The 144179-nt window shown below is 41.8% G+C and overlaps 1 protein-coding gene across 1 annotated transcript; it reads left to right on the forward strand.

Annotated features, from left to right (window-relative positions):
* Positions 1-50664: 50664 nt before the first annotated feature.
* Positions 50665-86998, forward strand: PNPLA8 (patatin like domain 8, phospholipase A2; the record flags this gene model as incomplete). Its single annotated transcript, XM_080701698.1, has 9 exons — positions 50665-51720; positions 51858-52007; positions 59165-59316; positions 61986-62080; positions 66176-66347; positions 71043-71100; positions 74076-74270; positions 80888-81083; positions 86724-86998. 9 exons carry the CDS (start codon positions 50665-50667, stop codon positions 86996-86998), a joined length of 2349 nt encoding a protein of 782 aa, XP_080557824.1.
* Positions 86999-144179: the final 57181 nt, after the last annotated feature.

Genomic DNA, 144179 nt, shown 5'->3' on the forward strand with positions numbered 1-144179 from the left:
TCCTGTCTCAGCCTCCCAAGTACTAAAATTACAAGAATTACAAGTGTACACTACCACACCCAGTTTAACAAAACCTTTCTTTTGTTTGTTTGTTTTTCTGGGGATGGAACCTAGATGCATTCTACCTCCAAGATATACCCCCAGCCCTATTTTTTATTCTATATTTTGAAACAAAGTCTCACTGGGTTTCAAAGGGCTTCACTAAGTAGCTGAGGCTGGCCACAAACCGTGATCCTCTTGTCTCAGCCTCCCAAATGTTGGGATTACAAGCATGCACCACCACACCCAGCTCACAAAACCTTTTAATGAGATAAAGAGAATAACAAAGTCAACCCAAGTCATACAGAGGTGAACTGATAATTCCTTAATAATAGAAAAAATATTTAGTAAAGAGATATCCTACTAAGAATGGAAAATAGAGGACTGTGCTTTTATTGTTCTTTTATTTTGGGGGAGGGAGTACTAGGGTATCAGCAATTCTATCTTCAAGCTATACCTTTCTATTCTTTAAGCTGGCCCTTTCTAATTTTTTGTTTTAAAGCAGGGTCTCATTAGGTTGCTGAGGCTGGTCTTGAACCTGTGATCCTCCTGTTTCAGCCTCTCAACTACTGAGACTACCAGCATGTGCTACCATGCCTAGCTAGAGAACTATTTTTAAAACTATTATATGGCCAGGCGTGGTGGTGCACATTTGTAATCCCCATGCTTGGGAGGCTGAGACAGGAGGATCACACAGGTTCAAAGCCAGCCACACTGGCTTAAGAGACCCTGTGCGATGGACCAGCTCAGTCGGGCACTAAATCCTCTTGGGACCGAGTTCTCAGAAAGGTGGGCAAAGCGATTCAGCTGAGGTTCTGCAGGGGTTAGTTTCTGCAGTGATTCCTCTCCCTTATCAAGTAAAAGCTCCTTCAAGTCCCCGTCCACAACGCTGAACATGGCGATCTGTCCCCAGGGGCTTGGGAGAGAGAAATCTGAAAAAATGAGTGACACGGACAACTGCCTCTTGTGCAGCTGACAGAGTTTTATTTTTCATAATTAATATTTATACCCTTATCCCCAGTGGCAAAGTGTAAACACCAATGGACAATAGTGAGGCATTAAGTGTAAACAAGATAAACAGGATAAAAAAGGATCTGTGGTGTCACAGTTTAAGATTTGTCTGAAACCTTGTGATTAAAGTCGGCCCCCTTGGCTTTTGTGATTGAGATCAGATTTCTGGCCTCACAGGTGAGCCCTAGGGGGCAAAGTCCAGAGTCCAGAAAGGAGTCAAAGGCAGGCGTCACACCCAAAGTTCTTTTGGAGAAATTCAGTCTTTTAGGATCCCCGTTAATCCTTTTGGAGTCTTTTGTTCCTAAGGCTTAGTCCATGCCCTCCTCTGTCTGGCAGGGTAGGTCGAGCTGTGTATGATCCAGAGGGCTGCGGTGGGAATCTGTCCAGTCCTGTCTGCTCCGCCATCTCCTATGAGGCAATACTTATAGTACAGTTAGTAGACAGGGCCAAAAACATTATAACACAGGTGATTGGATTTCTATAATTGTTCTTTAATGAATAACCTTGAAGCCAGTTTTTTATTGCAGACTTTGGGATTTTTACTATCCTGCTGCTGAGTCACAAACGGTAGGCTTTTGTTAAGTCAAGGCTAGGAAAAGGCTTATTTGCATCTGTATAAGAGAAGCAGATGGCCCCAGATTCCAGAGAAACAATTTCACACTTTTTTGGGGGATGAATGCATGGAAGATTTGCAGCCTCCCCTTCAGGAGCTAATCTGTATATCAAAGGACCTGCCTGCTGAAAGGCGGAGAGGAACTTTGCAACCCCTCTCCAGCCCCTGAACTCTGACTATGTTTTATTACAGCTGGAGCAATGTAGAGAAAGTCTGAGGGCTCAGACATATTACTAGAAAATTTATCTTTCACAGACTCAACTTCTTCCATAGTCCTAATTCTTGGGATCCCGTTTTACATCATTGGAGCTATTAGTATAGAATTCTAAGAGCAAGGAGTACTTTTGCCAGAGATAATGCTCCCTCCTCAGGGCTTTGCTTCCGTGAAGCATTTTGCCAATCATGTGAGCGGGTTCACGCGCACAGATGCCAAAGAAGTACAGCGGCAACACTGTTTTCAAATAAAAATATATAAAATAGGTCTGGGAGTGTAGCCTGGAAGTAGAAGGGCTTCCAGGAACCCCAGTACCACCAAAATAAATAGATAAATAAAAAAAATAAAATAAAACTATTATATGGCATGGTAGAATTATCTTCCAAACTCAGGCAAAACAGTCCTGTGAAGCCCTTGTCTTTCTTCCTCCTCCTTCTTCCTTATTAATCTGAGACAAAACTGAAATTAGCCCAAGGTAATGGCAAATATGTGGTAAGGGTCCTACTTACCACTATCATGGGAGAAGAGTTGATTCATCCCAGAGTCAAAGGAGTTCTTAATGAGATAGAGAGACAGAGAGAGAGAGAGAGAGAGAGAGAGAGAGAGAGAGAGAGAGAGAGACTCAAGCTCCTTTGCTTACCTAACAGAAAAGAATTTCAGCATGTGTCATTCAGAGGCATAGACAAATATTTAAGAAAGCAAAAAATACACAATCAAGGGAGAATACAGAGCCATAGAGTTAGAGAGAGACACATTTGGGGGTGCATGGTTCTTCTTGTATAGGAAACTTTTGTGAGGACTGAGTAGGAGGAGGGATGTGAGGAGGACATCAGCCCCATAGTCATAAGATGATTTAGGATGCTTTGGCATTATTGGAGTCCTGATGGGACCTTCACTATCTTATCAATAGTATGGCACCTCTTTAAACTATTCAGGGCAGGCAAAAGTGCCTGCCTGAGGAGATTACTCATGTTTAACTTCTGTTCTCTGACCAACAGATACCTCTTCTTACCTGTTTGTAGGCTGGATCAGTAGCAGTTCAAGGTACTTTGTGAATTTTCCAGCATGGTGGACAGCCACCTTTCTGTATCATTTGTGTGGTGTGTTGTGATGAATAGATACTTCTTTGAAGACAGTCAACAGCATTCAGGCAATTATTAAAAACTCAAAAATTCCTCAGAAATTTAGTACTAACAGGTCTGGCTAAAGAGTTAGGGTACTGGGCAATTTTGCCACAGGCTTCCATATTAAAGTTATGTTTTCAGCTGGATATGGTGGTACATATGCCTGTAATCCCACTACGTGGGAGGCTGGGACAGGAGGATCAAGGACAGCCTTAGCATCATAGTGAAGCAACCTTGTGACACGCTGTTTACAAAGAGAAAAATTAAAAGTGCTCCTGGGGGTGTAGATTGGAGGTAGAATGCCTCTGGGCTTAATCCCCAGTACCACAAATAATAAACAAATAACATTTTCCTTGTTCTTTCTTTTCATCTCTTTTCTACTTATTTCATTTGTTTCTTCTGTCCTTCCTCTGAACCAGTTCAAATGTCACTTCCTCCAGATGTTAATTCCTCCCCCTCTTACACACATACCAGATGGTTGTGCCTTCACCTTCACACACTCAAATGATATCATTATTATTACTAAACCATACTTTTTCTTACCAGAACTGGGGATTGAACTTATGGGTGCTGCAACACTGAGCTATGCCCCCAGCCCTTTTTATTTTTTATTTTGAAACAGGGCCTAAGTCATAAAGGCTGGCTTTTAACTTGAAATTCTCCTGCCTCAGCCTCCCAATCAGCTGGTATTACAGATATAGGCCATTGTGCCTGGCACTAAACTGTACTTTATTGTAATTTCCATTTTATGTACTAGTTGGTGTGATCTCATTCTATGTTTCTAAGAAGTAGAGGCCAGAATTTACTCATCTTTGGCATATACTGGGGCCTCAATTATTTGTGGAAAAACACTAGAATAATGTGATATTTCTTGTGGTCATATTTGATTGATGGATGGTTGATAGAATTGCATTATACTTGGATCTAGTTACTTCCAAATATCATACACTAATTTAATGTTCAATCTCAAAGCCTATTCCTAAGTTTGTGCTGAGTTTTCAGCCCTAATGTATATCTCAATTTTACTTAACAAAAGGTAGAGAGGAGTCTATAGAAATTAAGATATCAAGGGAAATGAGAACTTTATAAAGGCATTTAAGAGGGTTAAGAATATCCCTATCATTCTTTTTACCTTAAGTCCCAACTCATGAAGTCACAAAATATTTACTTCAGGACTCCTGTTTGCAATTACAATAAAGAGAGTGATTGAAAATAAATTAATCAAACTAAAAAAAATCTAAAAATCTAACAGTACAAATGGTAACTTATTGCCTATTCCTAAATCTTCCTTATATTGAATTTTTCTAAATTCTAAACTAAATATTTAAGTCAATCTTTGATATTCTTCTCAATAGATGTTTTCTAGGTGATTATCTTTACTTAGAATAATTTGTCTTTTGAGCTGGGCTTGGTGGTGCAGGCCTGTAATTCCTGTACCTGGGAAGCTACGACAGGAGGATCACAGTTTCAAGGACAGCCTCAGCAAGTAGTGAGACTCTCATCAACCTAGCCAGACCCTGTTTCCAAATAAGAAATAAAATTGGGCTGGAGGTGTAAGCTCTAAGGTAGACTGTCTCTGGGTTCAATTCCCAGTATCACAAAGAAAAAATAATGATTTATCTTTCAATTTAGATTTTATTCTGTGAACCTTGAGCACTAAATTTATTCTGGATCTTCACATAGTTAAAAGTGTTAATAAATATTTCAATTGGAACTTTCCCAACTAAACCAAAAGCAAATTAAGTGTAATCTGAGACTTGAAAAGAACCTACTACTTCATCTTTCTGTCATGGAATATTTGCTGCTAACTCCCTGGAAGTGGCATGTACTTCCTAATTGTTCTGGGAACTATACTTATCAATTTAGACATTCACTACTCTTTAACTCAGTATATGTTTTCTTTCCTTTACAGTGTATGGGAGGAATGCAATTTCTATAAAAGTTCCTGCCAACAGCATTATTTCACCTTAGGGTAATTTTTTTTTATCTTCAGCAAATTCAGACTTATTTTTAATGTTTTAAGATGCTGTAATGAACAAGACTATGTAATTATTGGATGTCATCTGAAGAGAACATAAACATGTTTACAAATAAAGAAATGTTTAAATTATAACTCAAAGATTAAGCTGTGTTGTTTGAGCGAGTAAATATTCTGAGCTGGTTCAGATTTCAGAATGATTTGAAAGAAAGTTTCATGAATAAATAAATCTACAGTAAGAGATTCACTTCTTTATTTTATTTTATTTTTGGTACTGGGGATTGAATCCAGAGGCATTCTACCTCTGAGCTATACACTAGCCCTACTTTTTTTATTTTTGCTAAGTTGATGAGAATTTCACTACTTGCTGAGGCTGTCCTCAAACATGAGATCTTCCTATCTCAGCCTCCAAGTACTGGGACTACAGGCTTGTGCCACCACACATGGCTAGGGGTTCACTTCTTTAAATAATTCTATCTTACTGCAGTGTTAAAAGACTTTATACTGGATGTAGAAGGCAGTTACTCTGGGAATTGAGAAAGGACCATATAAGTGATGTGTGTATATATGCCTCTACCATATTTTACCCAATTAAGATGTATGACTACAATGCACCAATACAAAAATTAAAAGTAAAAACAGACTAAATGAGAAAACTATTTGCTAATTATAGATCTAATAAGACATTAATGCCTAAAACATGATATTAGATTGTAGTGTGACTGCTACAACCTAATGATAAAAATCACATAAACTCTCCTAGAAAAAAACCCAAAAAACAAAAAACTTTACTCTGAGTTTTGGGTATGATGGTGCACACTTGTAATTCCAGTTGGGAGGCTGAGATAGGAGGATCACAGTTTCCAGGCCAGCCTCAACAATTTAGCCAGACGCTCTGCAACTTAGAGAGACCCTGTTCAAAATAAAAAATAAAAAAATGCTGGAGTAGACTGTCCCTAGGTTCAGTTCCCATTACCACACACACATACACAAAGTTACTCTTAACTTGAATCAAGCAATTAAGCAAAGGTAAAGTCAGGGAGCTGGGCATGTATGCTTGTAATCCCAGTACTTGGGAGGCTAAGACAGGAGGATCATAGATTTGCCTCCAACCTCAGCTATTTACTGAGGCCCTCCACAACTTAGTGAGATGCTGTTTTCAAAATAAAGAATGAAAATTAGGGCTGGGGTGTAGCTTAGAGGTATGATGACCCTGAATTCAGTCACCAGTACTGCAAAAAACCAAAAAAACAAAGGTGTACATATAAATAAAAATGCTAAGTTTAATCAAATCTCTAGTGATTTTTTTTTTCTTTTATTAGTGTGTTGCTAATTTGTGTAGGTCTTCTTCACTGCCTTTGATCCTCCCGTCTTAGCTAGGATTATGGGCATGTGCCACCACACCCGACTTCTCTGGTGCTTTTTAAACAATATCCTGATTCATAAATTATTTCTGGAAAAAGCCTAATGACTAATTTGGTTTGATGAAAACTTAGCTAATTGGAAATTACATGTGAATAAATAAATATCTTACTATGAGTATTTAATCTTTTTTATTTTATTTTATTTTATTTTTCAGTACTGGGGATGGAACCTGATAAATCGGGTCCCTCCCCCTTCCCACAAGAAGTGGAACCCTGGAAAAGGAGGAGGAAACTCTGCTAGGTGATATTGCAATGCAGGCAATATCATGAGAGAAGCAGCGTTCCCACACATAGCCCCACCCCTAAGAGGTATGCCTGAAAAAGAAAAGCATTTTCCCTCCAGCCTTGGAAGGGCCCGCAGGTCTCCAGGGCGGTTCAGCCCCCATCCCCGAGAGGACCACATTAAAACTCTTACCAAGCTTCCTGGTCTCTCTTGTGCCTTTTACTTCCTGCATGCACCTATCAGCTGGTGCCGACCCTGGGACAATTATTATTATTATTTTAATTTAATTTAATTTAAAACAATTTTTTTCTTCTTCTTTTTTTAAATTCCCTGCTGTTGGCGGAAACCTCCACCTTCCCAGATCCACCCAGGTGTGCGGATTCTCTGGGACTACACCCGCCCTGTCTGCCGCTCCAAAGCCACCACTGTCCCGGGACTGCCGCCGCCCAAAACCACCGCCACCCTGAAACTGCCATTGCCCCTAAACCACCGCCACTGCCCTGTGCCCGCCCAGACCAGGGACTGGTAGCCACGCTTTTCCGGCCTTGCGCCCCGCGGCTGCAGCTCTGCACAGGTCCACCTAGGCCCGACCTTCAGCCGACCCAGACAAGCGCCAGGGTTCCTTTCCCTACTCCCTCTACCTGTGCTTCCTCCGGCCAGCGTCCTGCCCTACCCCAGCCCTGAATCTGGCAATCCTGCCCACCTGGTCAGACCTGCGGGAGCGCATGCCACATGGCCTGGCCTCAGTCCGGAGGGCGCCTGGCAGCTGTTTTTTGGGGGGTTTTTTTGTTTTTGTTTTTTTTCATACCACGGACCCGATAACCACACCATCCGGCCACAATCTCGCCCTGAGAGCCGGAGGCCATCTTCCCTGGACGCACACTCACCCTGAGAGCCAGTGGCCATCTCACCACCTAGCCAGACACTCCTCCTAGGAGCAGGTGGCGGCCATCTTGACTCTCATCCAGCCCTAATTCCATCCAAAAGCTCCACACCGTGTCTCCGGCTCTGCAGCTTCTCAGCGCATCGGTTCCAGTCAGTACTTGCTGATAACATTACACTGTGGTAAGCTTCCTCTTCCTTAGACAAGTGGGTTCTGGCTTTTAGCCTCTTCCAGACTTGGGCTCACAGCTATTAAATAAACCCAAATATTTGGTGCCCAAGTTCTCTGAGGGTAGCCAGGCTGCCCTATGGATGTGTAAAGGGAATGAAGACGTCCTTCTCTAACACAATCACATTGTTTACAGACATTAGGTAGGATCTTGGGACACCAAATTCCTGTTTTTGTCCTTGCCCACTGACCAGTCATGGGAGGAAGCCAGCCATCAAAGATAGACTTCCAGTCTGCACTAGGATGTGTTCTGGTTAATCTCCAGACTCTAGGTTTATCTGGGGAACTGTGCCCTGAGCGGCTCATTTTTTTCTGCACAAAGGTCTGGCCCACTTATGAGTTGGGTAATGGTTCTCGGTGGCCTGAGATGGGTATGTTAGATCTTAAAATGTTGACCGATCTCAGTAACTTTTGCAAACGAGCAGGTAAATGATCAGAAGTTCTGTACATACAGGCTTTTCTGTGCATGTGTTCCCGGCTTCCCCTTTCTACCTCTCCTGGCTATACTGCCCAAGTCATGCTGGCTGGAGATTCCTGCCAGCTGCAGCCATCATCTTGGTCACCACGTGGCAACTCACAGGTGCCACTTGGTGGTCTTTCTGGGTCACAGGCCTGCAATTCTGCTGACTCGTGGTCATCATTTTGTGATGACACGTGGATGCCAGAGTCTGACCCGGCTGAGTTACAGGCCCCATTTCCTGATGACCCTGATCCACAAGACCTCTCCTTACCACTGCGGTCGTCATTTTACTCCGGGGCAGCCTCCCACTCTAGCCCACTCCTTTCTCCCCCGCCTTCCTCCCTTAAGGGATCAACCCTTACCTCCCCCTAGCCTACCCCTGTAGGTCACCGTACCTGTTCCAGAGACCCCCCCCCTCTCTCTTGGCCCTGCTTCATGAGGTGGCTGGTGCAGAAGGCGTGGTTTGTGTCCATGTTCCTTTTTCCCTTCCTGACCTTGCTCAACTTGAAGAGACACTGGGTTCTTTTTCCACCAATCCTTCTGGCTTTATTAAGGAATTCCAACATATTGTACAAGCATATGATTTAACTTGGCAGGATCTTCATGTCATTTTAACCTCTTCTTTAACCCCGGAGGAACGTGATCATATTCGGAAGGCTGCCAGGGAATGGGCTGATCAGGCTCACCTAACCAATCCACAGCTTCCTACCGGAATAGCTGCAGTTCCTTCTGAGGATCCCCACTGGGATTATAATGACAGGAGTGAGGGAATAAAAAAGAGAAATCACATGATACTGTGCCTTCTTGATGGCATGCAAGATGCCTCCCACAAAACAGTTAATTATAATAAGCTTAAGGAAATCACTCAGGGTCCAAATGAAAACCAGCGTTTTTCTTAATCAGTTTCAAGAGGCTTTTACCCTCTATACCCACTTAGATCTGTCTTCTGAGGCAGTAACAGTAGTATTGTCAGCCCATTTTATTGAGCAATCATCCCATGATAGTCAGAGAAAATTTAAAAAGGCTGAGGACAGTCCTCAAACCCCTATCCGAGATTTGGTGAGCATGGCATTTAAAGTTTTTAATTCCAGAGAAGAACAGGCAGAAGTGGAGCATACACTCCAATTTCACCAGATGGCAGATTTACAGGCCCAAGCCCTGGTAGCAGCCCTGCATCCAGCTGAGGACGGTCAGCCCTCAAGGCGATGAGTGCCACCTAGGGGAGGATGACAGCAATGACAACCACCTCCAGGAGCCTGTCTTAAATGTGGATTAAATGGCCACTGGAAAGGTGAGTGACCTTGGAATAGCAGTGAGCCCCAGGTTCCTCAACACAGGGGGACCAAAGGTCCAGACCAGGACCTGCCGCTGGCCCCACTCAGCCTGGCCAAAGACTGACAGCACCTGGATCCCTCAACCTCCATCCTCCTTGCTAGCCCAGGGAAACAGGGTAAGCCAATCTCAGTTTTGATTGCCTGCTCAGTCTTTCCATCCTTTCAGGTCCTAGTTTTCCTTTTCCAATCTTGGTCCAGGGGATTGACGGCAAGTTCTCCTGCCCATGCACTACAGGCTCTCTTTTACAGGACAAAATTGCTCTGCCTGAGGCTTAGGCCAAATCTAAAAGGGCTCTGTTACAACAGTCCCATGACAAATTCTCTTGTACAGTGTTGGGGCCTACTAAGCTTCATTTTTCTCAGCATAATTCTCTTTGATGTTTTTATTTTAGAAGGTCCACTTGTTTACATACTACAGTGCTCTCCTTCTTCGAATGCCATACTGCCATAAGTATTAAACCTCTAAAATTCGTTACTGGTACTCCTAACCCAATAGCATGTTTTCATTTGACAGATGGACCCAAATCCACTCACTGCTAAAAAGAGTTGCATGTGTTTCTCTCAGGAAAATGCTGCTATTAATGACTCTGGTCTAATGAATAAAACTGCTAAAAGGATGGTATATATCTTCCTCAGGGAAAATGCGGCTATTATATTAATAAATCTAGTGACAATCTACCTTATCTCTAAAAGGGCTCCTGCCCAACCTGGGACCCACTCTCACAATTTGCCTTTTCTTTTAATAGCTTCTTGTCTGCTAAAGTCTCCTCGAGCACATATCACCAAGCTGTCCAGGATAACCTCTGAGTCACTCTGCAGCCGTACTCCCACCTGCCCACTTCTGGAGGACCTGGCCTCTTCCAGCCAAGGGGCCCCTTACGATGCCCCTTGACAGCAGGAAGTAGTTTAAGATTTGAATCTCTGCCCATTATCACCAAAAGGCTGGGATGACAAGTCAGGTCCCTCCCCCTTCCCGCAGGAGGCAGAACCCTGGAGAAGGAGGAGGAGACTCTGCTAGGTGATATTGGGAGGGAGGTGATATCGTGAGGCAGGTGATTTCGCAAGAGAAGCGGTGTTCCCATGCATATGTCTTTTTAAGACATATGTCTTAAAAAGAGAGGCATTTTCCCTCCAGCCTCGAAGGGGCTAGCAGGTTTCTGGGGCAGTCCAGCCCCGATCCCTGAGAAGACTACATTAAAACTCTTACCATGCTTCCTGGTCTCTCTCATGCCTTTTATTTCCCACACACACCTAACAGAACCCAGGGGCATTTTACCCCCACAAGCTACACCCACAGCCCTATTTTTTATTCTTTATTTTGAAACAGGGTCTGGGTTGCAAAGGCTTACTAAGTATCTTAGACTGTCCATAAACCGAAAGCCTTCTGTCTCAGCCTCCCAAATGCTGGGATTATAAGCATGCACCACCATACCCAGTTTAAATATTTTTATTTTTAATGTAAAACAGTTATATAATAACAGACAATAGAGCCAATATTTAAAGTCCTTGACTCCTTTTTTGCTTGTGAAAGAGTCATTCTTATTGAATGATCTCATAACAAAACAAGTGAAGAGAAATTGTTGCTATTAAAAATTCATCACTTTGGGCCATATTAAAAATCCTTAAGTGCCAGGGATGGTGGCACACCCTTTGAATCCTGGTACTTGTGAGGCTGAGAGAGGAGGATATCAGGTTTGAGGACAGTCTCAGCTAATTAGTGAGCCCCTCTGCAACTTAGTGAAACCCTGTTTCAAAATAAAGAGTAAAAATAGGGCTGGGGGTGCAGCTTGGAGGTAGAATGCCCCTGGGTTCAATCTTCAATACTGTAAAAAGAAAAAAATCCTTAAGAGGCTGGGTGTGGTAATGCACACTTGTAATCTCAGCATTCGGGAGGATTGTGTTTCATAGACAACCTCAGCTACTTAGTGAGACCCTGTTTCAAAATATAAAGAATAAAAAATAGGGCTGGGGTGTAGCTCAGAGGTAGAATACCCCTGGGTTTCATCCCCAGTACCGCAAAAAAAAAAAAAAAAAAAAAAATCCTTAAGTGTCAAAACCTGGCCAGAAAAAGTATCTGTGGAAAACTAGGACATGCTGGTTCTTGTGAGAAAGACTCTGAGAGACAAAGGGTCCCAGCCAGCTCTTCTTGTACCCAGATATGATTTCTTGTCTTGCTTTTGTGCATCCTGATGATTACATTTGGCAGATGTGCAGACTTGCTTTTTCTCTCCTGGATGTTCTCAGAATGGCTTACAGTTTAACATTTGCTAAAGAATACTTTGATTAATAGTATTCTTGCCTGACCATGCCTGATCAGAACTTTATAAATATGTTACTTACAAAGAATAAACTTGTTTACTTTCTTAAAAATAGTCTACCCCTTTATTATTAAGTCTATGTGTTCCAAGTCCTGCTCCCTAAATAGAGGAGTGGTCACAAGAATTGACAGGAAGTGATGCCCATAACAGGGACTTGAAAATGTTCTAGATGAGGACAACATATCCCCTATAAGGAGGTAATCAGGAGATAAAATATGGAGCTAAAATTGAGGAAATGTATTCCTTATGTTGAGCTCACTCACCATGTATTACGGCAAATAGGGGCCCGGGTCTGCAAAGGACAACTTATAGAGTGTTTGAAAATGGTATGCAAGTTCAATCTTTGGTTTCCAGAAGAAGGGACACTTGATGAGAAAGTCTTCAAAAGAGTAAAGTGAAATGTACAGAAGGCATACAGACAAGGAGAGTGTATTTCTGTATAGTTCTGGACTACATAGCTTAGATTTGGATAGTTATTCAAACAATACAGTCTGTACCGGACAAAGTCAACCCAGAATAGGTTATAACTGTCTCCTTGCATAAATATGAGCTTGATGATGAAACAGAAACTAAGGCTAAGGAGCTCAAAAAGGAAATGCTTCCCATAACAAAAGTGAAAGTAAAAACAGCAAAGCCAAGAGCTAAGGAATCAGACGATGCCCTTGAGCTATACACTCCACTATTATCTAAAATATAGGACTCAGACAAGGGAAGTGATAGTAATGACAAAGAGGAAGATGAGATGTCCCATCATATGCTACAATTAGGACCACTGAGGGGACATTGAGGGGCTCTGGTAGTTCTCCCAGTTCCCTGCCAACCACATGAACTATGTCTCATGTTTCCAGTTCAATTTTCTAATGAATAAAGATAACTTTAAGGACTTGGTTCTTCCTTGATGAAAGATTTTAAGAAATCTTGGCCCTCCTTATGGTCCCATGGCTCTTTATTGTATTGAGTATCTTACAGGATGGAGTAATTCTACCCATTGGAATCCATATGACTATTGTGGCTAAGATAATGTTATCTTAATCTCAGTTTTTGCAATGGAAAATGTGGTTAAATGGTTAACTATAAAGGTCTCCAAATGGCATAAAAGGGAGTCTGTAGTATGTGTGCAAGAAGGCATGCCGTCAATCCCCTGAACCGAGATTTGGGAAGGGAAACTAGGTCCTGAGAAGGAAGGGAGGATGGAGTAGTTATTTCCCATATCAATCAAGAAGGAGATTGGCTACCTGGAGATTACCCTGGGCTCAGCTTGAGTAATCTGGGTGGGCAAGGCCAGGGAGTATCAATCTTCAGCTAGGCCAAGTAGGGCCAATGGCGGGACCTGGTCTGGAAGGGTGGTTCCCCTGTGTTGAGGCACCTGAGACTCACCTCTTCTTCAAGGGCACTCACTTTTCCAGTGTCCCTGAGACTCACCTCTTCCAGTGTCCTTCTTGGCCACACACCGGGCACGGTCTGGTCAGTGGACAAGGCTGGGGGCAACCGCATGCCCAGTGGCCACTGAGTCCACACTTGAAATAGGCTCCTGGAGGTGGTTGCCATTGCTGTCATCCTCCCTTAGGTGGCGCTCATTGCCCTGAGGGCTGACCCTCCTCAGCTGGCAGCAGGGCTGCTACCAGGGCTTGGGCCTGTAAATCTGCCATCTGGCGAAATCAGAGTGTATGCTCCACTTCCGTCTGTTCCTGTCTGGAATTAAAAACTTTAAATGCCATATTCACCAAATCTTGGATAGGAGTTTGAGGACTGTCCTCAGCCTTTTAAAATTTTCTCCGAATATCAGGGGCTGATTGCCCAATAAAATAAGTTGCCAATACTACTGAGCCTGCCTCAGAAGATGGATCTAAGCAGGTATAGAGGGTAAAAGCCTCCTGCAATTGATTAAGAAAAACAGCTGGGTTGTCATTTGGACCCTGGGTTATTTCCTTAAGCTTATCATAAACCACCTTGAGATCACCAGCCTGATATTATCCGGACATACCTTCCTACATCCACTCTTTACCAAGTTTCCTTTGAAAGACGAACAGAGAACCCCCCAAATCTATCTCTCACTCTCCAGATTGCCCAGATGGCTCCCCGAATATATTTTCCTTGCTTACCTCAAAAGATGTCTCTCTCATGATTGCTCTCATTGTTCTTTGAATGTGTATCTGTTTCCTTAAATAAATCTATGTCTCTGAGTGTCATGTGTTTTTCTGACACCGTGGACCAGTATTCTTTTGCCCATTTGGCTGTTGCTTCTGATAATACAGAAAGAGTTGTTTCAAACAACTTATGAACCTTATAAAAGGTCTGAACCCACACCTTTCATTAGGTTATATTCAAATTCTGTCTTCTTGCAATTCCTACAAAGTTCTAGTGAGGGTCGGTAAGGAGAGAAAAAGTACAGGAAATAAAAAAACAACTTTATGATCTTTACAAAAGACTTTATGGGTTTAGTTTTATAATTTAACATTTGATAGGGAATAGGAATATACAAAGTTTCAAAATAACTCCCTAAAAAATAAATATTAGTTCCAAAGAATAAAAGTAGATCTTCATGAAAAATCTGGAAAATTCTGCCTCAATCAAGTGACCACAGTGAGTGTGTTCAGTAACAGGACAAATCAGAATCACATTCTGCCTGCTGGTAATAAGATGTAGTCAGAAAACAGGATCGCCTCTGTGGCCCTCCTGCCAAAGATGCACCATTCTAATCTAAGCATGATCCAAAATTAAACTGAAGGACAAACTACAAAATAACTAGTTTGTGTCTGGCCCATGAAAGACTGAAGAGCTAGAGGAAAGGCAACCAAAGCAGCATGATAACTAAATGTAATCATGAAATAAATCCAAGTTCCTGATTTTGATGGTTATAGTAGAAGTAAATACTGCATCAGGTCACCAACTTACCCTCAAATGGTGCAGGAAAAGTAAGTATTTTATATTTACTTGTATTTTTTTTCTGTAAGCTTGAGACTATTTCAGGACAAAATAGTAAAACATTTTCTCAGATTAATAATTCCAATTCACAGTTCTCATGAATTGTTCTCTCTTCTTGTCACCAAACAGATGCCAGGTATTTAGCTTTCTGGGCAAAAAAGATAAAAGAATTTAACTTGCTTTCTCACTGTTGATTTTTTTTATTTTGCTTGCTTTTTTTTTTTTTGCAAGTCTAGGCTTCAGCAACTACAATTCATATATTATAGAAAATTACTGGAAAAATATAACATTATCCAAACCTAAGAGTAAAACCATAGAAGAACTAAAGGCAGAGGAAGACGAAAGTAAGGTAATTCACTTGCTTTTCATATACTCCAGCCTTCTTAAGATTTCAAAACTAGAGAAGTTTCCTGAATCCCAGTCTTAAAGGTATTCATATGTTATGCTAATTAGAGTATTAAAACAAACAAAAATAGGTCTCCTACATTCTAGTCCTCAACATAAACAACTGTGTGCTTCAAAAATTATCTTACAATTATAAATGTAATTGGGGTTCAAAAATTAGTTACAAGGGGCTGGGGATGTAGTTCAGAGGTAAAGCAAGTGCTTAGCATGTGTGAGGACCTGGGTTCAATTCCCAAATAAAGAGAAAAACAAAAGAATTAGACGCAGCAACCATTGTTGAAATGAAAGAATAAAAATATTTTAGTGTGAGCTAAGATATGCAAAAAAATTGCTTTCTTTATTCATACAACCAATGAGATAATTTTAACAATGATCTTCTCAGCCAACTTGCAGAAGGAAAATAGAGTTGCTATGAAGTGTTCCTATTTAGTTGAGGGAGATGGAGGAGAGGGAATGAGCCTCTAATGCAGAATTCTGAAAACCTTAATGTTATCATTTCAGTCCTTCTTCTTCTTCTTCTTCTTCTTCTTCTTCTTCTTCTTCTTCTTCTTCTTCTTCTTCTTCTTCTTCTTCTTCTTCTCTTCTCTCTTCTTCTTCTTCTTCTTCTCTTTTCTCTTCTTCTTCTTCTTCTTCTTCTTCTTCTTTTTTCTCTTCTTCTTCTTCTTCTTCTTCTTCTTCTTCTTCTTCTTCTTCTTCTTCTTCTTCTTCTTTCTTTCTTTCTCCTTCTCTCTCTCTCCTCTCTCCTCTCTCCTCTCTCCTCTCTCCTCTCTCCTCTCTCCTCTCTCCTCTCTCTCTCTCTCTCTCTCTCTCTCTCTCTCGCAGTACCAGACTAAATCCAGGGACATTCTACCTCTGAGCTACACTCCAGCCCCTATTTTTTTATTCCTTTTTTTTGGGGGGGGTGGTACTGGGGTTTCTGGAAGCCCTTCTACCTCCGGGCTATACTCCCAGACCTATTTTTTATACTTTTTTATTTGAAAACAGGGTCTCTTAAGCCAGCACAGCTGGCTTCGAACCTGCGCAATCCTCCTGTCTCTGTCTCCCAAGTGTGGGGATTACAAGCGTGTGCCACCACACCCAGATTTTTTTATTTCTTATTTTGAGACAGGGTCTCACTAAATAACTGAGGCTGGCTGCGAACCTGAGGTCTTCCTGTCTCAGCCTCCCAAGTACTGGGATTACAATGTACATCACTATGCCTGGCTTGATTAGTATTATTTTAGTTCATGCTTTTTATTTATTTTGGTTTAAAAAAGGAAAAAAATTCAGTCATTTTTTTTAAGATTTGGCTTATTCATGCAGTATAGATATCATTTCCTAAGACAATTTCTGCCAAATAAAATTGTCTGATTAGAAAAAGAAAGAATAGCTCAGTGAATAAACAGTTATAGACTTTATACAGAATTTTGTACTGAAGATTGAACCCAAAGGCATTCTATCTCTGAACTATACCCTCAACCCTTTTTTATTTTTCATTTTGAAACAAGGTGTCACTACGTTCTTGAGGCTAGCCTCCAACCTGTGATCCTCTTGTTTTAGCCTCCCAAATACTGGGATTACAGATATGTGTAACCATGCCTGGCTAAACTTTCTTTTTAATTTTTAATTATTATATTTATTTATGTATTTGTTTTTGTGATACTAGGGGTTGAACCCAGGGGCATTCTACCTCCTAGATACATGACCAACCCTTTGTTAATTTTTTGTTTAAAACAAGGTCTCAGGCAGGTGTGGTGGTGCACATTTGTAATCCTAGTACTTGGGAGGCTAAGACAGGAGGATCACAGGTTCGCAGCCAGCCTCAGGTACTTAGTGAGGCAACCTAGACTCTGTTTCGAAATAAAGAATTAAAAAATAGGACTGGGGGTGTAGCTTGGATGTAGAATACCCCTGAGTTCTGGGGAAAAAACCAAAAACCAAAAACCAGGGTCTCTCTCTCTTTTTTTTTTTTTTTTTTTTTTTTTGGTGGTACTGGGGTTCCTCGAAGCCCTTCTATCTCCGGGCTACACTTCCAGACCTATTTTATATATTTTTTAATTTGGAAACAGGGTCTCTTAAGCCAGCAACTTGCTTGCTGGCTCCGAACCAGCGCGATCCTCCTGTCTCCGCCTCCCAAGCACGGGGATTACAAGCGTGCGCCACCACGCCCGGCCTCAGTCTCACTACATACTAAGACTGTCCTTGAACCTGCAATCTTCCTGTCTCAACTCCTCCTGTCTCTGCCTTTCAAGTACTGGGATCACAGATGTGTGCCACCACCCCCAGCTTTGAGCTCCGCTCTCCAAGTTCCACCCTCAGCCCTTTTTATTTTTTGTTTTGAAACAGGATCGCATGTGGTTGCTAAAGAGTCTGGCTAAGTTGCTGAGGCTGGTCTTGAAACTATGATCCTCCTGTCTTAGCCTCCCAAGTACTGGGATTACAAGTGTGCACCACCATGCCTGACTGTGAACTTTAATTTAATTTAACTTTTTTTTTTTTTTTTTTTTTTGCAGTACTGGGGATGGAACCCAGAGACATTCTACCTCTGAGCTACATCCCCATCCCTATTTTTTATTCTTTATTTTGAAACAGGCTTTCAGTGAGTTGCAAAGGGCTCACTGTAGCTGAAGCTGTCCATGAACTGCGATCCTCCTATCTCAGCCTCCCAAATGTGAACTTTAATTTTAAAAGCAAAGGTAAAAAGCTGGGCATTGTGGCACACACTTGTAATCTCAGTACTTGGAAGGCTGAGACACGAGGTTCACACATTTGAGGACAGCCTCAGGAAATAGTGAGACTCTCATCAATCTAGTGAGACACTGTTTCAGAATAAAAATAAAATAGAGCTGGGGTTATAGCTCAGCGATATAATGCCCCTGGGTTAGAACCCAGTGCCAAAAAAATAAATTAAAAAAGAGTACCAAAATAAATATATGTATTCTTTTCCTTTGGCTTAATTTACTAGCTATGTGCAAATGGAGAAGTTATTTAAACTCATTAGCTCTCATTAAAATATCAATTTTTTAAAAATTTTTTATGTTACTAGGAGTGCAACCCAGAGGCTTTCTACCTCTGGGCTATACTCTCAGACCTATTTTATATTTTATTTAGAAGCAGGGTCTCACTAAGTAGCTGAGGCTGCTTCCAACCTGTGTGATCCTCCTGTCTCAGCCTCACAAGCATGGGGATTACAAGCATGAACCACCACACCCAGCTTAAAATATTAAAATATTTAACTCATTAAATAAAGGACTTATATTAGGCAATTTTTAGCATCATCCCCAGTCTAAATGATGATTATATTTCTAATTGTTAATAGGTAACAGAGAACCAGATGAGATTTAAGAAGTTGCTAAATCATAATAATTATTTTTTGGTTATTTTTTTGGTATAAGGATTGAACAAAAATGGGTATTCTACCTCCAAGCTACATTCCCAATTGTGTGTGTTTGTTTGTTTGTTTATTTATTTTTGAAACAGAATTTTCCCTAACTTGCTAAGAATCTTGCTACATTGCCTAGGCTATCCTTGAACCTGTAATTCTTTGGTCTCAAGCCTCCCAAATACTTTCATTACAGGTATGAACCACCACACCCAGCATAATAATTATAATTTAATTTAGTACAAACAAAACCAGTTAAAAAATTGAAATCCAATTGCCAAATTTAATATGAAGTAAAAATAATTATAGGCTCTTAAAATAATCATCTCAGTTTTTCCTAAGTGCTGTAACTATACTATTATTGCCATTCTCACCTTCAAAATGAAGTTTAAGGAAACTAAAGTTTCATGGTGTTGGAAATATAATACACTTTTTTTTTTGGTGGTACTGGGGTTCCTGGAAACCCTTCTACCTCCGGGTTACACTCCCAGACCTATTTTTATATTTTTTATTTGGAAACAGGGTCTCTTAAGCCAGCACAGCTGGCTTCGAACCTGCGCGATCCTCCTGTCTCCGCCTCCCAAGCGCGGGGATTACAAGCATGCGCCGCCACGCCTGGCCAATACACATGTTCTTAAATTTCCATTTCAGAGCCAGGTGTTGTGACACACACCTGTAATTGCAGTAACTGGGAGGCTGAGACAGGAGAATCATACATTCGAAGATAGCCTCAGCAACTTAGTGAGGCCCTCTGCAACTTAGCAAGACCCTATTTCCAAATAAAAAATAAAATAGGTTTGGGGATGTAGCTTGGAGGTAGAATGCTCCTGAGTTCAATATCCAGTACTGCAAAAATGAATAAATTTCCAATTCTTTCATTCCTTGATTATAATTATGCATGCATTTTATAAGTAGAAAGTTGAAGTCCTCCAATCAAGATGAACTTCAAACTCCAAAGACAAAGATAATTGTCACTTCCTGAGACTAGAGTTAACAACATGTATATATCATACAGAAAATTATTAAAAGGAAAGTTTCCTGGAAGTAATTGTGTGTGTGTGTGTGTGTGTGTGTGTGTGTGTGTGTGTGTGTTGCTGAGGATTGTGTTCAGGAACATTTTACCTCTGATCTACAACTCCAGCCCAAGTTTTTAATTTTTATTTTGAAACAGAGTCTCATTAAATTGCAGAGGGCCTCATTAAGTAGCTGAGGCTGGCAGCAAACCTTGATCCTTCTGTCTCAGCCTCCCAAGTACTGGGATCACAAGTGTGCACCACCATGCCCGGTTTTGTTTTCCTGTTTTTGTGTGTGGTACTAGGGATGGAACCCAGGGGCATTCTACCTCTGAACTACACTCCCAGCCCTATTTTATTCTTCTTTTTATTTTGAAACAGGGTTTCACTAAATGGCTGAGGCTGGCTGTGAACCTGCAATCCTCCTGTCTCAGTTTTTCAAGTACTGGGATACAAGCATATGCCACCACTCCTGGCTAGAGAATAGCATTCCTAAACACTTATCCAAGAATGTAATAGAAAGAAAAAGAAGTGAAAAAGAGAGTGGGGAGAATTAATTACTGGACAAATATTTAAGGTAGGAATATTTCAGAGTAAACTGGGAATGGTGACCCACACTTGTAATCCCAGCGCTTGGAAGGCTGAGACAGGAGGATCACAGAGGTTCAAAGCCAGCCTCAGCTACTTAGTGAGGCTCTCAGCAACTTGGTGAGACCCTGATTCCAAATTTTAAAAATATATAAATAGGTCTGGGAGTGGAGCCTGGAGGTAGAAAGCCTCTGGGTTATGTGTATTTATTTGTCTGGCAGAGATTAATAATAATTTCTATCCATTCTTTCTTGACGTATAGTAAATATAGGGATCTTCTTGTTTACAAAGCCTCTGAAGACAGGTACTATACCTAGCACACTCTTTCATAAATAATCAGAGCTCATAAATGATATTTCTCTCAAAATGAGTTTCACATCCTACTACATTGATTCAGGCTAGCCTTTTACTTTATATATCTCTGGGAACCCTATAAACTTCTTTATAACCCTATAAACTTGGTATTGATATGCCAACAATATTAGCCAAATTTATTGAGTATATTCCATGTGTGTACACTACTAAATTGTGTAGGCATGCCTCATTGTATTGTACTTCCCTTTATTGTGCTTTGCAGATATGGCATTTTTTTACCCATTTTTGTAGTGGCCTTGCATGGAGCAAGTCTTTTGGTGTCATTTTCCCAACAAATATACTCATTTCTTTGTGTTACTTTTTGGAAATTCTCATAATACTTCAAAGTTTATTATATCACTGACCAGTAATCTTTTTCTTTTTTTTTTGCGGGTCTGGGGATGAAACCCAGGGGCACTCTACCTCCAAGCTACACCCCCAGCCCTATTTTTTATTCTTTATTTTGAAACAGGGTCTCACTGAGTTGCAAAGGGCCTCCTCATTAAGTAGCTGAGGCTGTCTACAAACTGCGATCCTCCTGTCTCAACCTCCCAAGAGCTGGGATTACAGGCATGTGCCACCACGCCTGGCTTTGTGATCATAAATTTTGTGATGTTATTGTTATAAGTGTTCTGGAGTGCCAAGAACCAGGTTCATATAAGATGATAAATTTAAAGTGTTGTGCAGGCCAGACATGGTGGGGACACTTGTAAACCCAGTACTTGGGAGGCTGAGACAGGAGGAGTACAGGTTCTCCACCAGCCTCAGCTACTTAGTGAGACTTTGTTTCAAAATAAAGAATAAAAAATAGGTCTGGGGGTGTAGCTCAGAGGTAGAAGGTCCCCTGGGTTCAATCTCCAGTACTGCAAAAGAGGAAAGAAAGAAAGAAAGAAGGGAGGGAGGGAAGGAGGGAGGAAAAGAAAGAAAGAAAGGAGGAAAGAAAGAACAAAAGAAAGAAAGAGGGACGGAGGGTGGGTGGGTAAGTATCTGACTACTCTGCTAATTGGTTGCTCCCATCTTTCTCCCTCTCTTTGGGTCTCCCTGTTCTCTGAGACACAATAGTATTGAAACTAGGTCAATGAATTGCATCACAATTACCTCTAAATGTCAAGTAAAAGGAAAAGCCATAAACTGAGTGGGGTGTTGCATGTTTGTAATCCCAGTACTTGAGAGGCTGAGATAGAAGGATCACAGGTTCAAAGCTAGCCTGGGCAATTTAGCGAAGCTTTCGGGAACCTAGTGAGACCCTGTTTCCAAATAAGATATAAAACTGGCCTGGAGGTGGGGAAGAATGCCTCTGAGTTCAATCCTCAGTACCAGAAAAATAAAATAAGTAAAAGGAAAAGCCATGAGTCTCTCACCTTAAATCTAAAGATGTAAGCCAGACATGGTGGTACACGATTGTTATCCCAGTACTTGGGAGGCTAAGACAGGAGGATCATAGGTCGCAGTCAGCCTCAGCAGTTTAGTGAGGCTCTTAACAACTTAGTGAGACCCTGTTTTCAAAATAAATTATAAATTAGGTCTGGGAGCTGGGCGTGGTGGCACAGGCTTGTAATCCCATTACTTGGGAGGCTGAGACAGGAGGATCACAGGTTCTCAGCTAGCTTCAGCTACTTAGTGAGGGCCTCTGAAACTTAGTGAGACCCTGTCTCAAAATAAAGAATAAAATATTGGGTTAGGAGTGTAGCTTGGAGGTAGAATGCCCCTGGGTTCAATCCCCAGCAACACACACACACACACACACACACACACACACACACACACACACATCACACACACATATAGGTCTGGGGTGTAGCCCAGAAGTAGAAGGCCCCTGGGTTCCTTCCCTTGTACTACAGGAAAAAAAAAAACCCACTAAAGTTATAAACAATTAAGCTTGATGGGGAAGACATGGCCAAAAGCTGAGACAGGCTGAAAGCCAGGCCCCTGTTCCAGTTAGCCAAGCTGTGGGTGCAAAGGAAAAGTTTCTGAAGGAAATTAAAACACACCAATGAAAAAAAACATAAAATGGCATTGTTGCTACTGTGAAAAAGAAAGTTTTAGCAGTCTGTATAAAAGATCAAAGCAGCCATAACATTTAACATTTCCTTGGCCAAAACCTAATCTAGAGCAAGGCCCTAAGCCTCAGTTTTGTACAGGCTGGGAGACGTGAGAGTTGCAGAAGAAAAATTTGACACTAGCACATCTCGACTTAGGAGGTTTAAGAGAACCTGTCACCATAGCCTCAAGTGCAAGGCAAAGCAGCAAGTGCTGATGGAGACGCTGCAGAGAGTCATCTGAAAGCTCGATCTGAGGCAATTGATGAAGCTGGCACGCTAAATACTATGGAGGCAAACAAACACATTGAAAAATATGTCACCTAGAACTTCCAACGCTAGAGAAGTCAAGGCCTGGCTTCAAAGCCTCACAGGACAGGCTGACTCTCTTGTTAGAGGCTAAGGCAGCTGGCGACTTTCAACTGAAGCTGATACTCATTCGACATTCTGAAAGCAACAGGACCCTGAAATTGATGCCAAATCCACTCGGCTTGTGCTCTATTCATTAAACAACTAAGACTGCAATATGCTTTACTGCATATCTTAAGCCCACTGTTGAGAACTATTGCTCACACACACAAAAAATCTCCAAATACTACTCCTCACTGATAATGCCCCTGGTCATCCAAGAGCACTGAGGATTTATGACAGAGTACTGTTATTTGCATGCCTGTCAACACAACCCATTCTGCAGGCAGGGATCAAGGAGTGATTTTGACTTTTAAGTCTCATTACATAACAAACACATTTTGCAAGGCTCTAGTTGCCACAGACAGTGATTCATTTGATGGATCTGGACAAAGTAAATTGAAAACCTTCTGGAAAATGTTCACCATTCTTGATGCCACAAATGTAAGAACATTTGTGATTCATGAGAGAAGGTCAAAATACCAACATTAACAGGAATTTGAATAAAACTGATCCCAGTAGTGTTTTGTTTTGTTTCTGTGGCACTAAAGGTTGAACCCAGGGGCATTCTACATCCTAGCTAAACCTCCAGTCCCATTTTTATTTTTATTTTGAAACAAGGTCTCACTAGGTTGAAATGGGGATGTCTTGTCTTTTTAAGGTTCTTGTCCAGTAGATTTTGATGAATGAAGTCCAAAGATCTGCAAAGGGAATAGAAATATGAAACTTTAAGTCAGGGGAAGATAGAGGACAAAGCAGCTCCCCCACCCAAATAGAGGGTCCCAAAAAGAGAGTTACCTCAAAGCCCTTGGGGAGTAGGCTTTTAAGCCTTTTATAGGATTTCTATCTGTTCTTTTATGATTGGTCAGAACTGGATTTTGGGCAACCAATGACTTTTGCACAGTTTTGATCCTTAATTTCAATGGTTATCGTGTGGGCTGGTCTGGGCCCTGATTCCCTGGTGCTCACCAGGCTCTCACTTTCCTGTTTATCTCCCCCAACCTCACAGAAGGCTGATGCAGGTGGCTGTTTTAATTCTTCCTGTTCTGGGATCTTCCGCCTTGCCTCACTGCCATCCTTCTGTGTACTGGGATCGCAGGTCTGCACCACCATGCCAGGCTGATTCCAGTGTTTGTGGGTGACCTTGAAGGGCTCAAGACTTCAGTGAAGAAAAGAACTACAGATCTGGTAAAAATACCAAGAGAAACTAATGTTAGGAGTGGGGCCTGAAGATATGTTTCTATTGATGCAATCTCATGATAAAACTTTTATTGTGTGTATTACTAGAGATTGAACCCAGGGGTATTCTATCTCTGAGCGACATTTTATATTTTTTCTTTGAAACAAGGTTTCACTAAGTTGTGGAGAGCATTGATAAGTTGCTGAGGATGGCCAGTGAAACGTTAAAAAATAGAGTTAGGGAATCTCAAAGGAGGTAAACACCAGCCGAGGTATCAGAAAAGCTGTTTTAATCAGAACCTGGCACCTTTGGGGAGTTAGCCGGCCGTGGGGGAAGGGACCTATGGAGTTGAGTATAGTCCAGGTCACCCGGCTGAGTCATGTAGTGGAGCAGAAGTACATATGTTTTATAGGTATGCTGATTCTCTCGCGACATCTATAGTCTCATGACCTCTGGAATATGTCTTGTGATGTTTGGAGTCTCGAGGCACCTGGATTCTCGTGATATCTCTGCTTCTGGCTTCTGGGGTTTGTCCTCCTGTCCCCACTGCAGGGAAGGGTGGGACCTGACCTATCAGCCATAAACCTGCTATCCTCCAGGCTCAGCCTCCCAAGTATTGGGATTATGCCCAACTATGATAAGACTTTAACAGGTGAGGAGTGGCTTCTTATGGATGAACAAAGAAAGTGGGATTTTTTTTTTTGTTTTCAGATGGAAGAGACTCCTGGCAAAGATGCTGTGAACATTGTTGGAATTAAAGCAAAGGGTTTAGACTATTACACGATGTTAGTTGATAAAGAAGTAACAGGGTTTGAAAGGATTCACTCCAATTTTGAAAGAAGTTCTACTGTGGGTGAAAGGTGCACAATCAGCGACGCATGCAGCAGAGAAATCTTTCATGACAGGAAGAGCCAGTTAATTGATGTGGCAAATTTCATTGTTGTCTTATCTTACCAATTGCCACAGCCACTCCGACCTTCAACAGCCTACACCCAGTCAGTCAGCACTTACAAATATCAAAGATCCTCCAAAAAGATTTGGACTTGCTGAAGGCTCAGAAGACCATGTGTATTCTTTAGCAATAAAATACTTGTATTAAAGCATTTACATTATTTTCAGATGTAATTTTAGTCATGTCATTGACTACAATATTGTGTAGACAATATTTATTTATTTATTTATTTATTTAGGCACTGAGGATTGAACCCAGAGGCATTCTACCCTCAAGCTACACCCCCCAGCCCTACTTTATTTTTATTTTGGAAACAGGGTTTTACTAGGTTGATGAGAGTCTCACTACTTGCTGAAACTGCCCTCAAACCAGTGGTCCTCCCTTTTCAGCCTCCCAAGTAGTGGGATTACAGGCATGCACCACCATGCCCAGCTAGACATATGTTTTATACCCACTGGGAGACCAAAAAGTTTGTGTGAGTTGCTTTAATGAGATAGTCACTTTTTGTGGTGGTCTGGAGTCCACCTGCAATATCTCCAGGGTGTTTCTGTATAGTTCATGAGAGCCAGAACTGTACCTGGTTTGGCTGATATATATCCATAAATACAATAAATCAATAAGTACAAGGTGTTTTTATATATGTTATCTCATTAAAGCCTCCACAAAACTATAAAATATGAGCATCATTGTATCCATTTGAGTTATTCGAGTTTCTTTTTCCTTTCTTTCTTTCTTTTTTTTTTTTTTTAGTGAAAAAAGTAAAAACTCAGAGAGGTCACAAGTCTTGTTGGCTTCACTTTGGGAATGAAAAAGTAATAACTGTGAGATCGGGCATGGGGGCACATGCTTGTAATCCCAGTATTCGGGAGGCAAAGACTGGAAGATAGCGGTTCGTGGACAGCCTCAGCTACTTAGCGAGGTCCTTCATAACTCAGTGAGACCCTGTTTCAAAAAATAAAAAAGACTAGAAAATAGGGCTGGGAGTGTAGCTCAGAGGTAGAATGCCCCTGGGTTCCATTCCCAGTACTGCAAAATAATAATAATAATAATAATAATAATAATAATAATAATAACAACAACAACAACAACAACAACAACAACAGCAGCAGCAGCAGCAGCAACACTCTGGTTCCTGTAGCTTTGAAGTCTAGACTTTTAATGATTTTATGGTATAATACAAGCAAGTACTTCCGCTTTTAAAAATAGATATTCTGCCAGGTGTGGTGGTGCATGCTAGTAATTCCAGCACTTGGGAGGATGAGACAGAAGGATCCCAGGTTTGCAGCCAGCCTCAGCTACTTAATGAGGCCCTCTGCAACTCAGTGAGACCCTGCTTCAAAATAAAGAATAAAAAAAAAAATAGGGCTATGGGTTTTACTTGGAGGCAGAGTGCCCCTGGGTTCCATCTCCAGTACTAAAGAGAGAGAGAGAAAAAAAAAGGAATAGGGTGGTGTAACTCAGAAGTAGATAGAATACTCCTGGGCTCAATCCCCCAGTTCCACAAAATAAATACATAAATTTAATTTAAATTAAATTAGGTTAAAATAAGTCCGGCATGGCACACGCTTGTAATCCCAGTTAATCCCAGTATTTGGGAAGTTGAGACAGGAATATTGCGGTTTGTGGACAGCCTCTGCTACCTTGTGAGGCCCTCCACAACTTAATGAGAACTTGTTTCAAAATAAAGAATAAAAAATAGTTCTGGGGGATATAAGCTCAGAGGTAAAATGCCCCTGGGTTTCATCTCTGGTACTGTAAAAGAAAAAAAAAAAAGACATTCCATCTCAAACGGGGTCCAAATGTCCTTGAAAAGGTCCTTATAAAATGGAATATATTTTCCAACTGTTGGAATTGAGACTTTAAAATTGGGTAATTTAAGCCAGGTATGGTGATACTCCCAAGCACTTGTGATCCCAGTACTTGGGAGACAGAGACAGAAGGATTGCAGGTTCAAAGCCAGCCTCAGCAATTTAGCAAGGCTCTCAGCAACTTAGTGAGACCAGTTTTAAATAAGAAATAAAATCAGACTGAGGGTGTAGCTTGGAAGGAGACTATCTCTGGGTTGAATCCCCAGCATGACCCCCAAAACGTTGTGTATTTTGCTCAACTAAGCCGCAACTCTAAGTGTGCTCCATTTCAGAGCACAGCTGTTCACAGGCGCTGTGCTTCTCAAACACTCTTAGCCCTTGAAAAATCTTTAAGCAAGCAGAAACCATCAAAGGCATTCAAGGAAAAGTTCTATTTGCTCTGCTGCATCTAGACACCTGTTCATTAATACTTCCAGCCAGAGCTCATCTGCTTGCTCTGCTTACCAAAAGAAAAAAAAAAAATAGGAAAAAAGCCTTTTTATGCTTTTCAGCCCTGAATTCCTGCTCTTCTTGTTATATAACACATGTCACAGACATAAATGGTGATGGTAGGAGGACAAGACAAATTCTGTAGTTTCGTGGGAACTGCTTTTTAAGATCCAATACCTCAGGGCACTATTGAGGAGTTTGGGGTATCCTGACTATGAATTTCAATCACAGTATCTCATTCCCTGGTCAGAGATTGAGCTGGAGTTCTGAGGACTTTTGCTGGTGAGAAAAAAAGGCTTGCAAAAGTTGTTATATAACACATGTCTAGCCATAAATGATGAGGTTAGGAGGCCAACCTTGTCTTAACTTTGAAGTTATGCAATATAAATAATGATACTTGTGAGTGTGTGTTACTGGAGATTGAACCCAGAGGCATTCTATCTCTGAGTTATAGCCCCAGCCCTTATTTTATTTTTCATTTAGTACCGCCACCACCCTTCAAAAACTTAGTTTTTTTTTTTTTTTTTTTTTTTTTTTTACCAATAGTAAAATAGTAAAGGAAATTAAGGCCTTTATTTAGCCTTAAAAGTCAGTAAAAATAATTGAAGCCTTTACCTCAAAATATATAGTGGCAATCAGCGCCTCTGTTTACCTTCTCTCCTTAGTAACCTGGCCTGGGCATAGGAAAGGTAAACTGTGCTGCTTCAAAGCTCCCATAATTGATGAGCAACCAATACAGCCCAATACAATAGAGGTGGAAACAAGGTAGATTATTGACCCCTGCACTTCTCTTCCCTTTCTATTTCCTACTGATTTTGTAATAAAGAATTGTTAAAGCTGTACCAAGATACTAGTTTTAATTTTCCTATTCAATAAATTCTAGTTGAATAAAGGAAAAAGAGCCCACAACACCATTACAACAGTAACAAAAAGAATAATGTGGAAGAATTTAAGTTGTACAAAGCTTTCTTTTGAAGTCGGGCGTGGAGGTTGAGACAGGAGGATCGCGAGGGTTCGAAGCCAGCCTCAGCTACTTAGTGAGGCTTTCAGCAACTTAGTGAGACCCTGTTTCCAAATAAACTATAAAATAGGTCTGGGAGTATAGCCCGGAGGTAGAAAGCCTCTGGGTTCCACACCCAGTACCACCAAACAAAACAAAACAAAACAAACAAACAAAAAAAAACCAAAGCTTTCTTTTGGAGAGCAAGATTTGAAAGAGTCAAGTAGCTGGGTGTGGTGGCACATGCCTGTAATCCCTGTACTTGGGAGGTTGAAAGAGGAGGATCCAAGGTTTGAAGACAATCTCAGACACCTAGTGAAATCTTGTTTCAAAACAAAAAATAAAATAGGACTGGGAGTGTAGCTTGGAGGTGGAATCCCCAGTACCACAAAACAAAACAAAGAGCTCTGTTATTACTACCTTGTAATGTTGTTTTCCTATTTAACCTCTTGATAAAATCATTCTTTCTCCACTTCCCAAAATACCTAATTTTAGCCGGGCATGGTGGTGCACACTTGTAATCCCAGCATATGGGAGGCTGGGACCGGAGGATCACCGTTCGCGGACAGCCTCAGCTACTTAGTGAGGCCCTCTGCAACTCAGTGAGACCCTGTTTCAAAATGAAGAATAAATAATAGGGCTGGGGGTGTGGCTCAGAGGCAGAATGCCCCTGGGTTCTGAGAGGGGCTCTGCAGTGGACAGCTGCGGGCCTTCCCTCCTGAGTGCCTGTGAAGCACCTGCACTCTGACTGCTTTCTACATCTTGGAAATGAATACTGGAGCACTTTTCCAATACCTGCACACTTCTGCCTTAAGATCTGACAGTGAGGCCGGGCGTGGTGGCCCACGCTTGTAATCCCCGCGCTTGGGAGGCAGAGACAGGAGGATCTCGCAGGTTCGAAGCCAGCCACACGCGCACTGGCTTAGGAGACCCTGTTTCCAAATAAAAATGTAAATATAGGTCTGGGAGTCTAGCCCGGAGGTTGAAGGGCTTCCAGAAACCCCAGTACCACCAAAAAAAAAAAAAAAAAAAAAAAGATCTGACAGTGACTCAGATCAACGAGAAGGTCAAATCCAAGGTCAGCTTCAGCTCTCAGCTCTCCCCCAACCCTTGTATCGTGTTTCCAGTAGGCACCAGCAACCCGGCCCATAGCTCCTTCTGGGCATCAGGGTGAGCACTAAGTAGCCTTGCCTTCCATCTCAGGGGCCCCTTCTCTCCTCAGTGAAGCCCCCCCCCCCACTCCACTGCCTCTGTTACCGTCATCTGCCTTGCTAACAAGCATTTTTGAACACTTGTCTCAGAAGTCCTTTCCCTCAGTGAATTTCTACTGACACAGGATGGCATAACTATCCCTGCTTTGAATTCTTTTTTTTTTTTTTTTTAGTACTGGTGATGGAACCTAGCAGCATTCCACCTTTGAGCTACACCCCCTGCCTTCTTTTTTATTCTTTCTTTTGAAACAGGGTCTCATTAAGCTCTGGAGGACCTCACTAAATAGCTGAGGCTGGCCGGGAACCCACAATCCTACTGTCTCAGCCTCCCAAGTACTGGGATTACAAGTGTGTGCCACCACACCCGGCTTGCTTTGAATTCTTCTACCTGGTAAATCTCTCCATAATACTCTTGTGTGTGTGTGTGTGGGGGGGGGGTGGGTACTGGGGATGAAACCCAGGGACTTTCTGCCTCTGAGCTCTACCCCCAGCCCTAGTTTTTATTCTTTATTTTGAAACAGAGTCTCACTGAGTTGCAAAGGGCCTCACTACTCGCTGAAGCTGTCCTTGAACCATGATCCTCCTGTCTCAGCCTCCCAAATGCTGGGATTACAAGTGTACAGCATCATGCCCATCTCCATCATACTCTTTCTGCATTAATAATATAATTACCTGAGCTCATGCCTTATGTTCAGGAAGACTTCAATTTCTTACCTTCAGCAAATAGTTGGTGCCGGTACATTGTAGGTGCTCAGTAAAGGTGAAATCAATGAGTTGAATTCATTCAACATAAACTTACCAAATATTTACTGAGTGCCAGGTCCCCATCTCCATGCTAAGAATCATGGGTGTGTGTGGGGGGGGGTGTTTTACTGGGGATTGAACACAGGAGAAATCTACCTTTGATTTACACCACCAGTCCTATTATTTATTACCACTTTTGGTACACCTCCAGACCTATTTTATATTTTATTTTTATGGTTTTTATTTTTATTTTTTTATGTTTTTATTTTTATTTTTTATTTTTTATGTTTTTATTTTTATTTTTCATTTATTTTTCAATTTTTTTTATTGGTGCATTGTAGCCATACATCTTAAGAGGATAAAAGACTTGTGGATTCATACATGCACACATCACCCAGTTAGCCCATACCCTATCCCCACCCCAATGGACACAGGGTCTCACTAAGTTGCTGAGAACCTCACCAAGCTGTTGAGGCTGGTTTTGAATCTGCAATTCTCCAGTCTCTGCCTCCCAAGTTCTGGAATTACAAGCGTGTGCCCCCATGCCCGGCCTATTTTTATTTTTATTTTGAAATAGGGGCATGTTAAGTTGCTGAGGCTGGCTTGAATCCTCCCATCTCAGCCTCCCAAGTATTAGGATAGTGTGCCTGTGACACTATACCCAGCTTTGTGCTAAGAATATAAATAGATAAAATGATTGCCTTCCTGTCTTCAAACTATATAAAACTAAACACAGTAGTTTTCTGTTACTACTGTAACAAAATACTACAAATTTAGTAGCTTTAAAAAAAAAACCAATTCATTAAGTTACAGTTGCAGCAGATAAAATCTAAGTATCAGCTGACTGGGCTTTTATCTGGTGGCTTTGGGGAAGAAACATGTTTTCAAGGTTATTGAGGGCATTGGCAGAGCGAGTTCTTAGAAGCCAGTGTAGGTCTACAGTCTCTTTTCCCTGGCTGGCTGCCTGGCTCTCAGCCTGGAGCCTCTGCTGACCCTTTTGGGTCACTACCATTTCTAGTAGAATTCTTCCATCGTCGCCACCCTACACCTCCCATCTGGGATCTCTCAGACTTCCTTTGTGCCAAATTTCTACTGTTTTAAATGGCTCAAGAGACTTAAATCAGGCCCACAGGGATAATTAAAGATACTTTCCTTTCTCAAAAATTGTAACCTACATCTGCAAAAGTCACTTTTGCCAGGTAACAATAGCATATTCATAGGTTTCCAGGATTCGACACTGACATTTTTAGGAGGCCATTCATTCTACCAAGGTGACTATTCTTCTAGAACTATTTCCTGGCATATTCTTCATTTAGGTAGTTTGGAGATATATTTTACACCATTATGGCTAAATTTATTTTGGCTATGGTCTTAAGTTTTGTTTGAACAATAAAGAATTTTATATATTTATTTATTATTTATTTATCTATTATTTTGCGGTACTGGAGATGGAACCCAAGGGCATTCTACCTCTGAGCTACACCCTAAGCCCTATTATTTATTCTTTATTTTGAAACAGGGTCTTACTGAGTTGCAAAGGGTCTCACTATGTAGCTGAAGCTGTCCTTGAACCATGATCCTCTTGTCTCAGCCTCCCAAATACTGGGATTACAAGCATGTGCCACCACCACGCCCGGCAATAAAGAATTTTAAATAAAACTTGTCACGTCCCTAGGGCTCTGACCAGCAGAGCCTAGGGAAGAAACACACGAACGCCGACTCTGTTGATGAAGCTCCTTCCTCTTTAATGCTCTCTCAACGCCCTCTCAGGTAAAAACAACATCAGTCTTCTATCTCCTCCCTCATCACTCCACCAACCCTCCTCCGTGGCACTCTACGTCTCTGCTGCAGCACACACCGGTCACAGTGGTGGCTTTGTGAACATGTCCGTCCCAGCTCGGAGCCCGGAGCAGTCCGCCAAGAAACTGCTCTTCCTGTCCACCAACCCTCTTAGCTCTCGCCCGCTAGGGCATGCGCGCTTTTTAACCTTCTCCTGGGCGGGCAGGTGGTAGCATGAGGCGCTGCGTCACTAATCATCCGTAAGGCGCCTGATAGGGCTCACTGCGCAGGCTCAGGGCACCGCCAGCCTCGTGAGCCTCGTGACTTGGCTGCAAGCCCAGGCACCATCTTGAGTCCACGCTGGCAACAAGCCTGGGTGCCACCTCGGTCCTGCCGAGTGGGCCCCGACAAAAACTCTTTGAAAGAGTTTTTTTTTTTTTTTTTAATGAACCAGACCTTAATAGTTAATAAAAAGAGGAACTGTTGAGGGTGATAAGTAAAATAAAAAATTAAATGCGAGTAAAATAAAAATAATGTGCGTACGGCGGAGTGTGAAAAACACGAGAGAGGTCCGGTACACATGGCATGTAAAGTTTTAATGGCACGGCTCTCCCGGGGATCAGGGCGAGGCACCGTGGGGCCCGTGCGCCTGTCCGAAGCTTGAGGACGTGGGCTCCTTTTAAAGGCATGCATCCCGCGAGATGAGGGTTTACTCGCGGGAATGCCCAATTCTCGCGGGGGTTTCAGCCCCTCCCTTGCCCTGCAGAGGTCATGTGACACAAAGTCACAAGAGTGCAGGACCCAACTTAACATTCCGGCCTTTTGATGGTAGGGATAATGGATGACGATTGGACCCTCTAGCTTCTTCCTGCTGTCAAGGGGCGTCGTCAGGGGCCCCAGGCTGGGAGGAGTCGGGAGTCCAGTCCCCCAGAAGGGGGTGCAGGTGGGTGCATAGCTGCAGTGCGAATTGGAGGTTACCCTGGACAGCTTAGTGATGTGCGCTTGAGGAGGCTTGAACAGGCAAGGGCTATTAAAGAAAAAAAACAAATTATGAGATTGAGCAGGCGACCAAAAAGGAGACTGGTTTACTCAGTACCTGGAGAGCTACCCTGAGCTGGCAAAGAGGATGGAGGTTGAGGGATCCAGGAGCCATCAGTCTTCAGCCAGGCTGAGTAGGGCCAGCGGCGGGGCCTGGTCTGGAAAGGTGCTCCCCCTGTGTTGAGGCACCTGGGGCTCACCCTTTTCCAAGGGCATTGTTCCAGTGGCCCTCCTGGCCACATGCCGAGCAGTTAGGCGTGGCTTTGCCCCACTTGAGGCAGGCTCCTGGAGGTAGTTGTTGTTGCAGTCCTCCACACCTAGGTGGCGCTCCAGGGGGCTGAGCCGCCACCGCCAGCCGAAGGGCAGCTACCAGGGATCTGCTTTTTGGCAAAGTCAAGAGTGTACGCTCCATTTCCGCCTGTTTCTCTCTGGAATTAAAACTTAGATGCTATGTTAAGGTTCTGTCAGCTGCGACGGACCTATACTCACAAAGAGCAAGTCCCGAGACGGGTGTCCAGCAAGAATGGCAACGCGGACTCCGCACGGGCAGACAGAGAGTGTCGCCCCAGCCCCGGCCTGTCGTTTCCCGCAGCACCTAGGGCGCGCCCGAGCGGGCCACCCAGCAAAATTGCAGTCTGGCGCAGGCCAAGATGGTGACTGTGACATCACCAGGCAGTGACTATGCGCCATCACAAAATGGCAGCTGGCAGGAAAATAAATGGAAGCTGATGGGGGAGAGCATTTGGAGGGATACCAGACCACTTATAAAAGTTCCTAACTATTCCTGGGCCACCGCAACCTATTTCCCAACTCGTATCAAGGCAGACAGGCTCTCAGGGCATCTGCTAGTATAAAGGTTCGACTCCCCATAATTGGTTCGCGGGCGGAAACAAAGAACAGGAAATGGGCGTCCCCGATTTCCCTGCTCAATCGTTTGGAAACAGAGGTTAAGAGATAGGGAAGAACGTCTTCATTCCTTCTCAAAACCGGAGGATGACCTGGTCATCCGCAGGGTGGTCCCAGTGGACCGGGGGACAATGGGTCACCAAGCGCTTGGATTTTTGGGTCCCAGTGGACCGGAAGACCCAAGTCCGGAACCCGCTAACCAAGGGAAGGAGGCAGTTTACCGGAGTGAAGTGTTGCCAGCCAGTGCTGGCTGCGACAGAAGCTCTGAGAAGCTGCTGGGAGCGTGGTGGAGCTGGGGCGCGTGGATGCCGGTGGCTGGTGTGGACGGCACTGGCGGCTGGCGCAGGCAGGATCAGTGGGGGTGCGCAGGCGGCATGGCTTGCCGGGCAGGCGGCGTGGAGACAAAATGGCTTCCAGGCACGCGCCAGACGCTGAGGCTGGGCCCCGAGGAGCACCGCCAGTGAGCCTGGCTCGGGGCGGGTGGGGCAAACCGGCCAGAGGTCCCGGCGGTGACCGGAGAACCAAGCTGGAACGGTGCTTTAGGAGGTCCAAGCGGCAGGCAGAGGTCCTGGCCCGCGCAGGCAGTTGGCAGGCAGAGCAAGTGCCAAGCTGCCTGGCTCGGGCCGGAAAGATGGCCGCCGACTCCTAGGATTGGTTAGGAGTGGAAAGTGGGAGGGATTAAAGATTGTGAGGCCTCCAGTGAGGCCATGAGGTGGGAAGGGTTAAAGATGGCGAGGCCTCCAGTGAGGCCATGAGGTGGGAGGGGTTAAGGATGGCGAGGCCTCCAGTGAAGCCATGAGGGGAGGGGTTAAGGATGGCGAGGCCTCCAGTGAGGCCATGAGGTGGGAGGGGTTAAGGATGGCGAGGCCTCCAGTGAGGCCATGAGGTGGGAGGGGTTAAAGATGGCGAGGCCTCCAGTGAGGCCATGAGGTGGGAGGGGTTAAGGATGGCGAGGCCTCCAGTGAGGCCATGAGGTGGGAGGGGTTAAAGATGGCGAGGCCTCCAGTGAGGCCATGAGGTGGGAGGGGTTAAGGATGGAGAGGCCTCCAGTGAGGCCATGAGGGGGGAGGGGTTAAGGATGGCGAGGCCTCCAGTGAGGCCATGAGGTGGGAGGGGTTAAAGATGGCGAGGCCTCCAGTGAGGCCATGAGGTGGGAGGGGTTAAGGATGGCGAGGCCTCCAGTGAGGCCATGAGGTGGGCGAGGCCTCCAGTGAGGCCATGAGGTGGGAGGGGTTAAGGATGGCGAGGCCTCCAGTGAGGCCATGAGGTGGGAGGGGTTAAGGATGGTGAGGCCTCCAGTGAGGCCATGAGGTGGGAGGGGTTAAGGATGGCGAGGCCTCCAGTGAGGCCATGAGGTGGGAGGGGTTAAAGATGGCGAGGCCTCCAGTGAGGCCATGAGGTGGAAGGGGTTAAGGATGACGAGGCCTCCAGTGAGGCCATGAGGTGGGAGGGGTTAAGGATGGCGAGGCCTCCAGTGAGGCCATGAGGTGGGAGGGGTTAAAGATGGTGGGGCCAAGATGGCGGCCCCCCAGTGATTCCACGTGTCCAAGATGGCGGGCCAAAGCTGGCGGCCCCCCCCCCCAGTAATTCCATGTGGCTGCTTACCGGAATGGCCAGGCCCAGGCAGCAGGGGTGGGCAGGCACAGGGTGAAGGGCGCCAGGGCGCGAGTCCGAGTGGAGGAACCAGCTGGAGCGCGGGCTGGACTTGGCGGGCTGGGGGCTGTTTAGCAGAGTGGCGGCTACCTAGATGGAGGAGGCAGGCGGCCCCGGCAGGCAGGTCTAAGCAACGCCAGGCGCGGAGAAGACATAGGCGCACGGCGTGGCGCAGTCCGCGGGCGGCGCGGTCCCATTCCAGCGGTGGGCGGCGTGGGCAGGCGGGAACGGTGGTTTTAGGAGGTCCAAGCGGCAGGCAGAGGTCCTGGCCCGTGCAGGAGGTCAGCAAGTAGAAGAGGTGCCAGCATCACCCAAGGAGCCTGGCTCTGGGCGGGTGGAACTAGCAGCCTGGCGGCCGGTGGAGCCTGCACGCCCCAGCGGTGGTGGCCGCGGAAGATGGCCGCCGGCGCTCCGGAAGAGAGCACATGGGCGGGAAAAGATGGCCACCGGCTCTCAGCAGAGCGCGGGGCCGAAAAGATGGCCACGAGCTCTCAGCAGAGCTCAGGGCTGGAAAGATGGCCGTGAGCTCTCAGCAGAGCTCGTGGCTGGAAAGATGGCCGCGAGCTCTCAGCAGAGCCCGGGGCGGGAAGAAGGCCGCCGGCTCTCCCGGAGAGCGCGGGGCCGGAAAGACGGCCTTGAGCTCTCAGCAGAGCGCGGGGCCGAAAAGATGGCCGTGAGCTCTCAGCAGAGCTCGGGGCTGGAAAGATGGCCGCGGACTCTCAGCAGAGCCCGGGGCAGGAAGAAGGCCGCCGGCTCTCCTGGAGAGCGCGGGGCTGAAAAGATGGCTTACGGTCCGGGCAGGCATGGGGCAGCAGTGGCGGCAGTGGCGGGAGCAACGCCTGCAAGCGGAGCGCTGGTATGGGACCTCACAGTCGAGCTGCTGGCGGGTCGGAGAGTCCGGGGCTCAAAAAGAGAGTAAAAATAAAAAGAGAAAACAGAAAAAAAAAGGAAAAAAAAAATGGGGAGGGACCCAAGAGTTCTCCCGGTTCGGCACCAAATGATAAGTAAAATAAAAAATTAAATGCGAGTAAAATAAAAATAATGTGCGTACGGCGGAGTGTGAAAAACACGAGAGAGGTCCGGTACACATGGCATGTAAAGTTTTAATGGCACGGCTCTCCCGGGGATCAGGGCGAGGCACCGTGGGGCCCGTGCGCCTGTCCGAAGCTTGAGGACGTGGGCTCCTTTTAAAGGCATGCATCCCGCGAGATGAGGGTTTACTCGCGGGAATGCCCAATTCTCGCGGGGGTTTCAGCCCCTCCCTTGCCCTGCAGAGGTCATGTGACACAAAGTCACAAGAGTGCAGGACCCAACTTAACAGAGGGATATAGAGGAGGGAAAGATCTAAAATAGATGTTTTTTTCATACTGGGGATTGGACCTAGAAGCATTCTACCTCCAAGTTATATCCCCAGTCCAATTAGAGTCTCACTATATTGCTGAGGCTGGCTTTGAACCTTCAATCCTCCTGTCTCAGTCCTAACTACTGAGATTGCAAATGTGTGCCACACTGCCCAGCTTCTAAAATAGATTAAAAAAAAAAAAACACCTTATATCCAGGGTATGATGGCCTACATTTGTAATCCCAGTACTTGGTAGGCTAAGACAGGAGGATCTCAGGTTCAAAGCTGTGTCAGCTACTTAGTGAGGCTTTTTGCAACTTAGTGAGATCCTGTTTCAAAATAAAAAATAAAATAGAGCTGGAGGTGTAACTTGGGGGAGGAATGTCCCTGGGTTCAATTCCCAGTACCATAAAAAAAAATCCTTATAAATAGAATGAGCACAGCAAGTCACTGATATAGCAGTAATGTGAATATCTATTTTACATAGCTGCAGAAGAAGCTAGGATTAAATAATAACTATATTGGGCTGGGATGTAGCTCAGTGGCAAAGCGCTTGCCTGGCAAGTGCACCGCCCTGGGTTCGATCCCCAGTCCAAAAACGACAAAAAAAGACCCCCTTTAAATAATAACTATATTTACCATATCCCAAATATGTGTGATTTCCTGAAGGCATTAGCCTGCTATTAATACATAAGATAATCTCCTATTCTCACACTATTGAATTTATTTTAGCAAATAAATTGGGAATAAGTTGGGAATAGATAAGTTTAGTAAATAAATAGTAAATAAGTTTGGAATAAATGAAATTCTATTTTTCTCTCAAAACTTTGCCCAAAAAGCCGGGTGTGGTGGCGCACGCTTGTAATCCCAACTCTTGGGAGGCTGAGACAGGAAGATTGCACAGGTTCGAACCCAGCCTCAGCTACTGAGTCAGGCTCTCAGCAATTTAGTGAGACCCTGTTTCCAAATAAAATATAAAATGGGTCTGGGAGTGTAGCCTGGAGGTAGAAAGCCTCTGGGTTCCACCCCCAGTACCACACACACACACACACACGCACACACACACACACACACACACACACACACAAAATAGAGAATAAAAAAAAAAAAAAAAACAATAGAGCTGGGGATGTAGCTCAGAGGTAGAAGGCCCCTGGGTTACAACCCCAGTACCACAAAAACAAAACAAAACAAAATAAAAACTCTGCCCAACATCAAAAGAATTATAAATTGGATTATTTTTTAATTTTTTGTGTGCTAGAGGTTGATAATTGTATTTGTGTCTTCTGGATCTAGAATAATACCCAAGATATAGTAAATTCTGTTATTTGGGTGTCTGGGGTGTGGGAACTGAGGGTTGAACACAACTAAAAGAAATTCAGTAGTGTGAAAATAAGGAGTTCACTGGCATAGAAATACATAAATTACCATATTATGCAGCAAGGGCAACAGGAAAATAAAGCACAGGTGAAAAGAAATGATTTATTTTATGGTGTAAGGAATGATTTCCTGGATTGAAGGACATATACATATTTAGGGGGACAGCATTGAAGGGAAACTGAGGCAAAGGTACGTGCACAGGCATTAAATAGGAAAAGGTTCAGGTTCAGGTGACCGGGCAGGCGTGGTGGCGCACGCTTGTAATCCCTGTGCTTGGGAGGCGGAGACAGGAGGATCGTGCAGGTTCAAAGCCGGCCTCGCTGGCTTAAGAGACCCTGTTTCCATATAAAAAAGTATAAAATGGGTCTGGGAGTGTGGCCTGGAGGTAGAAGGGCTTCCAGGAACCCCAGTACCACCAAAAAAGAAAAAAAAGGTTTAGGTTATTTGGGGAAGTAGAATTGTTGGAGGGTGGATTTAGGAGCAAGTGTGGGGAGTAAAGCTAGGAAGGCGGGGTAGGGGGTCATTTCCATCAGGTCTATTCTACAGAGATGAAGTGCCAACGAAAGTCTTTTAATCAGGAGAAACACATGTCTGGATTTTCAGTTTTGAAAGATCACCTTGGATACACAAAAGAGACTTGCTGGGTTGAAAGATAGTTACAGGCTGTAAAATCGGTGTGGAAGAGATTGATGAATGAGGCTGAAAGTCTCAAGGAAGCAATGGACTGAGAGTGCAGAGCTGAGGAAAGATGCAAGGGATTCAGAGAGGGAGGAACTGAGTTACATGAAAATTTCTGACATGGGAGGAAAATCTGGATATTTGATACTATCTGAGTAAAGTAGGAAAATGAGGGAAAACAAGGGGAGGAGGTATGATGACAGACTCTTCTTTTTTGCAGGTCTGGAGATGGAACCCAGGGGCAGTCTACCTCCGAGCTACACCCCCAGCCCTATTTTTTATTGTTTATTTTGAGACAGGGCCTCACTAAATTGCTGAGGGCCTCACTAAATTGCTGAGGCTAGCCTCGAACCCATAATCTTCCTGTCTCAGCCTCAAGTAGTGGGATTACAAGTGTTCACCAATATTCCTAGCTGCTCACAGGCTCTAAATACCAGCTGTCTTTGATGTAAATCTCTCCCTGTGTTGACACCTATTGCAATAGTCCTGAATATTCCTTTTTGCCATTTAAAAAAATGTGTCAGAATGGTATTTTTTTGTAACAATGGGGAGAAATATCTCTTAACTGTTACTGCCATATTCCTCTAAGTTGTTTTTTTGTTTTCCCGGGTCTGGGGATGGAACCCAGAGGCATTTGACCTCCGAGCTACATCCCCTGCCCAACTTTTTATTCTTTATTTTGAAACAGGGTTTACTGAGTTGTGGAGGGCCTCACTAAGTAGCTGAGGCTGCCCGCGAACTATGATCCTCCAGTCTCAGCCTCCCAAATGCTGGGATTACAAGCGTGTGCCACCATGCCCGGCTCCTCTAAATTTTAATTTGTGGTGTACATCTATTAATTACTAGGTAGCTAAATAACATGTCTAGCCTATGTACTGCTGGGGTTTGCTAGGCATTATGATGCACACAATCTGGCCACCAGTACCCCAAGAACCAAGCAAGCTGGGTTCCCCAAAATACTATCAGCCTCACGGCCACTAAGTCTGAAAACTCATACAATTGCCTTCGGATTTTAAAATTATCTTATAGGGTGCTACAGCACCGACACACATAAGAAGAACAACGAGGGCAGAGTCTATCAGTCCTGGTAACAAGTTAACACTAAACCTGTTGTGCACTGTAATGTGACTACCTGGTATTCATAAAATGTCAGAACTCAAAGAAAGTAAGTGTTAACTGTGAGACTATGCTAACTTCAACAATATGTGAGTGACTATTAGCTCGGCGGCCCTTTCCAGGATCCAATACAGAGGTGTCACAGCAAAGGATGACAGTACCGTGGAAGGGGTGGGGCCCTGTGGCACGCGCGAACACACACACACACACACACACACACACACACACACGCACTCCTCCCTTCCAGGGAAAGCTGGTAACGCAGCCCCAGTCCCAGCCCGGGGCACTGCACGGACAGAGCCTTCAAGGACGTGGGGACTGTCGCTTACCTCTGCTAAAAGGGGATAGCGACTAGCAGACTAGGAAGTGCAAGGCCCAACAAGCACCTCCCAAAGCAACCTCCCAGCGCTCTGGAGCCCTGAAAGAAGAGTAAGAGCACACCCAGTCTCTTCGCTACACCCCGCCCCTTCCCCAGGCCCCGCCCCGTCCCCAAACCACGCCCCCAAGGGGGCGCGCACGTGCACGCACGCACGTCCGTCGCGAGCACCCGCCTCCGCAGGTCATGCTCTATTGCGCATGTCTGGGGGCGGGGACGGGGGGATTGACAAGGGGGCAGGGAGCCGAGGAGGCGGGGAATCTGCGCCCGGCCGGCGGGTAGACCCGAGCGGCCCGTGCGTCACTTCCGCTGGGGGCGGGGCGGGCGAGGGTGGCGCAGCGCCCCTGCGCCTGTTTGTGTTGGAGGCTCAGCTGATGCTGGCCGGCGGCGGAGAGCGTCTCCGCGGGGAAGGGGGGAGTCGTGGCTGCCGCCGGTGACCACGGCCTGCACCCGGGTAAGTGGCCCGAGGCGGCGGGCCTCTCCGGGCGCGGGTTCGGGCCCCGAATCCTCCTGTCTCTCTCCGTGGGCACTTCGGGGAGGCGCCGGCGCTGGGGAGCCGGGCACCCGGGCTGCGGGGGCGGCGGGCGCGTCCCGGGCTGGGGTGCGCGGCGCCTGCCGCCTCCGCCCCGTGCGTGTTGCTGTTGCCGAAGCGTGACTGTTTAGGTTTTTCTGGTCTCGCCCAGCGCCTCTCATCCCCCTTCTAGGACTCCCGGTCCAGTGCCATCTTTCCCTAGATTGCAGTCTTCTCCCCCACGGCCCTGGTGATTCTCCAAAAGTTTCCCTAGTTTACATCCATCTCGACTGTCTGCGTGCAACTTGTGCTGCATTACTCGATGTGTGTGGAGGAGGTGCTGGGGATTGAACCCATGGGCAGTCTACCTCTGTGACACCCCCCACCCCAGCCCATTTTATTTATTTTGACACAGGGTCTAGCTAAGTCACTGATGGTGCCGTCGAGTTGTTGAGACTGGCTTCAAACCTCCGATCCTCTTGTCTAGATCTCCTAAGTACTGGGATGACAAGCTTGTGCCACCACGCCTGGCTTTACTTGATGTTTTTATTTATCAGCAGTTTGATTTTCACTTCACCCACTTTTGATCCTATCTCTGACTGCTGCTGCTGCTGTTGCTCAAGAGGATTCAGGAATGTGCTTTTTTAAAGGGGTAAGCACGCTTGTAATCCCAGTACTTGGGAGGCTGAGACAGGAGGATCGCAGGTTCGTAGCCACCCTCAGCAACTTCGTGAGACCCTGTTTCAAAATAAAAAAATACGCTGGAGGTGTAGCTCGAAGGAAATACCCCAGAGTTCTAAACTCAGTACCACAAAAAACAAGAAAACAACTTTCAGTCTCCAAGATGTTGCTTGCTTTCCTTTGTCCTTTTAGAATGTTTCTCTCCTAAATTTTTTTTTTCTTATGGCATGTTTCTCTCCTAAATTTTTTTTTTCTTATGGTATAGGGGATAGAACTCAGGGACATTGTGCCTCCGAGCTACACCCCCAGCCCTAATTTTTAAGTCTTTTTATATTTGAAACAGGGTCTCACTGAGTAGCAAAGGGCCTTGCTAAATAGCTGAGGCTGTCGGCATACCTGGATCTTCCAGTCTCCACCTTCCGCTTGCGCCACCACGCCTGGCTTTCCTAGAATTTCTTAATAATTTATTTTCTCATTTCATTGAGATCTCCACTAAAATGTCATCTCACTTCTTTTGACCATGACTTTTTATTCGGGATAGAGATAGTGAGAGTTGAGCCTAGGGGTGTTCTACTTCTGACCCTAACCTTGTTTTATTTTTATTTTTTGAAACAGGGTTTTGCTAGGTTGCTGACAATCTTGCTGAGTTGCTGTGGTTGGTCTTGAACCTGTGATTGTCCTGGCTCAACCTCCCAAGTACTAGGATTATAGGCATATGCCACTACACCTGGCTTGACAGGTTTTGTGTGTGTGTGTGAGTGAGAGAGAGACAGACAGACAGACAGACAGACACAGACACTAGGGATAGAACCCAGAGGTGTTCTGCCTCCGAGTTACATCCCCAGCCCTATTTTATTTTTATTTGGAACTGGGCTCACTAGGTTGATGAAAGTCTCACACTGTTTGCTGACGCTCTCCATGAACCTGTGATCCTCCTGTATCAGCCTCCCAAATACTGTGATTACAAGCATGAGCCGACACATTCAGTTCAGCTGGCAGTTTCATTTAAAAACCATTCGGTAAGCCCTTCTTCCTCTACCTCCCAGGGGCATTCTAACTCTGAGCTATACCCTGGCCATATTTTATTTTTTTATTATTTATTTATTTATTTATTTATTTATTTATTTATTTGGTGGTACTGGGGTTCCTGGAAGCCCTTCTATCTCCGGGCTACACTCCCAGACCTATTTTTACATTTTAATTTGGAAACAGGGTCTCCTAAGCCAGCGCGTGCGGCTGGCTTCGAACCTGCGAGATCCTCCTGTCTCTGCCTCCCAAGCGCGGGGATTACAAGCGTGCGCCACCACGCCTGGCCTGGCCACATTTTAAATCAAGGTCTCACTAGGTAGCTGAGAGTCTCGCTACTTGCTGAGGCTGTCATCTAACCTGTCTCAGCCTCCCAAGTACTGGCATTGCTGAGAAACACTACCACACCTGGCTTTACAGGATTCTTACTGCATATCAATTACTGTGTTATTATTGCCAGTCTTTTATTACCCTTTGTTATCATTAATGTGTCCTAAAACTAGCATTATACCTGGGGTTTTAGTTTCCAGAATTTTGCTCTCCTTGTTTACTCATTTTCTGCTTGTCTTTTTGTCTCTTTATTTTTGTTCCTTCTTTTATGTCTTAAGCAGTTTAGACCTCTTTTTTTTCTATTTCTAAATCTTGATTGTGTGTTTTCCTGTTGGCTGTATTTGCTGATTTTCTAGGTGATGGTTCATTTTCGTGTCTGTTTTGTAATTTTTCTGGGTAGTGTTCAGTAGTTGTTATTTAGTGTGGGAGTCACTTGCCCTGGGCTTTGGAAGTGTTCTTTCAAGGTGAAGGTGGCTTCAGTTAACTGCTGGAGTTTCCTCACCAGTTTCATTTTCATGTCTCAGCACTGTGAGAGTGGTATGACTGTAGATCCAGGACTGATGTGCAACTGGTAAATGTCTATTGGTTTTGAGTATAGATCTTTATCCACAAGTACTTTAACATATTTTATCAAGAGATTTTTTTGTTAACTTGTCACATTATCTATAAACCCTAAGAAGCTTAGAAGAGCCAGACATCGGGCATCTTTGCATTTTTTCTCTCCTTCGTCCTATGCAATTAAATGTATTAAAATAGCATGTGTGCATACAGCAGTAGTTCAGATTGTCATCTTCTGGATAATTACAATAAGAAAAATAAGTTCTTTCTTTCTCAGTATCATCTTCTTTTCCCTCACATAATCTCCCAAATTTCTGAAATTTGCAATTTCACGTATTTCCAGTTTCTGAATGTACTGTGTGCTTGACTTTTTTTTTTTTTTTAATGGTACTGGAACCCAGAAGCATTCTATTTTTGAGCCATACCCCCAGACCTATTTTATTCTTCTATTTGGAAACAGGATCTCATTAAGTTGCTGAGGCTGGCTTCAGACCTGTGATCTTCCTGTCTCAGCCTCCCAAGTGTGAGCCACCATGCCCAGCTCTTTGTGCTTTCTTACATGCTTTTTTTTTTTCTGTTTGCTTGTGTTTATTTATTTTTTTTTAACCATCTGAACCTATTGCTTTCTCTTTTGAAAGGTTATTAATTATTGACTCAAATTTTTAAATAGATATAGGCCTATTTAAATTGTTTCTTGTGAGTTTTGGCAGATTGTATGTCTTTCAAGGTATTGGTCCATTTCATCTAGGTTATCAAATTTGTGGGCATATAGTTATAATATTCCTATATTATCCTATTATCCTGTCCGTGGGATCCGTAGTCAAGTCTCTTCTGTAATTTTGATATCAGTATTCAATGTTTTCTTTTTTTTTTTTTCTTACCTTGGTTAGAGAATTATTAATTCTTTTTTTTTTTTTGGTCTGGGGATGGAACGCAGAGGCATTCGACCTCCAAGCTACATCCCCTGCCCTATTTTTTATTTTTTATTTTGAAACAGGGTCTCGCTAAGATGCGGAGGGCCTCACTAAGTAACTGAGACTGTCCATGAACCATGATCCTCCAGTCTCAGCCTCCCAAATGCTGGGATTACAAGTGTGTGCCACCACGCCTGGCTGAGAATTATTAAATTTTTTAGAAATCTTATTGAAGATCCAGTTTTCTTTTGTTGGTTTTCTTTATTGCTTTCCTGTTTTAATTTCACCGATTTTAGCTCTAATATTTCTTCTGCTTCTGTTAAATTACTTTGCTCATCTTTTTCTTGTTTCCTCAGGTGAAAACTTAGATTATTGATTTTAGGTCTTCTTTTTCTGACCCAGAATATGATCTCTCTTTGTGAATATTCCATATGAGCTTGATATTGTTAGGGTTTGAGATGATGTCACCATGGGTCCTTATTTTTGGCTAATATAGAAATAAAAGCTGAAGCCGGGCGTGGTGGTGCACGCTTGTAATCCCCGCTCTTGGGAGGCTGAGACAGGAGGATCACACAGGTTCGAAGCCAGCCTCAGCTACTTAGTGAGGCTCTCAGCAATTTAGTGAGACCCTGTTTCCAAATAAAATATAAAATAGGTCTGGGAGTATAGCCCGGGGGTAGAAAGCCCCTGAATTCCACCTCCAGTACCACACACACACAAAAATAATAATAATAAATAAAGCTGAAACTGCTGAAGCTTAAGCAAGGTTTTATTACAGGCAGAAGGGATGGGGCAGAGCAATGAAAGCACCATGTCAAAGAGGGATGTCCTGGAGTGTCTTAGAAGTGACACCCCGACACCTTAAAAAAAGGCAGTGTTTTAAGGCCAACATTGTGGCACATGCTTGTAATCCCAGCATTCAGGAGGCTGAGACTGGAGGATCTCGGTTGGCTGACAGCCTCAGCTACTTAATGAGGCTCTCCACAACTTAGTGAGACTCTGTTTCAAAATAAAGAATAAAAAGTAGGGCAGGGGGTGTGGCTCAGAGGTCCAATACCCCAGGGTTCCATCCCCAGACCTGCAAAAAAAGAAAAAGAAAAAATGCAGTGTTTTTTACCTTTTCTCTCCAATCCTGCTAGCCAATAGGCTTCTTTTCCCATCAGAAGCAGGTGCTGGCCTGCCAGTTATCTTTGCTGTGTAAACCTTTTTGTTAGCCTTCTTCGTTCAATAAGGACAGACAGGTCTGACATCACTGATGAAAATGTGTCATTTAGTTAGCAAGGTCAGGGTGGTGCTTGGTAGAAGCCCACGTGGTTCTTTATTTTTACTCTTAAAGTTCAAGTTGTACTTTCCATCTGTGTCCTTGGTAAGTCTCAGCATCCCTTATCTCTGTCTGCTAGCAATTACTTTCTATGTTGAAAGCCTATTTTGTAATAAGGAAAAGAAAAACACAGAAATAGAGCCTTTTTTTTTTTTTTTCGCTACTAGGGATTGAACCCAGAGGTATTATATCTCTGAGCTATACTACCCCAGCCCTATTTTTTATTCCTTATTTTTGAAACAGGGTCTCACTAAGTTGTAGAAGGCCTCCCTAAGTAGCTGTGAGCCTCCCGTCTTAGCCTCCCAAGTACTGGGGTTAGAAGTGTGCACCACCATGCCCAAAAGAATATAACCTTTTAAAGTATAGAAGTTTCAAGGCTTTATTTTGGTGTTGGTGGTAATTAATGTTGGGCCAATGCTGCTAGCTTTTTCATCTTTTAACTTGATCTAAATTCTTGTGGGAATTTGTGTAATTCTTCTAAGTGCAAATTTCTGTAACTTTCTGCATTCAGTGTTCTGCATCTTTAGTTACTATGACATTCTGGCTAATAACCAACTTTTAGCTAGAAAGGTTGTCCTTAGCTGACAGCCCAGACAGAGTAAGAGAGAAAGGATTTTATTGTTTTGCCTAAGTATAACTATTCTCATTAGCAATTAATACTTCTCTTATTAGCTGTCAATACCAACTCAGTCCCCATCAATATGAATATGTCTTGTTGCTTGATTTAGTATTCTATAAATATTAATTATATCCAGTTGATTGATGACATTATTGAGTTTAACTATTGATTTTATGTGTGATTTTATTTTTGTCTGAAATTAACACTGCTATTCTTGCTTACTTCTCATTAGTGTTAGCACGTCATATGCATATTTTTATCAATTCATTTGCTTTTTTGTGTGTTTCTGTGTGTGGTGCTAGGAATTGCTATACCCTTAGTCCTTTTTCATTTTTATTTTGTATAAACAGCATCTCACTAGGTTGCTGAAAGCCTTGGTAAATCGCTGGGTCTGGCTTCCAAGTACTGGGATTACTTTTAACCTCTTTATAGTGTCCTTATATTCAAAGTGGATTTCTTAACGGTTTTTGTCCACTTTGACACTCTTTGTCTTTTATTGCTGTATTTATACCATTGGTGTTCATTGTGATCATTGGTAAAGTTGAATTCATATCTGCCATATTTGATATTGTTTCCTATTTACTACCTCTCTGGTTTGTTCCTATTTTTCACTTTTTCTGCTTTTTATTATTTTTTCTGAGGTACTGAGGATGTAACCCAGGGGCATTTTACCTCCGAGCTACACCCCCAGCTCTATTTTTTATTCTTTATTTTGAAACAGTGTCTCACTGAGTTGCAAAGGACCTCACTAAGTAGCTGAGGCAGGCTGTGAACCATAATCCTCCTGTCTCACCCTTCCAAATGCTGGGATTACAAGCATGTACCACCACGCCTGGCTTGCCTTTTATGTTGTTTTGTTTTGGTGGTACTAGGGTTCCTAGAAACCCTTCTACCTCCAGGTTACACTCCCAGACCTATTTTTATACTTTTTTATTTGGAAACAGGGTCTCTCAAGCCAGCGCGGCTGGCTTCGAACCTGCATGATCCTCCTGTTTGCCCCCTAAGCACGGAGATTACAAGCCTGCGCCACCACGCCCGGCGACCTTTTATGTTTTTAATTGAGCATTTTATAATTCCATTTTCTCCTCTAGCTTATCAGTTGTATTCATTATGCCTTTTTATTTTATTATTTTTGTTTTGTATTTTCTGGTACTGGGGATGGAATCCAGGAGCATTCTACCTTTGAGCGACACCCCCAGCCTTATTTCCTATTCTTTATTTTGAAACAAGGCCTCACTAAGTTGCAAAAAGCCTCATTAAGTAGTTGTGGCTGGTCACAAACTGCAATCCTCCTCTTTCAGCCTTCCAAATGCTAGGATTATAAGCATGCACCACCATGCCTGGCATTTTATTTTATTTTTTTAAATTTTTTTGTGATACGCCGGGTGTGGTGGCGCACACTTGTAATCCCTGCACTTGGGAGGCAGAGACAGGAGGATCGCGCAGGTTCAAAGCCAGCCGTGCTGGCATAAGAGACCCTGTTTCAAAAATATAAAATAGGTCTGGGAGTGTAGCCCGGAGGTAGAAGGGCTTCCAGGAACCCCAGTACCACCAAAAAAAAAAAAAAAAAAAAAAATTTTTTTTTTGTGATACCTGGGATTGAACACGGGCTTGGAGGTTTCTATTGGTATATTCTCAAGCTCAGATGTTTTTCCCTAAGCTGTGTCCTGTGTACTCTTAAGCCCATTAAAGGCACTCATTTCTGTTATAGTGCTTCTGATCTCTAACAGTTCTTCATCTATCTTTCTGTGTGTGTGTGTGTGTGTGTGTGTGTATGTGTGGTACTAGGCATTAAACTCAGAGGTATTCTACCTTTGAGCTACATCCCCAGCCCATCTTATTTGGAAACAGGGTCTTGCTAGGTTAATGAGAGGCTCACTACTTGCTAAGGCTGTCCTCCAACTTAAGACACTCTTGTCTTAGCCTCCCAAGTACTGGAATTACAGGGGTGCACCAGTGCATCCTGCCTTCATGATTTTCCTAGGTTTTCTTTCTCTTTGCTCACATTGCCCATCTCTTCTTGCATGTTGTCTGCTCGATCAATTAGAGCCATAGCATACTAATCATAGGTGTTTTAAGTTCCTATTCTGATATTCCAACACTCATGCTGTATTTTCTGTCTTTTTAGGTTATATTTTTCTTTTAGTATACCTCGTAACTTTTTCATGATAGTTTTGCATGATGTATGGGGTAAAAGGAGTTGCTGTAAGTAGGCCCCTAGTGAAGTGGTAAGGTGGGTTAGGGGGAGAGCTTTCCATGTTTTTATTATTTCAGGAGGCTTGGTCAGCGGAGAACAAGACACAGAGGCCGGAGTAGGATAGCAGGTTTCTATATTTACCAGTGTGGCTCTGAGGTGGAGAGCGAAGCGTGCAAATTCTTGTATGCGTTTGCTCACTTAATGTTCAGAAGGGAGAAGTGAGCATGATATTTGTTTTGCCTTAAGTAAGTAGGATGCAGAAGTAGAACAGCCAGTCTGCATTGTTTTTCTTTTCTCTGGCAGTTCTGTGCCTATCTTTAGGGCTGCCTGCAAGGCCGGCTTTGTTCACCTCAGAGGGGTTGTGAAGAAAGCTTTATTCTCTTGTCCCTAAGCTTCTGGCCAAGGGTTGTCTTCAAGGATAATACATAGCTTCTCTTCATACATCTACAGCTGAGCTGGTTATGATACCATACCTAATTGCCAGGAGTTTACCATGCGGAGGCACCTATTTTTTGCGTGTGTGTGGGGGGTTACTAGAGATTGAACCCAGAGGCAGTCTACTTCCTAGCTCCAGCTCCATTTTATTTATTTATTTATTTATTGAAACAGGGTCTTGCTAGGTTGATGAGAGTCTCACTATTTGCTGAGGCTGTCCTCAAACCTACAATCTTCTAGTCAGCCTCCCAAGTACTGGTATTACAGGCATGCAACACCACACTTGGTTCCTGCAAGTTCTTTAGTATCCTCTTTGCAGCTTCAGCATCCAGTACCATGTCTGAAGTAGAGTAAATATCTTATAAATGAATTTCAGTGAATAAAGATTCTATCCTTGTATTCAAAGAATTTAAGTCTAATATTATATAAACTAGCCAAGAATTAAACAATAAGGAAGAAAAACCAGAATAATACCTAAATTGCTTATTAAATCATGTTTTATAGGAAATCCTACCTCTTGGGAGATTTCCCTAAATTTACTCCCATCCCATTTAATTAATTAAATTAATTAATTTATTTATTCATTTATTTTTGAGGTACTAGGGATGAAACCCAGGGGCATTCTATCTCCAAGCCACCCCCCCCCAGACCTATTTTTTATTTTTCATCTTGAAACAAGATCTCACTGAGTTGAAAATGGCCTCACTAAGTAGCTGAGGGTGTTGGCAAACCGTGATCCTCCTATCTCAGACTCCTAAATGCTGGGATTAGAAGTGTGTGCCAACACGGTCTGGCTCTTATTTTTATTTTATTTTGAAATGGTCTTACTAAGTTGCTGAGTCTTACTACTTGCTGTGGCTGTCTTCCAGCCTGTGATCCTATCTCAGCCTTCCAAGTACTGGGATTACAAACATTACCACACCCAGCTTAAATTAGTTCTTTTCCTAAACATCCTACTACTTAGACTTCTATACTGAAAAGGTGAATTCTTTTATGTTAGATTTATTTATTTATATTGCAGTACTGGGAATGGAACCCAGGGGCTTTCTACCTCGGAGCTGTACCCCTAGCTCTATTTTTTATTCTTTATTTTGAAACAAGGTCCCACTAAGTCGCAGAGGGCCTCATTAAGTAGCAGAGACTGGCTGCGAACCCATGATCCTCCTGTCTCAGCCTCCCAGGAACTGGGATTACAAGCATATGCCACCATATCTGGCCTTTACGTTAGTTTTAAATAAAATATATATTAGCCATATTTGAAATATAACTCTTTTTTTGAGACATTTTGTTAAGTATAGTGTGTATATATATATATATATATATATATATATATATATATAAAATTTAAATTTTGATTTTTAACTTGGTTTCTGTTTTTTATCATTTCAGGTAAGACCATGAGTTATGGAATTTCTTAAATGAAGCATTCAGAAATGAAGTGAGAAATGTCATAGAAAGTAGATGATTTTTAAGTTATGTCTATTAATTTGACTGTAGATATATATATTTACCTCCTTAGTAATGCAAGAAGTCTTTGTGGGAAGCAGAGAAGCAAGCACCTGCACTTTGTGTGCTCACCTAAACATTACTGGAGGATAAGCCATCCCAGTCTTCAAAGAGGCTTCCATACAAGCAAAATAAGATGTAAATGGAACAAGAGTGAAGCATGCTCTTGGAGTAAGCACTGTTACTCCCCAAGCAACCATGATTTACATATTGGAATTTTGAAACTTAGCACTTCTGCTCCCAAGGGACTTACAAAAGTGAGCATTCATATGTCCCGTATTAAAAGTACTTTGAACTCTGTTTCAAAGGCTGTTTTTGGTAATCAAAATGAAATGATCACACGTTTAGCTCAATTTAAGCCAAGTTCTGGAATACTAAGAAAAGTATCAAATAATGGTTGGTTAAAACAGGAAAGTCTTATACAAGTCATCAAATCTCTGAAAAAATACAGCGTCAAATCAACAGAAAAGAGTCCTTTTGTAGAAGTGAGAAGTGAGGCTACAGATAAAGAAGATCTAGGTAAACACAGCCTTTTTCATTACACAACTAGTATAACCACAAAATTTGGAGAGTCTTTCTACTTTTTATCCAATCATATTAATTCATACTTCAAGTGTGAAGAAAACATGTCTCAACAAAAGGAAAATAAACATTTTCAGGAAAAATCAGAACTTGAAGGCAAAAAGGCTGAAGAAGAGAAATCCAGTTCTCCAGATCCTGCCATGCTGACTGATAAGCCAGGCTCAGAAACTTCCGTAGACCCCGTGGACAAGCCTGCCAGTCCCAGTGGGCTGCCTGAGGTTCTTCCAGTGTCTACTAAACAAAGTATTGCTAACTTTCTTTCTCGACCCACTGAAGGTGTACAAGCTTTAGTAGGTGGTTATATTGGTGGACTTGTCCCCAAATTAAAGTATGACTCCAAGAGTCAGTCAGAAGAACAGGAAGATGCCACTAAAACTGAGCAGGCTGTCAGCAAGGACAAAAATGCAGAGGAGAAGCAGCGCTTGTCTCTTCAACGAGAAAAGGCAAGTTGTTTTTCACTGTGGTTTTAAGTTAATTTTTGTTAAATTCATGTTTCATTTCCTAAAGGGGCCTAAAAAACATTAACTATTGTTGGAGCAGTTTCATATTCTAATCACTTATATATACTATTTCCTTGTAGATCATTGCTCGAGTGAGTATTGATAATAGGACCCGAGCATTAGTCCAGGCATTAAGAAGAACAACTGACCCAAAGCTCTGTATTACGAGGGTTGAAGAGCTGACTTTTCATCTTCTAGAATTTCCTGAAGGAAAAGGAGTGGCTGTCAAGGTAATTTCTCATTTATTTGATCAGGTCTCTACTTGTAATAAAAATACTAACAAGCCTTTTTATTTTTTGTAGTGCTGAGAATTGAAGCCTGGTACATTTGACCTCCGAGCTATACCCCCAACCCTAATTTTTATTTATTTTGAAACAGAGTCTCACTATTGCGGAGGGCCTCACTAAGTAGCTGAGGCTGGCCTGTGATCCTCCTGCTTCAGCCTCCCAAGTACTGGGATTACAAGCATGTGCCACCACATCCAGCTTTAATAAGCCTTTTTAAATTGAGAAGGCAAGGTCTTTCTTTATTATTTGAATTTTTTTGTGGTTTTCATTATGTATATGTAATAATATACTCAGTAATTGCTCCATTTATTCTATGATATACAATATGTTAATGAATTCCCTTTAGTCTGTCTGTGATATAAATTATGCCTTTAGTACTAAAATCTAAACTTTACAATTAAACATTTGTAAGGTAGAATTTTTCCTGAGAGTCTGGTACCCAGTGAGCAGGACCCAGAGGCTGGATTATGATGCACTGAATTTTATTTACCTGGTGAGGCTCAGAGAGCAAAGTTCCATGTTTGAGCCCTGGGCTCATAAATTACAAGCTTTCTATACAGTAGCCAACTTAACTCTTAAGAAGGGAGAGCGAAGCCGAGCGTGGTGGCGCACACTTGTAATCCCCGCGCTTGGGAGACAGACAGGAGGATTGCACAGGTTTGAAGCCAGCCTCGCTGGCTTAAGAGACCCTGTTTTCAAATAAAAAAAATACATAAAATAGGTCTGGGAGTGTAGCCCGGAGGTAAAAGGGTTTCCAGGAACCCCAGTACCACCCAAAAAGAAAAAAAAAGGAGAGTGAGTGGAAAGTTTTTACCCAGCATAAGCAATTTACAGAAGCAGAACAGTGGTCAGCCTATATGTCATTCTATGCTCTGATAGTCAAGAGTCAAGAGTCTTACATGGTGGTTGTAGCTGCCCAGAAAGTCCCAACTATGTTTATCTTGGAAGGGGGTCTGAGATGGAGGCTTTGGTCTCCTGCTCCCTTGTTCTTCAGCCAGAAGTTGTTTGCTAGAATAAGGCTGTGCTCCTAACTCAAGAAGATACATGTCAGTATGTTAGTTGAATTACCTAAAAGCTGCCAGATTTTCCTTAAATGCAACGTGTATATTTCTACTGTGTAACTACTCTTTAAGATAGGAGACATGTTTCATATATGAAGCCATTGTGTCAGACATGCTCAGTCTTGTACGGCCAGAACTTGGGAAACCAAGATAGGAGGATCACAGATTTGAGACCAGACTCAGCAACTCAGTGAGGTTCTCAGAAACTTAGACCCTCCCTTTTTCAAAATAAAAATAAAAACATGCTGGGAGTTTAGCTTAGAGATAGAATTTCTCTGGGTTCAATCCCCAGTACTCATCCCCATTCACATACATACAAAAGGCCAGTGCTAGTTTTTATTTCATGACCTTTTAATATTGATAGCCTAAAAATATTAATGACCTTATTAATAATTGAATCATATTAAGTAAAACAATTTTTTTTGCCTTGAGAGTGTGTGTGTGTGTGTGTGTGTGTGTGTATGTGTGTGTGTGTGTGTGTGTGTATGTGTGTGTATGTGTCTGTGTGTGTGTTTGTGTATGTGTTACCAAGAATTGAACTTGTGGAAAATCCACCTCTGAGGTATGCCTTCAACCCTATTTTTTTTTTAACAGTCTCACTAAGTTTCTGAGGGCTTTGTTAAATCTGTGATCCTCCTGTCTCAGTCTCCCAAGTACTGGGATTATAGTTGTACGTGACCATTCTTGGTTTGCCTCAGCTTTATAAAATAGAAAATAATAGTCCAATGTGGTGGCATATGCCTTATGCCACCTTGTATTTGGGAGGCTGAGAAAGGAGGATTGCAAGTTTGAGGACAGCTTCAGCAAATAGTAAGGCTCGCATCAACCTAGTGAGACCTTCTTTCCATATAAATAAAATCGGGCTTGGGAGTGTAGTTCGAAGGTAGAATGTCTCTGAGTTCAGTCTCTAGTACCACATTTATATTACTAATGTGGTATCTGTACTAAGATTACTTATAATGAACACTTTGGAAATATTTAATAGATATTAAAATCTTATTAGAAATCTATACTGCTTATTTTTAGTTTGCCATCCAGAGAATTATTAGCTAACTCCATTTTTTTGTGATACTGGGGATTTAACCCAGAGGCATTTTACCTCTGAGCCACACCCCCAGCCCTAATTTTTATTCTTTATTTTGAAATAGGGTCTTACTAAGTTGGGGAGGGCTGCACAAATTGCTGAGGCTGGCTGTGAACCTGCGATCCTCCTGTCTCAGCCTCCTAAGTATTGGAATTACAAGGGTGTGCCTCCATGCCCGGCTCTTATTCTACTACCCCCTGACCCCGCAGTACTGGAATGGAACCCAGGAGCATTCTACCTTCAACCTATACCCCCAGCCTGTTTTTGTTGTTGTTGTTGTGTTGTTGTTGTTGTTGTTGTTGTTGTTGTTGTTTGTAAAGGGGATGGAACCCAGGGGCAGACTCCAAACTACACCCCCGATCCTAATTTTTAGTCTTTTTTTATTTTTCAAAACAGGGTTTCACGGAGTTGTGAAGGGCTTCGCTAAATAGCTGAGGCTGTCAGCGAGCTGCAGTCCTCTGGTCTTTGCCTCCTGAATGCTGGGATTACATGCCTGCCCTGATTTTTTATTCTTTATTTTGAAACAGGGTCTCACTAAGTTGTGGAGGGCCTCACTAAGTAGCTGAGGCTGGCCACGAACCTGTAATCTGGTCTCAGCCTCCCAAATACGGCATTACAAGCATGTACCACCAAGCCCGGCTCTCTTCTACTTTTTGACAAGTCATCTTGATGAAAGTCTTATGTAGCCTTCCATAGTCTTATATTACATATACATTGTAATATATGTAAGCTTTTAATATTTTATTTTTCTAAAATTTTGATTTATCTTTGACATTTATATAATTTTTTACCTAAAAGATAAATTTTAAAGTACACATGTGCTTTTAAGTATATTTCACATTTCAGTGATATACTTAAGAAATGTAAACTAGAATTCTTGCCTTACTCCATTTGGGCTGCTATAACAGAGTACCCCAGACTGGGAAGATCACAGCCAACAGAAATGTATTCCTGCCGGGGCGTGGTGGCTCACGCTTGTTATCCCCACGCTTGGGAGGCGGAGACAGGAGGATCGCGCAGGTTCGAAGCCAGCCGGGCTGGCTCAAGAGACCCTGTTTCCAAAAATAAAATAGATCTGGGAGTGTAGCCCAGAGGTAGAAGGGCTTCCAGGAACCCCAGTACCACCAAAAAAAGAAAGAAAGAAAAAAAAAAAAAAGAAATGTATTCCTACCAGCACCAGAGGCTGGCAGCCCAGATGAATGTGCCTGCCAGCAGGTCTGATGTCTGGGCCTGTCCCTCACATTTGTGGCAAGCTCATGGGCAGAAGGGCAAGGCAGCTGCTCCTTTCAGCCTCTTACAAGGGCATTGGTCTTTGAATGCTGTTGCACTGGGTACTAGGTGCTAATATATGAATTTTAGAGGCAGGAACATGAACGTTAAGACTAGCACATGCTTTAAATAAACCTTTAAAAGCACATTACTCAAGTATATTAAATACACATTTGTAAGCATAAAGTGAAGGTCACAGACTCAACATATCCATTTAGCCAGCACCCAGGAGAAGAATCAAAATATTACCAATGACTAAGAAGTTTCTTATGTCTCCCTTTAGTCACATTTTTCCAATAAAATAATCCAAGTTGGGCATGGTGGCACATGCTTGTTATCCCAGCATTTGGGAGGCTGAGACAGGGAGAATTGCAGGTTTGAGGACAGTCTTAGCAAGTAGTGCCACTTAAGTCAGGTGTGGTGGCGCATATTTGTAATCCTGGCACTTGGGAGGCTGAGACAGGAGGATCTGGAGTTGGAGGTCATCTGTAACTTAGTGAGACCTTGTTTCAAAATACAGAACAAAAAACAGGGCTGGGGTGTAGCTCAGAGATAGAATGCCCCTTTGTTCGATCCCCAGTAATGGGAAGAAAAAAAAAAAAAGAAAAAAAACGTAGTGAGACTCTTATCAACTTAGTTAGACCCTGTTTCAAAATAAAATGGGGCAGGAGCAGGAGGTATAGCTTGGAGATAAAATGATCCTGGGTTCAATCCCCAGTACTGGAAAAAAAGAAGATAATCACAGATTAGCTCTGTTTAGTTATATGATTGACTTCTTTCACTCATGTTGATAGGAATCATCCACATTGAGACAAAACTTGTCACTTATTCATTCTTTCCTATTTTGTGGTACATCACAATTAAATTTGGGGGTAGTTTTCAAATTTAGTCTGTTTTGGAAAGTCCTGCTAATTGAAACTTTGAGGATTCTCTTGTGTTTCATGACTGATTACCGGGAAGAAATGTGATAAAGGAATATATATTCAGACCAGTTATGAAATCTGGATAATCTGAAGAAAGTTGTACTCCTTCCCCAGATAATGAACATCTAAAACCAACAAACTGGCTGGATGTGGTGACACATGCCTGCAGTCCTCGGGAGGCCGAGACAGGAGGTCGCATGCTGGAGGCCAGCAGACAGTAACTTAGTCCTTCACAGTAAAAAGTAGAATATGGCTGGGGATGGAGCTCAGTGGTAGAACTTCCTCCGGTTCAATCCTCAGTCACAACACACATACCAATGAACTGGATAAATCAAGACATATCAACACACAAGCTCGCTGTGAACTTTTCCAACTGTTTACCCATTTTTTCATTGGGTTAGCCAGCTTTCTATTATTGATGCATACAACTTTCTCTTTCTCTGTCATTATTGTCTTCTTTTTCAGTCTCTTTTTTTTCTTTCTTTCAAACTGGGAGTGAACCTCCTCTGGAATTTTACCTCCAAGCTAAACCCCCAGCCCTTTTTATTTTTTTATTTTGAAACAAGGTCTCACTAAGGTGTTGAGATTGGCCTCAAAATTGCCATCCTCCTGTATCTGCCTCCTGAGTACTATAATTACAAGGGTGTGCCACCATGCCTGGTTTTTTTTTTTTTTTTTTTAATGTTGAATCAGGGTCTCTATAAGTTGCTGAGACTGATTTTGAACCTGGAATCCTCCTGTCTCAGCTTCATAAGTACTGAGATTCCAGGCATAAGTGATTATGCCTGGCATATAGCTTTGTTACATGTTATAAAAGTGTGTGTGTGTGTGTGTGTGTGTATGTATGTACGCATGCACGCATGTATATGTACACGCACGGGCATGTACGCATGCATCTTCCAAATATATTCTTGTACTCAGGCTTATATTTTCATCCTTTCTTTTATTTATGTATGTATGTATTTATTTTTATTTATTTGGCAGTACTGGGAATTGAACCCAGGAGCATTCTACCTCCAAGCTACACCCCCTGCCATATTTTTTTATTTTTTATTTTGAAACAGGGTCTCAGTTGCAGAGGGCCTCACTAAGTAGCTGAGGCTGGCTGCAATCCAAGACCCTCCTGTCTCAGCCTCCCAAGTACTGTGATCACAGGCCTAGGCCACCACAATGGGCTTAGATTTATTTTGCTAACTGGTAGCTATATAATGCTTTTCAATGATAATTTTACTGATGTTATTTTATCTAACATATTATTGTCAATTCTAATTGGCCTTTGATTATTTCATACTGGTTTGCCATGCTTTATAATTTTTCTGCATGCTGCACATTGTAAATACACAAAATGAAATGAAACAAAACAACAACAAAAACTGCGTATCCAGATTTCTTTTTTCCAGAGAATTAATTTTGTTCCTTGCTTAGCATCTGGGGCCTTCATTCGGTTAGAGCGGAGCTAGGTCGAGGCTGGGGTACAGTTTGGGTAAGACCTCGTTTTCCCTGTTTGGGGGCATATTCTTCCAGAGCTTTCAGTTTGAGAAAGCATTGTGTTCACTGTCACCATTCACTTGGGTCCTGTAATCTGAAGAATACAAAAAATCCCACTCTTGATTTCCAGTTTGGCTTAGCTTCTTTGCTTTTCATACCTCATAGTTTGAGAATTCAGTGAATGTCCTGAGTTAAAACCAGTAGGGTCCTTTGGTCTTCAGTTTTATCACTCTAAACCTCATGCGACTGAATCTCAGCTGGTTTCTCTATCTCAGTTTTTCACCCCTTGCTTCTTCCCAGAGTCAGCAAATGCCCCAGGAGAAGAATAGCTGGGGTGCATCAGCTTCCTTCAGCAGTGGAAGGAAGGAAGGAAGGAAGGAAGGAAGGAAGGAAGGAAGGAAGGAAGGAAGGAAGGAAATAGCTGTGGTGCCCAGAGGTAGAAGGCCCCTGGATTCTATCCCCAGTACCACCGAAAGAAAGAAAGAAAGAAAGAAAGAAAGAAAGAAAGAAAGAAAGAAAGAAAGAAAGAAAGAAAATAAATAGCTGTGGTGCCCCACACTTGTAATCCCAGCATTTGGGAGGTTGAGATAGGAGGATCCAGGTTCATGGCCAGCCTCAACTACTTAGTGAGACCTTTTGCAACTTAGTGAAATCCTGTTTCAAAAAAAAAATAAAAAATAAAAAATCCGGGCTGAGGGTATGCTTGGAGGTAGATTGGCCTTGGGTTCAATCCCCAGTACCACACACACAAAAAGAAACAAAATGAGTAATACATTGAAAAATTACTTGATTTACTGAAGACTACACAGGAAGAGTGTAGCTACCACTGGGTCATCTATTGAACCATGGGATTCTGACCATATGAAATATTCTTGTTATGAAAATCTTATGTTAGCTCAATATAAAATCTTAAGGCTTAAGCTCTTGCCTGTGATAAAAAAATATGAAGTTCATCTGTATGTGGTAAGCATGGCTGTACTTCTAGTACTTGGGAGGTTCAAGGACAGTGTCAGTCAGTAGTGAGACTCATTAACTTAGGGAGACCCTGTTTCAAAAATAAAATAGGTAGCTCAGAGGTAGAATGCCCTGGTTTCAATTCCTATTGCCCCTCACACAAAAAGAGCTTAACTATTATTAATACTTTTTTTTTTTCTATTGGGATCAAAATGGACACTGACACCTTGACTTTATGTGTTGATCTACTCATATTAGTTAAAAATAAACATTTTCATTCTTGATTTGACAAAAGCAACAAAATATCTTTTCTCAATATAGGAAAAAATTATTCCATGTTTATTACGACTGAGACAAATTAAGGATGAAACTCTTCAGGCTGCGGTTAGAGAAATTTTGGCCTTAATTGGCTATGTGGATCCAGTGAAAGGGAGAGGTATCCGAATTCTCACAATCGATGGTGGAGGAACAAGGTAAGGCTAGTAAAATGACTCAAAAACCAGATTCTCTGCAGCTTTAGGGACTAAAAAGAAATCTTGATTTGGTATTATTCCATTATAAAAGTAAATTTTTTTTTTTTTTTTTTGTGGTACTGAGGATGGATCCCAGGGACATTCTACCTCCAAGCTACATGCTTAGCCCTACTTTTTATTCTTTATTTTGAAACAGGGTCTCAATGAGTTGCAAAGGGCCTCACTAAGTAGCTGAGACTGTCCTCCAACTGCAGTCCTCCTGTCTTAGCCTCCCAAATGCTGGGATTACAAGCATGCACCACCATGCCCGGCTATAAAAGTAAATTTTAAGATAAAATATTAAATTATTTTTATTTACTACTTGGAGGCTTAAGGGTTACTCCAATATATACTTCACCTTTTATTTTTTAGTTAATCTAGTTTTTATATTTTAGTTTGATCTTTTCAGACTTTTTGGTAGTTCAGGAATTTAAATATTATTTTGGCAATGTTTTATTTATTTATTTATTTATTTATTTATTTATTTATTTATTTATTTATTTATTGGTGGTACTGGGGTTCCTGGAAGCCCTTCTACCTCGGGGCTACACTCCCAGACCTATTTTTACATTTTCATTTTGGAAACAGGGTCTCCTAAGCCAGCGCGCGCGGCTGGCTTCGAACCTGCGCGATCCTCCTGTCTCTGCCTCCCAAGCGCGGGGATTACAAGCGTGCGCCACCACGCCCAGCGTGGCAATGTTTTATAACAGATTTTGGCAGTGTTTTACAAATTTTAGCTTTCTTTTATTATATTTATGTTACCCATGTAAATCAGTCAACAGATTATTTAGTAAAGGGATAGTAGAGGATTTTTATCAATAACTTCTTGGTTCCCCATGTCTTCCCTCCAAGTGCCAATTCTGGTGCTATACAAGAAATAAATGTTTTATTTGTTCAGAGGGAGATAATTTGGCTAGCAATGATTAGTCTTATTTTCTGGTGACTTTCTGTTAGAAGTATGAATGCGCATCCTGAAACTCTAAATTGTATTCTATGGTGCATAATTACAATTATATTCTAGGACTGATCTGCCCCACACTTTGTATTGGGATTCGAAATTTTACTGATTTTGTATATTCTCTCGGTGTTAAGAATTGTCCCTGTGGTGTAGTGCTCTAAATTGGCCTATATCTCCTAGACTATTTCATCTTTTCACATTTCTTTCTAAAACTTTGTACTACCTTTGGCAAAGACCTAGAAATAAACAGTCAACAGCATTAATACACTGAGGATTGTCTTAAGTTAACTGAGTTTTAAAAATATGAATAAGATGCTGGGCATGGTGGCGCACACTTGTAATCCCCGCGCTTGAGAGGTAGAGACAGAAGGATCGCGCAGGTTCAAAACCAGTCTCTCTGGCTTAAGAGACCCTGTTTCCAAATAAAAATATAAAAATATGTCTGGGAGTGTAGCCGGGAGGTAGAAGGGCTTCCAGGAACCCCAGTACCATCAATCAATAAATCAACATATGAATAAATAAAAGTAAGCTTAAAATATGTTTAATGAACTATATAAAACACAAATATATAGAAGGATAGGTGAGCAATTTTTTTTCTCTCTCAATATTGGGGTCGCAACCCAGGGGCCACTGGGTTCCATCCACCAATGTGTCCTACCATGCCTGGCTAGCAACTGTTATTGGTGAAGAAACCAATGTATGGCATCCCAAAGCTGGTGAAGGGAGGGTTTTAAGTGTTTTCCAGAGTTGTTCATTTTAAAAATTTTGTCTGAGCCAAGTATAGTGGTGCACACTTGTAATCCCAGTACTTTGGAGGATAAGAAAGGATTGCAGGCGGCCATCCTCAGAAACTTAGTGAAGCTTCCCACAACATAGTGAGACCCTGTTTCACAATTTAAAAATAGGGCTAGGTGTGTAGCTCGAAGGTAAAATGACCTCGGGCTCAACCCCAAGTTCAAAAAAATTTTTTTTGTCTTGATGCATCTTGTATTCTGATTTTAAAAGATACTAAGTTGGGTGTGATGGCACACACTTTTAATCCCAGTACTTGGGAGGCTGAAACAGAAGGATCACAGGTTTGCAGCCAGCCTCAGCTGTTTGAGGCCCCACTGCAACTTAATAAGACCTTGTTTCTAAATAAAGAATACAAAATCACGCTGGTGGTACCGATCAGAGGTAGAATGCCTCTGGGTTCAATCCCCAGTACTGGAAAAAGAAAATAAAATAAAAGATACTAATAGGTGGGTATGGTGGTCCATGCCTATAATCCTAGTGCTTGAGAGGCTAAGACAGGAGGTTCTCTGCCAGGCTCAGCAATTTATCAAGGCCCTTTTCAACTTAAGAGACTCGGTTTCTAAATAAAAATAAAATAGGGCTACGGGTGTAGTTCAGAGTCAGAATGGTGCTGGGTTTAATCCTTAGCACCACACACACCCAAAGATACTAATTTAAATCATTAAATGTGCTGATATAGCATAGGTTTTATATACTTAGATACTGGATTTGCAAAAGAAATACTAAAAATGTGGTCAGTTTTTACTGATGCTAATTTATATTCTCATGTTAGCATATAAGATACAGAAAAAGCAGAATTGTTTTATTCAATAGTTGGAGTAATTTTCCTTGAAACAAGAATTCCCATTTTTCATTTTGCATTTCCTCTTTTCTACAGGGGTGTGGTAGCTCTTCAGACACTGCGGAAATTAGTTGAACTTACTCAGAAGCCAGTTCATCAGCTCTTCGATTACATTTGTGGTGTAAGCACAGGTAATGATGACTGCACAGAGGTGGTGCATTCCAGCCGTGTGTTAAAGAACATTAAGCATTTAGGCTTAAAATTATGCTCACTCTGAAATGATCAATATTAGTTTTATATCCTGATAAAGAATGCTCCTTCAGTTTGTTTAAGGAACTTTTTGTGTGTGTATATGTGTGGTACTAGGGATTGAACTCAGGAGTATTCTACCTACAAGCTACACTCCCAGCCCTGTTTTTTTATTTTGATTTGAAACAGAATCTTGGTAGGTTAACAAGGGTCTCATTACTTGCTGAAGCTGTCCTTGAACCCATGATTCTCCTTTCTCAGCCTTCCAAGTACTAAGTACTGGGATTGTAAGTGTGTACCACCACACTCAGCTCGTAATGAACTTTAAAAATTTTTATTGTAAATAAGTTAACATTTGGAAATAGATTTTTCTTCTGTACCGAATTGAACCCAAGGATATTCTACTTCTGAAGTATACCTCTTAGCGCCCCCCCCCCTTTTTAATTTTTTTTTTTTTTTCTTTTGTGGTACTGGGGATCCTGGAAGCCCTTCTACCTCCGGGCTACACTCCCAGACCCATTTTTACATTTTTTTTTTTTTTAATTTGGAAACAGGGTCTCCTAAGCCAGTGCGCGCGTCTGGCTTCAAGCCTGCACGATCCTCCTGTCTCTGCCTCCCAAGCGCGGGGATTACAAGCGTGCGCCACCACGCCCGGCTCCCTTTTTAATTTTGAAACAGGATCTTCCTAAGGCTGGTCTCAAACCTGTAATCCTCCTGTTTCACCGTCCCAAATATTGGAATTATATAGGTGTGCACCACCACACCCAGCCAGAAATAGTTTTTACTGTGCTTTTGCAACGTGCTCAATAAGCCACAATGACACAGACAAATTATTATTTGTTGATTGATGGTATATTCACCTTAAAAGAGATGAGGTGGAAGAAAGGTACACACTGATATTGTACTTGAACCAGTAAGCAAAGATGGATAAAATAAACTTTGTTGTGAGGGGTGTCTTTCAATGAGGGGATTCCTTCTGATAATTTTATGTGGTTGTTTGAAGCCAGAATTAGTTTATTTATTCATTTATGTATTTATTTTGTGGCACTGGGAATTGAACCCAAAGACATTTTACCTCTGAGCTACAAACACCCCCTAGTACTCGGCATGCTGAGACAAGAGGATTGCTTGTTTGAGGCCAGTGTGTAGTCCCTTGGAGAGACCTTGTTTCAAAATAATAAAAGAATGTGGAGAGGTAGCTCAGAGTTAGAATTCCCTGGGTTCAAACTCCAGTACCAAAAGAAAGAAAGAAAATGTCTCACTAAATTGCCCAGGTTGGCCTCGGCCTTGAATTTGGGATCCTCCCACCTATATCTCCTTTGGTGTATTTCCACATGCAGTTAAAAAGTGACTTTTTAGCCGGGCGTGGTGGCGCAAGCTTGTAATCCCCGCGCTTGGGAGGCAGAGACAGGAGGATCGTGCAGGTTTGAAGCCAGCCGCGCGTGCTGACTTAGGAGACCCTGTTTCCAAATTTTAAAAAAATGTAAAAAATAGGTCTGGGAGTGTAGCCCGGAGGTAGAAGGGCTTCCAAAAAAAAAAAAAAAAGTAACTTTTTAAATATTGTGCCAAGTACTCTAATCCCTGTACTTGGTAGGTTGAGACTGGAGAATTGCTGTTTCAGGAATTTAGCAAGGCTCTCAGCAATTTAGAGAGGTTATGTTCCAAATAAAAAATATAGTTCCTGAGATAGAATGCCTTTGAGTTCAGTCTCTAGGCCTGGATGAAGATAGATGGAATCCCCTGGGTTCAGTCCCCAGCACACACACACACACAAACACACACACACACACACACACACACACACACACACACAAACACATACACACAGTATTGCTAATTGGTATAAATATGAAATTGTAGCTTTATGTTTATACAGAAGAAATTCACGTTTTAGGGTGATCATTACCATGTATTTTATTGTTTGATCTGCTAATTTCTTACTTTACATTAGTTTTATTCTTCATAGATGTTTTATTTTTCATACAATAGTAGTTCTAAAAATCACTACAAAAAAACATCAAACCCATGGTTTCTCAACATTATTAGTGTTGAGTCTAACAAGTAATCCCAAAGGACATGTTAACTGACATTCAGTTGTCCAGAGTGAATGATGAGAGCAGTTGCACGGATGGACCAAAACCAAAAGGAATCCATGAGAAGAGGGGCTCACTGGGACCCCACTTCCTCAGGATGTTAGCACATTTGAAAAATATTGGGTAAAAGTAAGTTAAACAGATTTCTTTGCAGAGTCTTCTGAGTTTTTTTTTAATATTAAAAGTGTACTTTTTACCATAAGATGATAATATATACCCACATTGATTTGATTTAACTTGGAAACTTCTTAAGGCAACATGCCCCCACAGTTAGTGTTCTTTTGTTGTTGTTTTTGTCTTTTTTTTTCTTTTCTTTTTTTCATTTTACCGAGAACATTTCTGTTAAATTTTGGAATGGTCCTAACAGTTCAAACATGTAAACATATTTAAAAGCTAGCTTCTTGCTTTAGCACCATTGATGTTAGGTAAAACAAGATGTCAGTTTATAGAATATGTACATTTCTGTCTTCCATAATGTGTCTTTTCAACTGTGTCTTCTGGTTTATTCTGACTCTAACTTGTACTATGGTGCTTTATCTTTCTTTTTCCCATTTTGTATCTTTCAAGGTTTTTTAATCTGATTTTTATAATGTATATGAAATACATATATTGGTAATGTGTTTACCATTTTAGTAAAAATGACTCATCTGCTTATCATTATAGGATTTATATTTAAAACAAAAGAAACTTTATTTTTAACCAAATACTTGTGTTAATTAGAACTTTTTTTTACAAATTAGAAAATAATTTTATATAGTTATGCCATATAATGTTTTAAAGCATAAGCTGTTTTATCCTGTACTACAACAATGCAATTGCAATAAAATACATAAAATGTTTAGAATACATTCTAATGGTATTTCTTGTTTTTTTTTTTTTTTTTCCCTTTGTATTTTACTGCAATCTCAGGTTAAGCAGTGAAAAATCAGGTTTTTGCCCTCTCTGTTCTCACCCCATACCTTTCGCCTCCCTTTTCTCTTTAGTTCAGGCTTAGGCCATTTAGACACACTAGGTGGCAGTGTGTCCTACAGTAACAGCTAATTTATAAAGTTGTCTATTTAAAAAGTACTTAACGTTTTTAAATTGCATTGGTTCACTGGGCGTGGTAACGCATGCTTGAAATTCACAGGCTTGGGACGCGGAGACAGGAGGATCGCACAGGTTCGAAGCCAGCCGCACTGGCTTAAGAGACCCTGTTTCCTAATAAAAATATAAAATAGGTCTGGAAGTGTAGCCCAGAGGTAGAAGGGCTTCCAGGAACCCCAGTAACACCAAAATAAAAAAAAATTGCATTGGTTCTAGAACCAACCTGAAAGAGTAACTGGTTAATGAATTTGTAAGTTGTCAAAATACTGTACCATAGGACTAAGACTAAGTAGTTTATTGTTAGAAAAGCTTTTATCTACCATGGTATTTTATGTATTATTTCATTTGATATAAAACAACAGTTTAATATATTTTACAATTATTAGCATTATATTCTTGAGGATATATTTATTTAATATTGTGGGGACCTGGAAAAGCCCTTTATATGTGTTATCAAATACAAAGGACTTGCCGGGCGTGGTGGCGCACGCTGTAATCCCGCGGTTGGAAGACGGAGACAGGAGGATCGCGCAGGTTCAAAGCCAGCTGTGCTGGCTTAAGAGAGCCTGTTTCCACATAAAAAAGTATAAAATAGGTCTGGGAGTGTAGCCCGGAGGTAGAAGGACTTCCAGGGACCCCAGTACCACACACAAAAAAAATGGGGCTCATGTCTTAGTTATTACTTATCTATCCTATCAGGTGAAATAATTAGGGCTCTGAGAAGTTAAGTCATTTGTCCTAGGTGACATAGCTAGAAAGTACCAAAGCTGGATTTAATCTAGGTTTATGACTCAAGAGATTTTATAATCATAAATGCAGTAACATTAATATAATAAAAACTATTTTTTTTAATTTCAGGTGCCATATTAGCTTTCATGTTGGGATTGTTTCATATGCCATTGGATGAATGTGAGGAGCTTTATCGGAAGTTAGGATCAGATGTATTTTCACAAAATGTCATTGTTGGAACTGTCAAAATGAGTTGGAGCCATGCATTTTATGACAGTCAAACATGGGAAAAGATTCTTAAGTAAGTTATGTTTTTTGTTTTTGTTATTTTTTTTTCGGTCATTTTGGTACTAAGGATTGAACCCAGGGGCATTTGACCTCTCAGACACCCCAGCCCTACTTTTTAATTTTGATAACAATCTCACTAAGTTGCAGAGGGCTGGCTGCAAACCCGCAATCCTCCTGTTTCAGTCTCCCAAGTACTGATATTACAAGTGTGTGTGCCACTATTCCACATTCTCACTGATTTTAAAACTACTTTTATCTTAAATATCTTGTGAAAAAATGTCTAAATCTATTTCCTATTTTGTACAAATTCTTTTTAGTTGTTCAGCCTTATAATGTCGGTGTGTGTGTGTGTGTGTGTGTGTGTGTGTGTGTGTGTGTATGCTGGGGATTGAGTCCACAGTCATAATACCCCTGAGCTGTAGCCCCAGCTCTATTTTATTTTTTATTTTGAAATAGGGTCTAAGCCAGGTGTGGTGGTGCATGCTTGTAATCCTAGTACTTGGGAGGCTGAGACAGGAGGATTGCAGGTTTGCAGCCAGCCTCAGTGATTTAGTGAGACCCTCTGCAACTCAGTGAGACCTTGTTTCTAAATAAGGGGGATGTAACTTGAAGGTGAATGCCTGGATTTAACCCCCAGCACTACACATGTGCACCACCACACCTAGCTTATATTTTTAAATGAAATATTTTTTCTGTATTCTTTTTCGAAATCCTGTTAGCTATTTTCATATTGAATCTTATGTTAACATTGATTACATGAAAAACCTAGATATTTGGTTGGGAATTATGTAAAATGTATTAGTGCATATTAATATCTTTCCAATTGTGAAATCTCCACATCCATGATTACAAATTTAAAAATGTATTTTCAGATTTTTTATGTCTCTTAAAATAATTCCTATAGGTTCTCATGAAATCATAACAGTATTTCTTTTTATTATGGCGAGATGTGGTAGCACACACCTGTAATACCAGTACTTGAGAGGCTGAAACAGGAGGATGGCAGGTTTGATACTAGCCTTAGCAGTTTAGCAAGACCCTCAGCAACTTAGTGAGACTCTGATTCCAATAAAAAATAGCATGGTGGCACACACTTGTAATCCTAGTACTTTCTGAAATAGAAGGATTGTATGTTTGCAGCCAGCTGTAACTACTTAGTGAAGCTCTCCTCAACTTAGTGAGACCCTGTTTCAAAATAAAGAATAAAAAATAGAGCTGGGGGTGTAGCTTGGAGGCAGAATGCCCCTGGGTTCAGTTTCTAGTTCTGCAAAAAGATAAAAAAAAAAAAAAAAAAATATATATATATATATATATATATATATATATATATATATATATATATATATATAAAGAGGGATGGGGATGTAGCTCAGAGGTATGCCTTAGTTCAATCCCCAGCACCAAATAAATAAATAAAATGTTTTATAATAAAGATTTAAAATCTTAGTCTAAATCAACCTCTCATGAGCCGGGTATGGTGGTGCACACTTGTAATACCAGTACTTGGGAGGTTGAGACAGGAGGATCACAGATTTGAGGACAGCCTCTGCAAATAGTGAGACTCTCATCAACCTAGTGAGACCCTATTTCCAAGTAAAAATAAAATTGGGCTTGGGGTATAGCTTAGAGATAGAATATCCCTGGGTTCAATCTACAGTACCAAAAATAAAGGAAGGAAGGAGAGAAGAAAACCTTTCTACTACAATTTTTTTTCTTTTTCGTTACTCATGAGAATATCTTTATGTTTGTGTCTTTCTTGTTTTTGGTCTTCCAGAGACTTTTGTGTGTGTGTGTGTGGTACTGAGCATGGAACCCAGGGCCATTCTACCTCCGAGCTACACCCCAGCCCTACTTTTTTAAACTTTTTATTTTGAAACAGGGTCTCACTGATTTGCAAAGGACCTAAGTAGCTGAGGGTGTCCATGAACCACTATCCTGTCTCAGCCTCCCAATTTACATAATTCCCATCAATGCTGGGATTACAAGTGTACACCACCACGCCTGCCTCAGAGACTTACTTTTAATCACAGTGTTGATAAGTATAAGTATAGTTAGTTGTTTCTTTGCACCTTTGCTGCAGAACAAACTACTCTAAATTTAGTAGCTTAAAACATGATGACTTAGTGTTAGGGTTCTGATTTGACTGGGCATTTCTTTTCTTGCTTTCGCTCACTTTTGCTACCAGCAACTGGGTGGCTCGGCCACACTGCCCGGGACCGCTGGGTTTCTCTCTGCAGGTAGTCATTTTCATCCTGGGCTTCATCTCATCCCTTCAGTGTCAGCGTTCGCAGAGGGCAAGCTTCTGTGCACAGTTACTCATCAAGCCTTAGTCTAGTGGCATGTTTGCTGATGTCTCATTGTCTGAAGCCACTCAAATCAAGGGTTTGGGTGGGAAGGGGACGATACACAAGGACACAGATACCAGGAAATATGATCCATCAGGGGCAATTATTGTTATTCTCTGCCACACTTACCCTCCAGTTTTGTTTTGTTATGATACTTTTTTATCTCACTGTTGATTGAGAATGCTTTTATGCTTTCTTTTTCATGATAATGGTTGTATATTATTTTAGGGACACTGATTTTTTGGGGGGGTATTGAGAAACCAGTACCAAAATCCAGGGAAGTTCCACCTCTGAGCCATACCACCAGCCATATTTTTATTTTTTAGTTTGAAACAGTGTCTCGCTTCATTGTTGAGTCCTCAAACCCGTGATCCTCCTGTCTCAGCCTCCCGAGTACTGGAATTGCATGCATGTACCTCCATGCTTAGTTGGGATACTATTTTTAAATTATAGTATTGTAAAACACAAGAATATTGAAGCTGGGCATTGTGGCATATGTCTCTAATTCTTATACTTGGGAGAATTAGTGTTTTATGGCCAGCCTCAGCAAGTTAGCAAGGCCCTCGGCAAAATAGCACTGGGAGCGTAAGGTAGAATGTACCTGGATTTCATCCCCAGTACCCCCCCACACACATAAGTAAATAAAAATAACTTAAGAATACTAAGGATTTCCTCATATTTTGCCATAGCTCTGAAATAATTACCATTCCTTCTCTTCAAATTTGTATTTATAACGTAATTCACTAAAGCATTTTAGCTTGTTTAAACAAAAAGTAAATGTGAACTTTGCTTGAAAGTGTAAAAGCAGGCTGGGCATGGAGGAACATGCTTGTAATCCCAGTACTCAAGAGGCTGAGACAGGAGGATGGCAGGTTCTCGGCCAGCCCCAGCTACTTAATGAGGCCCTCTACAACTCAGTGAAACCCTTCTTCAAAATGAAGAATAAAAAATAGGGCTGGGATTAGGGAGGCTGAGACTTGGAGGATCGCGATTCGCGGACAGCCTCAGCTACTTAGTGAGGCCCTCTGCAACTCAGTGAGACCCAGTTTCAAAATAAAGAATAAAAAATAGGGCAGGGGGTATAGCTCGGAGGTCAAATGCCCCTGGGTTCCAACCCCAGACCCGCAAAAAAAAAAAAAAAAAAAAAAAACCTGTAAAAACAACATCTCAGAATTTCTGTTCCAATTTTATAGCAAGAGTTCTATGGAAAGACAAAGACCCTCAGAAGAGTAAACGTGCATTGATCTTCATGTGGAAAAAATGTATAGGTTGGGAGAGACAAGATCTTACTCATTTTGGAAAGCATAACAGTATTTTACACTAATGTTTATAAGAGCTTGTAAAGGGTACATCACTAAGCAATGTATAACTATAGTGTTTATGTGAAACTCACTGACGTTATACAGAAACATTAATATTGTTTGAAAAATCATTAGAAAATGACTACACTTAGGAAGATTTTTAAAACCATTGTCTTTATATTCAGTGCTTAGAAAGAATAAGCTTTAAGTATGAAAAAATTCTTCATTGGAGTTAAATTCCTTTAGGATGATATAAAAGTTAGTGCCCAAGGACAATTTCTGTAATGCTGCAGTATTTCAAATACTGACTTAGATGTTTTTATAAGTAATTTTTTATGATACTGGCTCTGTATTACCTACTAAAGCAAGTTAAATATCAAAATATCTTGATCTATTTTTTAGATAACTATAATCTGTACATGCTCTTGCAGTATTACCTCAATGCAACTTCCTTATCCTGCCAATGGGACCCTGAAAATAGTAGATTTATTTTGCTCTCATATCTTTGCCTTGTGCATGTCTGGCTTTCAGGATGATATCGACCTTCAGTGTCTTTCTACTTTATACTCCCACGCATCTTCCTCAGTTACTGCAGCCTGTATTGATTTCTCCACCTGGGAGAAATACTTACAGTTGAATCTTAGATTAACAAATAATCACATGTTATTTCATGTGCAGTAATTGGATTATAAGCCTCTTAGAGGAAGAGTGTTTTCTTTTTGTCCCTAATAGCACTTTTTTTTTTTTTTCAGTACTGAGGATAGAACCCAGAGGCATTCTACCTCTGAGCTCCATCTCCAGCCCTACTTTATCTATTCTTGATTTTGAAGCAGGGTCTCACTGAGTTGCAAAGGGCCTCACTAAGTAGCTGAGGCTGACCTCGAACCACGATCCCCTGTCTCAGCCTCCCAAATGCTGGGATTACAAGCGTGAGCCACCACGCCCGGCTTCTCATAGCACTTTCACAAAGCCAGAGGCAAACAGTAATTCTGTAGTATATGTTTTCTGTTCTTCAGAAAGAAAATCATTTTGATATAACTTATTTCTTGTCATTTTATAAAGGGATAGAATGGGTTCTGCACTAATGATTGAAACAGCAAGAAACCCCACATGTCCTAAGGTAAGTTTAGAGTCCCTGCGATATAGTACCTAGTTGTAACAAGGTCTGGTGAAGGAATTATTCTGAAGACTTATGTTAAGGAGAAAAGTTCTTAGGAGTTTCTGCTAATAGATTAATTAATTTTGGGGGGGTTATTCTGTGAAGATACATGATGGTGAACATTTGACCTTCTTTGTATTCGGTAAAAATGTAACAAAGCTTTAAGAACTAAGGGAGGATTATTTTATCATAATTATTTCAACCAAATCTAGTGATTTAAGGAAAATTATAGCATTTCCTCCCCTAGAGTGCATGTATGTCCCTCACTCTGAACCACATGATGTGAGACTACAATGCACCAATAAAAGTATATTAGAAACATTATGTGTTATATACACATATTCATGTTAATGTATGAATGAAATTCCAATTAAAACATTTAAAGTCACTTAGATATGTCTAGCAGTATGCGTCCTCATTTCTTTGTCAGAAACTCAATCTCAGTATTGCTTGAGTTCTATTTTCTTTAATAATACTTGTTCAGAGTTGGGCGTGGTGGCACACACTTGTAATCTCTGTGCTTGGGAGGCTGAGACAGGAGGATCGCGCAGGTTCAAAGCCAGCCTCAGCTACTTAGTGAGGCTCTCAGCAACTTAGTGAGACCCTGTTTCCAAATAAAATATAAAATGGGTCTGGGAGTATAGCCCGGAAGTAGAAAGCCTCTGGGTTCCACCCCCAGTACCACAAAAATAATAATAATAATAATAATAATAATACTTGTTCAATTAAGGAGTATAATATAAGACTCATGCGATTTTTATTTATTCATGTATGACAAGCTCTAATGATGAAAAACAGTTGCGGAAGCCAGGTGTGGTGGCGCACGCTTGTAATCCCTGTGCTTTGGAGGCTGAGACAGGAGGATCACACAGGTTCAAAGCCAGCCTCAGCTACTTAGTGCGCTCTCAGCAACTTAGACCCTGTTTCCAAATAATGTATAAAATAGGTATGGGAATAAAGCCCAGAGGTAGAAAAGCCCCTGGGTTCCTTCTGCAGTACCACAAAACAAACAAAATAAAAACAGCTGCGACTCCCTCTGCTGCTCTTCAGCTCTGGTGTTTTTATACTTTTTCTTCATTGTGTAGTTATTAACTGCACCCACTGTGCCAGTGCTGCGTTAGGCACTGCTTTTTTGTTTTTGTTTGCGGTGGGGGCTGAAACTGGGGATAGAATGCAGGGCATTCTACCTCCAGGCTACAGCTCAGTTTTATTTTTCTTTTAAAACAGAGCTCACTAGGTTGATGAGAATCTTACTGCTGAGGATATTCTCAAAACTGTGATCATCCTCTGTTTCAGCTTCCCAAGTACTGGGATTACCAGGGTGCCCAACATGCCTGGCTTATGTGCTAGGTAGTCTGGATATGTTAGTAAACAAACACAGAGTTACAGCCGTGTAGGCCAGTGTGGCTATTAATGAAATAATCACACAGATGAAATATGGTTTTCTGAAATAAAAGCTTTGGAGCACTCAAGATGTACTTGAAAGGACAAAAAGGCAGGCTGTTGTGAGGTCTCATGATGAAGGCTGATGAGGAGGAACATTGCTGGCAGAGAGACAAAGGGAATGGACTGTGCAGAAGGAGTCAGAAGAATCCTGGATTGGAAAACTAGAACCCAAAAACCCATGGGCTGTGTTCAGGATACGGCTAGAACAGTGCACAGTCAGACTGCACACAGGGCCTTCTTAACCATGACAGACATATGATTTCATTTTTGGAGAGAATCCTTGGAAGAACGCTATACCACTTGCTTTTTCCCTGTATCTCTAGGGCTCTTTTTTTTTTTTTTCTTCCCCCTTGCTTGGTTTTAAATCAAGAACTTGACAGCTTTAAATAAAAGAATAGAGTGAGCATGGGGACATTTTTGCCACATCAAAAAGTACTTTGTCATGATAAATGGAGCAGCTTCTCATACATTTCTTAACCCAATTTTTCTATATACCAATTACAGAAATACGTCTTGATTTTAGTGTTTGGCCAGTTCTTAACCATAGTAGCCTAGGGACACAGTTGTATTACGTATAGGAATTAAGGCTATGATCTATGTTTATTAAATAGCAAAGCAAATAGGTCCCTGGAAGGTCTTTTCTTGGCACAGGACACAAAAACTCTGGCCTTTGTACTCTGTTGCTTCTTAAGTTTGTATGGCAAATTATTAACAAACACATCATTTTTTTTTTTTTTTGCGTAAATTCAACAGACTGCAATAGAACCTGAGACCAGGGTTTTAGTTTTTTAATAAAAATTACCCAGCTACCAAGTTTTAATAGCTATGATCTGAAAGCCGTAGAAGGATGTGTATTGTTTCCGAGTCATAATGCTTTCAAAGAGCACAGACACAAAATCTCTTTTTTTTTCTTTTTTTCTCGGTACTGTGGATTATACCCTGGGGGCATTCTACCTCCCAGCTATACCCGCAGCCCTATTTTTTATTCTTTATTTTGAAATAAGCTCTCACTAAGTAGCTGAGGATGGCCTCATACCTGCAATCATCCTGTCTCAGCCTCCCAAGTACTGGGATTACAAGCGTGCGCCACCACACCCTGCTTACAAAGACTCATTTGTAAATGATTGTGAAAGCAGTGTGCTTACTAATCTTGAAGCAGCTTTTATTGTTATGACTATGTTAATTAGTATATAAAGATTTAGAAATATATGCCTTCCTGAATATGTTTAAATCAAATCATGTGGTCAAATATATCTTCTATTATATTTTTCTTCTAATATATTTCTCAGAATTGTCTCAGTTCTTGTATTTGTTATCTCATAAAGAAATAGCTATTTTAAAAGGTCTTTGTTCATCATTATTTTTGTGTTATCCAATAGTTATTTTGGAGAGTTTTAAATTCATATTACCCATAGTATTCAACTTTTACAGATCCCACACATTTCTGCTTACATCAATAAAAAGTTTTGTTTACTTTTCTGATTCACTAGGTAGCTGCTGTGAGTACCATAGTAAACAGAGGGATAACACCGAAAGCGTTTGTGTTCAGAAACTATGGTCATTTTCCTGGAATCAACTCTCATTATTTGGGAGGCTGTCAGTATAAAATGTGGCAGGCCATTAGAGCCTCATCTGCTGCTCCAGGTTACTTCGCAGAATATGCATTGGGAAATGATCTTCATCAAGTAAGTTGACTCATGACTATCTTCTCAATTTTTACATGTTTATTAAGAGAATCAGCACTGATTAAATGTCACTGAGCTTCACAAGGATCAGTCAAGGAGACTTCTTTATGCCTTCATATGTCAGAAGATGTGCAATTCAAGATATTTTGTCTTATAATAATACGGCTTCTGACTTGAGTCAGAATTTAGGAGAATTTTTAAAATATTTTAAGCTGGGCATGGTGGCACATATCTGTGTTGTCCTAGTACTTGAGAGGCTGAGACGGGAGGATCTCAGGTTTGAGGACAGCCTCAGCAGCAAAGTGAAGCTCTCAGCAACATAATGAGACTCTTTTTCAAACAAAGAAATAAAAAGGGCTGGGGGCGTACCTCAGAGGTAGAATACCCTTGAGTTTACTCCCTAGTACCAAACACACAAAAAAAATTTAATTAGTGTGATTTATAGCCAATTATAAACTTATTGATGAAAAATGAGGTTGGCCATATGGTTAGCTTTCCAAACATGATAAAAATTAAAAATCAAATATATTCCCTAAAAATGCAACAAGCCAGTCCATTTGATGATTTGGGAGAGCAGAGTCTGAAGGTGAGGAATATAATAAAATAATAGTAAATACTCATTAAGATAGCTATGTGCCAGTGCTTTATACACATCTTAAATAATCATTTCTACTTCAGAGACAGCTATTTCCATTTTGCAGTAAGAAATTTGAGTCTTAAGAAAGGTTAAGTAATTAGAGTCACGGCTGTTAAATGACAGGATGCTATCTATAATTACAGTTTTAAATTTATAGTTAAATTATCTGTAATGTTGAGTGTTATTTCTGGTAACTCTTTCTGTTATGTAAACTCACTTATCTTAAATTTAGAATTATTCCTCTGTCAAGTTTTCCCCCACTATTTATGGAAATATTAAATATTATTATTATTATTATTATTAGTAGTAGTAGTAGTAGTAGTAGTAGTAGTAGTAGTACCAGGGATTGAACCCAGGGGCTTTCTACTTCCAAGCTACGCCTCAAACCCTATTTTTTATTCTTTATTTTCAGACAGGGTTTCACTAAGTTGTGGAGGTCCTCCCTAAGTAGCTGAGGCTGGCCATGAACCTGCCATCCTCCTGTCTCAGCCTCCTGAGTACCAGGATTACAAGTGTGTGCCACCATGCCTGGCTGAAATTTTATAACTTACACTAAATGATAAAAGATGAAGCCAATAAAGCTTTTGAGTGGATAGTTTTTAAATGGTGCCCCACTTAAAGTGATGGACTCACCTTTCTAGTCACTAAAATACATGTGCACGCTATTTAGTATTTAGATATATGTTGAGGGAAAGACCTAGTATTATTAACAAGGACTTTTAGGTATCAATAAAAGCTCATACATAAGCTGGGTGTAGTGGTGCATGCCTGTAATCCCAGTCTTGGGAGGCTGAGACAGGAGATCGCAGCAGGTTTGAGGCCAGCTTAGTGAGACCCTGTTTGTTTGTTTTTTGTTGTTGTTATTGTTTTGTTTCGTTTTTCGGGTCTGGGGATGAAACCCAGGGGTATTCAACCTCCGAGCTATACCTCTTGCACTATTTATTTTCCTTTATTTTGAAACACTAAGTAGCTGAAGCTGTCAGTGAACCATGATCCTCCAGTCTCCGCCTTCCAAATGCTGAGATTACAAGCATGCGCCACCACGCCTGGTGAGATTCTGTTTAAAAAAAAAAAAAAACATAGGACAGGGGTGTAGTTCAGAGGGTAGAATCCTCCTGTGTTCAATCCCCAGTTAAAAAAAAGTTAATATGCAGATATATTTAAACTGCTTATAGGCTGTCTAAGCATCAATGGATAATTTTTTTATGGCACTAGGGATTGAACCCAAGTGCATTCTGCCTCTGAGCTACAACCCCAGCCCTCTTTTATTTTTATTTTTATTTTGAAACAGGGTCTTGCTAAGTTAATGAGTCTCACTATTTGCTGAGACTGTCCTTAAACTTGCAGCCCTCCTGTCTTAGCCTCTCAAGTACTGGGATTACAGGTATGCACCACCGCACCCGACAATAATCTTACCGTACCGGTGTCAGTGCTATAACAAATAAAATGTTTTATCATTTTTATTTCTTCTGTGTTTTAAAACAATAGCTTATGTGTGTTCTAAAATATTACAGTCAGCTATCTCACTTTCTTTTGTCTTTCTAAAAGTGATGCCGTAGTCTTTGTAGTTAAGAGATTACAATAGGGCTCCATTTGTCTTTGGCGTCATTTCAAGTCCTTTTTGACTTTGCCAGGACGGTCATTGTTGAATTATGTCAGGCACTTCCCTTTCCTGCCGCTCCTTTTTTTTCTTCCACCCACTCAGGGCAGAAAGTACTCTTGGTTTCTTTTGGACATTGATTTTAAGATTTATTGGTCAAAATAAGTTTTATTGTTATATGTAGCTTGCTGTCTTTCATAACTTTTCCCCATTCTTAATTTATTCTTGAAATGTCATAAATGAAGAATATAATAGTTAAGGTTTAAAAGTTATAACTTTAAGATAATTATTATGCTACAAACTTTCGGTTACTCCAAAAATCACAAAAAAATCTCAAATAATTATTAGCTGGATTTTAGAGTCAGGCATGATGGTGCATGCCTCTAATCCCAGGACTTGGGAGGCTGAGGCAGGAGGATCAAAGGTTCCAGGACAGTCTTTACAAATAGTGAGACTCTCATCAACCTAGCAAGACTGTTTCAAAATAAAGATAATATAGGGGTAAGAGAGAATGCCCCTGGGCTCAATCCCCAATACTCCCCTCCCCCCAGAAATTAACTGCATTATGGAATGATATGTTTGTAGACTTAAAAAGAAGTTACTTTATTTGCTCTTTATTTTTTATGTAAGAGGAAACATTTCAAATGTTTAATTCAGTACTGGTGAAGGGGGAGAGAAAATAAAACAGAGTAATTCAGTGGTTATTTTTCCATTTCAGATAGGCTAGTGATAATATTTTTCATGCTTAGCCATTTTTACCTTGACCATAATTTTAAAACTTATTTTGAGCTACAGATTAAAATAACTATATATGTAGTTATATATATATATAGTTATATATATATAAATATATGTAATATATATAAATATATGTAATATATATAAATATATTAGCCGGGCATGGTGGTAGACACCTGCAATCCTAGTACTTGGGAGGCTGAGATAGGAGGATTGCAAGTTTAGGGACAGCCAAGCAAATAGTGAGACGCTCATCAACCAGCGAAACCCTGTTTCAAAACAAAATATAAAATGGGGCTGGGGTGTAGCTCAGAAGTAGAATGTCTCTAGGTTCAGTCCCCAGTAAAACACACACACACACACACACACACACACACACACACACACACACACCCTTTACATTTAAATTTTATGTAAATCATATAGTCTCAGGGACAAAGAATATACTTTCATGGAAATCAATAACCTCCAGGAAATTTGGCACATTTAGTTTAATAAGAATAGCAAATGGAATTTGAAGTGTAAGCAAACTATTCACATAAATATTTTCCTCATTATATATTATCTTTTTCTATAATTTGAGGAAGAAGAAATGAGGTATTTTTCCCTTGAAACAACTGAAAGACTATTTAAACCAGAAGTGGTGTCACTTGCCTGTAACCCCAGCTAATATAAAGCTCAGGCAAGAGGATTACAAATTCATGCCCACCCTGGGCCTTGTCTCAAAATAAAACTGTAAAAGGGCTGAGGGGCTATAGCACAATGATAGAGAGCTTGTATAATGTGCGTCAGGCCCTGGGCTCACGCCCCAGCATTGGGGATATTATCTAAGTATGAATGATCTTGATCTTTTATTACTTAACCAAAGGAAAGATTCAATCAGTTTCTTCCTCATTCTGCTCCTTCAGAAATCACCAAAGTTAACACTAAAATATGGTACTTACTACAACCTTCTTATTTTAAATCCTTTGAAATATTACATTTAATTGTTCCCATCTCATTTTTAATATGCCTTTTAACCTTCATGCATGAAATATGTCTTAGTTTAAGTTACTTCATATCTTTTTTGGAGTCAGATAAAATACAAAGTGTAGGTTAATACTCTGAGCAGTTACTGACCGTAGTTATAATAAAGAAGTCTGAGTAGATGGTTGGGAAGATTTCATTCGTCTTTGACTATAAAAAGAAAAGTATTATTACAGTACTTTCATGATGTGTTACATGTTCTAGAAAATTGTAAAGTAGGAAGAATTCTCTCTCTCTCGGTTTTTTTTTTTTTTTTGGTGGAACCAGGGATTGAACCCTGGGGCAGTCCTTTTCTGAGCTGCACCCCCCAGCTCTATTTTTATTCTTTATTTTGAAACTTGTCTCAAGTTGCATAGGGCCTCACAAGTTTTTGAGGCTGGCCACAAATTCTCCTATTTTAGCCTACCAAGTACTGGGATTACAAGTGTGCGCCGCCATCACCGATTTTTGTTGTTTTGTTTTTGTTTTTGTTTTTGTTTTGGTGTGTTGTACTACGGATTGAACCCAGGGGCACTCTACCTCCAAGCTACACCCCCAGCCGATTTCTTTTTCTTTTATTTTTATCTTTTATTTTTTACGGTGTTGGAGATAAAACTCAGGGGCATTCTACTTCCGAGCTATACACCCAGCCCAACTTTTTTTATTCTTTATTTTGAAACAGGATCCCACTGAATTGCAAAGGGCCGAACTAAGTAGCTAAGGCTGTCCACAAACCGAGGTCCTCCTGTCTCAGCCTCCCAAGTACTGGGATGACAAGCGTGCGCCACCATGCCCAGCTTATTCTTTTTATTTTAAAACAGGGACTCTCTTAAGTTGTGGAGGGCCTCACTAAGTAGCTGAGGCAGACAGTGAACCTGTGATCCTCCTGTCTCAGCCTCCCAAATGCTGGAATTACAAGCATGTGCCACAATGCCTGGTTTTGTTCTGTGTAATTATAATGCACTGATTAAATTTTTTAAAAAAAAATCCAAGTGAACCAGTTGTGGTGGTGCATACCTGTCATCCCAGTAGGTGCAAGCAGCCTCAGCAAGGAGTGAGATTCTCACCAACCTAGTGAGACCCTGTCTCAAAAACTAAGAGTAAAATAGGGCAGTTCACAGTGAGAATGCAGCCGGACGTGGTGGCCCACGCTTGTAATCCCAATATTTGAGAGGCTGAGGCAGGAGGATCGCGGTTCACGATCAGCCTCAGCTACTTAGTGAGGCCCTTTGCAACTCAGTGAGACCCTGTTTCAAGAGAAAGAAAAAAATCGGGCTGGGGGTGTAGCTCAGAGGTAGAATGCCTCTGGGTTCCATTCCTAGTACTGTAAAAAGAAAAACCAAAAGAATTAAAATGTCCCTGGATTCCATTTGTAAGGATCCAAGTAGATTTTTACAAAGTTAAGCAGTATAAATACCTTTCTAATTCATTTCTTTCAATAAATTTATAAAGATAGCTAATACTTTTTTGTTTATATGTGGCACTTGTCATGGAGCCTAGGGGCATTCTATCTTTAAACAACACTCCCAACCCTATTTATTTATTTATTTATTTATTTATTTATTTATTTATTTATTTATTTGAAACAGAGACTCACTAAGTTGCTGAGGCTGGCTGAGAAGTTTTGATCCTCCTGTCTCAGCCTCCCAGGTACAGGGATTACAAGCATACACCACCAGGCCCAGCAAAGAGAGTTAAATTTAAAAACCATACCTCTCTATTGATGAATGGATTAACTGAGGCATACTCAAATAATGGAATATTACTAAGCATGGAAGAGGAATCACTGACATTTGCAACTATATGGATGAATGTCAGAAGCATTTTTAGTGTATCTTTAAAAAGTTGTTCAGTTCACTTTAGTATTTTTGAGCAAAATATGGAAAGCAATCCAAGAAGTTGTTGAAAATAAGAATGGGAAGTTTACTAAAATAAGAATGGAAAGTTTAGTAAAATATTTCCTCATTAAGCCAGGCATGGTAGCATACACTTGTAATCTCAGAACTTGGGAGGCTGGGACAGGAGGATCATAGTTTCTTGGCCAGCATCACCTACTTAGTGAGGCCCTCCACAACTTAGTGAGACCTGCTTCAAAATAAAAATAAAGAATTAAAAATAGGGCTCAGAGTGTAGCTTGGAGGTAGAATGCTCCTGGGTAAGTACCCAGTACCGCAAAAAAAAAAAAAAAAAAAAAAAATCTCATAAGCTTGATAGGCTTTCATATGACTATCTTTCGTAACTATAGTATGTAAAATAAATTTATCTTAAAGAAACTTAAGGGGTTTTTTTGTTTGTTTGTTATTGTTTTTTTTTTTGGTGGTACTGGGGGTGGAACCCAGAAGCTTTCTACCTCTGGGCTATATTTTATTTGGAAACAAGGTTTCACTAAGTTGCTGAGCCTCAATAAGTAGCTGAGGCTGGCTTTGAACCTGCTTTTGGGCCAGCCTCCCAAGTGCGGGGATTATAAGCTGCGCCTGGCTAGGAGAAAGAAACTTGTTTTTAAATACTTTGTCATTTGGCTTATTACATAGTTCCATTTTCCATGTTTGTAAATGTCAAGCTGTTTAAAATACATTTTTTTTTTCACATTTGTTACATAAAGTTTCACTTCTGAGAGTTCCGTTTTGTGTTTTGCAGGACGGAGGTTTACTCCTGAATAACCCGTCCGCATTGGCGATGCATGAATGTAAGTGTCTCTGGCCGGATGTGCCACTGGAGTGCATCGTGTCGCTGGGCACCGGGCGCTACGATAGCGACGTGAGGAACACGGCGACCTACACCAGCCTGAAAACCAAGCTCTCCAACGTCATCAACAGTGCCACAGACACGGAAGGTCAGTCTGTTTCTGTGCCACCTTAAGACAGTTCAATGTGTCCTGTTTAGTTTGAGGAAGAATATGCTGATCTTCACTGCAAAAGGGTGTGTAATCCTGCATTGTGGGCTTGGGGAGCACATGGAAGCAGGTTTTTGGTTGTATTCTATTTTTTCAACTCTCTCTTTCAGGCAAACTGAAATTATAATAAATTTTTGCTTTCACTTTTCTGCCCCTGTACTTTAGTCTTCTTACAAAGGCCAAACTGATCCATTTTAAATCCATCTAAAATGGAAATCAGCCAGGTGTGGTGCACACTTGTAATCCAGCATTTGGGAGGCTGAGACAGGAGGGTCGCAGTTTGCAGGCAGCCTCAGCTTCGTAACGGGGACCTTTGGAACTCAGTGATAACTCTGTCTAAAATAAAGAATAAAAAATAGGGCTGGGGGTGTAGTTCGGAGGTAGAATGCCCCTGGGTTCCATCTCCAGTACCACAAATGAATAAATAAAGTAGAAATCAAATCATCTTTCCCCTTCTCAAAACCCTCTGAGGCTATCACACTTGGAAGAAAATCCAAAATTCTCATTGAAATTTACAAGACCATAAGACCTAACTTGGAATTTTTCTCTTCCTCCCCTCCAAATGTGTTCCAGCCACATTCATACTGTCCTGCCTCAGGGCCTTTGCAGTGGCTCTGCTCCCTCTCTAGAAGGCTCTTTCCCAAGTATATATATGACCCTATTTCTTCCAGATCTCTGCCTAAATGTCATTTCCTCAGAGAGACCTCCTGTGTCCACTATCCCAATCCCTTGCCATCTCACTCTGACCACTTTTCCTGCTTTTTCCTATTTTTTCCTCTCCTAAAGCATGTCTCATTATGGTGTATATTACCTATTTGCTTGTTTATAGAGCATTTGCCTCTGATGGGTCTGTGTTACATGTTTAGTCGCTTATCTCTCTGGGCCGTAATGCCACAAGGCAGAAGGCTGGCGGGAGCTCAGTGCTGCCTGGCACCTGCCTGGCACGTGCAAGGCCTGGGCTCGGGCCTCTGAGTTTATGCTGATGTACCCAGTTCATCACCGATCCCAGTGCCTGGCACAGAGGACACACTCAGTGCATGAATGTGGGATTTCTTGTTTTGAATGTTAAGCTTTAGATATTTTATTTTTAGACTGTGAAATGTGTTATTAATCTTTTAAATTACCATTTAACAGCTTCTTGGGATTACAAGCGTGTACTGCCATGCCTTGTTTCCATTTAAGACTTTTATCCTTTAAATATCCTTTGTTACCCACAAAAATCTGATAAACTGGATTTTTAACTATTTGAAACTTTGTTATCAAACCAATAAGATGTGCTTTTTCCCAGTTTTATTGAGTTATGATTGACATATTAGAAAGTTATACAGATTTAAGGTATACACCAGGGTGTTTTAATCTAAGTATACCTTGTGTAATGATTCCTACAGTTAAACTAATTAACATTTCTGTTACCTTACATGGTATTATATGGGGTAGGTAAATATACTTGAGATTTACTCCCTTAAATAAATTTCAAGTATACATTATTATTAGCTTTATTAACTATATCTGTCATGCTGTATACCTGTTGTTATTGGGGAGGGGGGCGTTATTGGTGATTGAACCTAGAGGCTTTCTACCTCCAAGCTGGCTTTCTTTATTTGGAAACAGGATATCAATAGGTTTCTGAGAACCTTGCTATAAACTGGCTTTAAATCTGCAATCCTCCTGTCTCAGCCTCCCAAGGATTTGGATTGCACATGCACACCACCACACCCAGCTGTATACTATCTCTCTCACTCTTTTTTTTTTCTTGGCAGTATTGGAGATTGAACCCAGGGCATTCTACCTCTGAGCTACACCTCCTCCCTATTTTATTTTATTTTGCAACAGGGTCTTGCTAGGTTGATAATAGTCTCACTACTTGCTGAGGCTATCCTTGAACCTGCAGTCTTCCTGCCTCAGCCTCCCAAGTGCTAGAATTACAGGCATGTGCCACCACACCTGGCTATATTTTGGGCTATTATGTATAATGTGGCATGAGCATAGGAGCACAAATATCTCTTCAGGATTCTGATTTCATTCATTTTTCTCAGATATACCTACTAGATCATGTGGTAGTTCTATTTTTAATTTTTTGATGAGCCTCCATACTGTTTTCCGTAATGTTTACATCCCTACCAGCAGCTCAAAATGGTTCTCTTTTTTCTCTTTTTGCCACACCCTAACACTTGTTATCTCCCTCCTTCCCTCTCCCTCTCCCTCCTCCCCCCTTCTTTCTTTCTCTTTGCAGTACTAGGGATTGAACTAGGGACATTCTACTTTCGAGCTACAACCCCAGCCCTATTTTTTTTTTTTTTTTTTTTTTTTGCTGGTCTGGGGGTGGAACCCAGGGGCATTCAACATCCAAGCTACACCTCCTGCCCTATTTTTTTATTCTTTATTTTGAAACCGGGTCTCACTGAGTTGTAGAGGGCCTCACTAAGTAGCTGAGGCTGTCCGCGAACATCCAGTCTCAGCCTCCCAAATGCTGGGATTACAAGCATGCGCCATCACGCCTGGCGCCCAGCCCTATTTTTTATTCTTTATTTTGAAACAGGATCTCGCTGAGTTGCCAGGGGCCTCTTAACTAAGTAGCTAAGGCTGTCTGTGAACCTCAGTCCTCCTAGCTCAGCCTTCCAAATACTGGGATTACAAGCATGTGCCACCATGCCCAGCTTTTTTATCTCTTTTTGGTAATATTCAACCTAATAGGTATAGGTTGGTATCTTTTTATGATTTTGATTTTCATTACCCTGATGATTCAATAAAATATGTTTACTGTAAGCTATCTGCTGAGAGCTTAAATCAACCAATTTCAAAATGCTTTAAGTCCATAGCTCAGGCAAACCAGCTTATGGCCCTTTGGGAGTTTTCAAAAAACTTAAAATACTGTCTCGTACTTACCAGTTTCACCATTTTTGTGAATTTTGAAAAGGATGTAATGATTATATTGAAACATATGTAATTACTGATAGTAGACTGTTACTGACCTACAAAGTCAATAATTTTATATGATTTATGTTAGCTTTTTGTTGCTGAGACAAGTACCTGAGAAAAACAACTTATATGTCATAGTGAAATTCAAATCACTACAAACACGGGGCCTCTTCTAAGGTTCAAAAGTACTAAGAGAAATTTAAACTGTAGTTTGGGTGGGAGTTTATACCCAAAGAATGTAACCTTTAATTTATTCATTCATTTGCCCATCCATCTCACCATCTACCCAGCAAAGAATACTCAGCACCTGTCCCACACAAAATATGGCAGCCAGATGTGGTGGGTGCACGCTTGTAATCCCAGCATTCAAGAGAGTATCTAATACATATATGAAAAATAACCAAAGAAGAACACAAGCTGAGCTGGATGTGGTGGCCTACACTTGTAATCCCAGTACTTGGGAGGCTGAGACTGGAAGATCACAGGGTCGCGGGCAGCCTCAGCAACATAGAGCAACATAATGAGACCCTGTTTCAAAAATAAGGAATAAAAATTCAGGCTGTGCCGGGCGTGGTGGCGCATGCTTGTAATCCCCGCGTTTGGGAGGCAGAGACAGGAGGATCGCGCAGGTTCGAAGCCAGCCTCGCTGACTTAAGAGACCCTGTTTCCAAATAAAAATATAAAATAGGTCTGGGAGTGTAGCCCAGAGGTAGAAGGAAAAAGGCAATTCAGTGAGCAAAAGATTTAAAAAGAACTTCTATTGAAAATATATTTGACTAATAAATATGAAAAACTCAGAATCATTAGTTATTAGATGAAAAATAAACAATATATTACTACACACCCTTTAGAATGTCAGTATGGTACAGCCATTGTAGGAGACAGCGTGGCAGTTCTTTAAAAAGTAAGCATATTGTCGGGCGTGGTGCACACGCTTGTAATCCCAGCATTTGGGAGGCTGAGACCAGATGATCATGGTTTGCGGACAGCCTCAGGTACTTGGTGAGACCCTCTGCAACTAAGTAAGACCCTGTTTCAAAATAAAGTATAAAAAATTGTCAGGGGGCTATAGCTCAGAGGTCAAATGCCCCTGGGTTCCATCCCCAGACCTGCAAAAAAAAAAAAAAAAGTAAGTATATATATTTTGGGGGGTACTGGAGACAGAACCCAGGGGCATTCTACCCCTGAGCTATAACCCTGGCCCTATTTTTTATTCTTTATTTTGAAACAGGGTCTCACTGAGTTGCAAAGGGCCTAAGTAGTAGCTGAGGCTGTCCTTGAACCACTATCCTCCTATCTCAGCCTCTCACACGCTGGGATTACAAGCATGCGCCACCATGTCCAGCTTATACATATACTTTTACCATGAATTTCATCCCTAGGTTTTTCCCTAAGAGAAATGAAATAGCATGTCTAATGCCTTACTTGTAAATCGTTCTGGCAGAATTATTTCTATTAGCTAAAAACTAAAGAGCAACAGAACCAGAACTGAAGAGGACAGATTGTGTCAAAGTTATCCTATGGAGTAATACTCAGCAATAAAAAGAACTGTTGAGGCCAGGCATGGTGGTGCACACTTGTAATCCCAGCATTTGGGAAGCTGAGACCAGGAGGATTGTGGTTCCCAGACAGCCTCAGCTACTTAAGCCCTCTGCAACTCAGTGAGACCTTGTTTCAAAATAAAGAATAAAAAATAGGGTTGGGGGTGTAGCTTGGAGATAGAGTGGTCCTGGGTTCCATCCCCAGTATGAAAAAAAGAAAAGTGCTATGAGGGACAAAAAGACTCCACACTTAGTGAGACCCTATTTCAAAATAAAGAAAAGAAAAGAACAAAAAACTGGCCTGGAAGCTTGAAGGTAGAATGCCCTTAAGTAGACTTGAGCCGGGCGTGGTGGTGCACACTTGTAATCCCAGCATTTGGGAGGCTGAGACAAGAGGATCGTGGTTTGCAGACAGCTTCAGCTCTTAGGCCCTTTGCAACTCAGTGAGACCCTGTTTCAAATAAGGAATGAAAAATAGGGCTGGGGTTTAGCTTGGAGGTAGAATGACCCAGGTTCCTTTCCCAGTACTACAAAAAAAAAAAAAAAAAGAAAAAAAAGAACTATTGATATATGCTAAACTGTGGGTGGATCTCAAAAGCATTTTGCTAAGTAAAAACATAAACACAGACAGCCCTGATTCTGTTTGTTTGAATGCTAGGAAAGGCCGAGTGTAAGAGGGAACCAGTTATAAAGGACTTGAGGGAACATTCTGGGGTGATGGGAATGCGCTGTGTCATGATTTGCTATAGTGGTTATACAAGTGTATTCAATTGTCCACGTTTGTCAAATTATACGATTAAAATTGGTCAACTCTATCATATGTAAATTATACCCTAATATAGATGATCCCCCAAAATGGAAAAAAATAGAAAAAGGAAGGGTGAGAAGGTGGAACAAGTATCCTAATAAAGGAGACTATGTGAAGTATTGTTGGAAGGTGAATTTCATTTTGTAGTTTTGTTCGTTATGAATTCTACTGCTGTTGTTAAGGAGTGATGAAATAAGCAAGTCTTTGTAATGTGCCTATATGAAGATAATTAAATAAGGATAAAAATAGGTCATTGCAGAGTAGCACACCCTATGCCCTCTTTCTTACTCACCCTCTCTTTTGTTTTAACAGAAGTCCATATAATGCTCGATGGCCTGTTACCTCCTGACACCTATTTTAGGTTCAACCCTGTCATGTGTGAAAACATACCTCTAGATGAAAGTCGAAACGAAAAGCTGGATCAGCTGCAGTTGGAAGGGTGGAAGTACATAGAAAGAAATGAACAGAAAATGAAAAAAGTTGCAAAAATATTAAGTCAAGAAAAAACAACTCTGCAGAAAATTAATGACTGGATAAAGCTGAAAACTGACATGTATGAAGGCCTTCCGTTCTTTTCAAAATTGTGATGAGCGAGTGCATATGTTTCCCAAGTGAAGGCCTGTTCAGACGCGCCGCTGATTCAGTAAGGAGCTGTGGGGTTCAGCGTGAGTTAACTCTGAAATACTTAAGGATTCTGAAGGGCCCTGGAATGGAGGGCGCTTTACCAGCTGACACAGTACAGAGTTAGGCTGGGTTACAGAATTCAAATGAGCACTAGATTTTAAGATGTTAATAATTAACTAAGCTTTAGTAATTTTATTCTTGTGCTGGTTGGTTTTAGTAGCTGTTGGTGTTAAGTTGTTCAGTGTTTGAAAATTTTAATATATGTGCCAAATAAACTGAAAATATATTATAGTTTATATTTTTGTTTTAACCATCATAATCATGTTGAATTTATGTGATCATTGATTGTCTTTCATATAGAAAAGCTAATTTCTTTCATTTACTTGTTAGCTGCACTCTGCAATCCATATGCTACCTTTTATTGTAATGTCATCTAAATAGATACAGAAAAAAGGATTTCTCTACTAAAATACTTTTACATTTGAAAAATGACAGAACCAGACAGTTTTCTATTCAAAATTTGCTTATTTCAACGTTGTTTGGTTAAAAAGATTGGTGATGTCCCAACGAACCACCTTTTCCCCCTGAAATTTCAAGATAACGTTGTGTGTTAACTTTTCTAGATCTAGCTTTATCATTTGCTGTTACAAAATTGTTTGAATTTACTGAGAAAAATGTTCCTATAATTAACAAAAATAAACTGTTGAAATAATTTATTGTTAAAAAGACTGTCATCTTTAAATTATTTATTGTTCATAATGTAGCTCTCCATTTCTTAGAGCATTTGAATTCACCAATAAGCATAAAAAAATGAGACTTGCTACTACATAAATTCCTTTAATGCTCAGGATATCACAGAATTTTATTTATTTATTTATTTTTATTTATTTATTTATTTATTTATTTATTTATTTATTTATTTATTTATTTATTTTTGTGGAAAGCTCAGGGGCCTTCTACCTCCGGGCTACACTCACAGACCTGTTTTATATTTTATTTGGAAATAGGGTTTCACAGAATTTTAAAGCATTGACTTGAAACATTATTTATGCGAGTTCATTGTTGTTTTGCTATTTGCCACATAAACTTAATCAGTGGGGTGTGGTGGCACATGCTTGTAATCCCAGTACTTGGAAGACTGAGACAGGAGCAGTACAGGTTGGAGACAAACTCACATACTTAGGCTGTCTGCAACTTAGTGAGACTCTGTTTCAAAATAAAGAATAAGCCAGTTGTGGTGGCCCACGCTTGTAATCCCAGCATTTGGGAGGATGAGACAGGAGGATCATAGTTCGTGGACAGACTCAGCTACTTAGTGAGGCCCTCCACAACTTAGTGAGACCCTGTTTCAAAATAAAGAATAAAAAATAGGGGAGGGGGTATAGCTTGGAGGTCAAATACCCCTGGATTCCATCCCTGCAGGTCAAATACCCCTGGATTCCATCCCCAGTTCAGGAGAAAAAAAAATTCCCAAGGGAAAAAAAAAGTAAATACTATGCTTTGTATACTTAAACTAAGTAAGGCTTACCCGTGTTACCCAGTTTGTCATGTTGCTGCTTCGCAGCGTTGGCTCAGAGGCAGTGGGATCGCTAAGAGTGCAGGAGGGAGTTGGCAGTCTGGATGCTGATCCTGTCTCAGCTGCATGGTCCCTCTCATTGTGGGCAACCTCTCTGGGCTTCAGATACTTCATTTGTAAAATGAGGAACACTAATGTTTTGTAGCATCTAAATTACTTAGTTTTGGGACAGAGGATAAATAAGCGAAGTTTCCAAACAAAAAATAGTCTTTTCAAACCACAAACATTTACAAACTCTTATGCAAACTAGAACAATTTATAAATATAAAAAAAATAGAAATCAGCTCAGATGCAGGTTCAATGCTAGCCTCAGCAACTTAGTGAGGCCCTATTTCCATAATAAAATAAAATAGGTGTGGGTGTAACCTGGAGGTAGAAGGCCCTGGAGTTCTATCCCCAGTACAAGAAAGAAAAAAAGTTAATAAGAATCTGAACATTTCTGGAAATTCTTTATTACAAAGCAAGTTTTAAATATAAAAAAATAGCCGGGCATGGTGGCACACGCTTATAATCCCCACACTTGGGAGGCAGAGACAGGAGGATGGCGCTGGTTCGGAGCCAGCCTTGCTGGCTTAAGAGACCCTGTTTCCAGATAAAAAAATATATATATATATATAAAATAGGTCTGGGAGTGTAGCCCGGAGGTAGAAGGGCTTCCAGGAACCCCAGTACCATCAATATATATAGATATAGATATAGATATATGTGTATATATATATATAGATATATGTGTATATATATATATATATATATATATATATATATATATATATTAGTATTTATTAGCCACATGTGGTGGTGCCCTGTGATGCTAGTACTTAGGAGACAGACAGGAGAGTTAGTTGCAGGTTCAAGGCCAGCCTCAGCAACTTAACTAGACCCAGTTTCAAAACAAAAATAGTAATAAAGGGCTGGGGCTAAGTTCCAGGGAAGAATGCCCCTGGGTTTGATCCCTAGTACCAAAGCAACAACAAACAGTATTTATACAATTTATGTATTTGCAGCTTATTCTAAGGTCACTCTCCCTAACCTGACAGTGGATTCTGTTTTGCAGCGGAAGTTCATGCTGTCGCCCCCTTGTGTTTGCCCAGTCATTTCCCTCTTGAACAGCACAGTACACAGAGGTGCTCTGGCTGGCTTCCTTCATCCACGTGGCATGTCACCTATGTCCTTTACTCCGACACAAGGTGCATCCCCGTGGTGTGATGCACTACTTCTCAATTGTTCTTGTCCCCATTTGTACCTGGACTATCTGAACAACTATGTCACCTCAGATAACCCTTATTTTATAATGGGCCTGTATCTTCTTTCTCCAAAAGCAGCTGAAAAAAAATTCTGTAAACATAAAAGATGCAGAAATGAATTTTCAACCCTGTACAGATAGCCAGTTTGCCTTTCCCAAAGAAGCAGAGGAAGAATAATCTATTTTGTAAAATGTAAGTTATCTCAGTTCTACTAAAATATAGAATAAAAATTATTTTGATGCTTCGGCCTTCCTACCTCAGAGATATTATTTCTATAATAAATAACATGCCAACAATATGTCAGCTCTGTTCTTGCTGCAGATATTATTCTGTTGTAAAAATAGTGCTTCAGATGGAGCCGTCTCTAGAGGAACAGGGCCTGGATGGGATTTCCCTTGGGGGGCGGAGGGCGCCCAGGCCAGGTTATAATTACAGTGCACTTCTTCCCTCCCACACCTCGTTTCTGTCCAGGAGAAAGTCCATGTCAAAGGAATCTTTTGAGAAGTAGTGGAGTCACAAAAGGTCTGCGTGTGGTCTTTCAGCTTTGTCTCCGTGATGGGGGCAGGAGTTCCCTTTGAGGGAACAGCTAGTGACAGCACCTCGTCACTTGCTGGCTTACGATGGGGCTGCTTATTACTGAAGTAGCCGGGATGCCTAAAGTTCAAAGCCCAGAATTCTACCTCACACACTGTGCCCCAGAAATAATACGAGTCAGTTTGAAGTATTCCACGAGCATCGCTGCTGGGAGTATAACCTGAGAATATTATAGCTAACATTTGGGTGCTTACTGAGTTCCAGAAACTGGTCTCAGCACATTTGCATGCACCAGCACATTTAGTTGTCACAAGCTTATAATGAGAGATGTCATTATCCCTTTTTTAGAAAAACAAGTTGCCCACGATACGCAGCTAGGAAGGGGTAGGGCTAGGACCAATTCATTCCCTTAGCCACAACACTCATTTTTTGCTAGAATGTCCATTCTTGTGTTAAGATGACTTCAGATCCAATTTTCTAAACTGAATCTGTGGGATGTTGGGTTTAGTTGGTGGAGAAATATACTCTGAAACTGTCATCTTAAGCTTCATGACCTTAGAGTTGTTCTTTGGAAAAAAATTATTCTGACATTAAATTATGTGGATACTCCTCTTTATGTCCTTAACCTGGTGGTTTTCATGGTTTTCCCAGATGGGTTTGGAAACCCTGGGCAGGGCAGGGTGGAAGAGAGATGGGATAGTGGAACTATAAGTACTTCTTGCTACTCTAGGAGTCAGAGATGGTAAAGGTTTCTTAATGCACCGTGAGTGGGATGCCCCGCATAGGGAAGAGCTCTCCCTTCCCAAATACCCACAGCAGAGCGAGTGACAAGGCGCTTCTGTTAGGGTCTGAAGGTTTACTTGGCCCAGAGTCAGGATGCATAAACCAATTATAAGATTTCATTCTAGTTTGATCCCCAAAGAGTTTCTTTTTACATTCATTGCTTTCTGTTTTTCTTGCTCTTTTTTTTCTTTCAAGTTTAAATACAATCCAGCTCTTCACTTAATTTTATTTTTTGGAGCAAATCCATAGCAATTACTCTTTCATGACTAGGAAATGGAAAGGAGGGGGAGCACATTCAAAAACAGTTTGTTCTCTTCCTGGCAGGAGCTATCCACCGTCCAAAGGAGGTGCAGAGAGTGCAGATGTCCCTGGGCTCAGCCGTTTGCATGTGCTGCTCCAAGGCTTTGATAAGTGTGCGTCTCAGAAGTCACACCGATTGCTTTATTTATTATAACCTCTATTCAACGGATGTGACGGGACTGAAATTCATCACACTCCACAGATAACGCATTATTACTTTGCATCATCGGTTTGTTAAAGTATTGATGGTGATGTTGACTCATCTTCATGATTAACAATAAAACCCTAATACAGACTCATTCCTTGCCTCTAGGCAATGTGAATTGTGAGTTGCATTTTAATGATTTCCATTTGATTTAATATGAACAGGTTACATGGTCCAAAATGGTTGAAAGTTCTCATAACAGTTGTAGCTAACATCTGTTGCCATCATTATCTGCGCAGCAACCACACGTTCTCTCACATAGTATCACTGAGGCAATGGTGATGAGAGTAAGAGGAGTCATGTGTCTCAGCTACTTTCTCCATATAGGTGGGATTATTATAGACCCCAGTATCAGTAAATCCATAGCAGTCTTTCTAAAATTAAGTCCTATATCTAGAATTCCAATTACTATCATATCCTTTCAAGGCTGTATTCTAATTAAACCGATACCATATATAAATGCTTGATTTGTGTTAGGTGATTTTCAAGATCAAGGTAAATATGCTTAATGATAGAAGATTAAGATATTAAGGCAACAATTGCTTCTTGGTAGTACTCTTTCTTATATACTACTACTGACTGTAAAGGACAGAGTGATTAACAATACAAAAAGTTCAATTATCTGAAAAAAAGGAAAGTCTTATCATATTAATTATATTAATAGTGTTGAATTCCCATCACATTTTGGTCCAAAGAATATAATGTAGGATTTTAGCAGATATGGTGGCATACTCTTATAACCCCAGTCTTTGGGAGGCTGAGATAGGAGGATTGCAGGATTGAGGGTAGCCTCAGCCAGTAGTGAGACTCTTATCAACTTAGCAAGACCCTGTTTTAAAATTAAAATAAAATAGAGCTGAGAGGTAGAATGTGAGAGGTAGAATGCTCCTGGACTCAGTCCCTACACACACACACACACACACACACACACGTAGGATTTTAACTAAAGTAGTCATCAAAATAAATTTAAAAGCTAGGGGTGCTGGTGCACACCTGTAATTCCAGTGCTTGGGAGGCTGAGACAGGATGATCTTAGGTTTAGAGTAACCTCAGCAACTTAGTGAGACGCTGTTTCAAAACAAAAAGTACAAAAGGTCTGGGGATATAGCTGAGAGGTAGAATGCCTCTGGGTTCAATTCCCAGTACCACAAAATAAAAAATAAATAAAAGGATGTGAATTCAATTTAAAACAATCCGTAGCTTAATCAAAAAGAACAATATAAAAAAGGAAAGAAATGAAGATGACCAAATGTTAAATGCCAAGATACACAAGGCCTTGGTTTTCTCCTATATGAATCTTGGTAAAGCAAATATTTTATCTCTCGTATTTTTATGTGGCTAGACCACATTTGAAAAGCAGTGTTCTGGAGTGAATAGTCATTGTGCTTTTATGTTTGTGGTAGCATATTAACACTCTAAGAAAGTCTTTAATAGTATTCCAAATTGAAAAAAAAAAAAGCTGATGTAATTTATACTTCTCTGCCTTTCAAATTTAGCCTTTAAATGCAAGGTTTTTTTCTATAATTCCAGTGGAATTGAGTAATTTAAAACAACTTTTTTTCTATTTCTCAATCATTAAAACCACAATTTTTGTAAATCACAGATGCTGTTATTTTGCAAATTTTGAATAAACAGGTTTGGTATCAGGATACCGTTAATCCATACACATCCCAACATGTGGGTGTGAATCCGTTTCCTATGTGGAATTATGTGAAAAATGCCCAAGGCTGACACTTGAAACTATAAAGGATGGAATTTTAGACTATGCTGGTATATAACGCAAATACCTGTCTTTATGTGAAGATAGAGTGTAACAAAGGATTATATGCTTTAGAGGTTTGGGGAAAGTTTAGATAGAAGAGAATTTTGTGTTTGTGCCATTAATGTTGTTCTGAGCATGAGAAGATGGTGTTGTCCTGATCCCAAGACAGCATTCCAGGTATCTGCTGTAGCACGTGGAGAGCCCTTTGGTCCAGCTCTTCATGAGCCCAATCCTCAGCTCAAGGAAGAGCTTACCTCCAACCCTCTTTTGAGTTGTTTTCACAGCCCAAGGTACTTGGAAAAGAAATATTTGTATGCACAAGAAGGTCAACATGGCACTCATGAAAACATCTGCGAAAGTGACAATTTTAAAACACGGAGCTAAAACTAGTATTTTACTGCTTTGAAGCACGAGAGAAAGTGGGAAATTCTCTTTGGACAATAAATAATTGAAATACCATACTGTTCTTTATGTTTAATTATATTATGCATTCTCATTTCAATTTTCCATGTGCTTCTTAGGAGTATCTCAGAGCTTCCAGGCAACCACTACGAACATTTAGGGGTTATTTGTGGATTTCTTAAGGTAGACTTAACTGAGTAATTTCCCTTATGTCATTTTAGAGAAATGGGGAAATAAACGTGCTTTTAAAAGTATATTTTTACATTATTTCTTTTTAAAACCTGGAAATGAGACTTGTTTCCTGTGCTGGTAGGTAAAATCCCAGCTGGGCCCATTTTTGTTAGCCAGGGCCTTTCTAGACAATCAACCCTGGGCCGGTTACAGCCTGAGGTGAACATCACTCACTGACTCAGATACACCCCTTCTGGGCACAGAATAAAAGGTTTCTTTTGTTTGAAAGGTAGCTTTTTTCTCTCTTTTTGAGCAATATCTGCTCCTTCTGAAACCGTATCTCTGTACTTCATCTGGAATCTTCCTCATTCTGTCAGATCAAAATTTTCTATTGAGCTACCTGGTTGCCTAGATCCTTAAAGAAACATTTTAATTTTTTTTTTTTTTTGTTTCAGTATTGGGGATTGAACTCAGGAGCATTCTTTTTTTTTTTTTTTTTTTTTTTTTGGTGGTACTGGGGTTCCTGGAAGCCCTTCTACCTCCGGGCTACACTCCCAGACCTATTTTTACATTTTTATTTGGAAACAGGGTCTCCTAAGCCAGCGCGCGCGGCTAGCTTCGAACCTGCGCGATCCTCCTGTCTCTGCCTCCCAAGCGCGGGGATTACAAGCGTGCGCCACCACGCCCGGCTGAACTCAGGAGCATTCTACCTCTGAATCACCCTCAGCCATTTTTATTTTATTCTATTTTTTTTTCTGTTGTGTTTATGGTACTGAATATTGAACCCAGGGGCATTTGAGAGGCTGAGACAGGAGGATTGCGATTCACAGACAGCCTCAGCTACTTAGTGAGGCCCTTTGCAACTCAGTGAGACCTTGTTTCAAAAATAAAAAGACTGAAAAATAGGGCTCGGGGTGTAGCTCAAAGGTACAATGCCCCTGGGTTCCATCCCCAGTACAAAAAAAAGAAAAAAAGAGAAATCTCTATGATTCAAAATATGCCTTAAAAAGTTATTAAAACTCTTTGAGACAGAATTTTAGCATCTGAAAATTCAGAATTGTAAGCACTAGGAACAATGAGGTCAAAGTGTCTGGAATATAGCAGGTTCTTAATAAATAATATTAGTGTTTCTGTTTATGGAAATTGAGGTATAGAAGGAAAGTGCCTTCAATTAATAATTATCACTGAAATACATAGTTCTGAAGGCAAAATATGTTTCTCCAATACAATGTCACAAGTCTAAGTTATGGAATGGTTCTTTTCCTCCAATCTTTGAAAGGATCATGGAATCATTTGACATGTCTTATTTTTTGCATTACCTTTTATTATATTTTTAAATTGTGCTAGATGATGCAGTGCTTAAAAACAATAACACTAGTTCAGATTGGACATCCCTTATCTAAAATCGGAAATGCTCTAAAATCTGAAACAATTTGAACGCCAACACAGCGCCACAAGCGGGAGTCTCCACACCTAGCTGAGTGACAAGTCACAGCCAAACACAGGAGCACTAAAAATACTGTAAAAAAGCTGGGCATGGTGGAGCACGCTTGTAATCCTCGCACTTGGGAGCCGGAGACAGGAGGATCGCGCAGGTTCGAAGCCAGCCGCGCTGGTTTAAGAGGCCCCGTTTCCAAATAAAAATATAAAATAGGTCTGGGAGTGTAGCCCGGAGATAGAAGGGCTTCCAGGAACCCCAGTACCACCAAAAAAAAAAAAAAAAAATACTGTATAAAATAACCTTCAGGCTACATGTATAAGGTGTACAATGAGACACAACTCAATTTCATGTTTAGACTTGAACCCTACCCCCAAGATATCTCATAGGTATATGTAAACACTCCCAAATCCAGAAAAGTCTGAAGTTTGAAACCCTTCTAGTTCCAGGCTTTTTTAATAAGAGACACTCGATCTATATATCATAATTTAATGTAGTGAGACTGGTGAGACCCTGTTTCAAAATAAATATAAAAAATAGGGCTGGTGATGCAGTTCAGAGACTGAATGTTCCTGAGTTCAATCCTCAATCACACACACACACACACACACACACACACACACACACATAAATTATAAGAATAATTTCAGGATCTGTATTATAATTTGCAATCTCTATTATAATTCAGGTATATAAATAATGCCCACTCTTGTTTATGTAAAAATAACATCATAGATTTTGGAGACCAGCGCTCATGCAGCACAAGAACTAGTGCATTCTATTTTATTTGCTTTCAAATAATTTTAAATGCCCTGTTTCTGAAATTGATTTCAAAATAAATAGTGAGCATAAACTTAGAAATTGTTCACTTTGTGTTTTATTTATGCCTAAATCCATACCTTAATATATTCAGCAATTATATTTCTCTTAGGTTGCAGAAGTCTCTAAGTATGCAGGCTATGCAATTTAAAATGAAACCAGTTGGTTGTGAAGAAATAGATCAAGGGCCTTACTGTTGTTACCACCTCAAACCTAGACTGCAGAATATACTTTCTTCCACAGAAATGATTCCATTATCAAGAAGTGGAAACCAGGTGTGGTGGTGCACACCTGTAATCCCAGTACTTGGGAGGCTGAGGCAGGATGATTTTAGGTTAGAGGCCAGCCTCAGCAATTTATCTAGACTCTCAGCAACTTAGAAAGACCATTTTAATATAAAAAACAAAAAGGGCTGAGGATATGGCCCAGAGGTAGAATGCTCTGCATTCAGTCTCCAGGTGCCCCATCCCCTGACACAAACACAAAGACGTGGAAGCCAGGAAAGATGGTGCATGTCTTTTAATCCCAGTACTTGGTAGGCTGAAGCGGAAGGATTCCAGGTTTGAGGCCAGTGTGTGGAAACTTATCAAAACCCTATTTCAGTACTGGGAATTGAACCCAGGGACATTCTACCTCTGAGCTACACCCCTAGCCCTATTTTTTATTCTTTATTTTGAAACAGGGTCTCACTAAGTTGTGGAGGGCCTCACTAAGTAGCTGAGGCTGGCCGCAACCCTGTGATCCTCCTGTCTCAGCCTTCCAAGCACTGGGATTACAAGTGTGCGCCACCACACCCAGCTCAGCAAGACCCTGTTTCAAAACAAAAACAAACAAACAAAAAATAGCAAAAGGGCCGGAATGTAACTTAGAGCCAGAACACCACTAGGTTCAATCCCCAGTACTGCCACCAAAATAAATAAATAAATAAATAAATAAATAAATAAATAAATAAATAAATAAACCAAAGGAGAAGGAGAAGAGAGGGAAACTCTTCAAGTGGGGCCAGAGCTACATGGCAGACATTTTGGCAAGCAGGAAACACCCAGTTTTCAGAGAATATCTACTTTTATGTTTTGTTGTCCTCCATGTAGGAAGTGAATTTTCCTCTGTAACTGAAGAAAGAAGCTCTTTGTGCTATCTTTATGCTTAGTGTATTTTTAAACTGATGCTCCTTAATCAAGGCCCCTCCCTTGTGCCCCACACCACACACCTCCCTCATCCCCGCATGAGTCCTCCGTGTGACATTTCATTCGTTCACTGAGCTAACATTCATGAAATGCCTAGCATGTGCCAGGCATACTCAAGAACTTATAAAAAGCAATGAGTCAGACTTTTGTGAAAACACTGAGGACTTTGTGCATCCGAAAGAGAATGTCTTGTCCTTTGAAGTATTAATTCTGGGAGGCTTTGGAACTCTCTTCTTGGCCAGTAGGCAGATGTTTGTATATGTCCCACATGCCTGTAATCCCAGGCCTTGGGAGGCTGAGACAGGAGGATCTACCCTTCTCTTCCCTGTTGTGATAACAATTTAGCCCAAAAATTTAGCAAGACCCTCAGAAACTTAGCAAAACCCCGATTAATAATAAAAAGGGCTGCGATGTGGCTCAGAGAAAAATGCCCCTGGGTTCAATCCAGCCAGACATGGTGGATTGAAATATGTAATAGATATATTATTGTTACATATGTAAAATAAATTATTTCTGATATATATGTACATGTATAATTGTATATATTATGTATGTATAAACAATATACATATGAGCCACCCAGGGGCATTCTACCTTCGAGCTACACCCCTAGACCAATCTAGTTTTCTTTTGAAACAGGATCTGGCTAGGTTGATGAGTCTCACTACTTGCTGAGACTGTCCTTGAATCTGATCCTTCTGCCCAGTACTAGGATTACAGGCATGTGCTACCACCACGCCTGGCTTTCCCGGAGCAATAAAGACCACATGCTGCCCGCTGAATTTTTTTTTCTAATTCACATACTATTTGGATTTGAATTTTCTGGAAAGATTTTAGTTGAGGAACGGGAAGAAAAATGATGCTAGCTTTCGGACTACCGCCCACTTCCGTTTCCTTGGCGGCCCTGGCGCTGAGCTCTCACAGCTGCTCCCTGAGGTCCGAGTGGCCTCCAGCTCCCGCAGTGTCCCGGAGATGCTCAACCCCAGCTCACCCAGTTTCTCGCACTGGTTTTCTCAGTCTTGGCTCTCAAGCTGAACATAGCTGGTTCTTGCAGAGTTCAGCTTAGGAGGAGCTGTTTCAAAATAAAACTAAACGATAGAGCTAGTGGTATAGCTCAGAGGTAGAATGCCCCTGGTTTAATCCCTAGTTACCCCCCCCTCCCCACATAGGAAGATATATACAGGATCTTCCCTAAAAATTGTGTGTCTTGGGGAAGAATGCAGTTGCAGGCCTACATACCATATGTCCAAATATTTAAAAGTCAAGAACTGGACGGAGCCGGGCGTGGTGGCGCACGCTTGTAATCCCCGCGCCTGGGAGGCGGAGACAGGAGGATCGAGCAGGTTCAAAGCCAGCAGCGCATGCTGGCTTAGGAGACCCTGTTTCCAAATAAAAAAATATAAAAATAGGTCTGGGAGTGTAGCCCGGAGGTAGAAGGGCTTCCAGGAACCCCAGTACCAGAAAAAAAAAAAAAAAACCTGGATGTTAGAATGCGTTTGTGTGGGAACAGCCATCCCACGGCCCACCCAGGCTTAGTATTGAACCTTCAGAGCCCTCAAGCACACTCGGACACATGTTACAACCCCCATCCAGGTTCTGTCCACACCTCGGTAAATATCACACGCCTCTGTACCAGCCACCCGTGAGGTCTCCGCGGTACACTCTTGCGGAGTGGTGCAGTTGCAGATCCTAATGGAACTCTTCAATACTAGGTTTCTAGATATAGTCTAGAAAAAGGAGGGGGCATAGGCTCTAGAAGAGCCAGAGCAGGCTTTCCAGAGTGCTGGACTTAGATGTATCCTATGGATAGTGAGCCTTTTTTCTTTTTGTGGTACTAGGGAAATTAATTAATTAATTAATTTTTATGGTATTGGGGTTGGAACCGAGAGGCATTCTTCCTCCAGGCCATACCCCCAGCCTGATTTTTTATTCTTTATTTTGAAACAGGTTCTCACTAAGTAGCTGAGGCTGGCTGTGAACTTGCAATCCTCCTCTCTCAGCCTCCCAAGTCCTGGTATTAAAAGTGTGTGTCACTGAGCCCAGCTCAGTGAATTTATTATTATTATTTTTTATTTGAAATAGGGCCTAAGTTGCTGAACTGGCCTTGAACCTATGATCCTCCTGTTCCACCTCCCAAGTACTGGGATTAAGACTTTTAAAAATATCAGAAGCTGGTGGTGATGGTTGCATGACAATGTGAATGTACTTCATTGTGAACGTACTTCATTCTGTACACATAAAAATGGTTGAGATAATAAATTTTTGTGTTGTGTGCATTTTATCATGATTTTAAAATATATAGAAAAAGAAAGTAAAATTTAATCAAAGCTTAAAGAAAAATATAGAAAGAAGCACAATAGGAGTCTGTATTAACCTAAGATCCTTTCTTTTTCTTTTTTTTTTTTTTTTCTTTTTTTTTTTGTGGGTCTGGGGATGTAACCCAGGGGCATTCAACCTCTGAGCTATACCCCCTGCCCTATTTTTTATTCTTTAGTTTGAAACAGGGTCTCACTGAGTTGCGGAGGGCCTCACTAAATAGCTGAGGCTGTCCGCAAACCATGATCCTCCGGTGTCAGCCTCCTGAATGCACAGGCATGCGCCACCACAGCTCGCAGATCTTTTCTTATCTTAAAAATACAACAAAACAGCCTAATAAGAAAGCTGCTGAGTCAGTCATTCCTTTCGACCTCGAGTGTGGTATGAGAAGCCCCTCCTTGCTCTTCTTCACAGCAAATTCATCTTCACTGCATCTGTCCTGTGTTCTTCTTGAGCCAGAAAGAAAGGGCGCGTATCAAGAGCGTTTCTCAACTTCTATGTTTCCCTGAGGTGCAGTTTCCTGTCCCTGGTGACCCTATTGGCAATGGCTGAGTGCACACTGACCTTGGCTAGCCTTAAATCTATCCAGCAGAACCTTCACACATTCTTGAAGATAGAAACTGCAGAAACAGATGGAGGAGTTGGTTATGGGAGCATGCTTATTATCCCTGGAAATGTTCCTCCTCTTTCCGACTCAGTTCCCCAACCATGGGGGTGGGTTGAGCCAAACTCAAGATGCTAGTGACTCACAGAGAAGAAATCCACGGATGGCAGCAGCACAGGTCGTCTTTTCCCACCAATTGCTTGCATACTGCCTCTTCTGGATAGGTGCAGGAACACTGTGTTGCTAAGCACCAGGTCAGGAATGGGTTTCACATTTCTTGCTTCTGCTTAACCCGTGCCCAAGCGGGAGAGCAACTGGTATTTTGCATCTGTGGAAACTTTCCATTGCTCCACTGGTCAGGAGAGGTGCGAAACTACACATCCTATCACTATTTATATATGATAAATATATAACTGCATGTCCTGTTAGCCATAGTAATTAACAGATCACACATTAATAACCTTTGAAAGGTATGGACATCCAAAGGCTGTGGCTAAATAGCCAAAAGAAGACAGGATCGGCACTAGCCGGGTACTTGCCTGTAATCTCAGTATTTGGCAGGCTGAGACAAGAGGACCAGAGGTTCGAGGCCAAGCTGAGCAACTTGATGAGACCCTCAGTAACTTGGTGAGAACCTGTTTTAGAATAAAAAATAAAATAAGGGTGAGACTGTGGTAGAATGGAGGTAGAATTCCCCTGTCTTGAATCCCCAGTATCAAAAGAGGGGGAGATGGAAATGGAGATGGAGAGGGAGAGATAGAGATAGATAGATATATGATAAATAGATAGATAGATAGATAGATAGATAGATAGACGATAGATAGATTTAGAAAGGACCAGCTGTAGACAGACATGATGGCACATGCCTGTCACCCCAGTACTTAGGAAGCTGAGACAGAAGGATCTCATGGTCTTGGCCATCCTCAAAAATTTAGTGAGGCCCTTTGTAAATTGGTGAGACCCTATTTAAAAATACAAAATAAAATAGGGCTGGGGGTGTAGCTCAGAAGTAGAAGCCCTTGAGTTCAATCCCCAGTACCACACATGTGCACACACATGAAAGAAAAAAGAAAGAAAGAAGCCTGGCACGGTGGCACACACTGGTAGTCCCCATGCTTGGGAGGTGGAGACAGGAGGATCGTGTAGGTTCGAAGCCAGGCTTGCTGGCTTAAGGGTACCTGTTTCCAAATAAAAATATAAAAAATAGATCTGGGAGTGTAGCCCGGAGGTAGAAGGGTTTCCAGGAACCTGAGTACCACCAAAAAAAAGAGAAAAGAATGAAAGAAAGAAAGAAAGAAAGAAAGAAAGAAAGAGAAGAAAGAAAGAAAGAAAGAGAAGAAAAAGAAAGGAAAGAAAGAAGGGAAGGAAGGAAGGAAGGAAGGAAGGAAGGTCGGTCTGGGTGGAGCACTGGGCAGTTGCCCAGAGCATGGGTATAGGTGCTAAGTGTGACTCTGGGAATGGGGCTAGAAACTGCTGAGACTAGCTTTGGACTGGTCATCTCATCTGTCCCCAAATTCTTCTTTATCCAGCACCATATCTGCATCTTATGACAATGAAAGTTGATGGTTTGGCACTTTCCTATCCAAAGAAATTATTTTATGTGTATAGTCAGTGGCAAAATCAGAGTTTTAAAGTACACTTCAGCAACTATATCAGTGATGAATTTAGCAACTTAATACCAGATAGGTTTCTTATCTCCCCATTACTGTGGGTCCAGAAACCAAGCACAGCTTTGCCAGTCCCACGGCTCAGGGCTTCCTACAAGGATGCACTAACCTGCAGTCAGCCTGGCTGGAGTCATCTCAAGGCTTTTCTGGGGACAGCTGGCTTCCAGGGTCACTCGCATGACTGTAGCAGCATCTGGCTTCTTCAGCCTGTTGGGCATAGGGCCTCAGTTCTTCTCAGGCTGCTGGCCAGAGCCTTTCCTCCATTTCCTTTGCATGTGAGCCTTTCTATAGAGCAGGTAACAAGTCACTAGGCTTACACCATACTAGCTATGGTGTGGATATGGAAACTTCTGCAAAGGCCTATGTGTTAAAGGCTTGGTCTGCAGCATGGTGTTATTGGAAGGGCATGGAACCTTTCAGAGGTGGGGCTTAGCGGGAGGTCTTTAGGTCTTTGGGAATGTTCCCTTGAAGTAGGTTGTGGGAGCCCAGCTTCTTCCTCTTTTGCTCCTTTGCCATGAAGTGAGCAGGTTTGCTCTACCATTCTCTCCTTGCCACTAACTTAAAAGAAATGGAGCAAAACAGCCATGAGCTGGAATCTCTGAAACTGGGAGCCCCAATAAACCTTTTTTTCTTTATAAGTTGATTATCTTAGTATATGTTTCAGTGATAGAAAGCTGAGTAACACAATACTCAAAGGGAGGGAATTACATGAGAAGAAGCAGGAGGCAGCAGAAGTTGCCTATATAACAACTCTCTGCCTTTTGACAATTTGGGTTACAATGCCCTTTCAAATAGAAAGGCTTTTGACATTACTAAGTTTTGTTCATCCCTGTCAGAAATTGAGTGTGTATTGCCCAACCATAGATCTTAAGATAATGATGAGCCAGGTGTGGTGGTACATACCTATAATCCTAGTACTTGGAAGTCTGAGATAGGAGGATTCCATGTTTGAGGATAGTCTCAGCAATACAGAAAGACTCTCAGGAGCCTAGTAAGAACTTGTTTCAAAAAAAAAAATTAAAAAGGGTTGAGGGAGTGCATATGAAGAATGCCCCTGGACTCAATCCCCGGTACCAAAAAAATAAAGATAATGATGACACTGTAAGCCATCCTGGTAGCAAATCACCTTGCGATGCTATTTGCTACTATAGAAACATTTTTATACATATGTGTGTATGTATATATGTATATATGTATTTGTGGTACTGGAGATTGAACCCAGGGGAATTTGAATTTTTCCTCCCAGCTATACTACCAGACTTTATTTATTTATTTATTTATTGGTGGTACTGGGGTTCCTAGAAACCCTTCTACCTCCGGGCTATACTCCCAGATGTATTTTATATTTTTATTTGGAAACAGGGTCTCTTAAGCCAGCACACTGGTTTCGAACCTGCGCAATCCCCCTGTCTCCGCCTCCCAAGCGCAGGGATTACAAGCGTGCGCCACCACGCATGACTATTTTTTATTTTTAAACAGGGTATCACTAGATTGCTGACAGTCTAAGTTGCTGAGGCTGCCCTCAAAACCAACATCTTCCTGTCTCAGCCTCCCAAGCATTGGGATTCTAGGTGTGTGCCACCACACCCAGCTAGAGTGCCAGTATTTCTGATCTAGATAGAATTCAGTCAGTTTTCATCTGCAATTTTTTAGAGGAGTCAAATGCTCTTGGTTACTACCAGAATCATAAAATGATACAGCTAAAAAAACAACCTTCATGTTCATCTAGCCCAACCTTTTTATTTCACAGTGTGGAATAGGTGGACAGGGGAATTAACGTGTTCCTGGACACACAGCTCATTTCCAGCATCCGTGTTACCTGTTGGAGAACGTGCCGTGGGGTTTCAGGGCAGGGCTGTGTGCACTGCCACCGCTGGGAGGCCTGCAGCAGAGTAAGAAAGTTAAGATTAGCTAGTTATGGTGGCGCACGCCTGTAATCCCAGTACGTGGGAGGCTGAGACAGGAGGACCACAGGCTTAAATCCAGCCTCAGCAATTTAGTGAAGCTCTGTTAAAAAAAAAAAAAATTAAAAGGGCTAGAGGTGCAACTCAGAAGTAGAATGCCCTTGAGCTCAATACCCAGTAAACTCCTCCCCTCAAAAAAAAAAAAAGAAGTTAGGAAAAAAATAAGGTCAAGGAAGGAAAAAGTAGACAAGGAAAAGAAGAGAAGAAGACTTCCGAGACAGGCTTGTAAGAAGCAAAAAGGAAAAAGACTAAAACACATTCACTTCAGGTACCACTGGGGGGCTCCCTGACTTTCTGATGTAGATGTCCTAACCCAGGGACACACTAAGGCATCCAAACAAACAACGCAGCTCCTGTGCCGACACTGACAGGCAGCCGGCACAGTGCTTAATATGGTGGGCTCTGGACGCCTAAGGCCCAGGCTTGAATCCCACTGCTGCGCTAGCTGTGTGAACTCCCAAACTGCTTACTCTTCCTTGCCTCCTCTTCTGGAAGCGGGATGAAATCAGTGCACACTGCATGGAAATGCTGTCAGGTTGAACAAGTTAATACATTCAAAGTGCTCACAACAGCACCGGACTCGGGCAAAATTCTGTCTTCATCGCGTGCTGAGGACAATGGGCTCACCTTACTCCCCTCTGGGTGTGCAGCTGGAGGGAAGCCTGGCAGGCGGTGGCACAAGTGAGGGTTAGGGTGGGAAGGACGGCAGGAGGCGAGCCGTGCACATCAGTGGCCATGCCTGTGCCTCACCAAGCAAGTCAAACAGGCTGTGTTGGTGAGAAAGCCCTCCTGCCCATGCAAGCATCCTTCTACTCCTTTCTCAGATTACTCTATCCCTCCTCCCACGTGCCCTTCATTTTAGCTTTTCCTGCAGAAGCTCTCCTTGTTGCCTCTCCTTGTTGCTCATCCTCTCCGGAGACGAATCCCTAGCAATGCTGGGCTGCAATGCAGTCGAAACAATACGCTGGAAATCAAAATTCCATAACAATTATATATTATTGCAATGATCACCCAGCACCAAAATTGCTTAATTTTATTTATTTATTTATTTATTTATTTATTTATTTATTTATGCCGGGCGTGGTGGCGCACGCTTGTAATCCCCGCGCTTGGGAGGCAGAGACAGGAGGATCGCGCAGGTTCGAAGCCAGCTGCGTGCGCTGGCTTAGGAGACCCTGTTTCCAAATTAAAAAAATGTAAAAAATAGGTCTGGGAGTGTAGCCCGGAGGTAGAAGGTCTTCCAGGAACCCCAGTACCACCAAAAAAATAAATAAATAAATACTTATTTATTTATTTATTTATTTACAGGTCTGGGGATGGAACCCAGGGGCATTTGACCTCCGAGCTACGCCCCCTGTCCTATTTTTTTATTCTTTATTTTGAAACAGGGTCTCACGAAGTTGCAGAGGGCCTCACTAAGTAGCTGAGGCTGTCCGCGAACCGCCATCCTCCTGTCTCAGCCTCCTGAATGCTCGGATTACAAGTGTGCGCCACCACGCTGGCATCTTCTGGCTTTTTAAATTTTTAAGCATTGATTCAGCAAGCACCTTATCAAACAATTGCTGTTCAGTCTAACATTTCCTGAGCACATATTATGTCCTGCTGTCCTGTACTTCAAACTGACCCTCGTGATAACAATGTGTTGTTTTATCTGTAATGATGAGGAAAGCTGCATCTAGAGAAGCTGTCATTCACCTGAGATTCATTCATGCCTTCATTCCTCCCATCGCCTCTGAGTGCCTCTGTATTCTAAGTGGTCTCCAAGGCCTGACCTGGGCCTCGCTGGGACCTCCTTCTGCCTGCCCCATGCTGGCTTCATGGACCGAATGGAACCTAAAGAGAAGAAACAATTCCAAGCAGAAGGAGGTGTTTATGCTTAAGGAGGGTCTTTATGAGATTATAACCCAGGGGACATAAGCAATGTAGCTCTGGTGCCCAGGTGTAACCTGCTACACAAAACCAGGGCAATGACTGAAGAGAAGAGGCTGTAGTTTTCCCAGCTCACAGGTTTCTCTGCAAGATTCAAGGAAAAGAATGTGGTCAGGAAATCACTGAGGCGAGGACCAGCACTGGTGTGTCTAATTAGAGTGGCTGAGGTAAAGGGACAGCTTTAGGGCACCAGAGCATGTGTAGACTGACATGCAGGAACACTCCAGGAGTCTCAGCAGTCGCTGTGGGGGTAGGTAGATGGGGACCTGAAGTCCTTTACACAGGTAGGGGTGATGAGGTGAGTTATTATGGTTATCTGTGGCTTTGTTTGTATCGGCAGGAAATGAGGTCACAAAAATAAATGAAACAGATTGTCCTCAAAGAAGAGAACATTATCCAAAAATGTCCTCAAAGAACAGACACTATCCAAAACAGATCATTTAAATGCGACAAGCAGCTGGGCATGGTGGCGCACGCTTGTAATCCCTGCACTTGGGAGGCTGAGACAGGAGGATGGCACAGGTTCGAAGCCAGCCTCAGTAACTTAGCGAGACCCTGTTTCCAAATAAAATATAAAAAGGGTCTGGGAGTATAGCCCGGAGGTAGAAAGCCTCTGGGTTCCACCCCTAGTACCACCAAAAATAAATAAATAAATAAATAAATAAATAAATGTCACGAGCAGTATTTTAACAAAACACACAGGCACTCAGGAAAGAATTTCCAAAGGAGGTAACAGCTGGATTGAGGCTCTAAAGGATGAACAAGAGTTTGCCAGGTGAAAAAGAGGAGGAAGGATGTGTGAGGAATGCAAAGGCATGTATTCGTGGAAATTCACTTTGCTGGACGATGAAGAGGTTAAGTTAGGGGCAGACTGTAAAGCACATCAAGAGATCTCAATTTTATAAAGGAGATGTTTAAGTGGGGGCGCCATGGATGATCCTCCTCCTCCTTCTCCTCCTCCTCCTCCTCCTCCTCCTCCTCCTCCACATTTGGGCCACTAATTATGAGACATGAAGCACCTGGTGAAGGGTGGTGGTAAGGACCAGGGTTAGCAGATTGAGGGGACTGAGGAAGAAAGTTGAGCAGATGCCCGATAGCCAAATGTCATCATAATGTCTCAGGCACTGCAGGAGGTTCTGTGTCTGGCAGCAGGAGTAAAATAGAAGAAAAGACAAAGAGAAAAGACTGCTCACTTACATGCAAAACACTGTGGGTCCTATGGTTACCTTAGAATTGAAGTCAGAGCAGGGCAGAGCAGTGGCCAGTGCCATGACCTCCCCTTCTACCCCTGAACCTCACCCTGACACCTGTCCTGGAGGCTAGAGGTGGGGTGGCGACAGGTTCAGAAAATGTTTTCTTTTTAAAACTAGAGAACTGGAGGCTGCTGCTGGTCAAGTCTTCATCTCTTAGAACTAGTAGCTTGGTCTTTAGAGTGAGCACATTACCCAGGACCGTAAAAAGCTAAGCACCTCGGACAGGATGCTGGAAAGCTTCGGGCTCTGGACTCTCACCTGAGCAGCGTGCAGGTGCTCACGCAAACACCATACATCTAGAAAACCTTCCCACTTTACACTGCAATAAATGAATGACTGGACAAACTTGTAACACCCCCAAGTCTGGAAGTAAGCTAATCTAAACTAATGTGTCCATGGGGACCGCTGGGACCAGAAACCCAGTTCCTGCTGGAGACACTAGCTGTGCTTTATTCTAAGGGAACCCTTTCCGAGGAGGTGTCTGGAAAAAACTGTAAAGACAAAACAAACAAAAACAGCACCCACTAGCTCTCCACCAGCCCAAATGGGGAGTTTCTAAGACATTAGATGCTTTAAAAGAAGGAGGAGGGGGGAGAAAAAATAAACAGCACAGACCTCCCACGGACACCTCTAAGCACCCTCTCCATCTTTTATAGCTGCCCGAAGGCCCCGCCCATCCCCACGCCCGCGGGGCCGAGGCGGCGGCTCAGGTGAGGACCCGCGGGTCCGGGGCGCGGCGACCGGAGCCCATTCGCCGCCGCGGGCCGGGAGGGGCTGGGCCGGGAGGGGCGGGGGCGGGGGCGGGGGCGGCGGCCGCGCGGACGCGAGGGAGAGCGGGGAGCGGCGGGGGCGCGCGCGGCAGGCCAGCCTCGCCTCTCCAGGGTCGCGGGCGGACGCGCGCCGCAGTCCGGCTCAGACGCGCGGGCGCGGGGCACGGCGAGGCGCCGGCCGGTCCGCGGAGCTCAGCGCTCGGCGGGCGTCGCCGGCTGCGGGGGGCGCGGTGCGCGGACGTGAGTATCCGGGAGCGCGGGGCGGACGCGGGCGGGAGCCGGGGGGCGCCCGCGGCGGGGGAGCAGGTCGCCGGCTCCATCTCCCTCCAGGCCCAGGGCTGGGGCCCGGAGCGGGCCCGGCTCGGGGGCTCCCGCCGCCCCCTCCATCCTCCATCCCGGCGGCGGCAACTTCTGCATCCGCGCCCCACGCTCTCCGGGGAGCCCTGCCGGGGGCTCCGGGGTGGCAGCTGGGCTTGGAGAGGCTGCGGAGCCCGGCGCCGCGCGCCCTGGCCGGGACTCCGGGGCGCGGGTGTCACGCCGCAGGGCCCCGGGGAGGGGGCGCGGGCCCGGGCCGGGGGTGCGCGCCGGGTCCCCGCGGACACATCTGGGCGTGGGCTTTGTTCGGATGTGCGCACACCTGCGCGGATCGCAGAGTTCAGGGGCGGAGGCCGACGTCCCCCTGCACCCTGGCGGCCCGGGAGAGGACTCCGGGGTGGCGGACGCGAGACGCGGAGGACTGCGCCCGGGAGCACCGGCTTTGTTGGCCTGCAGGTGCGGGCCGGGCGCCCCGGCCCCCCACCCCGCCTCTGAGGACTGGGACTTGTCTGGGCTGGCGCGCGGGCCCGGGACCGCCTGCGAAGAGCCCCTTCCCTCCCCAGGCTCCCACTGTGGGATCTGGCAGCGGCGACGCCCGGGAGGCTGCGTGCAGCCAGGAGCGGCTGCCCGCGCTAGCGCATCTCCCCCAGCCGCCCGAGCCATCTGCGCCGGGCGCCGCCCCCGGCCCCTCTGAGCCGCGCGGGTGGGCGCCGCGCGTCCGGGTCCCGGCCCGCATCTGCCCCGGCGCGGAGCAGGCTCCCGGGGCTGCGGCGGGCTGCGCCAGAGTCGACAGCCCTCCGCGAGGTGTCCTCCGGGTAGCCAGCGCCACCGGAGAGTTCCCGGGGCCCAGGGGCTGGGAAGCAGGCCGTTTCCTTCCTCTCCCGCGGTGGCCGCGTCCCCGTCTCCATGCTGGCGGGCAGCCCCCGTGCAAGGCGGGCGCTGAGGGAGGTCGCCGAGCGGTGGCGTCTGTTGCCAACTCAGCTTCTATTCTCTCCATTCCTGGCCAACAGCTCCAGCCCCTGGCTACACTGGGCGCAGAGATGTCCTGGCAGGGAAGCGCTCGTTTCCTTCCCGGGTCTAGGATGGTTAATGCTCAGAAGTGCTGCGGGTTCCAGGGCCCAAGCGGGTGCAGGGCGAGATGGAGCCCAGAGTAATGGGGCAGGAGGCGCTGGTTCAGCACCAGGGGCTCCCCCTGGGGTTGTCCTGAGAAGGGGCGCTGTACCACCGAGTAGGAGCCCACAGGGCTGCTGCGGTTGGGATTGCTGCTTCAGTGGTGTGATAATAGCACTCTCCGGAGGTGCTGCAATGGATTTAGACAACTGAATACTTTGATGGCAATGGTAGTCGACATTTTTTTGAGAGCTCCGGATGTTCTGGGTGCTGTGCGCGTTACACGCTATTATTTAATTCACACAACACCCTCCTTTTAGAAATTAAGAGACAGAAACTTAGGTCAAGTAACTTTCTCGAGTCTACAAAGCTGGAAGGCAGGGGAGTGGGATTAATTTTTTGCACCGGTGCCTTACCATCCAAGCCTGAAAGTGTGGCCTTTAGGAGGCTCATCATTAATTTAGGAACGGATAAAACCCGAGCGTGCGAAACCAGGAGGTACATTACGAGTGCACTTAAGTCTGACCCTGCAGACCTCGTCATTGCAGGCAGTATTATAATTCAGAGGATCATGTTGTGGAATAACCTTTTATTTCTTTATATTGCCCTTAATGCCTTTACATGTTATTTTATTCCTGTTAGGTCTTAAGCACGTGGGTGTTAAGCCATAATCTAACCCATTACAGTCGCCGAAGTGTTCTTAGTAACCAGACTCCCCTGGAATTACAGAGATGTTCCTGGCACATAATAATTTTAAAGAAAACTTTGAAAAAGACAACGTTTCTATTTGGGAAATGTTTCTATTTCCGGGCTCTGGTCCTGAAGACTGTCCTTTTAGATGGGTTTAACTGCAAAAGTGTTATTCCTCCAATTGGATATGGAATTTGAATAGGAGCACAGCATAGAAACTTAGGAAAGCCTCTCATCTCCTGGATACATGGGAATGTATTCGTGTATTCTCAAGATGTACCAAGCTAACCAGTAGGAAAGAAGAATAAGAGTAAAATCAGATATTCTGGGCATAACTTTTGGAATTTAATGAGTCAATTAGTAAAATGGATTTATTTGCATTTATAATCTTACTGACCTCTGATCTTCTTTCATCCTTCCTTCTGCTTTATTACAGGAAAGTTGCTAAACGTTTTACATATTACTAATTCCTTCTATTACAGAGCTATAAGAAAACTCAGGCAGCATTCTGTCTAGCCCTTTGAGTTGCAAAAAGGGTGCAGTAGAGCTCAGAGGGGTTGCCCAGCCTTGCAGTGCAGGGCAGTGATGGGGTCTTTGGGTTGAATTCCAGCGCCCTCCACCATATCATTGTTGTTACTAGAGAAGTGGCAATAAATGAAAATCAAGTCATCTTTGGGAAGATGTAAGCCTCCTGTGAGCCCCATGTGAAAATAATACCTCGTGTGAGTGTTTTGTAAGTATATGTGAGAGGATCCTGAGAATGCATACACCTGGGCTGCAGACAGTTTCCTTAAGATCCGCTTCAAATAATGTTTTTGAATAGGGTTAGTTTTCCTTGTGCGATTGCTGAATCTGTAGATATGATGTGGTGTCCATGCAAAGTAGCTCTTTAGTGGAACTCCAGGAGAAGCTTTTCTCTAAAGAGATTAATTCATTAGTTAATTCACAAATGTTTACTGTGGACATGGCCTCCTGTTCTAGGCACTGGAGAGACAGAGATGAGACAAACTCAACTTCTGCCCTTAGGGTGGTTAATTCTAATTTTATCATATATGGCTACACTCTCCTCCTCATACATATTTATGTGTTTTGTTTTTACTTATTATAAATGTATAGCATGGTGAACTTGTCATAGGGAACACTGATGTAACATTAAGAAACAGAATGTAATGGCCATCTGAGAAAGCCCCCTTGTGGCCCCACGGGTCATTACTCAGTAACCACTGAGCTCCCAAGCTGCTTCTCTCCCTACATGCCAAGGTCCTGATGTGCAGCCCACACCAGCAGCCTTTGCAGTGTCAGCCCCATTTCCGTTTCCAGAGAACAGTCTCCATCAGAGGAGCATGAAGTCCCAGAGCATTTTAACTGGAATATGGAACCTAAGGAGTTAGATCACCTCTCTGAGAACTTTTTTGTGTTAAGATTCAACTGCTGAGATGATTAGTAAAGAGAAAGTAATTTGAAAATGATTGAAAATTGCAAAATAAACTGGGCGTGGTGGTGCACCCTTGTAATCCCAGCATTTGGGAGGCTGAGACTAGAGGATCGCGGTTCATGGACAGCCTCAGTTACTTAGAGAGGCCCCCCGGAACTTAGTGAGACCCTGTTTCAAAAAAATGTAAAGAATAACAAATGGGACAGGGGGTGTAGCTCAGAGGTCAAATGCTTCTGGGTTTAATCTCTAGAACCGCCAAAAAAAAAAAAAAAAGAAAAAGAAAAAAGAAAGAAAGAAGGAAAGAAGAAAACTGCAAAATAAACCTAGTTTTTTTTTTTTAATTTTAAATGCCATGTTTTCCCATGCAGAAGCCCTGAACCTTCCTGGTAGTTGAGGACAGAAGAGAGACTTGGATGCTAAGGGCAAGAATCCAGAGACCTCTTTTATTTAACCCTTTGTCTGCTCAGGCAAATGAAAAGTCCCTTTAGTTTGAAAAAGCATTCAAAGAGCCAATTATGGTGGTGCACACCTGTAATCCCAGAACTTGGGAGGCTGAGACAGGAGGATCACAGGATCAAGGACATCCTTAGCAGCATAGAGAGATCAACAACTTAGTGAAACCCTATCTCAAAATAAAAAATTAAAAGTTCTGCAAGTGTTAGTTCAGAGGTAGAATGCTCTTGGGTTCAATCTCCCCTAGCACCACAGATAAATAGTAAATAAATAAATAAATAATAAAATAAGCAATTAGAGGCCGAACTTTCTACCCCCTCCACAGCATATGTGTATATATGTATATATGTATACATATACATGTATATATACATGTATATATGTATATGTGTGTGTATATATATATATATATATATATATATATATACTATTTTATTTTGAGACAGGATCCTGGTAAGTTGCTGAGGGTATTGTACTTTAGTATAATTAGCAAATAAAAGTTGCATAATATAAGGCATACAACTTGATATCTTGGCATAGATATATATTATAGATTACCATAATCAAACTAGTTAATGTAGTCAGCACTGTACATGTTACCCATTTTCTGTAATGAGAACATCTGTCTTAGCAGATTTCAAGAATGTAATACAGTATCATTAACCTAAGTATCATGCTATACATTAGATCTCCAGAATTTATTCCTTCTGCCTAACTGAATTTTGTACCCTTGAAATATTATCTCCCTCCAGCCCCAACTCCTGGAAGCCACCATTCCATTCTCTGCTTCAATGAGTTTATGTTTCTAAGAATGAAAAAATGTACCCAAACCAATCGATGATTGTTGATTCTGCCTCTCAAAATGGGAAAGGGAAGACTCCAAAAGGGAGGGAGATAAGGGTATGGCCAGTGTTATCAACTGTAAATCATTATCAGATTATCTTTTTTTTGTTGTTTTTTTGGTACTGGGAATGAAACCAAGGGGCATTCTACATCTGAGCTACACTCCCAGTCCTATTCTTTCTTTATTTTTTTTATTTTTTTGTTTTTTGTGGTACTGAGTATGGAACCCAGGGTCCTTCTACCTCCAGGCTACAGTCCCAGACACATTTTAGATTTTATTTGGAAACAGGGTCTCACTAAGTTACTGAGGCTGGCTTGGAACCTGCAGTGATTCTCCTGTCTCAGCCTCCTGAGTACTGGGATTACAAGCGTGGGCCACCACGCCCAGCTGTTCTTTATTTTGAAACAGTCTCACTGAGTTGCAAAGGGCCTCACTAATTAGTAACTGAGGCTGTCTTCAAACCGTGAAACTCCTGTCTCAGGCTCCCAAATGCTGGGATTACAAGAGTGCATCACCGTGCCTGGCTCATTATCTTTATTTTTTAAATTTTTTATTGGTGCATTGTAGCCATACATTTTAGTGGAGTACAAGATGGTATAGGTGTATCTTTAAAGGAAGGGGCAAGCCAGGTATGGTGGCACACACCTGGAAACCCAGAATTTAGGAGGCTGAGAAAGGAGAATTGCATGTTCAAGGAAAACCTCAGCAACTTAGCAGGGAGGCCCCCAGCATTTTGGTGAGACCCTGTTTAAAAAAAATAGAAGGCTGAGGGTATAGCTTGGAGGCAGAATGCCTCTGAGTTCAGTTTCTTGTATCATTACCACCATCACCATCATAAAAACAAAAGTACAGGCAAATGCAATCTACTTATATACAATGTGATATTTTTGCCAAGTTAGTTTTTTATTATGGCAAAGCATATATAATATAAAGCGTTCCATTTAACCATTTTAAAGTAGAGTGCAGGGACATTAAGTGCATTTGTATTTTGTGGGACCATCGCCACTGTCCATCTCCCCAACTTTTTTTTTTATCTTCCCAAACTGAAACTCTGTACCTATTAAATAACTCCCATACTCTCCTCCAAGTCCTTGGCAACAACCGTTCTTCTTTCTGTCTCTGAATTTGACTGTCTTAAATGTCTCCTCTGAGTGAAATCATACAGTATTTGCCTTTGTGTGACTAGCTTATTTCCTTTAGCATATTGTCTTCAAGGTTCATCTGTATGTCAGACTTTCTTTCTCTTGTGTACGTATTTCATTCCATGTATTACTACATTTTGTTTATCCATTGATCTGTCCATGGGCACCTGGCTCACATCTACCTTTCGGATATTTGAGCAACTCAGTCATGAACATGATTATATAAATATCTGCTTAATTCACTTGCTTTAAATTTTTCTGGGTCTACCCAGAAATGAGACTGCTAGACAATCCAGTTATTCCATCTTTATTTTTTTGAGGAGCAGCCTTACTGCTTTTTGTAGCAGTGGCACCATTTCATATTCTCTTCAGCTCTGCACAGGAGTTCCAGTGTCTCTACATCTTTACCAAAACTTGTTACTGTTTTCTTGGTAGTAGTCATTCTAAGGGACATTGAAGTGCTTTTCCTGTTACTTTTTAACTTAACTCTTATTAATAAAGAGACACACAGGTTCTGGCAAGAATTGATTGACCACATTCCTGTGTAAAACATGAAATAGATGCTGTGGGCCATGTGATTCCTAGTCCAGCATAGGAAAGCACTGACAACATACATTCTTGTTAGATTTATTTATTTATTTATTTATTTATTTATTTATTTATTTATTGTACTGGGGGTGGAACCCAGAGGCTTTCTACCTCCGGGCTATACTCCCAGACCTATTTTTTATATTTTATTTGGAAACAGGGTCTCACTAAGTTGCTGAGAGCCTCACTAAGTAGCTGAGGCTGGCTTCGAACCTGTGTGATCCTCCTGTCTCAGCCTCCCAAGTGCAGAGATTACAAGTGTGCGCCACCATGCCTGGCTCCTATTTTTTTAATTTTTATTTTTAAAACAGGGTCTCATTAAGCTGTCGAGGGTCTCTCTGAGTAGCTAAGGCTGTCTGCGAACTGCGATCCTCCTGTCTCAGCCTCCCAAATGCTGGGGTTACAAGCATGCACCACCATGCTGGGCTTGTTGTTTTTAAATGTTGGACTGGAGCATATTTGTCTGTAGTGCCCATGTACCAAATGATTTGACTATGACACTAGATTAAATTAGTATGCTTTTGCTATATTGCTCCAAAATGACATTTTAATTTTAATTTAGATCAAGAGCAATTTACCTGAAGTCTAAAAATAAACAGAAATATCCTTATGCTGAATGTTTAGAGCTGTGCTAGGGCTGTCAGTTACAGTTCTGCCGTGGACATTTCTCTCTACCATTGAATCTTCAAAGATGACAGCGTAAATTCTCACCACCCGATTATAATTGCTTAGCCAAGCTAATAAAGAAGATGTGGTGTCAACTTCACTGACCTATTTTACTGGCCTACAAGTTTGGAATTTCAAACTAGAAGATTTTTTTTAACAGTTGGATGCAGGATTTCCATCAATAACTAAAAAAGCCAGTGAATATGAAAAATGCCAATGGCAAATTTACAACTACTAATGCTTCTCCATAGTACAGTTTAAGAATCTAGTATTATGTGTTCTCTGATTTTCTTCTGTATTGTCCTGTACTGAAGCACTGTCTAGTTCACATGAAGATAAAAATGACAGTTACTATTAGACAAAAGTGATTCTTTAAAAATCCTTATTATTAAATGATAGGAAGTACTGAAAATAACATTTCTCTGTTAATATGCATATTCTAAAATATAATGTGCATAGTGTATAGGTTTAAATCCCAACTATAACCAGAAAAAATTATTTTTTTTTCAGAAAAATTTATTCCCAGGGCAATCTGAGGGAATCCTGTAGGAGGTCTTCCACTGGTAATATGCCATGAATTTGATTTATCTTCCTCAAGTGGGCTGAGAGCATTCAAAAAATTCAGCATATGTATTCAGCATGTAGTGATCTATTCTCCAAATTTCAACTTTAAAGCTAATTCCATGCCACTTTCAAATGCCCTTGGCATTTGAATGGTATAGTTTGTAGCGTGCATTTTTGATGAACATTACAAATGCATGTCAAACACCCTGCACAGACTCTCTCACGAGGGAAAGGGAGAGGAAAAGCACCCACCTCCCTCTAATTATGCCGTAAGGTAAGCAAGGCTGTGCAGGAGTTTCATCCTGGAGTCTGTGGGCTCTTTGAGGGAGGACGGCTTGGAGGGAGCACGCTGCTGCCTTCCAAAGCCCAGCGCCTTTGCCTTTTCAGTCCCTCACCTCAATAGCGAGCTAGAGGACAAAAGTGAACAAAGGAGGCCTGTTTTGCCTGCCCCACTTGCTGGGCTGTTGTCTTGGCCCTTTTCAGGGAAGGGGGTGGGGGGAGCTGGGTCAAAGTTGAAGAACACTGAAAAGGAATTCAAGCCTTATGTCGAAATTTGAATTATAGCTTCAGTTCGAGCGCTGCGTAGATTAGTTCGAACTGAAATTTTTTGAATCTGTGCAAGCTCCAGTGACAGATGGTGTTGGAACAACGTGCAGAGTGCTGGATGGCGGACCCGAAACGTCGAGTGCCGGAGCGAGGCATTCGGTAAACATTTAGTTAACTGACAAAAGTTTGAAAACTGTAGGAAGTGTGGTTTGATGCTGTACACCGCATTAAGACATTGGACTGGGAATTAGGGGGAGGCCCCTGCGTCTGGCATACACTCAGATGCACTTGTCTCTCCTAATTGCATTGCAAATATTCTTCTGACTGATCTGTGGCTTTCCCCTTCACCATCTAGTTGAATGAATACAAAAATGCCCAGCCAGTGTCCCGGTACAATCGCCTGACAGTGTTTTGCTATTGTCCGTAGTAGAATGTTTTGATATACAACAAGATGAGTCTGTTTTACATATGGACTACCTGGTGTTCTTTCCTCTACGAGTCTGTTTACAGAGAGAGCTTCTTGCTTTGTGGTTCCGCTGGGCATCCATCACTCCTCTATTTGCTGTTGAAGCTTTTAATATGGCACTGGTTTCTCTTCCAATTTGGTCAGCAGCTTCTGATTTAAAACATCTCAGTAAGGGAAGTTTGTTGACTGTGTAACCAGAGTAATAAAGCAACGATTAGGAAATAGAAGTTACTACAATGTGAGTGAAACAAAAAACAGTTTGGGGTGATTTGAGACTTTGTAATGTTCCATAAAACTACTAGTGGAAATTGGAAAACTGTAGTGTTTGCAAACCAAAAAATTGAAAGTTGAAAAATTGCCAGATTTTGCTTTGGCATCTTTGCCCGTTTAAATAATGTCATGACATAGTTTTTTGTTTTGCTGTTTCTAACAGTCTGGCTAGTGTCATTATATGTATCATATATTTACATGGCATATGATACTATGTGTACATTTTATGTACACGTATAGCACATTCAAATATGTTTATTTTAGGGAAATAACATTGACATGAAAATAATAAAGTGAAAACTCAGAGATAATACTGTAATATGAATAAAATATAATTTACTTCAGAATTGATTATATTAACTTAATAAGATGTGATATATATGCATTTTGCATAAGTTTTGATATATACTCTGATAAATTTTAAGGCATATTGCTTTCTAATTGATGGATTTTTTAAAACTTCAAGGCTATATATATATATATATATATATTTCTAGTAAAAGTTACTATGATGAAATTTGTAGTGAAAGGTAAGCTCTATCGAGGTGTCCTGGAACTATGAGGAGATTCATTAATCGGCAGACAGGGAAAGGGTTCATGGTCAGCTTTGTTTTCTGAGGCTGGGAAGGAAGATTGAAGAGGAAGAGGTGCAGGGGTCAGATGGAGGGACTCAGGTGGGCCACTTCCTAGAGAAGTGTGCTACAGCAGGAGAGTGGAGAACAGCACTATCTGGGTAATTACTTAAAATCTGAAAAAAAGACAAAAGAGGAAAATAACATTTTGTAGTGATTTCCTAATAGAGAAGATTCTCCATTTTTTTTTTTTTTTTGTGGTACTGGGAGTGGAACCCAGAGGCTTTCTACCTCTGGGCTATACTCCTAGACCTTTTCTATATTTTATTTGGAAACAGGGTCTCACTAAGTTGCTGAGAGCCTCACTAAGTAGCTGAGGCTGGCTTCGAACCTGTGCGATCCTCCTGTCTCAGCCTTCCAAGCGCGGGGATTACAAGCGTGCGCCACCACGCCCGGCTGAAGATTCTCCATTTTATAGTTGTTTTGCTTGTTTGTTTTGAAACAGGGTCTCTCTAGCTTTGCTGAGAATTTTACTAAGTTTCTGAGGCTGATCTTGAACCTGTGATCCTCCAGTCAGATTTCCAAGTACTGGTATTACAGGTGTGTGTCATCACACCCAGTTTATTTTAGAGATGTTTTATTGTGGGACTTTAGGTCACTGAAGAAGCTTGACATCAAAAGATTAAAATAAAGCCGGGCATGGTAGGACACGCTTGTAATCCCAGTACTTTGGCGGCTAAGACCAGAGGATCACAGTTCACAAACAGCCTCAGCTACTTAGTGAGGACTTCGGCAACTTAGTAAGACCTTGTTTCAAAATAAACAATTCCCTTTACATATAGGTATTTTTCCCTTTTCATATATGTAGAACCAGGATAAAGTACTGTCAAGATGTGAACCTGGCAAACCCATTTTGAGTGGTTATTCATGTCAAACAGAATTTTTCTCTGTGCATGAGAGTTGTGTGATGAATGATGAGCTTTAAAAATGTATCAGGCTGGGCGTGGTGGCACAAGCTTGTAATCCCTGTGCTTGGGAGGCGGAGACAGGAGGACCGCGCAGGTTTGAAGCCAGTTGCGCTGGCTTAAGAGACCCTGTTTCCAAATAAAGTATAAAATAGGTCTGGGAGTGTAGCCCTGAGGTAGAAGGGCTTCCAGGAACCCCAGTACCAAATAAAAATGTATCAGAGTTCAGTGCAGGAACTCTTCAGGAATATCTAAGTAGATATTTTCAGTCTACTGGAAGAGTATAGCTTAATAGACAGTAAAACCAGCACATAAGGCTAAATTCAAATCAGCACAGAGGTGGACAGGTGGAAAATTAAGAAAAGTGCCTGTATTGCATGAAAATGTTTGGTATTTGCTGTAGATACTATTGAGATAAAGATAAAGGAAAGAAGATAACTAAGTAGTCATCCAGGCATCTGGGGACCCTGCTTATAACAGAACCGCCAGTTTCCCCAGACTGTGGAAATCTAGTCCTCCCTCAGTTCTGCTGGGAACCTGAGCTTCTCTTATTATGCACGGTGCCTGTGCGAGGAGAGCCCCAGGTCTGACGATTGAGCGAGTCCAAGCACAAGGGACTGAACACATGGATACTGCAAGATGTCAGAATGTCAGTTGGGCCGGGCGTGGTGGCGCACGCTTGTAATCCCCGCGCTTGGGAGGCGGAGACAGGAGGATCGCGCAGGTTCGAAGCCAGCCGCGCTGGCGTAAGAGACCCTGTTTCAAAAATATAAAAATAGGTCTGGGAGTGTAGCCCGGAGGTAGAAGGGCTTCCAGAAACCCCAGTACCACCAAAAAAAAAAAAAAAAAAAAAAAAAAAAAGAATGTCAGTTGGATCTTCTGTTGGAGAAAATGGGGAGCTTTTCTCCTCAGCCTTGGCTCAGAGATATAGATTAAGTCTAGACCATGGGAAACTAGAGATTCATAATTTCATGCCTGGGCTCTGTAGGATGCAATTTGCTACCTGGTTCTGTATTAGTCTCTTGAGTGGGCAACTGGACTCATTCAATTCAAAAGTGTACTATTTTTTAAATTGTTGTCATGGAATCCTAAATGCTATCTTCGTGACCCCAAAGGGTTCCTCTGTAATTTTCCACTTTTGCTCACAGCGGATGTTTCCAGATTTGTTTGAGGCTTTCCTTTCCCTGCTTTGCCTGGAGTTGACACTTGTCATTTTCCTCTGGAGGTGTCTGGGTGGCTGCACACAGGATTGAGTTAAGCACTTTCTGAGATGCTTTCCGCCATCCAAGTCTGAAGAAATCAGAATCGAGGCGTGCAGGACAGGAGTGGAAAGCGTGGGAAGCAGGTTAGAACCGCTCATGCCACCGCAACTTTCAAGAACGCACAGCTGCCGGGCGTGGTGGCTCACTCTTGTAATCCTAGCATTTGGGAGGCTGAGACCAGAGGATTGTGTTTCGCGGGCAGCCTCAGCTACTTAGTGAGGCCCTCTGCAACTCAGTGAGACCCGGTTTCAAAATAAAGAATAAAAAATAGGGCAGGGGGGTGTAACTTGGAGATAGAATGCCCCTGGGTTCCATCCCCAGACCCGCAAAAAAAAAAAAAAAAAGAACGCAGATTAAATACTCCTGTTGCCTGCCTGCCTGCCTGCCTCCTTCCTTCCTTCCTTCCTTCCTTCCTTCCTTCCTTCCTTCCTTCCTTCCTTTCCTTTCCTCCCTCCCTCCCTTCCTTCCTTCCTGGGAAGGGCATTCTACCTCTGAGCTACAACCCCAGCCATTTTTTCATTTTGAAACATGGTCTCTATAGGTTGATGAGAGTCTCACTACCTGTTGAGACTGTCCTTGAACCTGTGATCCTTCTGTTTCAGCCTCCCAAGTACTGGGATGACAGGCCTGCACCGTCATGCCTGGCTCTGTTGTTTTCTTTATTTCCAAGACGGAGCTGAGTTACTGCATAGCCTTCCCTCACTAGTTGGTGGGAACAGGAGTTGGGCTCAAGGCAGCGTTGCCACATCTGAGAGAAAGCTATAGGAAAACATTCTGTGAAATCCTTGATGAATTGCACTGTGGGAAATAACTGATCTACTTCATATTGGTGAGGAAATCTTAATATACGGCATGCTTTGGGAGAGTTTGGAGAAGTACCTAAGAACTGCTCCTCCATTGCTAGGAAATGAAGATAAAACACAGTCTTTCTCGTCACCCAGCTCTGCCTCACCAGAGGACGTGACCAGAATGAGGGACAGTAAAAGCAAAAGTGCTGGGAGAAAGATGACTTAAATCTATGTTGTTAATAGATAGAAAGCACCAGTCATGTTTTCATCATAGCATTCTGGAAAAATTGCTTCAGGGATGGACACACGCATGCACACAAACACACACACGCACGCACACGCACACGCACACACACACGCACGCACACACACGCGCGCGCACACACGCACGCACACACAGAGTACATGTCTTTAGCAGTATCTGTGTCTTCTTGATTTTGAATAAATGGAGCAATCTCATGCCATAATCTGAGAGATTATTACCCTTATCGATGCTATGTGATAAAACTGTTTTAAAACCACAAACTATGCCTGGCATGGTGGTGAATGCTTGTAATTCCAGTACTTGGGAGGCTGAGACAGGAGGATTGCAAGTTCGAAGCCAGCCTCAGCAGCTTAGTGAGGCTGTCAGCAACTTAGTGAGACCCTTTTTCTAAAATTATATAAATAGGTCTGGGGGTGTAAGTCAGAGGTAGAAGGCCTTTGGCTTCCAACCCCAGTACCACACACAAAAAAAGAAAATAAAAACATAAACCATACCATCCAGCACATGATCATCTACATGTGAACGCCAGATTGAGTCAATATGATAAAATAAGAGTATACATTCAGCAAATACTTTCCCCTCAGTTGCATTCAATGTCAGTAAATAGACTTTTGGAATCTAATTGTGTTTAATTACAAGCCATAATCCCGTTCACGTTTTTCAAGGGGACAGCCAGTATTTTTTGTGTCAGCCATGACTAATTAGAAATCTCGCAAACCAATAAAGCATGAAACCATTTTACTATGTTAAATTTATCTAGCTTACAAGCTGCATATGTTTAGAAATTTGATAGGTAAAGAGACATGAAGGCAGATTTGTTCATATCATTGGAGTGCTTTGCATTTATTTTATTCCTTTGCACCTCAAAGAAGAGATAGGTACTTAGAAATCACAGCCATCAACTACACGGACGTAGATACAGAGCTTTAGAAATGGGAATGTGAAGCTCGGCGTAGTGCTGCAGGCCTGTAATCCCAGTACTTGGGAGGCAGAGACAGGAGGACTGCAAGTTTGAGGCCAGCCTCAGCAACTTAGTGAGGCCCTGTTTCAAAATAAAAAGTGGGGCCAAGAGTATAGTTCAGAGGTAGAAGGCCCATGGGTTCAATCCCCAGGACTCCTCTCCCCACACAATTTAGAAATGTGAATGTGTGACAGGTCTTCAAAATTAAAATTAGGTAATGAAGGTGGGCCCCAATCCGATATGATTAGTATCCTTTTTCAAAAGTGAATCTGGAGACAGGCACAGTGGGAGAAGGCTCTGTTAAGATGAAGGCAGAGATCTGAAAGCCAAGGAAGGCCACACTTTGCCAGGAAACCACCAGAAGCCAGAGATGGACATGCACGGATCTTCCCTCTCAGTCCCTAGGAGGACTAATCCTGTTGACACCTCCATCTTGGGTTTCTAGCTTCCAGAAACGTATTGCTGTGAAGCAATACGTTTATGATGTTTAAGCCCCTTGACTTAACATCCTTTGATACAGCAGGCCTGGCAAACCAAAACAGGGTACAGTAAGTTCACCTGTTTCTAAACGTACCCCTTACAAAAACCCCAGCTCCCCGCATCATTGTGTTCCGGTGTCTCTGTCTGTGTCTATATCTTTATATGCTTTGCACACCAAGGTATATGTACATAGGAGTCAGGTACTTAGAAAGTCTCCATACTGTGAACCAAGGTACACGAGTGCTAGGATTTGTGAGGAGAGTATTATTTTTTTATTAACTAGACAAGGAGATGAAGTTGGCAGTTCGACTAGTACATTCTTGGCTTTGGTAATAAGCAAACTCCAGCTGGATGGCCCCCTCAAGTGTAAATTGTCATCACCCAGGGACCTGGGGAGTTTATTTTGTTGAAGTTTCTGCAGATAACCTCGTTGCCCCTTGCTAATCAGAAGGTTCCTTTTTCTCCGGGTGTGGTGCTATACGCTTCTAATCCCAGCTTTGGGAGGCTGAGACAGGAGGATTCAGGTTTCCGGCCAGCCTCAGCTACTTAGTGAGGCCCTTCTTAACTTAGTGAGACCCTGTTTCAAAAATAAAGAATAAAAAATAAGGTTGGGAGTATAGTTCAGAGGAAGAATGCCCCTAGGTCCAATCCCTCGCTCTCTCTCTCTCTCTCTCTCTCTCTCTCTCTCTCTATATATATATATATATATATATATATATATGTATATATGGTTTCTTTTTCCATGAAAACTGACATGGTGGTTGATTTAACTCATATAGAGGAGTGAGCGTCAAGAACTGTGGGTATTAGTAGCATGTCCTTGGACTTAGTAACAGGAAGCCTTGGATGAGCTCACAGACAACTCCTATGTGAATGCTGCTTCGGGGGAAGGGCAAGAGATGTCATGCCGGAGAGTTTTAAGCTAACAGTAATCATAGCAGCACTACTGTTTGAAGAAGCAGGTTTGCCAAAAGTGTTGAATGGACTTGAATATTAGTTGCAGTGCGTGCATACTCTAGAGCCGTCTTGGCTGGTCCCTCATGGTGTCTGCCCCTTCGTGTGGATGCCCACTCTGCATGGCCACCAGCGCCAGCTGCTCCAGGGCAGTGGTCCCGATCCTGACTGGTAAGGTTGTGTGCGTGGTGTTTGGCGAGCAGCTACTTCCACAGAAGAGCTTAATTGCTTCAAATAATACCCATGACGTGATTTGGCAGGGAGGTTTCTGGGAAGAACGCTGCAGATTTTATAGCTCTGAGAGTGTGCGACTTTCTGGTTCCATTTCAACGTATGAACTATTTGCCATATTAAAGGTTCTTTCTGGCAATAATATTTTTTCCTTGCTATGGACTTGAGTTTACTTATAGTCCTGTGGAGAGGGAATGATGAAATAATTTTGAATCATGGCTGTTTTAATTTTGTATGTTTTTACAGCTTCCCCACCCCATTCAGTTTTGTACTTGGGATTGAACCAGGAGGCATTTCCTCTAAATTTCAACTATACCTCCAGCCCCTTTTCACTATTCATTCATTCATTCATTCATTCATTCATTCATTCATATTTTGCCACTGGAGGTTGAACCCAGGGGCATTCTACTTCTGAGCTACACCCAAACCCTGTTTTATATTTTGTTTCTAAACAGGGTCTTGCTAAATTGCTGAGTGTCTTACACAGTTGCTGGGCTAGCCTCAAACCTATGATTCTCTTATCTCAGCCTCCCAAACACATACAGGCATTCACTGCTATGAAGCTCTTACAGCTTCCCTTTAACAGTAGTAGTTTGTTTCTGAAAGTCACTGTCTCAGTGTAAATTCTAGATCTTTTAAATATTTGCTTTGAAAGACAACATTGTAAGGATTGTTTGAAAGGTTTATGGAAGCCATTGTAACAACTGGTGATTGGCCAGAGTTCATTTGCAAATGTATTAATATGAGGCCAGCAGTGTCAGTTCTGTGATACATTGCCAGCTTTGGTTCCTTTATATTATTTAGAGTCGTTAGTCTAGATTTTGTTACATTAAGTTGACATTTAAAAACTTCATGTGCTAGACCACTCTATTTCTGATTCCAGAAATAAAGTACAATACATCTTAGGAAAACAGTTCCTCCCTGGGGAGATCGCAGTGGGCTGCCCACTCATCATCTAAGCATCCAGCTCCCCACTCCCTCTCTGGTGTCCACTGCTCCATTAGGAGTGGGGCCAGCCATGAATATGCATGTGCCACACACCTGTGACTGCAGATCCCCCATCAGGAATGGCAGTGTATCAGTTACTTGAAACGGATGACCCATGGCAGCTGCTGTCCGTAGCCACCAGGCTCTCTGCCCCACGCTGACAGCTGCACATCACATCCTGCTCTCTCCCCTCCTCGGCCATTGGTGGCCAGTGCATCAATACGAGGAGCTGAGCCGACCGATACCAATGTGTTCCTTCACCACTAGTCTGCTTCTGAAGTATTATACACAAATATGTCTCCTAAATTTTAGGAAGTGAGATCACCATGATTTCTTTACAACTTATTACTATTGTTTTTGGGGTGTGTGGTGCTGCGGATTGAACCCAGGGACATTCTATCTCTGAGCTACACCTCCAGCTCAATTTTTTATTCTCTATTTTGAAACAGGGTCTTACTGAGTTGCAGAGAGCCTCACTAAGTAGCTGAGACTGGCTGTAAATCCAGATCAACCCAAATCCTCCTGTCTCAGCCTCCAGAGTACTGGGATTAGACCTATTACTATTAATATATAGCAATAATTCCAGACACTTCCTGATTGCTTAGTCATATGAAGGACCTTACATAAATTTAATCTTCATAAAAACCCTTTCTTTCTGTAAAGGTCCAGATCCTAGATATCTGAGACTTTGTTATCTCGCTCCTAAACATTCTCTTCAAAAACTTAGACAATATATAAACGAATGACCACGGCCATATTTCCCTAAAACTTTCTTTGCAAAGTTGGCTCTGGGCCAGATTTGGCCTATAGGGTCTAGTTTGCCAACTCTTGCTCTTATGTTATTATACCCATCTTATAGATGAGCAAACAGAGGCTCAGAGAGTCTAAGTAACTGGTTAAAATAGTAATGCTGCTATGTTGCAGAGCTGGACTTCTAACACAAGGAAAGTGACCCTTCTCCCATGATCTGGGTTCCTATGAGCTACTTTGTTATCCTGATGTGACAGATGACTAGGGCATTTTTGTGGATTTTAGAGTATGACCCAAACTTCCAAGGGGGGCAGGGGACACTGTATAGGTAACAATGTCAACCAGAGTCCTGAAAATGCTATTTAGCTTAATGTAGATAATCGAATCTATAGCACATTCTAGTAATGTGACTGAATCCCTGACTAATTGAATAAGGTTTTTAAGATTCTCCTTCAAGTCTTTCTGCAACAGGGTTGCATATAAACAGACATATTTTTAAAATAAAAAATTCTCCAAATGATCTGATAATTGTGACTATGTAGTCAACAAGATTGGGGGAAGAGAGGGACCCTAACTTAAAAGAATATGTAAATTGTTACCTTTAATAGTTTGCTTATACATTGTTTATCTGTGTGCTTTATAGTAATATAACTTTTGCATATTCTTAAGACAGATTTTTATTTTTCATAAAGATACTTTTTATACAGAAGAGTTTCTACCACATTTAACATACAACACTGGCAAGAATTATACAGTTTTTGTTTTTTAACTGGTGATTGGGCAGCTCCTTTTGTGATTTATTTCCATGGTAACAGTTAAGTCAAGTTCAAGAACAACCAGACTACAAGATACCATCCAGTTGACATCGCCAGGCATATCCTTAGGGAACTGGTAGTGTTTCATCATGGTGGCAGGCGAGTACCTGAAGGAGAGTTACAGAGGCCTGCTGCAGTGTGAGCTCTCTGAGAAGTGCGCAAAGGTTCTCAGAGTGGGCTGAGGTCAGGACATTTTCAGTTACAGACATCAGTCTAGCAGACACGAAACACCATGAGCCACCAAACTTCAAAGATGTGCCCGGGACACCAGAAACAGCTCCAGAATTTACAGCCCCTGACGACCTTCGGGTGCATGGAAGTGTAGGAAGCACGCAGCTGGCAAGATGGGAACCTTGTGTGACTAATCACTGTTGCTCATGCTTTGTTTGAGGAGAGCTCAAAATGGAGACACTCCCTAGTCGAGAAATCAGAGAATGAACAAACGCTCTTGTCTGAAGGTAACTCTACTCTTTGGAAAGCTGAGGTCTTTCCGTGTAAGTGAGCCTCCATTCATTACCATGAAAACTGGCAGAGGGACAAAACCCAACTCATGAAAAGGTGCTGGCTGAGCGCATGTGAAACCATTACTGCGCACTAATTGGTAACAAATTATAAAAGGTATGGTCGGTGAAAGGAGAAAACATTTCTCTGTGGAACCATTTCCTAGAAAAGATAATCCCAAGTTTGGTTCATAGATTTTTTTAAAAAAGTGTTCCTAATAAAAAATGGAACTGTGGACAAAATTTTTTACAACATTCAGAGTAAAACTGATTTAATTCTATAAAATATAGAAACTTTGCTTCAGTATCTCTCCTTTTCCTCTCCTTCTGTTGTATTATTATTTTTACTTAGATTACATTTACATATGTTAGGAGCACTGCATTGAATGTTCTAAGATTTGCTTCAGAAAGTCTTTGTGGGCCTGACAATGTCCTTTTTTTGGGGGTGAGCTATTGAAGATTTAACCCAGGGTATACCCCCAAGCCTAATTTATTACTTATTTATTGTTACTATTTTTTGTAGCACCGAGGATTGCATCCAGGGGCATTCTACCTCTGACACTTAGATGCAGGATAGATATCTGATGTGCTACCTTACTTTAATGATAGGAACGAAGGCCCGGAGAGAGAAAGTAACTTGCCTGAGATCACAGAGCAGTTATTCGCGAGCTTGACTTTTACAGTGTATCTCAGCAGACCAAAATACTGATTACAAGTATGCAGAATGGCTGGGCATGGTGGTGCACAACTGTAATCCCTGTACTTGGGAGTCTGAAACATGAGGATTGCAGTTTCAAAGCCAGCCTTAGCAACTTAGTGGGACCCTCAACAACCTAGCAAGACTCTATCTCAAAAAATAAAATAAGGCTGAAAATGTAGGTAGGAGTTAGAATGCCCCTGGGTTCAACCCCAGTACCCCAAACCACCACCACTACCACCAAAACACAAACAAAAACAAAACAAAAACAAAACCCCCAACAACAACAAGCACAAACTATGCAGAATGACAACCTCTGGGTTTTTTAGAACCTTTATTTTCAAAGAACAGAGTATTATGCTTAATTAATCAGTCAAGCGAATTAATGAATTTAAAAAGAATTTTTTATAAAAAATCAGAACAAGAAATATTTCAGAAAGCTATAACCAAATAGATTCTCTAGTTCCCTGGACAGTCTAATTTAGGAAAGATTTACTGTATCTGTGATACACTGACTAGGCAGTCAATCAATGTGGCTGACTGAGGTCTCTCAGATGCCAGTGTGATGCAACCTTATGGGTCTGAATGTAGATTAGAATAGCAGGTCAAGGATCAAGTGCTGACATAAAGCCACCCATCTACCTTTCTGCAAATACATAACATTGAACAACCCAGGTATCACATTTCCTAAGCAGCCTATTATATTTCCTAAGCCTAAGAAATAGCGTTTGTAGATTACTAGTACAGTCATGTATCACTTACTGATGGGACATGTTCTAAAAGTGCATCTTTAGGTGATTTTGTTAGCATAAAGACACTATAGAGTGAACTTATACTAACCTAGGTGGTCTAGGTTGATCTTTTGTTACAGCTTGTTGGTGTAACCAAGAGACACAGTAACCATGAGATGTGTGAGACTGCTGTGAGTGTAACATGCTGTGCTACTGTATAGTCTTTTATGTTTCTAATGAGTAGGAGTAGCTGGGCATGGTGGCACATGCCGGTAAGCCCAGTACTTGGGAGGCTGAGACAGGAGAGTCACAGGTTTGAGGACAGCCTTAGCAATGTAGCAGGACTGTCAGCAATCTAGTGAGATCGTGTTTCAAAACAAACAAAAGGGGCTGGGTGTGTAGCTTGGAGGTAGAATAATCCTGGGTTCAATCCCTGGTACCTCCTTCCCCCCAAAGCAAAGGTAAAAGTAAACTCTACAATAATGGTAAAAAGTGTAGCATAGAAAATTTATAAACCAGTAACTTAATAGCTTATGTACCGTTCCTAGTCCTGTATGCTGAACTTTCACATGACTGGCAGCACGGTAGGAATGTTTACACTAGCATCACCACAAACCGTGAGTAGTGCATTGCACTATGACACTGTGATGACTACCACATCACCAGGCATTAGGAATTTTTTTGAGTCTGTTGTAATCTTATGGAACCATCATCCGATATGCCATCTGTTGACTGAAATGTCATTATGCAGCTCAGGAGTGTATATGTCTTAGAAAAGTCCTTCACGATCATTCCAGCTCTTGGGCTCGGTATCCAACACTCCTGCTCTGGATCTGTGGTCGAGGGACTTTGAAGACTCAGTGGAAATAGCCAGTAACTGCCATTGGCTGGATTTTCAGTAACCCATGTTAGAGGATCAATGCTATTAACCTTTCATTATTCCATATTCTTTTTTAAAGCTTTTACTAAGGTGGACAGAGTAGACATAGAAAAAATATTAGTGACTAAGATAGGTGTTTTAATCAGCTTTTCCTTAAACTATAACCAAACTACCCAAGACAAAGAACATAGAAGAGGAAAGCTTATCTGTCTCACGATTTCAGGGGTACAGTTCATAGTCAGCCAATTCCAAGGCAGACATCATGGCAGCACAGTGTGGTGGAGAAAATCTGAGCTCAACTTAATGGCAGCCAGAAGCAGAGAAGGAGTGACAGGAAGTGACCAAGGGCACTCCACCAGGAGATCTACCTTCTCCAGCCTAAATTACCACTGATCCAGACAAATTCAGCAATGGACATACACTTTAGTGACTGTCCATTAAAATTCTGAATACTTAGCAACATTTCCTTCTGCCTGTCTCCTGACCTCCCCTGTTAACTTTATGACAAAATTTGCACCCAGCTACTAGCTCAAAACTTTATCATTTTAGGCAAAGAAGCGCCAGGTACCTAAAGCAGCTCAATTCACAAAAGCCATATTATCTCTGCCTCTACCTCTTGGTTTGGCAAATGTGAATCTTTTCAACTAACATTTGGCAATATTGCCTTGCCTCATTTTTTGGTTATGCTACTTTTTATCCTGTGAATTTAATGCTACTCTTGTCCTCTGTTCTTTTAACAGGAATTATGAGTCATAATCAAAACTAAAGACTGCAGTCAATTGTTAAGGAGTTGCTGCAGCCTTTGGCTACACAGCTGCACAAGGTCTGAATTCCCCAAACTCAGTATATATGCTGCTGATGTTGGCGGGCTCATCAGACCCCGTGGCAGTCAAAGTAGCTCAATCTGGTGGAAAGAGCACTGGGTGAAGAGTCAGGAGGCTTTGGCCAGAGTTCAGTCTGCCATGAAATAACATGACCTTGGGCAAGTCAAGCCCTCTGAGCTTTATTTCTCCTCCCAACAGAAATAATACTGTGCTTTCTTTTCAGGATTATTATTGAGCTAAAGTGATGTGAGAAGTCAGGGTGCCTTAAAAAGTGAAAGACAGTGGTAAATATTAGTGCCGTTTCCTCTTTCATTCAGCAGGTGTGTCCGTGCCAGGCATGAGTCATTCTCATCAGCACCCTAGGAGATACCCGAGTGATGCATGAGCTGAGTCTCAGGAGTTTTTGATGCAGAGAAACAATGAACACGCAAGCAAATCCTTACTGGGCAGTACGGGTGGGCGTAGCATTACAGCAGCTACAAAAGCTGTTAGAAAACAGAGGCGGTCAGGGCTACCTCTGCCCAGGAGAGTTGTTAAAATCACCATGAAATGGTTTGTGACTTGGCTGTTTGAGAATGATAGAAGTCTTCCTGACTGAGAGTGGTGGGATGGCAGCTGAGAATAGTGATGTTCAAAGGCGGAGAGAGGTGTGAGTGCACAGAACATATGTTAGATGGCGGAGCAATGGTCCGTATACCTGTGCATTCAGGCATTAGGTTAAAAGTCCAGTATCTCATGAACTTCATGAGTTCATGCAAAACCGACCTGCTCTTCTCCTCAGACCAGATTTGCTTCATCTCATTTGGTGACAACCCTGCCCTTCCAGATGCTTAGGTCAGAATCCTTGGAGGCATGCTTGACTCCTTTCTTTCTACTGAACAACACATCTAATGTGTTGGGAAATCTCTGCTGTCCTGCCTTCTACAAGTATCAGGAATCTGACCACTGCTCATCTCTGCCACCAGTTCTCTCCTGGATCGTCAACCCATTACCTCCTGCCAGATTTCAGCAGGAGCCTCCTCCTGTGCTCTTCCTGACTTTCATCCTTGCTGATACATCTTATTCACGACTGGGAAACAGTAATGCCTTCTTTTATTTCCTTCCTTTCTCTCTCTCTCTCTCTCTCTCTCTCTCTCTCTCTCTCTCTCTCCCTCTCTCTCTCTCTCTCCCTCCCTCCCTCCCTCCCTCCCTCTCCTCTCCTCTCCTCTCCTCTCCTCTCCTCTCCTCTCCTCTCCTCTCCTCTCCTCCCTGCCTCTATATCTCTCATAGTACTAGGGATTGAACCCAGGAATACTCTACCTCTGAGTTACATCTTCACTCCCAGATCTATTTTATTTTTTATTCTGAATCAATGTCTCATTGAGTTGAAGAGACCTTAACTAAGTTGTTGAGTTTGTCCTCCAACCTGTGATCTTCTGGTCTCAGCCTCCCAAGTACTGGGATTACAGGCATGTATAGCCACCATGCCCAGCCAAACAGTGCATCTTTATTTTATTTTATTTTTTTATGATAGTGAGGTTGAACCAGGGCCTTCTACCTCCACGTTCCACCCCAACCCTAGTCTCAGCCTCCCAAGTACTGGGACTACAGGCATGCACCACTATGCCTGGCTGAAATAGCAGATTTTTAAATACAAAAGTCAGTCTCAGTAATCTCTACTAGCAACCTATTCTACTTAGAACAAAAGTAAGATTCTTACCTAAAAACAACCCACAAGACACTACAGAATGTGGCCCTGTTACTGCCTAGGACTTGTTTTTCCCTTTGCAGCTCCATGGCCCCCTTGCTCGGATTTGGTCATGCCAGGCCTTTCTCCTGATGCAGAATTTTGCATTGGCTTTGTCCTGGAACTGGAAACTTCTTTCCCTAGATCTATATGTTGCTCCCTTTGTCCTCTCTTCCAAGTTTTTCCTTTAGTGTGTGTGTGTGTGTGTGTGTGTGTGTGTGTGTGTGTGTGTGCGCGCGTGTGTGTCTGTTACTGAGGATTGAACCCAGGGTCATTCTACCTCTAAGCTACCCCCCAGCCCTATATTATTTTTATTTTGAAACAATGTCTCACTGATTGATGAAAGTCTCTCTACTTGCTGAGGATGACCTCCACCTGCAATCCTCCTGTCTCTGCCTCCCAAGTACTAGGATTACTGCCACGTCCAGGCTTAATGTCACCTTTCTGTGAGGCCTAAACCTCTCATGCTACTTAAATAGCCTCTCCACATCCTTTACCCCAATTCTCTTTAACTTGCTGTAGTTTTATTTTTTCATTTTCCATACTACTTAGGACTGTGTGTGTGTGTGTGTGTGTGTGTGTGTGTGTTACTGGGGATTGAACTCAGGGGCATTCTACCTCTGAGCTATACCCCAGCCCTGTTTTATTTTTTATTTGGAAACAGGGTTTGGCTGAGTTGCTGAGGCTAGTCTCAAACCTGTGACTCCAATCTGTGATCCTCCTGTCTCAGCCTCCTATGTACTGGGATTACAGGTGTGTGCCTCCATGCCTGGCTTCCACTTTTCCAATACTATGTCATTTTCTTATTTGGTCTGTCTTCCCCAATAGAAATAAATGTACTTGCTTCACAGGCCAAAGATTTTGGATCCTAAACACATAGAATAGTGGTCAGTACCCATTAGGCTTCTAGCAAATATTTGTTGAATAAATAAATGAAAAGGTCATTGTGTATGGCATTGAGGCTCTTACCTATGTAAGTCTTACATTATGGGCACCGCAGAACAATTATTTTGGATCATTTGCAAATTAAGAATTGTAGTAACTTTAATTGGAAGAGTCGTAAAAGTTCTGCAATAGGGGAAAGTATAAATAAATCTGGTTTTTCTTCTGTTTAGGGGAGTGTATGTTTTAAAAAGGATCATCTGGATTCAAGAACTTCCTTCCCAGTGACTCCTGGTTTTGTTTTGCGGTTGAAATTAGAAAACTTAAATGTTATTGGGCTCTTAGAACATAATGCGTATTTCACTAGCCCCTCTGAATGAATAAAGCATGTGCAGAGCCACTGAGTTTCCTTTATATAGTTTGAAGAGTTGGACTGCTTGATAATTCTTGGAAGTTTTTTTTTTTTAATTTTTGCAGTACTGGAGATGGAACCCAGGGGCATTCTACCTCTGAGCTACACCCCCAGGCTATATTTTTATTTTTTATTTTGAAACAGGGTCTCACTGAGTTGCAAAGTCCTTAGAAGCTTTTTAGAAAGGAATGAATACGGCTGGGTATAGTGGTATATGCCTGCAATCCCTGTCTTTGGGAGGCTGGGACTGAAGGATTACAGGTTTGAGGGACTCATCAACCTAGTGAGACCCTGTTTCCAAACAAGAAATAAAATTGGGCTGAGAGTGTAGCTCGAAGGTAGAATGCCCCTGGGTTCAATCTCCAGTATCACACACACACACACACACACACACACACACACACACGCAAAAAAAAAGCCGGCGTGGTGGTGCACGCTTGTAATCCCAGCATTCGAGAGGCTGAGACCGGAGGATCATAGTTCGCGGACAGCCTCAGCTACTTAGTGAGGCCCTCCGCAACTCAGTGAGACCCTGTTTCAAAATAAAGAATAAAAAATAGGGCAGGGGGTGTGGTTTGGAGGTTGAATGCCCCTGGGTCCTGTCCCCAGACCCGCAAAAAAAAAAGAAAAAAAAAAAAAAGAAAAGAAACAAATGAATGAATTTCACTTCAAAACACTGGCCAAGCCGGGCATGGTGGCGCACGCTTGTAATCCCTGCGCTTGGGAGGCTGAGACAGGAGGATCACATAGGTTCAAAGCCAGCCTCAGCTACTGAGTGAGGCTCTCAGGAACTTAGTGAGACCCTGTTTCCAAATAAAATATAAAATGGGTCTGGGAGTATAGCCCGGAAGTAGAAAGCCTCTGGGTTCCACCCCCAGTACCACAAAAAACAAAAAAACAAAAAACAAAAAACAAAAAAAAACACTGGCCAAAATTCAAATTTTCTTCTTATTCTTGTCTTTGCCAAGTATTATGGATTCCCCTGACAATCAAGGAGTGTCTCTTATTTTTCCCTTCTGACAACCAAACGGAGACTGAAAAATAAGTGCAAATCAAGAGTATAAAAAATGTCAAAGTCTGAAAGGAATGGAACCCCATTCTATTTTAAGCACACTTATCGAACTACATAAAGTTTTCCCATTGACATCAAGGACAGTTTCTGTAAGAACTATCATTTTTGGTGTGTTACAGATTTACCCCCAGGGCGACAGTTCTCTGTTGGGGCTGTCATGGTGCATCATGGTCACGCTGCTGGGTTCTGTTTGATTCTCAACTTCTCTTCCCCTTGCTCCTCCGTTGCCTCTTCTTTCCTTTTGTCCAAGGATCTCAGGATCACTTTGATTTGCAGCCTTTGTGAGTTTATTCACAAAAACATGTAGCCTTTTCACAAGCCCAAAGGTCACGTGTGCAACACCTCAGTTCCTACCCTTTGGGCAGCTGGTTAGTTCACATGTTTCCCCTCTTCATTTGAACATTACAGTATGTACTAGGGGGACACAAAGAGTGCAAAAAGTGTGAACATGGGCATGCTTTTATTTATATCTGTAAATATATTTAAGGACAACTGAGGCAGGGTATTGAATCAATTAGTTTTTGCCATTCTAGCTGTATTAGACAAATGCTAATTTTTTCTCAACTGCATGTAGAAAGCCACGGGTAGCTTTTTTCACTTGTATAATGTATAACAGCATGATGCTCAGTAACGTCTGCAAAGATATGTGTAGATTTTATACCCTTTCTTTTTATTTTAAACTACAAAGTTTTAAAATGTTTTTCTTTGTGCCCTGCCTTGTCCTTCCTCTGAGTTAGCCATCCATCACAAAACCCATTTGTCACTGATGACCCATGACCCCTTTTATTATACATACTTAAGAAGGTCATGGATCTTAACGCTGTGGTAAAGGAGACATTTCATTCCCCTAATTTGTAGGTTGTGAGACCACAGGGGAATCTTAAAATTTGATTGGTGATTAATCATTCAAATAAAATGAGATATGGCAGTAAAATAGTTAACAATACAACAAGAGTGAGATTGGATTACCTCTGGTAGGATTTCTAGGACTTTTTAAAACTAAATTATCATTTAGTTTTAAAAAAATTCACTTTCATGCCAGCTAGTGCTTTCTTTCCAAAGAATTGGCAAGGTTTTTTTTTTTTGTATTGGAAGTCATCTCTGCCTGTTGAGAAAGGGTTTCAAGGTTCTGCAGTTTTTTTTTTTGTTGTTGTTGTTGTTTTTTGAGGTAATGGGGATTGAACCCAGGGGCATTCTACCTCCAAGCTACACCCCCAGCCCTATTTTGTATTCTTAATTTTGAAACAAGGTCTCACTAAGTTTTGAAGCCCCCCAGGTGATTCTTGGAATTAAGGGAGCATATTTGTCAGTAAAAACACAGGCAAGGCAATTTCTCTATTATTTATTCAATTAGAGCTGCTTTGTGGAAGAGATAGAGTTCTTGATTCTAGGAATTTATGTAGTTGAGTCAAGGGGACTAGCGTACCAGAAACAATTAGACCCACCTGATTGCTCGTAATTAAGTGCTGGGTCCTAGAGAAGAGACTGCAAACCCTGCAGGTCTTCAGGGAGGTGAGTGTATCCGAGAGGTGGCAACTATAGGAGAAGGCTTCCTGGAAGAAAAGGAAATGAAGATGGGTCTAAAATATGGGGTTACAAATATTTTTAAAACAACAAATAATAAAAATTTGTCATTTTCGGTTTTGACAATAAAATGTGTGTGTGTGTTTGTGTGTGTGTTGCTGGGGATGGAACCCAGGAGCATTCTACCTTTGAGCTATACCCCTAGTCCAAGTTTTTATTCTTTATTTTGAAACTGGGTCTCACTAAGTTGTGGAGTGCCTCACTAAGTAGCTGAGGCTGGCTGCGAACTTGGATCCTCTTGTCTCAGCCTCCCAAGTACTGGGATTACAAGTGTGTGTTACTAGGCCAGGTGTGGTGGCGCACGCTTATAATCCCAGCACTTGGGAGGCAGAGACAGGAGGATCGCGCAGGTTTGAAGCCAGCCATGCGCACTGGCTTAGGAGACCCTGTTTCCAAATTAAAAAAAAAAAAATGTAAAAATAGGTCTGGGAGTGTAGCCCGGAGGTAGAAGGGCTTCCAGGAACCCCAGTACCACCAAAAACAAAACAAAACAAAACAAAACAAAACAAAACAAAAAAAGTGTGTGTCACCATGCCCAGCAAATTGTTTTCTTTAATGAAATGCACTGGTGGGCTTTTTATTCAGACCAAGTGACAGGTGATCTGTTGATGGAAAAGAGATGTCAGGGCCTCCTATGATCAACATAGCCAACTTTCCAGCCCCTTTGGGGCCTTCTTGTTTTGTAAGTGAGTAGGCTTCAGCTACACCCTGAATGAGGCTTCCACTCAGAGAAAGAAAAAGGATACAGACTGCACTTGGTCAGAGCAAAATGGCCTTCCTTTATGAGCACCATTTATGCAAGTGCTTTATAAACTGTAAAGACATTAGAACATAATTACTTCATACAATTAAAGCAATGGGGGAAAGTACCAAATGTTCACTCTCTTCACATCTTGTGCTGAGAATATAGCAGTAATTAAGGTATCTTCCCTTGTCCTCAAGTAGCATCCAGAGTTTTGGGAGACAATGGTGCCTACGCCGTCATACGAGAATAGCAGATGGAAAATAGTTGGGTACCTTGAGCTCATAAATGAGCATAAAATTAGAAATGTGATCACATTCTGGCTAATGTCAGTTTCTGCAAACAGAGATGTACTTACCTCTTTAGCGACAGAGACATAATCAGCCCTGCTTCAGAAATGCCTGGAATTATCCACCATACCTCCTTGAAAATTCAGGTTCACTCTCTAATGAACTTGGTACCATCCTGCTGTGGCACATAATTTAAAATTTTCATCCTCATAAATAAAACAGCATTTTAGGCCAGCTGCTCCACATCCCACAGAAAACCAGGGGCAACAGCGTCAGCGAGGGAGCCTGGAGCTCTGCTTGCCTAAGCCCGTCGAGGGAAGTCCAGCGCTTCTCTCAGTCCCGGCGCTCCTCCCTGGGGTCTGAACTGCTCTACACCCATTTCTGTTCAGGACACGTCTAGGCAGCGTGCAGGGTCGACAGTTTAAACTGACGCGGTAATCAGCGTGACACATCATTTGCCAACATGGTTAGTGGAGCCAGACAGGATTATGTGACGGTGTTTTACATGTGGATGATTCTAGATCCTTGAATTTGAAAATCTGCTCTTAGGAAGATAGTATATGTTTTTTAACAATTTGTAAGAATTATAAAATCAAAAACAATTACCCGAGGAAGCAACCCGGTTGGGATATATTTCTGCATCTTGACAGAAATATAATAGACTGTGAGGAAATGAGCATCGTACCAGTTTGGACCTCACAGCCTTCCCAAGCCCACAGATGTGCCTGCTGACTTAAAATACGGCACAGGTGTCACTTTCCCCAGGCTCAGATTCCCATTCTCAGAGGTAAGAGAGGCATCGGGGGTTTGGAATTGTGTAGGAGTCTGAATCTTTATCTGTATAGGAAAACATAATCAGAAATGAATTTGGAAATGTACATTAAAAACATAGGTAAAATAAACTTTACCTTTTCATGGATTCACATCTCTGAGTTTCTTTCTTCTATAAACATTGTATTTTCTTATAGTCTGATATATTCTATCAGAGTGGTTCTTAATCTTTTGTGTTGTGATTATTTTTAGAATCTAATGAAAGCTAAGGCACCTCATCCCAGAAAATTGCTCAAATGCACATGTTTGTAAAATGTTCCATGAAATGGGGGGGGGCAGTGGTTTATGTGGTCATTGAGTAAATTAATTTATTTATCATGTCTGTTCTAGTTCTGTACTATCCTTGGGAAAATTTAGAATATGATCATACAAATCATTTTCTCAACCACTGAGTTCTGTGAGAAATAAGTAGAACCCTGATTGAGCAAAGCTGTAGATGAAGCAAAAGTGCCAATGTAGGACTTGCTAAAGTTTTATTCATAGCCGGGCGTGGTGGTGCACACTTGTAATCTCCGCGCTTGGGCGGCTGAGACAGGAGGATCACACGGGTTCAAAGCCAGCCTCAGCTACTTAGTGAGGCTTTCAGCAACTTAGTGAGACCCTGTTTCCAAATAAAATATAAAAAAGGTCAGGGAGTATAGCCCGGAGGTAGAAAGCCTCTGGGTTCCACCCCTAGTACCACCAAAAATAAAAAAAATAAAAAATAAGTTTTATTCATATTGCTGCTCAAAAATAACATTCAAATTTAGGATCGAATATATATGTTATATATATATATATATATATATATATATATATATAGTAATGTATCATATACACACATATATGTTTCAAAGAAGACTCAGTTTTCAGTATGCCCTTTTCCCCATGATATTTTCATGTTGGGACAAGTTATGTTCAATTTCACAGAAATGGCTATTTACTCAGTCACCTTTGTGGGCCATGCATGCTAGCAACAGATAATAATACCTATATTCAGATTTTAATATCAGAACAATAGTTTAAACCCAACTGAAAAGACTATGAAGTTTGGAAATGGTATGTTTTAACCTGCTACATAAAGGGCCCCTTCCAGCTTCCACACATCTCTCTTTGTTTCCTGACAGGTGACATACCCCTTTATTCTGGTGATTAGTCAGCGCACTGTAATTGGCAGTTTGAGGTGTCAACTGTGCGTCTGACTGACTTCTTTCTCTCCAGGGCTTCTTGGAAGCCACAGCACGGGCAGTTTTTCCAAAGCCTCATCTTTCTTAGTGGTCAGAATAGCTACCGTCCTGATTTTTCACAGGGAAGGCCACATGGGACCAGGACAGCAGTTTCTAGTTCAGTCCAATCCCCCCAGCTCCCTTTGATGGTCCACTCCTGGTAGGAAACCCGATATATCTTCAGCCCAGTCGGTCAACACCGGGGTAATCAGGCACCTGGGATTTGTGTTCTGGAAGGGATGAAGTTTCTTTTACGTATGTGCATGAATCCTGGAGGCTGGGCTTAAAGCAGCATGTCTTATTGACAATCAGAACAACTGTCCTGGGGCACCTTTGGGGTCCATGGTGTGTCCGCTGTCCTCCTGAAGCACTTGGAGAAGAAGCGGTGACAGCAGTAGATTTAGAGCCGGGCCTTGTTCAGTAGTGCAAAACTTTAAGATCAACTTCCAGAAAGGGGATTGCCACCCTCTGGTGACAACAACCTATGTCCATTATCTGGCTTCCCTGTAGCAAATGGTTGTACACTCTGGTCTTTCTTTCTCTGCTCTTCTGAAAGAGGGGGTTGCAGCTTGAGGGTCTCACTTGTGTGTCCCTCAAGGACCCAGAGTGATAGAAAAAAAGTCAGGTTCTGTGAAAGGACATTCTGTGTATCAGGCATTAGCAAGGCTGCCACTCAGAGTTGCCGGGCTCCCGGTGATAAACTGGTATCTAGAATATGGACTTTTTGCGGTGGCTGGGGAGCCACTTGGTTTTGTTTTAGAGCCTCACCAGTTAGCACTGCTCTTGTTTGCACTTTGGAATTCTCATCTTATGCAAACTCAAAGCATACAGTCACATCTGAAATAACCGTCTACCCCGTCATTTACTCATAACTATTTTCTCATTTCTACGTCTGTATTCTCTTCCCTCTAGGATTTGGGTGATTGAAACCCCCTTGCTCAGACATCTCCACTGACAGCTGTGTTCTGGCCCCCATCCCTGCCCAGCCCCAGCCCGACCTTTTCTGTCACTTTCTCTTCCTTCTCACCTGTCAATTTTTTGGGCTTTCATTGACTTCCTTCTCTGAATTACTATAAGTTCCTTTCTCCCCTCAGCTACCTCTGTCCTTTGTGTTACATATATATTTAGTTATTTGAGACCAACAAAAAATTGAGAATGACTAAGAATCCCCCTCCTTTCCACTCTGCCTGAGAAGCAGGACATCTCCAATCCAGCTCAAGTGCCATCCCCAGCTGTGTCCCGCGCCCTCCTCCCCAGAGGTAATTACCCTCTCACACTCTGCTTCAAGTCCTATTCATCTGATTGCCCTGGGGAGGAGGAAGGAGGCTCTCTCCCTGCGCTCCACCTCCTCAGTGGCATTTTTTCTGGCTGCAGAGGCCGAGGCTGGGAGTGAAGAACAAGAAGCTGAAATGAGGAGACCAGCCAGGGTGGGGTGGGTGTCGGGGCCAGGGGAGACCTTACCCCGCAGACCTTACCCAGCTGAACTGCTCCTTGTTTGAGAGTCATGCTTGTATTCAGTTGATCATCTCTGGCCTCTTTTATATATTTGGATGGGAAAATCTTGTTCTGTGTTCAGTGAGCTTTTATGAAGCACCTTCTCAATGCCTGGCTTAGTAGGACTTTCTTTATGGGAATGTAGATTCACCTCTGTCTTCATGTCCTTCCCGCCCTTTTCCTTTGGATGGAGAAACTCCATCCTATTTTAAAGTGTATTTTTTTTTTTTAAATTTATTTTTTATTGGTGCAATGTATTCATACATCATAGTGGTATAAATAAGATACTTTTGTAGACATACATGCACACATCGCCCAGTCAGCCCCTACCCGATCCCCACCCCATTCCCTCCCCATCCCTCCTTCCCACGCTTGGCTTAGTGGTTGACATCTAGTATTATAGCAATTTATACAATATTAACATTGATAATCTCACATAACAGTTTCATTTGTCTGGTACCAAACTTTTGATGACTTAAAGATAACATTTCAATATTTCTTTTTGCTTTCTTTCTTACCAGAGAATATTTTTTTTCTTTTTTTTTTTAGGTGAAACTATCATACATTTATTTATTTATTTTTCAGAAAAAAAATCTATCCTGATATGGAATATGGGCTCTAGATACCCAAAACAGTCTCAAAGAAGAACAAAGCTAGAAGATGTATATTTTCTGATTTCAAACCATATAAAGCTACAATAATTGAAACAGTGTAGTACTGTTCTAAAGGCAGATATATAAACCATTGGAGCTAAATAAAAGCCTAGAGATAAATTCTTCCATACATTGTCAAGTTATTTTTGACAAGGTTTCCATGAACTTTTGGTGGAGGAAATACTAGTCTTTTAACTAAATATTGTTGAAAAATAATAATAAATGAAAAATAATAAAATTGGACCCTTACCTAACACATATACAAATATTAACTCAAAATAGATAAAGGACCTAAATATAAATCTTAATACTATCAGCTTTTAGAAGAAAATCTGGGTCATAAAACCTCACAACATTGAAATTGGAAGTGATTTCTTGGATATGATTTCAATGGCACAGGCAACAAAAGGGTAAATAAACTCCCTTAAAAAATAAAAAAATATTGTATATCCAAAGACAATGTAAACAGAGTTAAAAGTTACTGATGCTCTTCCAAGAGTTCCTCCTATGACCCATTTCTCCCTAACTCTCACATATTAGGGAAAGCATCTGATTTCTTATTTTTTGTGCCTGACTAATCTCACTTAGCATAATGTCCTCCAGCTCCATCCATTTCCCTGAAAATGATGTAATTGAGTTTTTTTTGATGGCTGAGTAAAATTCCATTGTGTACATATCCCACAGTTTTGTAATCCATTCATCTGTTGATGGACATCTTGGCTGGTTCCATAGTTTGGCTATGGTGAATTGTGCAGCTATGAACATAGATACACATGCATTAGTTTGATAGTTTGGTTTCTTTTCTTTTGGGTAGATACCCAACAGTGGTATTGCTGGATCAAATGGTAGATTTGTTCCCATTCTTCTGAGGATTCTCCATACTGTTTTCCAAAGTGGTTGCACTAATTTGCAATCCCACCAACAATGTCTTAGAGTTCCCACTTCTCCACATCCTCGCCAGCATCTGTTGTTGTTTGTGTTTTGAATGATGGCCATTCTAGTTGGAGTTAGGTGAAATCTCAGGGTAGGTTTGATTTGCATCTCTCTGATTGCCAGTGATGTTGAGCATTTTTTCATGCATTTATTGGCCATTTGAATTTCTTCTTTTGTGAAGTGTCTATTTAGTTCATTTGCCCATTTTGTTATTGGATGTTTTGTTTTCTTAGTGTTGAGTTTCTTGAGTTCTCTGTATATTCTAGATATTAGTCCTCTATCAGTGGTGTAGGTGGCAAAAATCTTCTCCCATTCTGTTGGCTCTCGATTGAGATTCTTGATAGTTTCCTTTGCTGAACAGAAGCTCTTCAGTTTCATACAATCCCATGTATTGATTCTCCTTTTAATTTGTTGTGCTTTTGGGGTCTTGTTGAGGAAATGTTTGTCTGTGCCTATGTGTTGTAGTGTTGGACCTATGCCCTCTTCAAGGAGCTTCAAAGTCTCTGGTTTAATTTCCAAGTCTTTGATCCATCGTGAGTTGACTTTTGTACAGGGTGAAAAAGTGGGATTAACATCCAATTTTCTGCATATGGTTAACCAGTTTTGCCAACACCATTTGTTAAAGAGGCTATCTTTTTTCCAGTGTATGTTTTTGGCCCCTTTGTCAAAAATCAATTGGCTGAAAGTGTGTGGACTTGTTTCTGGGTCTTCTATTCTGCTCCATTGGTCTATATATCTGTTCTTTTGCCAGTACCATGCTGTTTTTATTACAATGGCTTTGTAGTATAGTTTAAAGTCAGGTATTGTGATTCCTCCTGCGTGGTTTTTGTTGCTGAGAACTACCTTGGCTATTCTGGGCTTTTTGTTATTCCAGATAAATTTAAGGACTGATTTTTCTATGTCTGTGAGGAATGATCTTGGTAGTTTAATGGGCATTGCATTAAATCTGTAGATCAGTTTTGGGAGTATGGCCATTTTAATAATATTTATTCTGCCAATCCATGAACATGGAAGGTCTTTCCATCTTCTAAGATCTTCTTCGATTTCTTTTTTCAGTGTTTTATAATTTTCTTTGTAGAGATCTTTTACCTCCTTGGTCAAGTTTATTCCTAGGTATTTTATTTTTTTGTGGGAGATCCTGAGTGGAAGTGTTTTCTGAATTTCTTTTTCAGTGGATTTATGGTTGGTGTACAGGAAAGCTTCTGATTTTTTAAGATTGATTTTGTATCCAGATACCTTGCTGAATTTGTTGATCAGTTCTATAAGCCTTTTGGTTGAGTTTGTTGGGTTTTCTAAGTATAGTATCATGTCATCTGCAAATAGTGAAAGCTTGAGTTCTTCTTTTCCTATTTGTACTCCTTTGATTTCCTTTTCTTGCCTTATTGCTCTGGCTAGAGTCTCTAGTACTATATTGAAGAGAAGTGGTGATAGTGGACATCCTTGTCTCGTTCCAGTTTTTAGGGGGAATTCTTGAAGTTTTTCCCCATTTAATATGATGTTGGCAGTGGGCTTATTGTAGATTGCCTTAATAATGTTGAGATATGTTCCTTCTATTCCAATTCTCTGCAGTGTTTTTATCATAAATGGATGTTGAATTTTATCAAATGCTTTTTCAGCATCTATTGAGATGATCATGTGGTTTTTGTCTTTGATTCTGTTTATATGATGAATTACATGGATTGATTTTCGTATATTGAACCAGCCTTGCATCCCTGGGATGAACCCTACCTGGTCATGGTGAATGATTTTCTTGATGTGGTTTTGAATGCGTGTTGCTAGTATTTTGTTTAATAGTTTTGCATCCAAGTTCATCAGAGATATAGGCCTGTAGTTTTCCTTCCTTGAACTGTCTTTATTCGGTTTGGGTATTAGTGTGATGTTGGCTTCATAGAATGTATTTGGGAGAGTCCCGGTTTTTTCTATTTCCCGAAATAGTTTGAGTAGTATTGGGATTAGTTCTCCTATAAAGGTTTTATAGAATTCACTTGGGAAACCATCTGGTCCTGGGCTTTTCTTTGATGGTAAGCTCTTTATTGCTGTTTCAATCTCTTTAATTGTTATTGGTTGGTTTAAGTGTTCTATATCTTCTTGACTCAGTTTAGGAAGGTTGTATTTATCTAGGAAGTTGTCGATTTCCTCCAGGTTTTCCATTTTGTTGGAGTATAGTTTTTCAAAGTAGTTTCTGATAATCCTCTGGATTTCTACGCTGTCAGTAGTAATGTCTCCTTTTTCATCCCTTATCTTCATAATTTGGGTTGATTCTCTCTTTTTTTTAGTTAGGTTGGCTAATGGTTTATCAATCTTGTTAATTTTTTCAAGAAACCAGCTTTTAGTTTTGTTGATTTTCTGTATTGTTTTTTTATTCTCTATTTCGTTAATTTCTGCTCTAATTTTAATAATTTCCCGTCTTCTGCTGGCTTTGGGGTTCAATTGTTCCTGCTTTTCAAGGGCTTTGAGGTGTGTCATAAGGCTATTTATTTGAAGATTTTCTGTTTTTCTTATGTGAGCACTCAGTGCTATAAATTTTCCTCTTAATACTGCCTTCAAAGTGTCCCAGAGGTTTTGATATGTTGTTTCTTTATTTTCATTTGTTTCTAGAAATTTCTTGATTTCACCTCTTACATCTTCTATGACCCATTCTTCAT

This window comes from Muscardinus avellanarius, assembly GCF_963383645.1.
Source record: "Muscardinus avellanarius genome assembly, chromosome: 9".
NCBI classification, from domain to species: domain Eukaryota; kingdom Metazoa; phylum Chordata; class Mammalia; order Rodentia; family Gliridae; genus Muscardinus; species Muscardinus avellanarius.